The 111,099-nt window shown below is 35.6% G+C and overlaps 4 protein-coding genes, 1 long non-coding RNA gene and 1 pseudogene across 5 annotated transcripts; 5 read left to right on the top strand and 1 right to left on the bottom strand.

Annotated features, from left to right (window-relative positions):
- Nucleotides 1–14,400: 14,400 nt before the first annotated feature.
- On the bottom strand, nt 14,401–14,871 carry LOC113728908 (uncharacterized). The gene is made up of 2 exons (XM_027253261.1): nt 14,586–14,871; nt 14,401–14,522 (listed from the first exon to the last, which is right to left on the bottom strand). The coding sequence occupies exons 1-2, from the start codon at nt 14,869–14,871 to the stop codon at nt 14,401–14,403; spliced, it is 408 nt and encodes a 135-aa protein (XP_027109062.1).
- Nucleotides 14,872–34,467: 19,596 nt separating this feature from the next.
- LOC113732318 (phenylacetaldehyde reductase-like) lies at nt 34,468–41,261 on the top strand (annotated as a pseudogene).
- A 7,524-nt stretch (nt 41,262–48,785) lies between these two features.
- Nucleotides 48,786–50,243, top strand: LOC113732319 (uncharacterized). The gene is made up of 2 exons (XR_011841174.1): nt 48,786–49,318; nt 49,846–50,243. It is a non-coding gene; the product is annotated as an uncharacterized lncRNA (long non-coding RNA).
- A 23,410-nt stretch (nt 50,244–73,653) lies between these two features.
- LOC113728907 (phenylacetaldehyde reductase-like) lies at nt 73,654–82,294 on the top strand. Its single transcript, XM_072077516.1, has 7 exons — nt 73,654–73,692; nt 73,922–74,110; nt 74,925–75,087; nt 75,744–75,800; nt 81,219–81,348; nt 81,983–82,073; nt 82,265–82,294. Exons 1-7 carry the CDS (start codon nt 73,654–73,656, stop codon nt 82,292–82,294), a joined length of 699 nt encoding a protein of 232 aa, XP_071933617.1.
- Nucleotides 82,295–84,703: 2,409 nt separating this feature from the next.
- On the top strand, nt 84,704–104,295 carry LOC113728906 (uncharacterized). The gene is made up of 12 exons (XM_072077515.1): nt 84,704–84,707; nt 84,983–85,143; nt 85,958–86,134; nt 92,212–92,381; nt 93,016–93,106; nt 93,298–93,321; nt 94,309–94,504; nt 96,017–96,177; nt 96,991–97,153; nt 97,810–97,866; nt 103,285–103,414; nt 104,049–104,295. The coding sequence occupies exons 1-12, from the start codon at nt 84,704–84,706 to the stop codon at nt 104,194–104,196; spliced, it is 1,482 nt and encodes a 493-aa protein (XP_071933616.1). The 3' UTR covers nt 104,197–104,295.
- An 847-nt stretch (nt 104,296–105,142) lies between these two features.
- LOC113732317 (phenylacetaldehyde reductase) lies at nt 105,143–110,242 on the top strand. The gene is made up of 6 exons (XM_027258017.2): nt 105,143–105,329; nt 105,830–105,999; nt 107,294–107,482; nt 108,306–108,468; nt 109,124–109,310; nt 109,944–110,242. The coding sequence occupies exons 1-6, from the start codon at nt 105,143–105,145 to the stop codon at nt 110,089–110,091; spliced, it is 1,044 nt and encodes a 347-aa protein (XP_027113818.2). The 3' UTR covers nt 110,092–110,242.
- Nucleotides 110,243–111,099: the final 857 nt, after the last annotated feature.

Genomic DNA, 111,099 nt, shown 5'->3' with positions numbered 1-111,099 from the left:
AATGATTGTCAATAAATTACTTGCAAAAATTGATGAAAATGGAAAATATTCTAACCATTCTGTGTAGTCATTGCCTGTGTTTTAAGAATTTACTTGCTAATCAGATTTCTTTTATTATTTTCCCTATTGACAATAAATATTTCGACCCAAATAGCCACTTTGTACAATGACTTCAGGACTTGTAAAGCAAGAAGTGGTTGATTTTTGAATTATTTTGGAACAAAAAATTGCAAATATCTTATTTTTGTCTATCTAGAGGAGTAGTTTAGGGACAAGTATCTTCAGCTTTCGATGTTTAACCCCTGTTTTAGTTAAAGGACAACCGGTCTTGTCGTGTTTGTACTTGTGTTATTTGCCTAGTAATTGATCTTTCTAAAACTAAGACATGCTGTTAGCCCAACTGTTCTAGTAGAAGTTCATTGGAGTAATATTTCTTATGATCAACCAATAATTAACTATGACGGTTGTCTCAAGTGGTTCATTCCTCAACTCTCCCTCTTCATGGCTGTGGGCCTTGCATTGCACTAAAATAGAACCAAGAGACTCTCCAAAAAAAATAAAGGGCAGGCCGTTGATTCTAGATTTGAACATTTTCATCTCTGCCATTTGTTTATCCCCAGTGACTGAGACCATTGGTGTTTAATTGTACGTATACTTTAGTGCATTAAAAAGACGCTAGAAGAGATACATAATGATGCTACTAACTTAGGCACCGAATGCAGGGGCTGAGTCATTTCCTAATGGAACGCATAGATGGGTTGATGTTAGAGATGTCGCCTATGCACATATTCTAGCCTTTGAAGTCCCTTCTGCAAGTGGAAGATATTGCCTGGTTGGGAGATCTGCCCATGCCTCTCAGGTCATCAAGATTTTGCATGAACTTTACCCTTCTCACCAGTTTCCTAATGAGTAAGTCCTTTTTTCCTTGTCAATTTTGTCGGTGTAAGCCTTTACAGGCTTGTTGCTGTTGCAGTATATAGGTCCAAGATTTATCACATCTTTTTGTATCAATTTCAAGCTTAAAAAAAGTGTATCAAGTCCAGAATTTTCTGCATTTTTTGGTAGCACATTATGCTCTTTCTCAGCTTCGTTTCTAGAATTAGGTTATTCTAATGACTAGGATCACCAAATTGGTTCTCTGCAAATTATAGATGTTTGAATTCAGGTGGTTGTATTTAATTGGATTCAGATCAAGTAAAATTCTTTTCGATAGGTCTTTCAAATTACCAGAACTTTGCAGAGCCAGTTTTTGATTTTGTCTTTTTCTAGTTTTAGTTCATAAGGAAAGTCAAACTTTAGATACATGAATCCCTTCGATTAATCCACGACGTTGCCCTTTGCAGAAAGTTTAAATGGATTATAACAAAAGTTATAGATTAAATGATCTCCATATATTAGAGAAATTTTGTACAAAGGCAAAATACTCGTTATTGTCTGCAACAGATTTTGCAGAGCTTGATTTCACATTAGCATTTCTTTTCACCTATGCTTTATCTACTTGTTAATTCTGAACTTTCTTAACCTTCTACAGGTTGTCCGATAACAGCAGCCTTATTATTTCAGACTGTACAATATCCAATGACAAGGCAAAGAATTTGGGAGTTCACTTTATCCCTTTGGAGGTCAGCTTGAAAGATACGGTTGAGAGCTTCAGGGAGAAGAATTTAGTTAGTATCTAAGCCTATTGTATTCAAATTACTATTAAATAAATGTGAAACATCATCCTTTGTTTCAAAGTGATAAAATAAGTTCAATCATGTAACTCGTCATTTGTTCTTCATTGTTAATTTGATCATACGCAATTCAACTCTCATGTTCTGAATTCAATTTGTAGTATCTGTTGTTCTTCAGATATGTCCTGTCTTATCAACAGCTGCTGCATGAATACTAGGTGTGTGCCCTCACGGATGCGTAGGGGTGCCAAGATAGGTGTTCGGGATACTGTTGAGTGTTCATTGGTAGTTTTCATTCTAATTGAAAACATAATGAAGACAATTCAATCTAAGTTGGAAATGTTACTGGAAAACTTGCAAATGTAATTTGCAGAAGGTAAATATCCAAACGGAATTATGAGAAACTGAATTAAGACAATCAATACTGCTTGACATTTCAATGGCTGAACATATGTTTCTTAATTTCTTCAAAAAGGTCATCTAAGTTTATTTGGATACAGGCAAAGCTAAGACAAAGCGACCATGAATTGCATTGAGCAAATGATCAGGAATTTACTGGATACAAGAAGTGTTAAGATGTATGATGATGAGAATGTGTGAGATAAAAGAGATCATGCAAGCATGAAGAATAGATCAGTAAACCATATGTTTGGATTCTGGCCAAGAAGTTAGGCATGAAGCCGCTAAATTTTGGCAAAGAATAGATGCTTATTTACTATGTCTATTCTTAGGCAGCGCAGAACTAGGCATGTTTAATTCGGTGCCTAGTTCTTATGCACCAAAGAATCTAACTTAGGTACCGAATGCAGCGGCCACTAAATTTAGGCCTTGTTTGATAATCTAATTCAGCACTTAAATTTAATGGATTCAAATTTTAATAGGTTCAGCTGCGTTTGATAACAAAAAATTGAACATCGGAATTAATTAAGTAGCACTGAATTTTTCAAACAAAACTTGCTCCCAAAATTAAGTAATAAGCTATTCATTTATCACTGAATGTGATATATAGTCAAATCTATTAGATTTAATAATTAATAATTCAATATTGTAATGAATTCAGACTTCAAATGTTAGTTTTTAGACTTCAATTTTATCAAAAACACCTTTAGTCTTAGATGCTCAAAGAACTAGGCATGGAGCCGCTAAATTTTTGAAGAATTTTATTGAAGACAACTACTATTATCTCAGGTACAGCACAGCTCATGAGTTGAACTGACATAATGCTTATTTACTTTTAACAATAAACAACATCCGAGAAGAATGGAAATAGGTTAAGTAAATCCTAGAACATAGGCCTAACACCTTGAGAAATCTATATGTTTGGATAGAACAGTAAAATATATGTTTGGATTTTGGCAAAGAAGTTAGGCATGGAGCCACTAAATTTTGGCAAAGATTAAATGCTTGTTTACTTAGTCACCGAATTCTATCACTATGTCTATTCTTAGGCACCAAAGAACTAGGCATGTTTAATTCCGGGTGCACCGAAGAATCTAACTTGGGCACCGCCTAACGGCCTAACTTAGGCACCGAATGCAGGGGCCGCTAAATTTAGTCTTAGATGCTGAAAGAACTACTAGGCATGGAGCCGCTAAATTTTTGAAGAATTTGATTGAAGACAACTACAATTATCTCAGGTACAGCACAGCTCATCAGTTGGACTTAACATAATGCTTATTTACTTTTAACAATAATAACAACATCCGAGAAGAATGAAAATAGGTTAAGTAAACCCAGGAATATAGACTTAATGTTGGATCCTTAATTCAACGTTGGACTTTTATGTGAATAATTATGTGTTGCAAACTGTCAAATAAGGTTAAATCTAATTAAAGTAATCAAATATCGTTTGGACTTAATGTATCTAATAGTGTGTGGGCTTTTAATGTGTAGAGATTTAAAGGTATTTCCTATTTCTATAATGGGCTAAAATAGGGATCCATATGGTAACAGGAATGTTATCTATAAATAGGGTTATGGTCTCCAGGTCACAGGTATTCTTATTATCGTATTTTCTAGTACCACAAAATAGTTTTTTCCTGATATCCCATCTCCAGGAAAAATATCAGAGAGAAACTAAAGGATTCTCTCAAGAATTGGTAAATACGTGTTGACCCGGAAGGCCACTCCAAAATCTTCAAGGATTCAAGTGCCAGTTTGTCAACTTGAATTCAGGTACGCTTCTGCTATTTTACTGTTAATTTATTTCTTAATAATCGCCATATAGATTTTGGGTTCAATAGGCGATGGCTTTCACCAAAGATTAATATAAATTACCACCCTAACAAGTGGTATCAGAGCTAAATATGGTTGATTATTGAGAAATAATTTGAATTTAGTAATTCATATTTTTTTAAGAGTTATAATTAATTTAGGTTTCGTTTGCACCGTTGAAAGTTTTTGTTTCGTAGTTTTTTTTTGGTCAAGTTCCATGATTGTTTCATGAAACGGCTTCGTGTTTCGGATTTCATGTTTCAGCTTTGCCATTTACTTTTGGAAGTCTTGGCTGCTGATGGCATGAATTAATGTGATAAACAATTGCTGTTCTAACTGCATGTCGTATAAATTCATCCATAATGTTTTCTGTATGCTTTGGTCCAATTACATCATATGATTCGTGAATTCGGTCAACACTTGAATCTAGTGAGCTCCACGGATTCTTACACATGAATTGATATGATATTCAAGTAGGCTCCATGGTAATTAAACTTTAGCCACGATTCATTGATATTTTAGTGTGCCAACTTTCTTTATAAATTAATTTGGATAATATTTAAATTCTTTGAGTTGTTTTCTTACGTAATAAAGCTAATATGCATATATTTATGTTAAGGATATTAGGGTTTTTTAATTTAAGTGAATCCTAATAAAGTTAAATAAGACATTTAAACCCTATTAAAGTTCATATGTTTGGCCCACTAAATATATAGTTTTATACGACATTATGGATTTCAAGAAAATTTTTGGGATTGAATGATAAATTTGAGTTGAATTATGGATATGGACTTTTGGTCCAATAAGTTTTGATCCAATTTGACTGGTTTGACCATGTTTGACCACATTTTGACCAAAGTTGATCAAAGTTGACTTTGATTAAATTTTTGTTTAATTTGTATAATTTTAAATTTGAATATTGGTATCATTATATATTTTTTGAAATAAATTAATTGAAACAATATGCCACCAAAGTGACCTCTATTGCGAAAATTAATTTATTTTAAAATATAATTAATTGGGTACTTATGATTTTATGAATATTGATCAGTCCAAAGGAAGGTCAATATTTAATAAGATTGCATGTGCATTTGTGGTAACAAACACGTGATAATTATTCGCTTTTTACATGTAAATTATAAATTGGCCCAAAGGAAAATTTATTTTTTGACATGTTATTATTGTCAGTATTTATTACTGTACCAAGATATCACTTAGAAGTTAATATTTTGTCTAAAGATAAAATATTAATGGAATATCGGTATCTTGAGATGGGATTGCCATTATTTGAATTTATTATTATTTTGATTTATGTGAGTATAGTTTTAATTATTTTATATTTTCTGTTCAATTGCAAATGATCTTACAAATATTACTACTAACATAAAAAAATTTTGTTCAGCAAGCAACTTCCAAAAAAAAAAAAAGAAAGTTTTCTTTGATTTCCAAACTCCAGCCGTTGATGTTATTAAATTTTTTATTATGCATTTGGATTTTGAAAATTTCAACACCAATCATCACATGATGTGTGTTACTTGCAAGTCCACATGTGTACCATGAAAGTTTAATTGAGTACCATTAACACTTCTTACTAGATTGAAACTTCAATAAGAATAACAAAAGATTGGGACCCACGTGTCATATTCTTCTGGGGAGATGAAGACAAGGAAAATAAGAAGATCTTTCTCTTTGAATTGGACTCGGTGTGGGCAAATTAGAAACAACCAATAAACAGACACTAATCACTACAAGAAACATCTGAATTAGTGGCACCTATTTAATGGAACTTTTCAAGGGAACGCCATGGTTGAATCTTTCAAGGGAACTTCACTTCTTCACACTATGAAAATGCTAGCTCAACAGCATTTTTGCTGACCATGCCATCAAATACAAATCTGGCCACACTTGGTTGGCATTACCTTATGCGTCATTGGATCATGAGTTTTACTGGCATTTCCTAAAAAGTTTAAAATAAGCAAAATGAAAAAAAAAAAAACACAGTTCACTGTTTGATGAGATTTACTTGCCTTATTGATGAGGTTTCCTTACTTCTTCTCTTAACTGATAAGTATTAGAGTAAATCCTAAAAACATTGAAACTCACTGAAATTTTTTCAATCTAGCATTCTCCACAAAACTTTATCTACAAACCCTATCATCTAGCATCATAATTCCGTTGTCATCTACCATTATAATCATTAAAGGTACTTTTTTCCCTTTCTAAATCCCATAGAACAAAATAATGGTTTATAGGTTTTTGTTTGTTATAGCACAAAAGATTGGGACATATCTCTAAACGAAGAATGAAAAGACTTATATCAAATGAAATTCTCGACCCTTTGAATTTTACAGATTTTAATAATTATATTAACTGTATAAAGGGGAAACAAACCAATAAAAAGAGATTTGAAACCAATAGATCCTTAGACGTCTTAGAATTTATACATACAAATATTCGTGAACCATTTTCTACATATGCTTGGAATGATCAACAATATTTTATAACGTTCACAGACGATTTTTCAAAATATAGCCACATATATCTCATTTCAGAAAAGTCACAATCACTGGATGTGTTCAAAAATTTTAAAGTTGAAATTTAGAATCAACTCAACAAAAGAATTAAAAGCGTCAGATCTGACCGTGGTGGTGAATACTATAGTAGATATGACGATTTAGGTGAACAACGTCCAAGATCATTTGCTAAATACCTAGAGGAATACGGTATCATCTCACAGTATACTATGTCGGGATCACCCTTTATGAATGGTGTAGTTGAAAAACAAAATATAACGCTTAAAGATATGGTAAGAAGTATAATATGTTATTCTACCTTACCAGAGTCACTTTGGGAAGAAACACTTAAGATTGCAGCATATATTCTTAATAGAGTTCTAACTAAAGTAACTATCAAAACCCATTGTGAGTTGTGGACAGGAAAAAACCCAGTTTGAAGCATCTACATGTTTGGGGATATCCAGTTGAGACAAGATCTTACAGGTCAAATGAAAAGAAACTGGATTAAAAAATAGTTAGTTGTTATTTTATTGGATACTTTGAAAGATCCAAGGGTTACAAATTTTATGATCCCACGACTAAATCATTTTTTGACACAGAAAATGTCAGGTTCTTTAAGGATGTGGAGTTTGGGGGAGATAATATAGTAAGAGACATTGTCTTTAAAGAGAAATATATTAATATTTTCACAGGTATCATTGATCTTGTTCAGGATCCTATCCTGAACTTGATCATGATATAACAAATCAAGACAATATCGAAGAACAAACTATTATAAAAGAACAAACTCTCCATCTCCAAGAACCAGTGCCATTAAGAAAATCCACTAGAAAAAGGAGAAGTGCAGTGCCAAATGATTACATTATTTTTCTCCAAAAATATGAGGATAATACCGGATTGATGAAAGATGATCCAATCAACTTCTGTCAAGCCATGGAAAGTTCAAATTCTCAAAAGTGGATTGTGCCATAAATGAGGAGATTAAATCCATGAAAGATAATGATGTTTGGAATCTTATCCCATTGCTAGACGGAGCGAAACCCATTGGTTGTAAATGGATATTTAAAATCAAAAGGGATTCGAAAAGTAATATGAAAAGATACAAAACTCATCTTGTCGTTAAGGGATTTACACAAAAAGAAGGTATCCACTATAAAGAAACCTTCTCTCTAGTCTTTTCAAAGGACTTTTTTAGAATTATCATGGCATTAGTGGCGCATTTCAATCTTGAGTTATATCAAATGGATGTAAAGATAACGTTTCTCAATGGTGACATTGATGAGACGATTTATATGGTGCAACCAGAAAACTTTGTATCTGTAGATTCAAAAATATGATTTGTAAACTTAAAAAATTCATTTATGGGTTCAAACAAGCATCTCGACAATGGTATTTCAAATTTCATCAAATGATCATCTCATTTGCTTTTGAGATGAATTTAGTAGATGATTGTATATACCATAAGTTTTGTGGGAGCAAATATATTTTTCTGGTATTGTATGTTGATGACATTTTACTTGCCAGCAACGATATGGGTCTATTGCATGAAACTAAGAGAATTTTAACTAAGAATTTTGAAATGAAAGATCTTGATGATGCATCTTTTGTGTTAGGCATACAGATACATCAGAATCGCTTTCGAGATTTTGAGACTATCACAAAGGAGCTATATCGAAAAGATTCTTAAAAATATGACATGCAAAATTATAAATCAAGTGACATCCCTATAGATAAAGGAGACAAATTTAGTTTTGACCAATGTCCTAAGAATGCTTTTGAGGAAAAAGAAATGCAAAAGATTCCTTATGCGTCAGCAGTAGAGAGTCTAATGCATGTTCAAGTATGTACGCGTCCGGATATTGCGTACATTACTGAAATATTGGATAGATATTTAAGCAATCCTGGACTAAATCATTGAAAAATAACCAAACGAGTCTTGCGGTATTTACAGAAAATAAAAGATTACATGCTCACGTATCGGAGGTCAGATAAACTTGATATCATTGGGTATACTAATTCCGATTATACTGGATATCAAGATACTATGAAATCAACATCAGGTTATATCTATTTGTTGGCTAGAGGTGTCATATTTTGAAAGAGTGCTAAACAATCTCTTTGACAGATGTCGGGCCTGTGCAATAATAAAAACCTGCTCAACTAAAGTTAATTTCTGCAGATAGTGATAAGCAGGGTCGAATCCACAGGGACTGGGTGTAATTGTTCCTTTTCAAATTCACAGTAGCAAATGGGGTGTTTTTGTGCAGAAGGTGACAATCAAAGAAATTCAAATAAAATCTAAAAAGCTACTAAAAATTAAATAACAAATTACTAAAATCAAATGGGTGATAATTAAGGATTTAGCCAAGAAATAACTTCAGCAATGGTGCACCTAATTGATCATCGAAACAAAGGCAATTCCAATTCTTTATCAATAAATAGGTTATAACTACCAAACAAGCGATGACAGTGAACCCCTCCTTACTGCGTCGGTGATTAAGGTACGCCAGTTAATCACCGCCCTAATTGAAAAATAATTCTAGGTACACCCGTAAGATTTAATTTCCCAATTACCTTACGTATTAGAGGAGCCCTATTCTAACCAAATAACACACTACCAGAGTTATTTTAGATTAGCCCGCGTATCCCTCTTGACACAAACCCAATCGTGCCAGTTGTCACTAATTCAAGGTAATTAAATAATTACGGATTTAAACGCCCTAATTGACAATAGATTACCAAATTAACTAATTATCCGGATCCAAGACAATCAATTAATTAAATAACCATAAGTATAGCAATCAAGGAATATGCGAATACTAATAAATAAAAGGAAAAGATTAAATTAAATCGATCTCACAATTTTTAGGTGACCCAAAGCATCCGTTGTTTCTTGACTAGAGTGAGGAAATTAGTTCATATTTGATGAATAAAATCCACAGGAAATTGAAACAAGAGTCGCGGCCATTGTGTGGCAGGAGGAATCCACTACAGATCACAAGGAAAAATCAAACGAAAAAGCTACAGGGAAATGATTCAATGCTTCAATTGCTCCTGACATCCAAGAAGACAAAAACTACTAAGAAGCAAAGGAAGGAAAAGTCAAAGCTAAAGCTCTAGAGTAGTGCTCCCCTCCTGCCATTTCTAATTTCTATCTAATAATCCTCCCCATATGCGGCGGCGCCACAGAAGAAAAGAAGACCTCTGCCAAATGACCAAAAAGGGCTCGCGTCCCTTTTTTCCCAAAGTTGCCCCTACATGCCTTCTATTTGGGTTCTTTTCCGATGACTGTCAAATTGGCATTTGTTATAATATTTTCAATCTACTCCCTGAAATAACTGCAAATCATAAAAAGTGAGTAGAATCTAGTAATAAATTCACATCAGGTCAAGTAATAGGGAAAATTGATAATAAAATAAATGATAAAATCGCACCCTATCAATTCCCCCCACACCTAAACTATACTTGCCCTTAAGCACAAGAACAGTAAACAGACACCAAAATTTGACAATGGCCATCACTCTTATCTACTACGTTGCCAAGATACCAAGGAAAACCATATATCAAGTATTAGTGATCAAAATCCGAGAAGCATCACCTCGATTAGCTTTTAAACCGCAAACTCTTTCAATTCTAACTTAACTGATCTAAGAAAAAGGAATGGCGCACAATATTTATCGGCAAATGGTCCAAATATTAACCAAAATCTCCATATTAAGTCTATAAATCGGCAAACTGACCTCTAACACACACTAACACAACCTGCACTTTTTTTCACGTTTTCTATTATTCATTTTTTTCTTTATTTTCTCTTTTTTTTAAGATTAGCACAAAAGATTTAGTCTGTAGCCATTGGAGCCTTTTGACGCGAACTCCGACATTTGTCAGATGAAAGAGCTCGGTTACTCAGCTCCTATCGCCACGTGACCACATGTTCATAGCAATTACTACTTTTTGACGCGAGAATCGACACTTTCGGTGAAGATCCCCGGTTACTTGGTAGTAAAGACTAGTGGAGTACAGTCAGCTCTTATTCACAGCCAAATAACACAAAAACTCAATATAAAACAAAAATCAAAAGAAAATTTGCATCAATTAGCCTCATTTTTTCCAAACATGGAGAACTAGAGTTAATCACTGGACCAATTCACATGAAAATGCCAACCGTCATTCCCTAAACCTAGAAAAGTTAACAAAAAAATCAAAAGAGTCAGGTAGTCATCGATATTCAACAAAGAGATGTTTTGGACTCAACCACATCAACTCAATACACTTTTATCATTAAAACTTGGCAAGAGTAGATTTAAAGTCAATAACTCAACATCAAACTTTGGCATTCATATGAGAGCTAATCAATAAAAAGAAAGACAGAGACTCAAATAACAAATTAGAAATAAAGGAAAAACACCTAAAACTAAAAACTACTAAAAACGAGAACCACAACTGATCCAATCCCCCCCACACCTAAACGATACATTATCCTCAATGTAGCAAGTAAACAACAAAAGTAGAAGAGAGGGCAACAAAACTCCCCTAGAATCGGGTCAAAGTGGAGGGTGAGGTAGTGCTGGGGGCGGAAAACCCGAGTGCTACATGAATACCGCCAAATTTTGTGCCATGGCAGCACATTGTTGTCAATGTTAATCATCCAAGCCTCCAAATTCTCAACCTGCATCCGAAGTTGGTGCCAGGCCTCAGCCCCTAGTGGTGGAGGGGGGAGCGGGGTGGTCTCGAAGGGGTAAAAAGGTAGGCACCATCGACATGCTCCGGAACTCCTATCCGCTCCAAGCGTTCAGCATTCAAATATTCCATGTCGCAGGCCAAATGAAGGTCGTGATCCTGGAGATTGAGAACTCCTAGCTGGACCGCTAGGTGGGTGATGTAGGATCCGAGAATCAGGGGCTTGTTCTTCTTTGCATAATAGACTTGAACTGTGCCGCCAACCAACACTCCAAGTTGACCTTGAACCCATTTTTCATGCACCAGAGGAAGAAGAGCTCCGGCCGAGAGATTATACCCGAACTGTCTTTTCTACCCGAGTAGCTGTATGCCAAAAGTCGCTGAACATACCGAACACTCGGGTCCTCAAGAAAGGAGCTCCTAAATCGAGATGGGTTATAACGCTGCTCGTCGACAGACATGTCTTCCCACACCTCGCAGTAGGCGGAAAGAAACAGCTCCACATAATCACAGGCACTCTCAGCGTATTCCCTAGTCTCAGCGTACTCCCGAGTGATGAAACTGAAAGCCAGATTGAACTCGGTGATGGAGAAATTGAATTCCTGGCCCATGAGACGGAAATAGATGACGTTGGGAGTTTCAACAGTATACCTCGCAGGGAGTTCAAATTCAAAAGTGGAGTAAAACTCCCTAGTCAACTTGACAAAGGTGGGTTGGAAGACAACGAGATAGGGGCGTCAACCAATGGCGGTGTACATGCGCTCAACCTCCTCTTGAATACCCAGAAAAGTCATAGTCATGTTGTCAGCGCACTTGCATGGAATGATACGCCGCTCACAGGTTTTAGCATAGTGCCGCTGATCGGCGGGTCTAGTGAACTCTAAATGCCCAGCCGAGGTGAGCGGCGGAGGCCACGTGGGCACCCCTACCCTTGCCCAACCGGGTTCGAGCACCGGTGGCAGAAGGTTGGTTGATAGGGGTATTGACCGGATTGGAGGGTTGTGGTGGAGGCTGAGAGTGAGAGGTTCTAGACCAAGAGGAGGATTTCAGTTTGGCCATGGGTATGAGCAATCAACAAGGAGAGAAACTAGCCGATACAATTAGCAAAAGAAACTCAGCAAAAGCAAATCAATCGTCTCCAAGTGGTAACCCAATCGGTAGCAAACAGAAGAATTCAAGCAAGTGTCCCCAACCCACTGGGGTTAATAACCAACCCAAGAAGTTCAGAAGTCCTCCGAACCAGCAATTGAAGGCATTAGCCAGAAAGCCCCCAACGAAGCGATGAGATAAGACCAATCTCACAAAGTAAATCACTCGACACAGGGCCCCAATTCAATAGGCCATATCAGAATTAATTCACCAAAAATCTCAAAAGAAACCTCAACGAACTTAGCAATTTAAAACAAAGGGCAAAATATTTCCCAGCAACTCAATCAGATGTACCCAACTGGAATAAGCAATGTAAATGGCAAAGAAACCTCCCCAATTTAACAAACAAGTGCAGTATTTCAGCTCACCCAAAATCTCAACAAATGGCTCCAGTTGGCTAGTAAAAGTCTTAACTCAAAATCAGCAGTTTCAATGAAGACAGCGTAGATATTGGATAATAAGAACGCAGCCAACCAAATAAAGGTACCAAATTAAGATCCAGTTACTCCACCAGTACCACTGGTGCCGAATGTAGTTTAAAATCAATGAAATAGCTATAACAGAACAGAGCAAATGCTACCTACGGCCCCCCAATGCATCAGCCAACAGTAGAGGCTATGCAGTGCCACACTCGCAACAAGGGCTCCAACAAAGGCCGCAAAGGAACTCAATTAAAATGAATACGGAAGGCAAGTGAAATCAAGAGGTAGAACACACCCAATGATCCAAGATGACTCAACCAACTTCAAGAAATAACACAAGGATCACAATCTCCTCCAAATTTAATAGATAACCCAGAAATTGCACCACTACAGTTCTAATAATTCAAGCAATAATTCCCAGATAACTGTTAACAAATCACCCCCAGATAGGCACTTATGTAAGCAGGAAATTGGACCATAGATTAATCCCAAAATTAACAGACACATTTAAAATTTCAGAGGCCCAGTGAAGTGGGCGAAGTGGGGGAATACCTGCGTACTGGGGGAAATTTCAGAAGCCTAGTGAAATGGACGACGGACAATGGGGAGGCGACGGCTGGTGGTCGGCGGACAGTAGCAGGGGGTGCGGCGAGGGAGGTGCGCACCCCGTGCGTCGAAGTGACAGTGGCATGGGGCAGCGGCCCTGGCTGCTTCGCATGGCGAGGTGGAGCACAGCGCGAGGTCGGCCTGCGATGGAGGCAAACTGGGGACAGCGGAGCTCGGAGGAGCTGGAGGGCCGCGGCTGCGTGGCTGTGCGGCGCTATGGCGAGCTACCCTGTAATGCCAGCGGCAACGCGCAAGCAGGTCGTCTGCTTGGGCGTGAGATGGGGCCGGTGGAACAATGGCAGCTCACGGGCGGAGGTGGGCTGGCGAGCGACTGTGGTGGCGGCGCGAGGGAGGTTGAAGACTTCACGTGCGGTGGCGGGCGGAAGAAAAGAAAGAAAAGGCAAACAGGGGCAACGGGAAGAAGAAAGAACAGAGAAAGAAAGAAGAAGAAAGAAAGAAAGAAAGGGAAGGAAAAAAAAAGAGAAATAAAAAAGAAAAGAGAAAAAGAAAACAAAATAGTTTTTGTGTGTTTTTTTTTGTGAATTTTTTTTCTGTTTTCGTTTTGTTTTTTTTTCCTTTTTTTTCTTTCTTTTTGAGGAAAGTTGTTTTTTTTTTATTTTTTTTGCTTAATTTAATTATTATTATATTTTTCTTTTTAAAAAAAAATTATTTCTTTCTTTTTTAAAATTTTTCTTTCTTTTTTTTATTGAATACTATTATTATTACAAAACTTATTTTTGAAATTAAAAATTAGAGAATAACGGAAAATCAATAATCGTGCTTGAGTTCTTTTGAATCTTTACCTTTCCCGCGAACGTGACGCGGGCACGTCATGGAGGCACGGAATGAGGAGCTCTCCGGATGACTTGACGCGGGCACGTCATGAGGGCAAGAATCCCTTCCGACGATTCTGACCATGAGTTCTCCATACGTCATGACGTGAGCGCGTTATGAGAGAAGGACACCCACAAATCATCAAAACGAAAATTGAAACCTGAAATTAGTCGAGTTCAAGGAAAACATTATTTAAACTATCACACAAAATCAATCAAACAATTAGAAGAAATAATTAGGTTGCCTCCCAATGAGCGCTTTTCTTTAATGTCTTTGGCTAGACATGGCTAAGGAGTGCTATTTGGATCACTGTGGCTCATCCAACCGTATTGCCTCTATCTCTCCATCTACAAGACCCTCATAATAGTGTTTGAGACGGTGTCCATTCACTACAAACTTGTTGTCTGTTTTAGCACTCTGGATTTCAACTGCACCATATGAAAACACGCGAGTAACAATAAAAGGTCCAATCCAACGGGAACATGGCTTACCTGGGAAGAGCTTGAGCCTAGATTGGTACAGGAGGACCTTCTGACCAACTTCAAAGGTCTTTCTAGAGATTTGTTGGTCATGAAATGCCCGATTCCTCTCCTTGTAAACTAGTGCATTTTCGTAGATTTCGTTCCGGATCTCCTCCAATTCTTGCAAATCCAACTTCCGTTGAGCACCGGCCTCTTCTAGGTTCATATTACATTGTTTGATCGCCCAAAAAGCTCTGTGCTCGAACTTCACTAGAAGGTGACACGGTTTTCCAAATACCAACCTGTACGGCGACATCCCTATAGGGGTCTTGTACGCCGTTCGATAGGCCCAGAGTGCATCTTCCAACCGTTGACTTCAATCATTCCTATCGGGTAGAACTATTTTCTCAAAAATGGACTTAATTTCCCTATTCGATACCTCCGCTTGACCATTAGTCTGCGGGTGGTATGACGTTGAGACCCTGTGGAGTACACCGTACTTGCGAAATAACGCAGCCACGGTCTTATTGCAGAAATGCGTCCCCCTGTCACTAACAATGGCCCTTGGCATCCCAAAACGCATAAAAATATTAGACCTGATAAAATCTGCAACCACTTTCGGATCATTAGTCCGGGTGGTCTTACATTCCACCCATTTAGACACGTAATCGATTGCCAACAAAATATACACAAAACCAAATGAGGTAGGAAAAGACCCCATGAAATCGATACCCCACGCATCAAAAATTTCAACAAAGATTAACAGGACTTGGGGCATATGATCTCTACGGGCTATATTACCTACCCTTTGACAATGATCACAAGACTTACAAAACACATACGCATCTTTAAACAAAGAAAACCAATAAAATCCACTTTCCAATACCTTATGAGCAGTTCTCTTGGGTCCAAAATGACCTCCATAGGCAAAAGTATGACAAAAAGTTACAATCGATTGGAATTTAGCTTCACTTACACATCGCCTCATCACCTGATAGGCGCACCTCTTCCATAAGTACGGGTCGTCCCAAATGAAATATTTGGTGTCACTCTTCAATTTATCCCTCTTCGATTTTGGCAAACCTGCAGGAAAATTACCCGTTACTAAATAATTGACTAAATCAGCATACCAAGGCAATTGAGAATTTAAAAACAATAAATGCTCTTCAGGGAATGCATCCTTCAATGGTTCGTCCTCCTCTCGAACTGGTATGCGACTCAAATGGTTGGCTACTAGATTCTCCGAGCCTCTTTTATCCCTTATCTCCAGGTCAAATTCTTGTAGGAGCAATATCCACCTTATGAGCCTCGACTTTGCATCTTTCTTGGTCATTAGGTACCTTAACGCTACATGATCAGAAAATACAATAATTTTAGCACCTAACAAATATGATCTGAATTTTTCTAAAGCAAAAGTTACTGCAACAAGCTCCTTCTCAGTAGTAGAGTAATTCAACTGGGTCCCATTCAGAGCACGGGATGCATAGTAAATTACGTGAGCTGCCTTTCCTACTCTTTGCCCCAAAACAGTCCCTACAGCATGATCACTGGCATCGCATATGATCTCGAATGGCAAACTCCAGTTAGGGGGCTGGATGATCGGGGGTGAGGTCAATAACTCTTTCAATTTGTCGAAAGCTTTCTCACACTTGTTATCAAACTCGAAAGCTATATCTTTTCGTAAAAACTGGAATAACGGGGCTCTAATTTTCGAAATATCTTTGATGAACTTTCGATAAAAACCTGCATGTCCAAGAAAAGAGCGCACCTCCCGCACACTCGCTGGGTAAGATAAAGCAGATATAATATCTATTTTCGCCCTGTCAACCTCGATGCCCTTAGAAGATATAATATGACCCAAGATTATCCCGTGTTCAACCAGAAATGACATTTTTCCCAGTTAAGCACAAAATTAGCCTCTATACACCTTATCATGATCAATTTCAGGTTATCTAGATATGTATCAAAACTATCACCATACACACTGAAATCATTCATGAAAACTTCAATTATTTTCTCAACATATTCGGAAAAATGCTTACCATATATCTCTGGAAAGTGGCAGGTGCATTGCACAATCCGAAAGGCATCCGTCTATAAGCAAAGATCCCGAACGGGCACGTGAAAGTTGTCTTCTCTTGATCCTCTGGTGCAATCGCTATCTGGAAATACCCTGAAAATCCATCCAGAAAACAGTAATAAGCCTTACAAGCCAAGCGTTCAACCATTTGATCAATGAAAGGGAGAGGAAAATGGTCCTTTTTGGTAACGGCGTTCAGCCTGCGGTAGTCTATACACTGTCTCCAACCAGTGGGTTTGCGCACTGGTACTAGCTCACCCGTTTGGTTGGCCTCTGCCATCACTCCTGCCTTTTTTGGAACTACCTGGACCGGGCTTACCCATGGGCTATAAGATATAGCAAATATGATCCCCACATCGAGTAGCTTCAATATTTCTTTTTTCACCACATCCATCATGAGGGGGTTGAGCCTCCTTTGAATTTGGCGCACAGGTTTGGCATCCTCCTCCAGTCTTATTCAATGCATGCAGATAGAGGGAATGATTTCCTTAATGTCGGCAATGGTCCACCCTATTGTCTCTTTATGCTCTCTGAGGACCCGAATCAACTTTTTCTCCTGGGTTTTTGATAGTGCCGATGAGATAATCACCGGGAGCGTCTCGTTGTCGCCCAGATATGCATATTTCAAGTGCTCTGGTAGGGGTTTCAACTCCAATACAGGTGCCTGCACCACATATGACAATATCCTCTGGTGAGATTCAGAAATAAAAATAGGTGAGACTTCATACCTTTTTGTAGTGGTCGGCAATGAGTGCAATGCGCCTATTGTGCATTTTAGATCTTCGCTCCACTCCACTTCAGGCATCGTCTCCAACTCGAGGTGCTTGGTCAGAGCCACCTCCAACTCATCCCTGCCAACAGTTTCAAACACTTCCTGCACCGTAGGGTCAATAGTACTCACAGAGAAAACATAGCTAAAATTGGAGTTTGAGAGGTATTTCATAGTATCAAAGATATTGAAATGAACAATTTTTCCATCAAACTCCATAGACAAGGTACTCTTGTTAACATCAATTTTAGTTTGTACTGTGCTCAAAAGGGTCTACCTAATAGCAGAGATGAGGGATCAGGGGAATGATCATCATCCATGTCAAGTACATAAAAGTCAGCTGGGGATACCAAATCATTAATTTTTACCAACACATCTTCAACTAACCTATCAAGATACGTATTAGTTCGATTAGCTAATTGAATGATTATCTCAATTTCTTTTAATGGACCTAAGTTTAGAGAAGCATAGATAGATTTTGGCATCACATTAATTGACGCCCCTAAGTCCAGCATGGCTTTTCTAATCAAGGTGTTGCCTATCCTACAGGGGATAATGAACATACCTGGGTCCCCACACTTTGGTGGGAGCTTTCTCTGCAGGACTGTGGACATATTCTCCCCCATAATGACTCTTTCGTCTCCCCTTAACCGCCTCCGATTGACACACAAGTCCCTTAAAAATTTGACATATTTCGGCACTTGTTTAATCATGTCTAAGAGGGGGTATTAACCTCTACTTTGCAAAACACTTCTAGGATTTCCTTCTCCTTATCCTGCTTCTTCGATTTTTTCAACCTGCTAGGAAAGGGAGGCGGGTTAGTTTTAACTGTAATGACTGGATCTGGAAGTACCTGTGGATTTGTGCCATTGTTGTCCTCCTTCTCAAGTTCGTTCTCAATCTTTTCCTCATCATTGTCTTTTGGAATCATGAGTTATGATCCCTGAATTTCTTTCCTGCTCCTTAAAGTCATCGCACTTACGTTCTTCGGGTTCACTTCAGGCTGAGACGGCAATTTACCTTGGATTTGGGACTCCAAATGGTTGATTGTTGTGGTCATTTGAGTCATCTGATTTCTTATGTTCTGCATTTCAGAATCCGTCTTTTGTTGATTAGCAATTAATTACTTCATCATCTCCTCCAAAGATGGACTAGAGCTTGGTGGCGGAAGTGGTGGTGGGCAGGGATGATACTGCTACTGGTACCCTTGTTGTTTATTTGGCACGAAATTAGATTGCCTATTCCCTCCATAGCTGAGGTCTGGGTGGTCCCTCCAACCAGGGTTGTAGGTACTTGAATAGGGGTCATAGGGTCTTCTTGGCGCGGGCGCGTGACCTACCATGTTCACTTGCTTTGCACTTTCTTTCTGAACCAGTGGACGCACCTCTGTAGAATGACCCACGACAGCACATTCCCCACACACTTTGGCTTGTGAGGCACTTCCTACAGCTAATTGTCACACGAATGATGTCAATTCAGAAATTTGCTGCTAGATGGAGGATGTTTCTATCTCATTCACCCTACGCGCTGTGACATCCTTCCTCGTACCAAACTGCTGCGAATTCTCTGTCATTCCTTCAATTAGTTCCCATGCTGCCCGAGGAGTCTTGTTCACTAACGCCCTTCACTTGTAGCATCAATGATGCTTTTGTCTCTGAAAAGGAGCCCCTCATAAAAATACTATATGAGCAACTGCTCATTTATTTGGTGGTGGGGCACTTGATGCACAATTTCTTGAATCTCTCCCAATACTCATAGAGGAACTCGCCTGGGTGTTGCTTGATACCGCGGATTTCCTTGCTTAGACTTGCAGCTCGAGACGCCGAAAAATATTTGTCTAAAAAATTTTTTCTTCAACTGATCCCACGTGGTGATACTACCTGGTGGCAGGTAGTACAACCAGTCTTTTGCAGAGTCCTTCAAAAAGAAGGCGAATGCCCTCATTTTTATCTGCTCTTCTGTAATACCTGGGGGTTTCATGCTGTTACAAACTACATCAAACTCTTGTAGGTGTTTATACGGCTCCTCACCTGGTAAACCATGGAATGATGGCAAAAGATAAATTAGCCCATATTTTAATTCAAATGGAGTGTTATCATTTAAACTTGGGAAAGTAATGCATAGAGGTTGCTGATTTAAATTGGGAGCAGCCAACTCCCTTAGTGTTTGTGCATTCGCCATGGTGTCTTCTTCCTGGTCTGAATTACTTGAGTTATCACCATGCAAATCCATTGACTCAACCTCTGGGTCAAGTCCTTGAGATGTAATACTGGGCTGCTCCTCTATGAGTTGTCTGGTTTCATTTCTTATTCTACGCGCGATCTTCTCTACTTCATGATCAAAAATCAATTCACTTGTACGAGAAGACCGAGGCTGATGAGCAACCCTAGGGGAAGACCCTCCCAACCTTGTAATTATCAGAGTTGGATCTTTTCTCCCAATGAAAATTGAACTCGATTGTTCTCATGAACTCAAGACCTCTGACACACAAAGGCAATCAACAACCTTAAACAAATAAAGATGGATGAAGAGACACCACGATTGGGGAACAAACTAATCGATAAAGTCTGATTTGAATCCTAAGCTATGAACTCAAGAATTCAAGAGTAAGTTCGAATAAGAACTTGAAGGAAAATTCCTCACAATTTCTGGTTGTAATAATCTGTTTTTTCACTCATACAATAGGTGTCTTTTATAGGCTAAAACTAGGGCAAATCCGGCCCAAATAAACCTGGAATAGGAATTTGGTCCACATAAAGAGCCAACTCTTAAGGCTTTCCGATAAGGCCCAATAAGTAATAAAATAGCCAGCTCTTTAAGGCTTCCCGATAAGGTCAAATAAGTAATAAAATACTCAACGACTAACAACTACTAAACTAGGCAATTTTAAGACAACTACCAACTAAGCTAACAAGTATGAGATCATTCTTTCACTTCAAACGTACAAGTGAACAAGGTGACTTCATGGTCCATCAAATCTTCAAACTTAGCTTGCTCCTTGCTTGTATGGTGAATGATCAAGACTTGTAAAGCTTTCTTCACCTTCTTGGATCTTAATCTTGTCATCGGACCACCAATGTTAACCAAAGGATCCTTGACCCAAGATTGAAGTCGCTGCACACCCGTATCCGCATCATTCCCTCCGTCCTCGAAAGGATTCATCCTCGAATCTTCAAAGTTTGTATCAAAGTCAAAAGGGGATAGGTCAGATACATTAAAAGATGCGCTTATGCCATACTCACTTGGAAGTTCCAATTTGTAAGCATTGTCGTTTATCCTCTCTAGTACACGAAAAGGTCCATCTCCTCTTGGATGTAACTTGGTCCGTCGAGATGCTGGAAACCTTCCTTCCTCATGTGCACCCAAACCCAATCACCGGGTTCAAATATAACATATTTTCTACCCTTATTTGCATGTTGTGCATATTGCACATTTTTTTTCTCAATTTGAGCTCGAACTCTCTCATGCAAGGTCCGAACAGCTTCTGCCTTTTTGACACCATCTGCGCTTAAACACTCATTAACAGGAATAGGTGATAAATCTAGAAGGGTTAGCGGCTGAAACCCATAAACAATTTCAAAAGGGGAATGATTAGTAGTAGAATGAGTGGTTCGGTTATATGCAAACTCGGCAATAGGCAAACATTCTTCCCACTTCTTCAAGTTCTTTTGAACAATGGCTCGAAGTAGAGCACCAAGGGTTCGATTGGTTATCTCAGTCTGACCATCCGTTTGGGGATGACTAGAAGTAGAAAACAGCAACTTAGTTCCCAACTTTCTCCAAAGTGATTTCCAGAAAATAACTTAAGAATTTCACATCCCTATCACTTACAATAGTACGCGGTACTCCATGCAATCTAACCACATCCTTGAAGAATAAATCAGCAACATGGCGCGCATCATTTGTTTTCCTACAAGGGATAAAATGAGCCATTTTAGAAAATTTATCCACTACAACAAAGATACTATCCATACCTGTAGAAGATCTTGGTAAACCAAGCACAAATCTATGGATATGTCTGTCCAAGGAGCATGAGGTACGGGTAGAGGAGTATACAATCCATGAGGGTTACTCCTTGACTTTGCCTGCTTACACTTTAAACACTTATCACAAATGTTAGCAATGTCACGCCTCATTTTAGCCCAATAGAAGTGCTCATGCAAAATGTCAAGAGTTTTATCAATACCGAAATGTCCCATCAACCCTCTGCCATGGGCTTCTCTAACAAGTAATTCCCTAAGTGAACAGTTGGGAATACATAGGCAATTTTCTTTGAACAAGAAACTTCATGCCTATAAAATTTTTGAAATGCAACATGTTCACAAGCTTGAAACACATTAGAAAAATCAGCATCATGTGTATACAAGTCTTTAATGTGCTCAAAACCAAGTAACTTAGTGCTCAGGTTAGTGATCAAAATATACCTTCTAGACAATGCATCCGCAATGACATTATCTTTTCTCTTCTTATACTTAATGATATACGGAAAGGAATCAATAAATGCAATCCATTTCGCATGTTTTTTATGCAACTTACCCTGCCCCTTAAGGAATTTAATTGATTCATGATCAGTATGTATCACAAATTCCTTAGGTATAAGATAATGCTGCCACACTTCAAGAGCACCCACAACAGCATACAATTCTTTATCATAAGTAGGGTAATTAAGAGCTCCCCCACTCAACTTCTCACTGAAATATGCCAAGGGCCTATTATTTTGATGTAAAAAAGCCCCTATGCCAATCCCACTAGCATCACATTCAACTTCAAACATCAAATCAAAATTAGGCAAAGCAAGAATAGGTGCTGAAGTTAATAAATTCTTAAGCTTATTAAACGACTCTTCTTGCTCTTTTCCCCATTGAAACCCCACATTCTTTTTAATTATCTCATTCAAAGGTGCTGCAATAGTGCTAAAGTCTTTAACAAATCTCCTATAGAAGCTTGCAAGACCATGAAAAGACCTTACCTGAGACACATTGGTTGGAGTCGGCCACTCCATGATGGCCTTTACCTTGGCGGGATCAACACTTATGCCATTTGCACCAACAATATAACCAAGAAAGTTAACCTCAGGAGTGCAAAAGACACATTTTTCCAGGTTGGCAAATAACCTATTTTCACGCAAGGCACTTAAAACAAGCCGCAAATGCTCAACATGCTCTTCTAAAGACTTGCTAAAGATCAATATATCATCAAAATAAACAACAACGAACTTCCCAAGAAAATGCCTTAAAACATGGTTCATTAATCTCATGAAAGTACTTGGAGCGTTTGTTAAGTCAAAAGGCATCACAAGCCACTCATAAAGACCATACTTTGTTTTGAAAGCAGTTTTCCATTCGTCACCTTCCTTTATCCTTATTTGATGATAACCAGATCTTAAATCAATTTTAGTGAAAATGATTGCTCCATGCAATTCTTCTAGCATATCGTCTAACCTAGGAATAGGGTGACGATACTTAACAGTAATTTTATTAATTGCACGATAATCTGTACACATCCTCCAAGTCCCTTCTTTCTTAGGCACGAGAATAACCGGAACTGCACAAGGACTAAAAGATTCACAAACCTATTCTTTTTCAAGGAGGGAATCGACTTGCCTTTGAATTTCCTTTGTTTCCTCCGGATTTGCTCTATAGGCTGGTCGATTTGGTAGAATTGCTCCAGGAACAAAGTCAATTTGATGTTCAATGCCTCAAATTGGAGGTAATCCTTTCGGTAGTTCCTCTGGAAACACATCCTTGAATTCCTGTAAAAGAGAGTAGATTGCACTAGGAAGAGAATCGGTTATGCCTAGTGTGTAAAAAAAAGAATAATCAGCTTCCCTGTACAGAAGTACTATGAGAAGACTTTGTGCATTCAAAACCATATCTACCTCACGCACACTTACATAAAAATTCCTTTTTTTCACTTTCAAACTCTTGGCCTCACTGAGTTTTTTTTCACTCGAATTTTCTTTTTCACTCAACTCGGCCTCTACTTTCCTTTTTCCCTCATTCTCTCTCTCATTCGGCTTTTTCTTTGCTTTTTTTGATTGCCTTTTCTCTCTCTCTCTTTTCTTAAATGCAATTATTTTTCATACACTTGTGTAGGTGTCAATGGTGAAAGAGTGATTTTGAGGTTGTCCATAATGAACTTATACTTATTGGTAAGTCCAATATGATCAGCCTGTCTATCATACTCCCAAAGACGTCCCAACAAGACATGACTAGCATGCATAGGAATTACATCACATAAAACTTGGTCCTTATATCAACCAATAGAAAAAGCAATTAAGGACTGTTTGGTCACCTTGACTTCCCCCCATCATTTAACCAAGACAATCTATATGGTTTAGGGTGATAAGTCCATGGAATGTGGTTTTGCTCCACAAAATCAGCGGCTACACAATTAGTACAAGAGCCACTATCAATGATCATAAGACATACCTCATCTCCAATTTTGCATCTCGTATAAAAGATGTTGGTTCGTTGAAAATCATTTTCTTGAGTTTGGGCATTAAGCACTCTCATAGTCACCATAGTTCGTGCTACGGGGTCCTCCTCTACCTCAACCATGTCATCATCTTTCCCTTCTTCTTTAAGCGATGGCATGTCCGCATATTCCTCCTCTCCTTCGCTTTGTCAAACTCCCTCTTCATTCATGTACATGATGTTTCGGTTAGGGCATTGAGCCATGAGATGGCCAATTCCCTTGCATTTGAAACATGCCTTTGACTGGTTAGTAGATGTGTTTGCCCCTGGAAGAGTCGGCCGCGGGGTTGGTTTGGAAGAAGTTGCACTGGGATGGGACGGTTGTTCCATCCGCTTGTTTTCCCTCTCTCTATTACCTTGCCTTGGCCAAGCATTGGATGTTGGCAATTGATTTCTTTTCCAATGAGTGGAAGAGGATGTAGTGGTTCGGCCACTAGGGGTCTTTAGAGGTAAGACTTGGTTTTCCACCTTCTCTGCATAAGACACCATTTGTTGAAGTTCAAAGTGGTCTTGAAGCTCAATCTTCTTCCTAATTTCAGGATTTAATCCATTAAGGAACCTCGCCATGGTTGCTTCCGGATCCTCTTGTACATTGGCCCTTATCATCGCTACCTCCATTTGTTTGTGGTACTCATCAACCGAATTAGAATCTTGAGTGAGTCGTTGGAGCCGATTGTACAAATTCGTAGTATAATGGAAGGATACAAATCGTTTCCTCATCACTTGCTTCATCTCAGTCCAAGTGTCAATCGGTGGTTCCCTATTTTTCCTCCTTGTGGCATATATTTGCTCCCACCAAATAGATGCATAATCTAGAAATTCAATAGCTGCAAGTTTCACCTCTTTCTCTTCAGAGTAATTGTGGATTTCAAATACTTACTCAACTCATCTAACCCAATCCAAGTAAGTTTCAGGATCATTTTTCCCATGAAAGGTAGGCATATTGGTCTTGATGGAACCAAGATTGTCATCGGTTCTCCTACATCGGTCTCGACCTTCCCTCGCTCCCCTTTGGCTTTTCCTTGATCGAAAGGAGGTGTTAGAATGATATCCCTTATCATCCGCATTATGATCAGCACTCTGAACACTCGAAACCCTATTGTATGTATCTCCAGTACCTCGCATCTCAATGGCAGCCAATCTGTCGGATATTTGTGTCATCACAACTTCATGTCTCTCCGCTTGTTTTAGAAGAGCTTGGAGCACCAGTTTGAGTGACATGTCAGTCTCAGACGGCTCAGGCATGTTCCCCTCTTGAGACATATTGTCCAACCTGCAAAACAAGTGTATCCTAGTCTACCTTGCAAAGCACTCGTGTATCACTCAAGGAAAACACACTCACTCTCAATTTCCCTCCTCGAAGTTCTTAAAACAACTCAAACTCTCAAAAATTTCAGGATTAATTACCCTATAAGCAAGTAATAAGACACAAAGCAGAATTTTGTAAATCCTAGAAAAACTCTACCCGAAACTGGAACTTTTTTTTTTAGTAGCTGTTTTGCTGAATTTCTGGTCAGTATTTTGGAGGGTAAGTGGTGCTTTTTGGATGTTCAAATAAAGCAAGAACCAGTCCTCAAATTTCAGTCAAATCAGTTAGCAAAAACTAGTTCAACCGATTTTTGAAACTCAAAAATTCAAAGGCGGTTTGGCTAAAGTGTTTGTGGTAGTTTAGGTTTGGCTTTGGAAACTGATTTGGGGTGCTTGGGGTCTGGTTAAATAGTTTGGGGTCGTTGAAATTTAATTAAGATTGGAAACTCAAAAATTGGAAACCAATCAAGATTTGGAGACTAATCAAGAATTGGAGACCAATCAAGAATTGGAAACTCAAGATTTGGGAAACTTGATTTCCTTTGTGTGAGAGCCGATTCCTTCTCTTCTTCCCTTTTTTTTTGTTCTCCCTTTTTTTTTTTTTTGCTTCGGCTCTTCAAGCAACACAAATTCAGGTCACACCAACAAGTTCAAGAAAAATGGATGAAAGGTTATGCAAATCTCAAGAAGGCCCTAGTTCTTGATTTATTGTTCAAGAGCTTTCAAAACAAGACTTGGTGGTTCAAGAACTTCAAGAATTTTTTGTTCAAGGAGCTCAAGAACTTCCCCAAATTATGTTGTGGTGTTTAGAGTTTGCAAGAACAACAACTAATACTCAAGAAATAGGCAAAACAGAATTTCAGCAATACTCAAAAGAAAATTCCAGCAATACTCTAGCAACTTGGACACTAAAACAATATAAGGTACGTGACTCTCTTTTTTTTTTATCTTTAAACTCTAACAACCCAAACACAAGTATAACAGACCCAAGAACTTGGACAGAAAACACAAAAAGACAACACCCAAACAGATTTTTTTTGACTCGGATGAACAGTAATGTGAACAGTACGCTACAGTACAATGAACAGTATTTGGTACAGTAACGATGAACAGTAATCGCTACAGTATATATATATATATTTTTTTGACAAAAGACACAAACTAACAAGATATCAACAACTTCAATTAAAAGAGAATTAACCTGATGCTCTGATTACCAACTGATGAGCAACCCTAGGGGAAGATCCTCCTAGACCCTCCCAACCTTATAATTATCAGAGTTGGATCTTTTCTCCCAATGGAAATTGAACTCGATTGTTCTCATGAACTCAAGACCTCTGACACACAAAGGCAATCAACAACCTTAAGCAAATAAAGATGGATGAAGAGACACCACGATTAGGGAACAAACTAATCGATAAAGTCTGATTTGAATCCTAAGCTATGAACTCAAGAATTCAAGAGTAAGTTCGAATAAGAACTTGAAGAAAAATTCCTCACGATTTCGGGTTGTAATAATCTGTTTTTTCACTCATACAATAGGTGCCTTTTATAGGATAAAACTAGGGCAAATCCGGCCCAAATAAACCTGGAATAGGAATTCGGTCCACATAAAGAGCCAGCTCTTTAAGGCTTCCCGATAAGGCCCAATAAGTAATAAAATACTCAACGACTAATAACTACTAAACTAGACAGTCTTAAGACAACTACCAACTAAGCTAACAAGTATGAGATCATTCTTTTACTTCAAATATACAAGTGAACAAGGTGACTTCATGGTCCATCAAATCTTCAAACTTAGCTTGCTCCTTGCTTGTATGGTGAATGATCAAGGCTTGTAAAGTTTCCTTCATCTTCTTGGATCTTAATCTTGTCATCGGACCACCAATGTTAACCAAAGGATCCTTGACCCAAGATTGAAGTCGCTGCATACCCGTATCCGCATCAGAGGCATACACTAGAAAAACACCAGAAAATTAGAGCAAAAAAATGAACTTAAAAAGAAACAAATAATAGCGCCAGCCCCCCGCAACGGCACCAAAAATTGACAGGTGTCGGGCCTGTGCAATAATAAAAACCTGTTCAACTAAAGTTAATTTCTGTAGATAGTGGTAAGTAGGGTCGAATCCACAGGGATTGGGTGTAACAGTTCTTTTTCAAATTCACAGTAGCAAATGGGGTGTTTTTGTGCAGAAGGTGACAATCAAATAAATTCAAATAAAATATAAAAAGCTACTAAAAATTAAATAACAAATTACTAAAATCAAATGGGTGATAATTAAGGATTTAACCAAGAAATAACTTCAGTAATGGTGCACCTAATTGATCATCGAAACAAAGGCAATTCCAATTCTTTATCAATAAATAGGTTATAACTACCAAACAAGCGATGTCAGTCAACCCCTCCTTACTGCGTCAGTGATTAAGGTACGCCCGTTAATCACTGCGCTAATTGGGAAATAATTTTAGATACACCCGTAAGATTTAATTCCCCAATTGTCTTACGTATTAGAGGAGCCTTATTCTAACCAAATAACACACTACCAGGGTTATTTTAGATTAGCCCGCGTATCCCTCCTGACACAAAGCCAATCGTGCCAGTTGTCACTAATTCAAGGTAATTAAACAATTATAGATTTAAACGCCCTAATTGACAATAGATTACCAAATTAACTAATTATCCGAATCCAAGACAATCAATTAATTAAATAACCATAAGCATAGCAATCAAGAAATATGCGAATACCAATAAATAAAAGGAAAAGATAAAATTAAATCGATCTCACAATTTTTATGCGACCCAAAGCATCCGTTGTTTCTTGACTAGAGTGAAGAAATTAGTTCATATTTGATGAACAAAATCCACAGGAAATTGAAACAAGAGTCGCGGCCATTGTGTGGCAGGAGGAATCCACTACAGATCACAAGGAAAAATCAAACGAAAAAGCTACAGGGAAATGATTCAATGCTTCAATTGCTCGTGACATCCGAGAAGACAAAAACTACTAAGAAGCAAAGGAAGGAAAAGTCAAAGCTAAAGCTCTAGAGTAGTGCTCCCCTCCTGCCATTTCTAATTTCTATCTAATAATCCTCCCCATGTGCGGTGGCTCCACAGAAGAAAAGAAGACCTCTGTCAAATGACCAAAAAGGGCTCGCGTCCCTTTTTTCCCAAAGTTGCCCCCTGCATGCCTTCTATTTGGTTTCTTTTCCGATGACTGTCAAATTGGCATTGGTTGTAGTATTTTCGATCTACTCCCTGAAATAACTGCAAATCATAAAAAGTGAGTAGAATCTAATAATAAATCCACATCAGGTCAAGTAATAGGAAAAATTGATAATAAAATAAATGATAAAATTGCACCCTATCACTCTTATAGCATCTTCTATTATGGCCGCAGAGTTTATAACTTGTTATGAGGTATCTAATCATGGAATTTGGCTCCGAAATTTTATGACTGGATTACGTGTAGCGGATAATATAGAAAGACTATTCAAATTATTTTGTGACAATAAGTCAGCAGTTTTATATTCCAATAACAACAGGAGCTCGACAAAATTTAAACACATAGATATCAAGTTGTTGACTGTTAAAGAAATAGTACAAAATGGACAGTTATCGATAGAGTATATCGAGACAAACTCTATGGTTGTGGATCCGCTTATTAAGGAATTGCCACCCAAAATGTTTCATGAACATACTACTCGTATGGGTGTCATGTTATTAAATAATGTACAGTTTTAGCGGGACTTTGTTATTTTAAATACTCTTATGATACCTTTCGGTTATTAATGATTTAAGGATATTTTATGTATAAATAAAGTTTGGATTTATTTACACTTTGATTTTGTTATGGTTTGATCTCGTAAAAATTTAAGGTGGATCAGTTGAAAATAGGCATGTTTTGATCACATTATATGAAATTTTTATGTTGCACATCCACTTCATGATTCATGTTATTCAATTATATCAATGTATGTGACCATTGAATGATTGAGTTACGAAGTTGTAACAAAGACCGTTTTGATTTTATGTTGGTATGATTGATTGACCGAATTGGTTACAGATACATTGTGGTAATGACAGTAAAGTTGAGCTCATACGGTTAATTACAAAATATAATTATAAAGTTACACATATAGTCCAAGTAGAAAATTGTTGGATCCTTAATCCAACATTGGACTTATATGTGAATAATTATGTGTTGCAAACTGTCAAATAAGGTTAAATCCAATTAAAGTGATCAAAGATGGTTTGGATTTAATGTATCTAATAGGGTGTGAGTCTAGGGATAACAACGGGGCGGGGTTGGGGCAGGAGACCCCTCCCCCATTCCCCGCCCTGCTGCCTACAAACTCCCCCTGCCCCCACCCCATCCCCCGTCCCCTGTCCCCGCCCCGTTTCTCCCGCGGGGCTAATAAAAATTTATTATATAATTTTATTATGGTTAAATTTCAGCAAATAATCAAGTATTAAAATATCAACACATCACCAAATTATTATTCATTGTAATTTTACAATTGAAACTTATAAAAACAATCAAACAAAAATTATTTGAGTACAATCCAACATGATGAAATAAATATAACTAAACTAGTCAATTTTTCACTTTTGGTACAAAAAAATCACTAATTCATTATTGTGCTTATGCTTTTTTAAGAAAAAAATGTTATTGTATTAAGTGTAATTAGGGATTTAGTATAAATGTATTAGTAAATTTAGTATAACCAATTAATAATTTGTGTTAGTACACATATATAATTATTAGTATAATTAATAATATCAATTATATTATATATACTAATAGACATCATACAATACATATAACTAATAATATTATTATCATAAGTTTGTAACTAATTAAATTATATATTATATATATAATTATATACATATATATTTTATATATTTATTTTTTAAAGCGGGTGGCGGGCTACCCCCGCCCCCGCCCCGTTTCTAAGCGGGGGGATAAAATTCCCCCCGCTCCTGCCCCCGCCCCACCCCCCGCCCCATTAGCCCCCAGCAGGGCGGGTGCCCACGGTCACCCACCCCCATTGCCATCCCTATGTGGGTCTTTAATATGTAGATATTTAAGGGTATTTCCTATTTCCATGATGGGTTTAAATAAAGATCCATAGGGTAACAGGAATGTTATCCATAAATAGGGTTATGATCCCCAGGTCACAGATATTCTTATTGTCATATTTTCTAGTACCACAAAATAGCTTTTCCCTGATATCCCGTTGTCAGGAAAGATACCAGAGAGAAACTAAAGGACTCTCTCAAGAATTGGTAAATATTTGTTGACCTGGAAGGCCATCCCAAAATCTTCAAGGATTCAAGTGCCAGTTTGTCAACATGAATTCGGGTACGCTTCGGTTATTTTACTGTTAATTTATTTTTTAATAATTGTCGTATAGATTTTGAGTTTAATAGGTGATGACTTTCACCAAAGGTTAATATAAATTACCACCCTAACACCTAACACCTTGAGAAATCTTTGACAAGCATTTCATTATCTTCTGAATGGAAAAGGGGCCTCGCAAGTTCCATTTCACATAAGTTAATTTACGTCAATTGCCCTTAACTTATTCTAAATGATCATAATCAATTTATATCAAAGTGAACCTGATTTACACCAAATAATAACAAATTAACATACACGAAACTACACCTGATATACCTGATTCACACCAAAATACTACTAATTTACACCAAAGGTCAACTTGTGCAAAATTTGTACAAAACACAATTGTGAGGCCCTGGATCCTTTCTGAACCTCCTGCAATTGCAACATCAACACAACAGTCAGTCTAAATTATTTCTGAAGGAGGTTAGTACTTAGCCCATGTTTGATAACGCAATTCAGTGCTTAAACTTAATATATTTAGATCTTAATATATTCAGACGCATTTGATAACCAAAAATTGAACATCTGAATTAATTAAGTGCCACTGAATTTTCTAGCCAAAACTTGTTTTCAAAAATAAATGATAACCTATTTACTTATCATTGAATATAATATACACTCAAATATATTTGATTTAATATTTAACATAATAGATAGATACAGACTTTAGATTTTAGATTTCAATTTTCAAACTTTAGTTTTATCAAATGCATTCTTAGTAGCTAGGGAGCCCATTTGAAGAAGTCTGATGATATTGGATTAATGCAAATGCAAAATAAGAGGCCTAGTGATCTCTTAGTTCTAGTCAATACCAATGTGGATCACTATAAGTTAGATGCTAATTTCAATTGAAAATAGTAATTACAAGCATATTTTCTATTTAGTAATTGCTAACGATGGTGCATTTGCTTCCAGTAGCTAATACACATTGTATACTGAGTAATTCAAGAACAATGTCAAAATTAGACAGGCTAATGATGTTTGGTGTGCAAATACACAATTACAACGGGATAGATTTCTTCACTATATACAGCTGGAATAGAGGAATCCAGAATTATGATTAAAAATCACTAATCATTGCTCATGCAAAAGAAAATAGAATGATAAATTCTAAGTTCTGATGTGGATGGACCATTGAACCCAATTAAATTGTAAACAAAGCACTAAAATAGATAGACTGCTAAGATGCCAAATTTGTGGGGAAGAATTGTATTATTTGACTAAGAGAGATAGTATGATGTTCTTTGCATAAACCATGAAAACATAAAGCACCATCAGTAAATCTGGAAAAGAATTACTTTAGCATTTTGAAAACATAATTGAGAACTTTTTAGGTATGTATCTTCTCTACCTATATCTGCATTTTTTGTATAACTTTTTGTGAAATTCATATAGTATAAAGTGCCTTTATTTACCATATTCTGACAAAAATGTGTGCTAAATTGGAATGGTAGGTCTGGTTAGACTAGTAAGTATAAATTAGAATCCATTTATATTAAGTCATTCTGTCTTGGTGTAATGCTCCAAAAAAATAAAGGGTCCAATGCATGCTGTTTTCAATTAATTATTATGTGATGAAATGTGCCAACATCTCATTCACTTTGTGTGAGATGCTAGTTTTGTGATGTATGACATCTACGCAAACTTTAAAATGTGATTGTAGGTACAGATATGGTCAAGCATTGGAAAATACAAGATAATTTATCTTTTTGCTCAAGTTGTGGGATTAAATCTAAATTGATTGGTACTATTTCCTTTTTCGTTTTAGAAATATTGGAAAGTGTTGAGGTTTCTTTGTTGGAGTGCCTTTAGTTTCTCTACCGCAGGTTCAAGGTGCCCTTTCTACTTGCTACCTTGATCGTTGTAAAGTTTTCAACGACTATTGCTAATATCTTGAGCTTGTATTTTTACTTACTAATCCTTCAGAAGAGTTAATATGTTCATTGTATTGTTTAAATGCAGATTACATAACGTCTAAGAGGTAATATGTTCATTGTATTGTTCATTTGCTTGCAGTAGCTAATACACATTCTATACTGAGTAATTCAAGAACAATGTCAAAAGTAGACAGGCTAATGATGTTTGGTGTGCAAATACACAATTACAACGAGATAGATTTCTTCACTATATACAGCTGGAATAGAGGAATCCAGAATTATGATTAAAAATCACTAATCTTTGCTCATGCAAAAGCAAACAGAAGGATAAATTCTAAGTTCCGATGTGGATGGACCATTGAACCCAATTAAATTGTAAACAAAGCACTAAAAAAACATATATCAATAGAATCACACGATTATTATGCATGACTTGTCGAGTTCAATTTAAGTTCAGTTTAACATGCAAACCAAACCAGATTCAGATCTCAATTCCAAATTGTTAGGAAGCAATTCATTCCAAAGGTGACGCTAGTAATGGGCGACAATCGGAAAAGAAAAGGAGATGATAACATCGTATCTTTTCAAACTTCAAAATTACAGTGAAATGTCACTAAAGCTCATCTTAGAAAAGCTTTGGGTGCTGGTGAGTAGAAAAAAGTATCATCAGGTATTTTCCAAGGAGTCAAAAGATGAATTGCTCGGCGATTACCAATTTCAACTTTAACCCTTCACCAAACAGTAACAATTAACTTTCAAACGAATGGCCTGTGCAGTGAGCTAAGGTTTAGAAGAAGCAATCGTCACTAATGACAAAATGGTGCAATTAAAGGAAAACCCGCAATCAAGTAGACCATGGCGTGTGCAGTGAGCTAAGGTTTAGAAGAAACAATCTGTCGCTTTTTATGACAAAATGGTATGACTAAAGGAAAATCCAGTCAAGTAAACGTTTAGGAATGACATGTGCAGTGAGCTAAGGTTTAGAAAAAGCAATCGTCGTTTCAATGATAGAATAGTGTAACTAAAGGGAAAATTGCAACAATTAGACCAGTTCTCTGTGTACTTGGGTTGTTACCATCAATGTGTTTCTTTCTTCTTTTTTGTAACCACATTAGGTTCCTAATCAAATCACAGGCTTAATTAGACTAAATAAGACGGGTGTATGTTATCCTCATATATTAAGGTCCTCTTCTTTGTTTCTTTAAGGAAAAAAAAAAAACTTTGACAACTGTATGAGAACCAAGAAGTCGGCTTGCCCTCAATAAAATTTTCTCACAATCACAAAAATGCATTTACAAAGATTAAAGTTAGCATAGATTTTCTATGTTTATGTGCATAGCTAATTCTAATATACCATTCAATTAAATGAAATGTATACATTTAAAGGGCGACTAGTCACTCAAAATTTACCATACACAAACTATTTGCAATTCTACGCATCTTTCTTTACATGTTTAAACATATTTGCTATGGTTGCTAAAGAATTTGTTAGACTTCTTGAAATTTCAATTTGCCAAATTCCAGACTAACAATGGTAATTTGTGCTGTTTTATATGATCAATATCTATTGTACAAAGAATAATATATAATCAAGTTATACTATTATAATCAAAACATATGGATTATTTTATTTGTATACATCAGCTTTTTTCCAATTTTTATCCTAAATTGATGTAGTGTGGTCCATTTATAAGTATTATTTATAAATATTGTGTGATCAAATAACAAATCATGGTAAAGATTTAAGTGGAGGTCTGATTGCATGTTAAGGATTCTCTGCGTGAAAAATCCAAATGATGTGCAATAGTACACTCCTTTGGTTTAGAGGCGAGAACCACTTCCTTTAGCCCTTCTTAACTCAATTGAGCTTTTCCTTAAATAGGTTAGAGTAGGAGTAGAAATAAGAGTAATATAAAAATTGTCGATTAATATATATATATAGATATATACACACACACATCCATCACGGGTGCCATATGAGTGACAATTAATACACCTAAATCATACTAAATTTAACGTGTATAAAAGGCTTGCTCACCTACCCCAAAGAACATCTCAGTACTCTTTAAAAACAATTAACAGCTGAAGATTTCTTCATAAAATGGGCACTAGACACCCTTTGGCCGAACCGGATATCAAAGAATTCTTCCACAAGAAGTCTCCCGAAAAAGCCCCGATCAAACCAAATCACAACTCCGGGCTAATGGTTAAACCATTGCGTCACCCATGAGCCATGCAAAATGCAACACTACCATGGCGCCTTTGTCAATTCCAACTTTTCCAAGCTTCAAGTAGTCTCCTATCCAATATTCCAATCTCCCGTCTTCTTCACCAAACTATCCACTCCTGTATGTATATATAGGCCTCCCTCCTCCAACTATGGGAGCAAAGCATAGACGCAAAAGTATAGTAACAAAATGAGCTCAGTAGCAGGAGAAGGGAAAGTGGTTTGCGTGACTGGAGCTTCGGGATACATAGCCTCATGGCTGGTGAAGCTGCTGCTCAAGCGCGGCTATACTGTTAAAGCTTCTGTTCGAGATGCCAGTAAGTTGGCTTTTCTCTCCTCAGCCGTCTCTTTTCCATGCTGTTTTCAATTGTCTGCCATGTGTTTGGTTATAGGCCTGTGTAACAAGGCTTAGTTATAATTTTCCACCTCTCAGCCTCTGTTAATTTTGTCAGCATTTTGCCCCACAACGGTTAGCAGTCATAAGGCTGGTGTTAGTTTATAGGTTTGTAAAGTTGGTGTAATACGATAGATGCCTTTGATTGGATTCAATCTTGGCATCGAATGAGTGCTTAATTTGATATTTGTCCTTTGCCTCGAGGGAGAGAATTTCACTTGACAAGTAGGTGGGGGAAAGAAGATATAAGAAAAGAAAATTCGTTGAACAATAAATTGGGGTAGATGAGGTTTTTAAAATATCTAAACCATCCTCAAAGAAAAACAAGTCAGTGGTTTGGGGGCTTTTGAGTTATGATGCAATAAAAGAAAATTGGTAGCAGTCCAGCGGACGAGCAGATTTATGGTTAAGTTGCTTTTGGTAATAGAAATATGGTAGGTATTGGCATATTGAACTTTATTTTAATTTTTGTGCAGTATAGGGGTGTATGAGTATTTTGGATGGTTTAGAATCGGCTCGCTCCTCTAAGTTCAGTGGCAAAAATGGAACTACAATCTTGTTATACTCTTCGTTCCAGTGGAATTGTCGAACTTTGAGAATCTAACAATTTTCTCAACAGTTACGGTTCCATGCAAAATTGTTATGTAGCTTCGCGCTATATTTATTCAAGAGTTGCTTGTACATGCTGCACGAGTTTTGTTCTGATCAAAGAAAATCACATGCAAAAACAAGCAATGTGAACCAAACTGTGATACTCGAGTAGTTGAATATATAGTAGCGTGGCCACTCTGACACTTTATGCTTCAGACTCGACATCCGGTCTCAAAACCCTTAACTCTATTCAACCCATATTCTCCATCTCAAGGACTGACTTTGTAATAAAATAGAGATACATTACATAGAATTCTCCAACTCAAGATTATTTCACAAAATAATTATTATCAAGGAAAGTTGCAAAACTTCACAAAACCAGAGATTATCAAGCTCTGATGTGTTATTGTATCCATAATGCATCGCCCATTGATGCTTTCTTTTCGTTATTTTCCTTTTGTCTTTAACAGGACCAATTTATTATTTCTTTGGGATTCTTCTATTATTCATTCTAATTCCATGCGTCTTTAAATGTAACTATGGTAAAAACATGATAGACTTTACCCAGGTAGCTTGGCATTAACTGTAGCTGTCTAAACCTTTCCTTCATTCAATCATGCCACAGATGATCCGAGAAAAACACAACATTTGACATCACTTGCTGGAGCCAAGGAAAGGCTTCATTTGTTCTCGGCAAACTTATTGGAAGAGGGATCTTTTGATGCAATTGTTGAGGGATGTGAAGGAGTTTTCCATACTGCATCTCCAGTTCAACTTTCAGTTAGCAATCCAGAGGTACATGCACTTTGCTAAATTGGAACCAATAAGACCTGCTATCTATGTAATGGAATTTGAAATTTTTGACATGCTTTGTGGATTGATTTTTCTACGTACTTGTTATATTACTGTATTGTGGAAAAATATTGCATTTTCACTTGCTCTTTTGCATGATAATATGTTCCTCTACGCTTGATTTGTGACTTTGTTATAGCACTAACACTGACCGCAAATAGGGAGTTTGTTATTCCCATTTCTAGAGCATTATCTTGTGCTTTAATTTCTATTTTGTCGCCCAAAAGGAAGAGAGTAATATAGCTTTCAGAGTAAAAACCTGAAGAATATTTCTTACTTATGGTAAATACATAATCTTTTCCCTCAAGGTCATTTGTAACAAGACTGTCATATGTTCTGTGCTTTATTATCTTGGTTAACTATATATGAGATCTCTAGCATATGATCTGGCTGGTGCTACTTCAGTTGATACAACTAGAAGACCGTTATTGTTCAGAAAAGGAAGAATTAAGAGTTACAAATATACCGCATGGTCTCTAAGTGGGCTCGTAGACCGGGTCTACTCAAGTGTGTTCCACATAAGTCAGTCAGGGTAAGGTGCTAGAGCAAAGGTTAAAGCTTGTTCCTGGAGCAAATAGGTCCACACTTTAACCAGCTGATTTGTCATCTAGTGTAGAATTCTGGTTTTTTAAGTACCGCAATAATAATTTTGATGAATCTTGTGGCAACTGGAATATATATTTGAGCAAATCTGCACATTATATGCATCTTCATTTGTTAGCTGATTAACATCTGCTAATCATTGTGCCTTATTGCTTTATGTAGTGCGTGTATCTTTGTCTGGTTCTCTAATTGTGTTTGTGGAATTCACGTTAAGTAACTCTAAAATTTTGATTTTAGTAATTTCAGTGAACAAAGCTATCTAATTCATCTTTCATTGACTCACTGACATCAAATAAGTTTGATAATTGACCCTTTATTGCTTTCATTTTATTTTTCTGCTGGATCTCTTTGCAAGAGTTGTAGAAGCAGCATCTCTTCTATTTTCTCTCTCTGCCTTTTTGTAACCACACTTTCAATGTACTTAGATATCTGATCTTTGGAACTTCTGGTAACACATTTTATTAACAATCAGATCTGCGACTTATTTGATCATTACTCTGGTGGAAACATGATCTGGTCTAAAGATTGTCCATTGTCACCCAGTGAAATCTCAAAAAGTAAAAGCATAACTTAACATTTGATCTAATACCGTCATTCACAAGTGCAGAAAGAGATAGGAGAATTCTATGGTATTTTTTAGCTATTTAACTGATTGTGTAGGTTTACAGCACTTGTACTAAAATTTGGAAACAGATTAGGAGCATGATTGTGCAGGACACAATAATGACTTCATTTTCTCTTTTGTTTCATTTCTAGGCAGAATTACTGGAGCCTGCAGTAAGGGGAACACTTAATGTGCTACGATCGTGGGCAAAAGTTTCATAAGTCAAGAGAGTCATTATAACATCTTCTATGGCTGCAGTTGTATTCAATAGGGAGTTAAAGAAGGATGCAGTAGTTGATGAAAGTTGGTTTTCTGATCCATCATTCTGTGAAGAGCAGAAGGTATGTATGTCATTTATTGTCTTCCGTTAAAACATTCCTCTGGAATGCTAGATTTCTTTATTTTTAATTTGTCATTAGACAACAATTGGGGAGTTATTTTAAGTATGGAGAAAATTAAGATTGAATCTTCATGACTTCTTGGTACTTTTATAGGAAAAGAAGGATTTTTTTTTCTTGTCTATGTTCAAAAAGCAGGCCAGATAGGTCAATTTCCTTCCTTTTCTTGTTTAAGTAGCAAATTTGATTGAATCAACCAGAGAGAGTAGAGTATGCAATAGTCAACCACACATCTCTTAAAATGAAGCTCAAAATCAAGTTCCACATTATTGTAAAAGGAGTTGCAATAGGATCGGTATTTGCTTAGTCAGATGACAGGAATTTCTGCTAGCAAGTCATGGGTTCAGCTTGATTAGTCACAAGTCAAATTCCCTTGTTTGTTTCGCTGTTGACTCATAGATGTAGACATCATATACTTCCAGGAGTATGTTGACACAACTTTGCATCAGCCCTTGTATATAATCAAATCAAACTACGTAAGGGAGCCTTAAAAGGAAAATTTTTTACACAAATCTTATGATCCTTGAGAAATTTACTTAATCACTGGTATGACTGCTTGTCCTTGTGCTTTGTGGCTACAGCAGTAGTAGCTCCAACTGATGTAAGCAAGTTTTGCACATAAAATATTTTACTATTACTTCTTAAATGAGTTTTTAATATCTAACTATTTTCTTCTGTCGTACAGACTTTTAACTCTCTTTTTTCTTTTTTTTTTTTTTAGTTTGGGTATATACTTTCAAAAACCTTGGCAGAGGATGCTGCATGGAAATTTGCAAAGGAGCAAGGCATCAATGTAATAACAATCAATCCAGGATAACAATCAATCCAGGATTTGTCATTGGTGCTTTCTTGCAGCCATCTATTAATCTGACTGTAGAAATGGTCCTCAACCTAGTAAATGGTATGGTCCAGAAATTATTAGATCACTTAAGTTATCATCATCCGCCTAAACTTATTTATCTGTGTTAGTCATAGGCTTATGGCTTTATCATGCACTAAAATGTTCTCTGTTACTAAACAACAAAGAATTTATTACTCAAAATAAAACTGTAAGGCTCTGCTATCTTTGTATTGTGAACGAATACATAACTGACAGACATACGCAGAAATATGAACTGATATATTAAGGTATATGGTCTGATCAGCTGGTGATGTTAAAAAGGTTTGCTGTCTAACCTCTTCCTTGAAATTAATGTTGTGCATCTTCTATGCTTCAACATTATCTGTGGCACTTACAGGAAGAAAAACACTTGTGGGTGGAATATGTTATGATTTTGTCTTCCTTGAGAAAAAAAAAATTGTGGGGCGGAGCTGACAGGAAAAATTCATTCTGTGTAGCCATTGCCTGTGTTTTAAGAATTTACTTGCTAATCAGATTTCTTTTATTACTTTTCCCTATTGACAATAAATATTTCGACCCAAATAGCCACTTTGTACAATGACTTCAGGACTTGTAAAGCAAGAAGTGGTTGATTTTTGAATTATTTTGGAACAAAAAATTGCAAATATCTTATTTTTGTCTATCTAGAGGAGAGGTTAAGGGACAAGTTTCTTCAGCTTCCGATGTTTAACCCCTGTTTTAGTTAAAGGACAACTGGTCTTGTCGTGTTTGTACTTGTGTTATTTGCCTAGTAATTGATCTTTCTAAAACTAAGACATGCTGTTAGCCCAACTGTTCTAGTAGAAGTTCATTGGAGTGATATTTCTTATGATCATCCAATAATTAACTATGGAGGGTTGTCTCAAGTGGTTCATTCCTCAACTCTCCCTCTTCATGGTTGTGGCCCTTGCATTGGACTAAAATAGAACCAAGAGGCTCTCCAAAAAAAAAAGGGGGCAGGCCATTGATTCTAGATTTGAACATTTTCACCTCTGCCATTTGTTTATCACCAGTGACTGAGACCATTGGCGTTTAATTGTACGTATACTTTAGTGCATTAAAAAGACACTAGAAGAGACGCATAAAGATGCTACTAACTTAGGCACCGAATGCAGGGGCTGAGTCATTTCCTAATGGAACGCATGGATGGGTTGATGTTAGAGATGTCGCCTATGCACATATTCTAGCCTTTGAAGTCCCTTCTGCAAGTGGAAGATATTGCCTGGTTGGGAGATCTGCCCACGCCTCTCAGGTCATCAAGATTTTGCATGAACTTTACCCTACTCACCAGTTTCCTAATAAGTAAGTCCTTTTTTCCTTGTCAATTTTGTCGGTGTAAGCCTTTACAGGCTTGTTGCTGATTGCAGTATATAGGTCCAAGATTTATCACATCTTTTTGCATCAATTTCAAGCTTAAAAAAAGTGTATCAAGTCCAGAATTTTCTGCATTTTTTGGTGGCACAGTATGCTCTTTCTCAGCTTCGTTTCTAGAATTAGGTTATTCTAATGACTAGGATCACCGAATTGGTTCTCTGCAAATTATAGATGTTAGAATTCAGGTGGTTGTATTTAATTGGATTCAGATCAAGTAAAATTCTTTTCAATACGTCTTTCAAATTACCAGAACTTTGCAGAGCCAGTTTTTGATTTTGTCTTTTTCTAGTTTTAGTTCATAAGGAAAGTCAAACTTTAGATACATGAATCCCTTCGATTAATCCACGACGTTGCCCTTTGCAGAAAGTTTAAATGGATTATAGCAAAAGTTTTAGATTAAATGATCTCCATATATTAGAGAAATTTTGTACAGAGGCAAAATACTCGTTATTGTCTGCAACAGATTTTGCAGAGCTTGATTTCACATTGGCATTTCTTTTCACGTATGCTTTATCTACTTGTTAATTCTGAACTTTCTTAACCTACTACAGGTTGTCAGATAACAGCAGCCTTATTATTTCAGACTGTACAGTATCCAATGACAAGGCAAAGAATTTGGGAGTTCACTTTATCCCTTTGGAGGTCAGCTTGAAAGATACGGTTGAGTGCTTCAGGGAGAAGAATTTAGTTAGTATCTAAGCCTATTGTATTCAAATTACTATTAAATAAATGTGAAACATCATCCTTTGTTTCAAAATGATAAAATAAGTTCAATCATGTAACTTGTCATTTATTCCTCATTGTTAATTTGATAATACGCAATTCAACTCTCATGTTCTGAATTCAAATCTGCAGTATCTGTTGTTCTTCAGATATGTCCTTTCTGATCTCATTAGTGTAGATTTGATTAATAAAATCATGATGTGTTTTATCAACCAAAAAAAAATTCCTTGTCTTGAAAGTGTACAACTTATTCAACAGCTGTTGCATGAATACTATGTTTGTGCCCTCACGGACGCGTAAGGGTGCCAAGACAGGTGTTCGGAATACTGTTGAGTGTTCATTGGTAGTTTTCATTCAAATTGAAAACATAATGAAGACAATTCAATCTACTCGGATATAATATAAGTTGGAAATGTTACCGGAAAAATTGCAAATGTAGTTTGCAGAAGGTAAATGTCCAAACGGAATGATGAGAAACTGAATTAAGACGATCAATACTGCTTGACATTTGAATGGCTGAAGATATGTTTCTTTAATTTCTTCAAAAAGGTCATCTAAGTTTATTTGGATACAGGCAGAGCTAAGACAAAGCGACCATGAACTGCATTGACCAAATGATCAGGAATTTACTGGATACAAGAAGTGTTAAGATGTATGATGATGAGAATGTGTGAGAAAAAAGAGATCATGCAAGCATGAAGAATGGAACGTGGCCCGTTTGGCAAATGAGTTTTTTAGGTGTTTGTCTAGAACTTTACTATAATTTACTGTAAAAATTGAAGAAAAAATTTTTAAAGTGTGTAAATTTTTGAATATTTTGAAGCGTATAATTTAAAAACTTTGAAGAGTTTTTTGAGATTACTGTAGTTAAAGTTATTAAAAAAATTTGTAAAAAACTAACTTGGCAAAAAACTTATTTGCCGAACAAGTATGTTTGGATTTTGGAAAGGATTAAATGCAAAAACAACCCTGAACTATAATATACCTTGTTACAGTTTACCTTCCAAACTATTTTTATAGGCACTTTGCCCCGTTTCATGACATAGTTGAACAAATCTACCTCTTTTATCTTCTTAAGCACTGTTATTTTTTTTTCCCTATCATTTTCTTTTTAGATTCTTCCTTGCTATTTTATTTAAGCATTGTTTAGTATACTAGATTAGTCAAAACTTATTTATTTCTTAATTTCGCATGTCAATATTTTATAAAAGAAATCTATGGTATACAAGATTTCTTTCCAAATGTTGAAAGTCAACGTCATTTAAGAAAATTAACTATTCCAATATATAAGAACAAAAGAGATATTGATTAATCAATTATTAATACTATCAATAACAAATAAAAAATGAACTATTATTGTTGTTTATCCTTATCTTTTTCTTTCACTACAAATAATAATTGTTGACTTTTCTTTCTTACATGATGTATAATATGTTACTTTTGTTATAAATAGTTGAGTAATTGTGAACTTTAATTGGTTTATAGGTAATTAAATTATTGAATTACTAGATTAATACAATTTACGATATAAGCTACATATATTTTGTAATAACAAAGAATTTATGATGAATTATTAAGAATGAATTTAACATATAAATAAATTTAAAAAGCGGTTTAAAAATATTAAAAATTTTGATGTAAGTCATTTAGCACTAGAGGGAAACATTGGTAAGGTCCATGAGAGAAAGGGAAAAAAGAAGAAAAAAATAGAAAGAAAAGGGAGAAAAGGAAAAAATGAAAAAAATAGAGGAAAAAAATTTAAGATAGTAGAGGGAGTTTTGTCCAAACATATCATTCAAGGGTGCAAAATACTAATTATTATAGTTTAGGAGGTAAAGTACAATTGAGTATGTAGCTCATGAGGGTATTTTTGCATTTAACCCTTTTGGCAAAGAAGTTAGGCATGGAGCCGCTAAATTTTGGCAAAGAATAGATGCTTATTTACTTAGGCGCCGAATTATATGTCTATTCTTAGGCAGCGCAGAGCTAGGCATGTTTAATTCGGTGCCTAGTTCTTATGCACCGAACAATCTAACTTAGGCACTGAACGCAGGGGCCGCTAAATTTAGTCTTAGATGCTCAAAGAACTACAAGGCATGGAGCCGCTAAATTTTTGAAGAATTTTATTGAAGACAACAGCTATTATCGCAGGTACAGCGCAGCTCATGAGTTGAACTAACATAATGCTTATTTAATTTTAACAATAACAACAACATCCAAGAAGAATGAAAATAGGTTAAGTAAATCCGGTAATATAGGCCTAACACCTTGAGAAATCTTTGACGAGCATTTCATTATCTTTTGAATGGAAACGGGGCCTCACAAGTTCCATTTCGCACTAGTTGATGTAAATTAACAATTTATTTTCAATTTACACCAAATTATCCTTAACTTGTAGTAAATGATAATAGTCAACCTCTATCAAAGTGATTACACAAAATAATAACAAATAAACATACATGGAACTACACCTGATTTACATTAGACTGGAACCAATTCACACCGAAATACTACTAATTTACACCAAAAGTCAACTCGTGCAAAATTTGTATGAAACACAAATTGTGAGACCCTGGATCCTTTCTGAACCTCCTGCAATTGCAACATCAACACAACAGTTAGTCTAAATTATTTTTGAAGGAGTTTAGTACTTAGCCCGTGTTTGATAACATAATTCAGTACTTAAACTTAATATATTTAAACGCATTTGATAACCCAAAATTGAATATCTAAATTAATTAAATGCCACTGAATTTCTTAACCAAAACTTGTTTTCAAAACTAAATGATAAACTATTCACTTATCAATAAATGTAATGCACACTCAAATGTATTTGATTTAATACTTAACAATTCAATAACTTAATAGATTCGGACTTCAACTTTCAAATTTTATATTTCAGTTTTCAAACTTCAGTTTTATCAAACACATCCTTGGTAGCTAGAGAGCCCATTTGAAGAAGTCTGATGATATTGGATTAATGCAAATGCAAAATAAGAGGGCTAGTGATCTCTTAGTTCTAGTCAATACCAATGTGGATCACTACAAGTTAGATGCTAATTCCAGTTGAAAATAGTAATTACAGGCATATTTTCTGTTCAGTCATTGCTAACGCTAACGATGGTGCATTTGCTTGCAGTAGCTAATACACATTCTATACTGAGTAATTCAAGAACAATGTCAAAAGTAGACAGGCTAATGATGTTTGGTGTGCAAATACACAATTACAACGGGATAGATTTCTTCACTATATACAGCTGGAATAGAGGAATCCAGAATTATGATTAAAAATCACTAATCTTTGCTCATGCAAAAGCAAACAGAAGGACAAATTCTAAGTTCCGATGTGGATGGACCATTGAACCCAATTAATTTGTGAACAAAGCACTAAAATAGATGGACTGCTAAGATACCAAATCACTTGCGAGTCATAAAAACAGAAAATTCTTCTTCTAACGACAAATGCAAATTTCTTTAGCAGCAACATCCACATACTAGTGAAGCAGTAAAAACCTAGACAAGAACTTGAACAATTGTTCAACCAACATGCAAAACCCGAAAAAAAAAAAAAACATATATCAATAGAATCACACGATTATTATGCATGACTTGTCGAGTTCAATTTAAGTTCGGTTTAACAAGCAAACCAAACCAGATTCAGATCTCAATTCCAAATTGTTAGGAAGCAATTCATTCCAAAGGCAACGCTAGTAATGGGCGACAATCAGAAAAGAAAAGGAGATGATAACATCGTATCTTTTCAAACTTCAAAATTACAGTGAAATGTCACTAAAGCTCATCTTAGAAAAGCTTTGGGTGCCGGTGAGTAGAAAAAAGTATCATCAGGTATTTTCCAAGGAGTCAAAAGATGAATTGCTCGGCGATTACCAATTTCAACTTTAACTCTTCACCAAACAGTAACAATTAACATTCATAGGAATGGCCTGTGCAGTGAGCTAAGGTTTAGAAGAAACAATCGTCACTAACGATAAAATGGTACGACTCTAAAGTAAAACCCGCAATCAAGTAGATCATGGCGTGTGCAGTGAGCTAAGGTTTAGAAGAAACAATCTGTCACTTTACGACAAAATGTACGACTAAAGGAAAAAAAAAAAAAGACTAAATCCGTTTTTGGACTAGAGGTGAGGTTTGAACCCCTCCTGTAATGAAAAAAATTTAAAAATTTGATCTAATTAGGTCACATTATCTGAGAACTAGTTCTTCTTTTAACCTGCAATTGGGCACGAGGAAAATTTAAAAAAAAATGTTTATTGGTCTCCTACACATCCTTTAGTTATTTCCCCCACAAAAACAAGAAATGAAAAGATTAAAAAAATGTGTGTACACTTACTGTGTTTGTGTATATAGCTATATTAATTTACTATCCAATAAATTGAAAAATATCAAAAGGGTGACTAGCTACTAAAAATTTACCATACACAATAAAATTTGTCATGTTAAATTATGTTTTCTGAAATGTTTAAATAAATTTGTTATTGTAAAAGAATTTGGCACAAAATTCTAAGTTTTAATTTAAAAAATAAGTTACTGTAACATGGTTCAATTTATAGAGCTTACACAGGTGTGATATACAGAATAATGTACACAATAATGTATAATCACATCACGTTAAAGTACTAGGATACTTGAAATATTTTATTCAGATGCATACTTTTATTCTAAGTGAGATGCACAGATCACGCCTCTACAGCGAATTTTTTGTCCTTGGACTTCGTCTTCATTTAGCCAATGCCACCTGCCATCACAATAAAATTGATAAACATGTCCCAAAACTTAACGAGTTAGATACCTTACTCTGATCTGCTCCGGTGCAGAATTATATGGTTATCGACCATATGAAAAATAAAAGGTGTAAACGTGTCTAATCAAACTAAATATATTAAATATTTTTATTTTCATGAATTTGAGATAGTATTTAAGATTAGCTTATTTATTTATTAAGCCAAGTTCAGAAGAATTTTTACTGAGTTGAATTCGATTAATTTATCAATAAATCCCAATTTTATGATCATCAGGCTAATCTTGATCTACACTTCAAATATCCTCAAAAAAAATCTACACTTCAAATTATATCAAGCATAAAATGTTGTTCTAACTTGATTTAATTAGTTCACAAATCAAATTTAAACGAACTCTTACAGAGTGAAATTTGAGCATTGAGTAACTCGATTTATTTTTCAGTTCTAATTGAGGGATTCAGGTTTTGGTCCATATTATAGAATTTGAATCAAAATGGGAAGCAAAAACCCACCATGGACAAGATTTTTTTTCACTTGTCCAGTTTGACAACCGGATGGTTTTTGGTTCTCTTATGAGTTAATCAGTTTAAAGTCAAAGTCATAAACTTGGGAAAAATATGAGATAAAAGCTAAAACTTTCATATCCATTAATAAATCTGCTAAACACTTGATAATGGTACAAGCAAATTATATTATTGTATTCGAATGCATAAAATATCTCATTTTATTCATTTATATATAGATCAAGTTTTACTATAACTTAATAGTATTATATTCTTTTACTCTTTTTTAATAAAAGCAAATTTCATTAACAGATTATTAGAAATCGTCCACTATACTCAGTAATACACTTAAATTTCATCTTATTTATCATATTCAATTCTTCATAAAGCAACTTCAAATTAGTTTAGTTCCAGGAAAATCTAACTTGGTCAATTTATCCTTTCATCATTACTTTAAGTATCATTTTGTAAAGTAATGAACAATTAAGAACTTGGCAACATTATTATAACTTTTGGTAAATTGAATACGGCTTTATAGTGGAAAGAAGTTTATGTTTCCAATTTTTTGCACTCCTGTTCAAGAGGGATGCCTTGAATAAAAGTGAAGTTCTAATAAGAGGTCTTATATTATTTAACAAGTAAAATATTTCCATTACATGAGCCCGTAATACATAAAAATGTATGAAACTCCTTATTATACCATTGATCTACAAGCTACCTTATATTTACTTAGTAAGTTAAGTGACTTTTTTTTTCGGAGCATTGGGTTGGGTGATAAGGGGAGAGGGATTGTAAGTATGAGTTTTTAGATTCAAAACCTTCCACTTATTGAAAAAAAAAAAAGAAGGTGTTATTTATGTATCTTAACTAGTGTCACAGGGACACTCGTTAGAAAAATTCTTTTTATAAATAAAAGAATAAAAAATAAAAAATTACTTTGACACCGTATGATGCATTCTCGCTTTGTCTTTACTTAAGAATGTAAATGTTTGCGATCATTACTACATGAGAGTTTAATTAAAAAAAAAAAAGAATAGAGACTAAAATATAATTTTGAAAAGAATGGAAGAAGTCTAGGAACTAGAAGCCAATAAAATACAGTTAATGTTATTGGCAACTTGACATATGAGGAAGTTATGAAGGAAAGAATAGATGGTCCCACAAGGTTCTACCCCACCTTTTTATAAATATTTTCAATCACTATGTGTGTTTTCTATTTTTTTGAGTTAAGTGGATGCATATAGATGACATAGATAATCTATTTAAATCCACCAATATAATTGAATTTAGGTAGTTATCCAATTAAAACCATTGAATTTATATGGATCATCTAAATCTATTTAAGGTTGGTTTATATGGATAGATTGGTGGATATGAATTCATTTTGCCACTTCTAGCCAAAACTAGTCAAAAAAAAAAAAAACGATGGGTCTTCTACTCTATGTTCTGGATCAGGATCCGACGGGACTATTCAAAAAAAATCTATCAAAGCTTATAATTTCTAAGAAAAATGAAAAAAAAATATATTTGTAAACTAATTTCTAACTAATACAAAAAAAAAAACCAAATAAGGGAAGAAATCAAATTGACCTTACTCAAATACATCACCCTAATCAAATTATATTGATAAATATATATTTTTTAAATTATTAATCCATTTATATCCTGTCCGGGTCGGATACGGGTCGGAATACTATATTCCGTATCCAACTTCCATTTTTTGTTTGACAAAACGGATCCAGATCCGGATCCGGGTAACGGAATTAAATCCCTACCCGTACTTGGCATAATTTGATGGATCCAGTCCAGGTTCGGGTCTAGATCCGGACCGTTGACAGGCCTACATGTGCACATATTAATTTGTTGACTTGACAAACTCCGTACAATTTTAGGCACCTGGAGCTCTATCTAACACAACAACATTGAAATTGAAAAGCGGTTACGTAATGCAACAAATTATCTGTTTTATTCTCTGTGTCACTTCTTATTTCACTTTTTATTATGTTGTTATTTTTTTTCATAAATATTATATTTTAGTTCTTTTCTGTTTCTTTAAAACCCAATAACTATTAATTGAGTAATACAAAATTTAAGAAATTCAAAAAAATCAAAATGTATAAAAAATGAGATTTTTACTAATTTTCTACTGATTAATAGTTATTGGATCTTAAAGAAACAAAAAAAAACTAAAATATGACATTTATGAAGGAGAAATAGTAATACAATAAAAGGTGGAATAGAGAGTATCACAAGAAATGAGATAGAAGATCCGTTACGATTACGTAACATACTTTTTAATTTTTTTTTTTTTTTTGGAAAACGAAAATCGTTGTGTTTCCCCTCAGCTGTGGTCCTATAAATTATCCTCCTCGTCTGCTTTATACTTCACACAACACCAACTTGCTTCCTTCTTTCTTCTCCTCCTTTTTACTTGTAACAAAACAATGGCAAAGGGTTTGGCCATAGCATCCCTCCAAATTCTGAGTCTGCCTTTACTAGCAAGCTTGGGACAATCAAAGACAGTGTTCACAAATTTGACGTTTTACGACCATGAATTTCAAAGTGGAGATTGCCAGAGTGTTTTCCCAGTTGCAGGTCTCACCAACGGAACTGGGGAATTGTACCAATTTGGAACTGTTGTTGTCATTGATAATATCTTGACACGAAGATTTTCAATCAAATCCGCACTAGTTGGTCGTTCGCAAGGCATTGCTGCAGTAACATCCCGTGATGGCAACAACGGAGAGCTTGTGTTAACTTTTCTGTTCACTAATGGAAAGTACAGTGGTAGCACTGTGGAAATAAAGGGAATTTTCATAGGGTCTCTGGATGTCAATGAACTTGCAATTTTAGGAGGAACCAAACAATTTCGGTATGCAACAGGGTATACTACCTTTGAGGTGGTCAGCCAAGTAGGAGGTCGTCTTGTTGTAAAGGTGAAACTCTACATTAGACAGGACATACCGGATGACTACCCTGGTATTGGTATTCATTAATAACTGATATATATACCTATATATATATGTATATATATCAGTATCCTATAAATAAACTTAACCCTGGGTTCTCTAGGTCATCAGGTCAAGAGTTTCTCCATGTAATAACTGTAAAAATGGATATGCTGGGAGCTGTAGGTTTCTCTATCAATAAAACAGTATGGTTCACAGTACTTTTGAATAATTTGGAGTAACTATTGCTAGATCTTTTCTCGACTTATGTTCCACTTTTAAAATAGAAGACAGAAAACTAAGGCAAGAATGTGCCATAAATTTCTTTCTCTTTACTAATTAAAATCTGAATAATCTAGATACGATTATAGTTGTTCTTATTACCTAGTTATTCAATATAAAGGATTTTTTTTCTAGGAAAACATAAGATTTTTATTATGCTTACCATAAAAAATTTAGTACTACCAATTTTTTCCACAGAACCATTGCAGAAATAGGATTCTTTTCTATTACAGATATGAATGGGATAAAGTTAGCTGAAGGAGGTCATAAAGGAAACTATGAGGTGCTTTACGAATCTATTCAGCGACCCGATACCTATTTCTGAGGAACACTTATCTGCTTTAAGGTCTTTAGAGATGCGGAAGCTATGTCATGAGAAGCAACTACTATTGGAGGCTTCTGTCACTAAAGCTGAGATTAAAGAGGTGTTCTTTAAGATGAAGAGAGGTATGCCCCTGGCCCTAATGGTTTTACTGCTGATTTCTGTATTCTAAATTGGGAGAGAGTTGGAGTGGAGATTGTGAAGGCTGGGCAATCTTATTTTCCCCTGAATCCTTTATATGGTCCACTGAACTCTACTATCTAACTTTTGCTCCAAGCCTCCAAAGATCGCTAACCTGCGACTATGAAAGACTTTCGTCCAATTGCTTACTCATCTCTTTGCATTTATCATCTTTAGCTATCAAATTTAGTACCTTATTACCTTACACTATTACTATTTTTTTTCTCTTCTTTAATAGGGGAGGTAGGGGAGGGATAGCATTTACGAAGTGGGGAGGGGAGGGGAAGGGGAATTTCATTTCAAGACCTCTGCTCCCAAACTTTCAATCTTGGCCATTAGACTAAGGTCTTCTCGGTCTCATGACGCATTATATTATTTTAAGGGTGAATTCTACATTAGATAGAATTACCGGATGGCTACACACACACACATACATGGAAAAGTCATGCTCAAAAACTTAGTAATGTCATTTATTAGATATTTCAGCATCTAAAATAAAGCCAAATAGGCAGCAAGTGTTATACTTGTTTCGATGAAAACGAGAGTTTGGACTTCTAAATTTATTGGGTAAATTACATATGACTCCCTTAAGGTTTTAAAATAGTCATATAACCCTTCTGTGATTTTAGGTAAAGTGAAAAATAGACGGAATACACAATCATTTATGGCAATTATATGATATGGGCTCCAAAAGTGTATGTGATAAAATCATAATGTCTACTCCTATGGTTTACATAAATAAGAACTTTATACCCTCTGACTTTTATATTTATCCATGTAATCTCCCAAAATTTTATATAAGGTGATTAAGTCATCATTTAATTTAGCATGGAGTAAAGGCACTACTGGTATCTTAACTAACGACACTACATAGGCTATTTTTTGCCAAGTTTTCACTTTATATGAAATCATAGGTGGTGGAATGGACATTTTAAAATGTTAAAGAAGTAATGTGGCAATAGATGAAATCACAAAAAATTATTTGTAATATACCCTGATTTGTTTAGCAAAATATTCTTTCTATTTATTTTCCTTTTTCTAGTTCTCCTTTGTAAGGTTTAATTTTCATGAACTGGAAAAAATATATTTTCTTTTTTTTTCTGAGATTTGCACAAGGGTGGATGAAGAGTTCATTCAATATCCATTATCTATGTGGATATACTTATTAGCAAATTGTAACTCTATATAACCTCAAGTCTTTCATTTCTTTGATACTTAAGCCTTTCAACTATTTAGTTGTACTTTTTTTTTAAAATCAAAATCTAATTTTATTTTATTTTTAGAAAATTTTGACAGAGTTTCCCCTTACAAATGGACGAAAACTCCCTGCCAACAAACGCAAAAGCAAGAAGAATTAAAATTAAAACTCTCGACTAAATCCTCCCGTAGGTTAGTCTACTTTTCTCCTCCTGATAGACGGAATACCTAACCTATCTACTCGAATTTCCCCGCGCGCCAATCTTGGAATTGCACTGAAATGATCGTAAATGCTGATGTCATGGTTACTAGTAGAAGCGCCCACATTTGCTAGTCTGTCCTCCACCTTGTTAGCTTCTCTGTGGCAATAAGCAAAATGCGTTGCATCCTCAACCATGTCCCAAATCTGTTTGGCCTCTCTTCGTATCATCCACGGGCACTGGAGCCATCTTTGAAGAATTCCAACCAAAACTAGTGAATCAACTTTTATACTTACATTGGTAAATCCCTTTTGATTGCACAATCGGAGACCCGTTAACAAGGCCAACGCTTCTGCCCGCAAACTAGAAGTTTCTCCAAAGTAAACCGAGAAAGCCAATAATGGAGTTCCCAATGAATCACGTAGTATTCCCCCACCACCACTCAATCCTGGATTGCCCTTGGAGCATCCATCCGTATTCAATGTTAACAGTCCAGCCTCCTTTGCCCTCCACCCCACCAGTTGAAAAGTATAATCAGTTGGCGGTTGAGCTGTCCACTCGTTTAATTGAGGAAACGTTTGCACCGCAAGCCTCTGGTTAAACTGAAATTCTACTACCGCTTTCACATCTAGCAAAATGTCATGACAAATTCTGGTAACTCGCATCTAAGTCCCTTCATAATATGCTTTATTCCGAGCCTTCCAGATATGCTAGCATATAAAACTTGGGAGAATTGAGTAAAGGAACCGTCTTTTCTCAGACCGAGGTGAAGACATACACCAAACCATTATCCATGTCCGTAGTGATGAGCCTGTTACCCCACATATCCTACCAAAATAATTCCAGACTCCCTTTGCAACCTGACCATCCGAGAAAACATGCTCCAATGTCTCATTTGATCCCTCTTGGCAGCACAAGCATTTTGATACCAATTGGACTCCCACCCTCCACAAAATATTTGCTAACGGCAATTTATTCAATAACAATTTCAGCATGAAGAAAGATATTTTCAATGGAATCCGAGGATGCCATACCTGAGAATGAATCATAGAGTAATTACGAGCTTGATGAACCTCCTGAAAGGCCGATAATAGAGTGAACTTTCCCGATGCTGTTTGACTCCATATAAGTTCATCACGGCAATCTCCCTCCGAAATCGGATGTTGTAATATTGGATGGATAAACTCTTGCGATATATATTGGACGAGCAAGTTAATGTTCCAGTCCCTATTTGATATGAATTCCTTGAAAGTTAGGGCCGGATACACCATAGTTTTAAGATATAGAGCATCACTACCCAACCAATTGTCATACCAAAAGTTGCAGGAACCCGCGTCAACCAACCATACCATAGATAGTTCCACCTGTCGACTTATGTTTAACATTCTTTTCCACGTCCCCGAGTCATACCGCCGCAATTCCACCTGACAAGGATGAATCTTACAAGCATCACCAGCAACACTAATCAAGGTATAAAGAGCTATATGAAACGAAAATATGATATGAAGTGGCATTTTTCTTGATAAAAGTTGTCTACTTCCATTTTTACCCATGAATTCATTAGCATGTGGTATGAACATGACATATTTATAGACAAATATGGCTAGAAAAGTGATTCGGGACAAATTTTTAAGCTTTCAATATGTAGGGATCTTAATTCATCATTTTCGTATGAGGGGCTAAAAATAGATGTTATGCAATTGCTAGGCCAATTTGTAGTTTTTTAGACTCAGATTCTTGACTAACAACATATTATTTTTTTGAACATGCAAGTGAACGAACCAGCCGTACTAATACCAATTTCCATTTTTGTGATCTTTAGCATGTACTGTGTATCAAAATACATTCAAACAAATCAATCAATAAAATCAAGGTGGAATAACCACATAATGGCTAGAATAATTGCCATGACTGCATGGTTGTGTGGATTCCTTAGTGCCATATTCAAGATCTTGAGGTTGTCTGAGACAATATTTGCAGTTACGAGGAAAGAACAAAGTTCAAGCACTGAAGAGAGTGATGAGAAACTAGGAGTTTCACATTTGATAATTCACCAGTTTTTGTGCCTGGCACAACCATTTTGATGATGTATTGGAGGTAAAATAGAGTGGAATGGAGAATTGGAGGTAAAATAGACTGCTTTGGGTATTGGATTCTTGAATTTCATACAAGGGAATGGAGGTAAAATAGAGTGGGAAATAGGAGAATTGGTATGTAGCATATGGGTGGTCTTATGTTTTTGGCCATTCTTGAAAGAGTTACTTGGGAAACGAAAATATGGGATTCTATCGTCCACAGTTTGCAAGTCTGCAGCTCTGGTATTTGTGTTTGTGCAGGTTTGCAGATCAGGCTGGGGAATATGAGACTTTTGTTTTTTTAAGGTTAACTGGTTAAGTATTGGTTCCATACTTGTATTTAATTTATGAAATTCACATGTTCATCTAAGAAAGATTTTCATCACTGATATTTTTCTGGAAAAGCACAGTAAAACTGTCCTATAATAGTATAATACTTTAAAAAAAAATGCGGTGTAAGATAATAAAATGTTTGAAAATTTCTTTTTTGTTTTTTTTTTCTGCAGGAGAAGTTTGGAAGCTTGGGATTTAAGAAATAAGGAGGGGTATCTGTTTTGAAACAATGTTTACTATAGGGAAAAATTGATCGGGCTCAAGTATTAGATCAAAACTTTCTTGACTAAATACAGGACTCTAAAATTTAGCAGCGTATCAAAATGATTTTTGAAATTTAAATGGAAATAAATCAAGGCTCTAATGTTTACCATTTTGACCAATGTGATCCCCAAAATTTTGATAAACTAAATATGGTCCCTAATGTTTCTAGATATTTTGTCGGCCATTTAATATCCAAGAAGCCACGTGGGCTTTAGTAACTGACAAGTGACAAACTAGTTTATTCTGGTGTCTTCATTGAACCAAAAAACAGATTATCTTGAAATCAAAACTATTGTTGTTTTTCTTGGAGGAGTCTTTTTAAGGTTAATAGGTGCTTGTAACAAGTGAGATGTATGCCTGTTTCAGAAATTAATCCGCAAAAGGTAATAAACTCAAAACTCTTTAATTAGAGAAACAAACAGAAATACATAGTATTAGGCATATAAACAACCTAACGCCCACGATAAAAAATGCTTCTTAAAAAGTTTGGACACTTAAAATCATAGACTGAACTCATTTTGATAAGAGTATATTTTACGTATTTTTAGTGTGCTTTATTGGTTTGTTTTGGTGTGTTTTATTTAATTTTATAAATAATTAACTAAGATTCTAGTGAAAATATGCATTTTGTGGTTTAAAGTGTTAAAATTGCATTTCTATGGATTTTTATGATAAAAATTTCATATTTTACAGGTTTATTGATTCAATCATCAAATGGAGTGCATTGAGAATATAATTTGATGATTGATGATGGATTAAAGTGATAAAAATAGAATATGAAGTGTGAAAGAAGAAATGCAATTAAAGTCAAAAGGAAGCAAGATGTTCAGCTTTGACACATTTTTGTATTTTGGCTATATTTTGAGCTACATACATTGGATTGAGATGATTCTTGAACCATTTTTGAAGCTAAGAGACAGATCTACATTTGGTATGAAGACATCAAAGTCCAATTCGGCTGTTTTCCTGGTCAAAATGTTGAAATACAGAAGTAAAAGTCCGCTGCTGAGAGCTGAAAAAGCGGAATTGACCAGTCAGTGATATTTTTATCATATCTTGGTCCTCAAAACTCCAAATTGGATGATTCTTGAAGCATTAGACAGCTATTTCAATGGACTACAACTTCTATGTTTTGCACAAGAGCCAATTCAGCCGCCATCATAGAGAAAATAGCAGTTGAACTAGACAGATTCTGGTAAAAAATAGCTGCTCTCCACTGGTACAACCTGTTTTCTCCTTCAATAATTTACAGCTATGAATGAACCTATGACAAGATCATAGAGAAAATAGCAGTTGAAGTAGCCAGATTCTGGTCAGAAATAGCTGCTCTCCACTGGTACAACCTGTTTTCTCCTTCAATAATTTACAACTATGAATGAACGTATGACAAGCAATTAGCAGCCGTAAAAGGGATGTTTCAAGCCTCATTTCCTGACTGCATTCATCTATATATAGCCATGGACTTGCAAGATTCAAAAGAACTTGGGAAGGCTAGAGAAACTCACCAAAAACGTAGTCTTCACTAGATGTTCCCTTAGTTCATTAGTTAGGCTAGTATATTATAGTTAGTGTGTGTTTCCTTCTTGTATTTGTAGTTAGATTTGGATGAAGATTGGAGGAGCAAAGATGGAGAGTTAGAGCTCATGTGACAAGGGTGACATCTCTTCTATCACTTTCTCTTTTGTATTTAATTTCATGTTTAACTATAATACAAGTTTGGATCTTATTTTCATGTTTTGCTAAAGTTTATGCCTAGAGTATGGATGAACTTTCTATATTTTGTTAGTGATGTTTATTTGGTTATTTGGTGATATTATTTTGAGTAAGTCATTTATCACTTTTTTTTTCTAATCATAATTAACTGGCCATTAATTGTGATTATCTAAAGGTGTTAAATTTGCAATGAGAATTGGAATTTAACACTAGTTCAAAGAAGTGATAAACTTAGGGAGTACACTTACGAGAGTAGAGGTGCACCTATGTGGCTTAAGTGACTTGTTCATGTAATTTCATAGAAGAAATGAGCTTGTATTTAATTCATAACCACGAGAGTAGGTATGACTTAATTACAAGTATAGTTGATTCACTATGAGAGTAGGTTTCACATACATTAGGAAATTACGCCATAACTAGCCAAGATAATAACATTTACTTAACCGGTATTCTCATTTGCAAGAGTAGTAGAAATTCCATATCTCTAGGAGCTTTCTAGTGTTATTTTCATAAATTTTATATTTGTGGTAGTTTAAATAATAAAGGAGTTTGAAAACATCGGTAATTGCAATCTTCCCTGTAAGATCGACCCTTAATACCCTATACTCGCTCACGATTCGTATACTTGCGATAAATCGTGTGTGGGGTATTTAGGAGTTTATAAATGTAAAACTTGATTGGGATGAGCTTAATATTATATGTATACCCCGCGCACGTCACATTTAATAAAAGAACTTGAAAATGCTTAATAAAACTTGGCATACTTAAATCAGAATCGTTAACTAGTTTATAGGAAAGCACATCAATTATTGAAATACTACATCAAAAAATTTACTTTAATGCAGTTGATATTAGTGAAGTTTGAAATACAAGAAAGCTTAAACAAAAAGTTTAACAAAATTTTCTCCAATTTTTCTCAATTTTCTCGATAATTGCATCTGTTCATGGAAAAATAAAAAGCAATGCATTTTAGAGATAGTTAAGAAGTAGAGAGGCAGAGTCAATACGATATAGACAATGCATGGTACAGGGGAATTGGCAGGATTAATCAATTTTGCAGTGTTATTGTTGGAAGAAAAACCACATGGACACTGAAAAATAAAATATGTATAGTTTTTTATATATAAAAAAAAAACCATTACTCATCTGCATATTTCTACCATTGATAATTTGATATATGCACATGTAAGCTTAAATTTTGGTCAATCACCATATCCAAATTACTCAAAAAGGTTTTGGAGTATAATAAGGTGGGTTCATACTAGAAATAGGCACTTGTGTGAGCTTAGTCTTTCATAGGGATGGCAATGAGTAGAGTAAAATTTGATGCCTGTGAATAATCGATCCGATGGTTAATTTGATCAGACTAATCGATAGGTAATCTGTTAGGATTTGGAATTGATAAAAGGTAACTCGTGGATAATCCAATAAGATTTGGTAAGAGAGAGAACCCTAAAAATCCGAAACCTAAAACTACACACACACACACACACACTTTTTATATTTTAAAATTTAACATAATATTTTGATTTAACATTATGTATATATTAATTTTAATTTGATAATAGTTAATTTTTTTCTCAATTATTCAAATTGGCAGGTAGAGAGTACTCAACCCGTTGCCATCCCTAGTCTTTCCTTCTCAGTGAATCGATTTTTTTATTCTTAATGCACTTAACATTTATGCCATCCTTGTAGCATGAATCTCAAAGTCATCCAAGGGTCAGCATAATGCGTTGTATCAATCGAAACCCAACGTTCTAGTGCAATTCTACAACATGCAAAACTAGGTATTTGAATGTATGAATTACTATATCAAACCCCTTGCACAAACAAAAACTGGCCATGATTGTACACAACGCATTCATTCTTTTTTTTTTTTGTCAGCAACGATATATTTGTATAACCTACTCTATCCTAATCTAGGGGGAAGGGGGAGCCTAAAGAGGCTGTGGTAGGGGCTAGTGAGTTTACAGACCCAACTAGACCAAGGGAGTGCAATGACACAACTCTTAGATTTTTTTCGCTGCAGGTGAGGTTTGAACCCTCACTTACAGCCCAAGGAGGGACTTAAGTCTCTTCCTGGTGGCCACTGAGCCATTGGCCACAACGCATTCATTCAATTGGATGGAAAGAGTATTAAAACATTGTGACAATAGAACTGTCTCATGAATGTGAATCCAAGTAAGCAACGATTGGCAAATACATCTTTATTTTTTACAAGGCATGTAAGGATCGAAGACAACCTAAGAAGGGGGGTGAATTAGGCTTTCAAAAAACCTGCTAAGATATAGTCCACTTTTTCACAGACTACCTTTCTTTTCTCTAATACCTCCCAATGAACGAGATAACACAAGAGCACAAGTATTCGTGAGATGAAGAGAAGAACAGTTTATGTAGAAAAGCAGTAAATGAAAGTAAAGAAACAAACCAGATTTCAAACACAACTGAGGTTTGAACACCACTTTTATATACCAAATTACTTCAAGTTGAACAAACTTGCAACCAATCTTTTGTGTACAAGGAAGGGATCACTTCCTTCTTGCCCCAAACCACACTTGGTCAAGCAAGGAAGTTTTACAAACACTCGCAAACCCTCACCATGCTACACTATTGAAGAAGCTGTGTCACACTTGAAAAACTACACGAAGATTGCACAAGCAAAGAGTACAAATGTTCCTTTTGAGTATTCTAGCACTTGAATCACTCACAATCTGATGTAGGCTTGATGTGCAAAGTTCCCTTTAGGTGGTTGACTTTGTTCTATTTATAGGAGACCAGAAAATTATTCAATTAATGCTGTCAACGGGTAGAAGGCAACTGAAGAGTCAACTAGCCGTTGGTACTGTCGGACGTCCGATACACAGGTGTTGAGCGTCCGATCCTGATCAGTAATCAAGTAACTCCTGGCTTGACTTCTTCGGACGTCCGAGTCTGAGTTCTTTACTGATCCGAAGATACTCAAAGAATGTCGGACGTCCGATACTCTCCTTTTGTGCGTCCGACATCATCCTCAGCAGACTTCATTCTTTTTGATCTTCTTTTTCTGCTTTAAATCCACAGACCGTTTGGTTCATTTCTGAAAAGGATCTCTACAAAAGGTATTAGAAACATCCAATTGTTTTGTAATCATCAAAAGATATGAGTTGAGATAAACAATCTCCCCCTTTTTGATGATGACAAAACAATTGGATAGAGCAAAAAAAAAAATATATATAGTATACAGGAAGTGCATGAGTAGTATACAGGAAGAAACGCAATCCACATCATCAGTGCTGATCCAACTCAACTCCTCCTGAGACTGACTCCCCCTAACTAGTTACTCTATACCATCAGTGTTAAACCAAATCCAATTCCAATTCTCCCCCTTTTTGTCATCACAAGATTTAGTATCAGTTTTGGTACCAGCAATGCATCTCATCAGAAACAATATCAGTATACACATTTCCAATGTACAGCACAGTTTGGAATCAATCATTTAGCAGATATCAATCAGAAACATTCATTCAATCAGCAGATTGCATAACTAATCATGTCACCCATTCAAAACATTCATAACAAAACACTTAGTTATAACATTCATAAGCAGTAAAAAATATCCAGTTGTACAGACCATGTGTTCAGCACTTAACACAAAAGTGCAATGCAAAAGATGAACTATAGTCCTAGATAAAGGTGCAGTGACCTAGTAGTGCCTAGATGGTGATTTTAGATGATCCAGGCCTTCTCCTTGCCAGACGATACTGTGCAGGATCCTCTTCTTCCTCAGTTTCTTCATCACTATCTTCATCTGATTCCTCAGTTGCTGGAGCCTTGCCTTTATCCTTGGGCTGAGAACTGGAAGCTAGTGTAGTCTTAACGCCAGTAGTTGGTCCTGTGGGCTCAGTTCTTGGCTCATTTACATTGCTCTCAGGTATTAGAGGGACAAGTAGGTTTCTTTTTTCAATGAAGGAGGATTTTTGGTCAGAGGTCATGGTCATCATGAGACCTTCTTCAATAAGCAAGACATGCTATTTGAGGTCTTCAAGCAAGGAAATGACTTCAGAATTGGATGCGAAGGACCTGCTAGCAGACTTCCTAGGATGAATGGTGAAAGGAGAGACAAAGTCTGACTGATCACGAGAAGTCCTAGGAGTGACAGGGGTTTCATGAAAATTTTTCCTTCTAGACTCAGCAACAGTCTCCTTATAGCACCAATGGCCTTCAAAAAATGTTAAGTTCTTTCGTTCAAAATAAGCTTTTGAGAAGACTGATGAAGCACTGTCTTTGGGAGATTTTCCAGAAAAAGGAATTTCAAAATGGGCAAAGATAGGGGTCAGAAATCTGCCATAAGAGAGCTTCCTACGGCTGTCAGTGCTAATTTTGAGCAAAAACTTACACATTATAAATCCAAAGTCAATGCGAATTTTTTCAACAAAGCAGTAGAACAGATAGAGTTCCATTTTGTTTGCATCTGTTCTGTGGCCATCAGTTGGCACTAACAGATTTGAAATGATGGTGAAGATGATCAGGTTCTGAGGACTAAGATCATCCAGTCTTGCCTCAGCAGGAGTATTGAATGTGGTTTGAAAATAGGTCATGAGTTTAGCATTGTAAAAATGATGGTAGGTAGAAGGAAATTCCTCATATGAAAAGAAATTTGCAATTTTTCCTTTGAAATTAGGTTCGATACTGGTTTTCAGAATGGAATTCACAATGTCAGGAGTTAACATGATGTCTACAGAATTGACCCTAGAGATGAGTTCAGTGTGTGATTTACCCTTTCTAAGATTAGCAAAAAATTGATACAACATGTCAGGGTAAAAGACATTAGGAATGGTCAGAATATGAGTCCACTTCTGGAATTCAAATAGTTTGATAACAGGTTCAAGATCAAGCTTACGAAATTCATAGGGAAGAATGAGCCTTTGGGTGATGAACCCTTTTTGAGAGACTAACTCAAATCTGTCTCTAGCTTCATCATCAATGAATTTTGGAAGAGGAGTGGGTTCTTTTACTGGCTGAGACACAGGATTCTTTCCAGAACGTTTCCTGTTTGAGGTTTGTGTGGCAGATGCCCCTACGTTTTGAGCCTCAGTTCTTGTCCTTGGAGACTTCCTGGTAGAGGGTTCAGGAGTTTGCTGACTCCCAGTAGTGTTTCCTACATTCTGCTGATCATCAGAGGGATCAGCAGATTACTTTTTCTTGGAATGGGGAGTGCTCTTCCTCTTTGCAGTCCTCTTTCTTTTAGCAGAGGATCTTGTGACAGTTTCATCACCCTGGGTAACCTGCTCTGGTTCCTCATTTCCACCAGCAATGTTCCCTTCAGAGTTCTGCCCTTCCATCTGCTCATCAGATGATTCAGCAGTTGGAGTAACCAGTTTTCTTTGGGCAGTTTGCTTCACTTTATCACCACGGGTCACAATCTTCTTTTTGGGTGCCACAGGAGGTGGTTCCACGACTTCAATGTCTTCATCCCTAAGCCTAAAGGATCGTCCGGCACTAGTAGATCCTCCTCTGACTCTAACCATGATACAATGTGGATATAATTTTTGATGCAGAATGTGGTGTACAGAAGAAGAATGCAGTAAAAGCCAACTAGAGTGCACTAAGAAGCCGCAAGAAGGGAGTTGTGTGAAGTTAGGGTTTCGTATGTGAATTGGGAGTTTTGGGGTAGTTGGGGGTTAGGAGTGATTTTTATGAGTGATTAAGGAGCAATAGAGGTGTAAATAAGTTGGTTGGTTCAATTTTTCGGAACTTGGTTTGAGGAGAGAGGAATTTGAATTTCAAATATTGGAGGAAACTGAAAGGTCGCGTCCGAGACTTATGGAGAAAAATGAACTAAGAAGAATGGGTAACTGCCTTATAGGACTCATTTTTTGAGTGTCGGACGTCCGAACGAAATGATGCGTCCGACACAACCGTTCGAACCAGGGTTTTTCTAAAACTTGGACGAAGAACACTGTCGGACGTCCGTTCCAATTCATCGGACGTCCGATAAAGATTGACTAGAAATAAGACTTAGAACATTTTTTCTGAAACACCCAATTTTGTCCTCAAGGACACAAATTGATCTAGCGGAAGAGCTTTTGTGAGGATATCAGCGATCTGTTCTTTAGAACAAACAAACTCAACACGGATTACCCCCTTTGAGACAAGATCGCTAATGAAATGATGCTTTATAGCAATGTGCTTAGTCCTAGAGTGTTGAATGGGATTTTTTGTTAGATTGATTGCACTAGTGTTGTCACAGTACATGGGTACACATTCATATACTAAACCTAAGTCATTCAATGTGTTTTTCATCCATAACAATTGAGCACAGCAAGCACCAGCAGCAACCTATTCACCTTCAGTAGTGGACAGTGAGATAGCATTTTATTTTTTACTAAACCAAGAGACCAAGCAATTTTCAAGAAAGTTGCATATGCCAGTAGTACTTTTTCTATCTATTTTACAACCACCAAAGTCAGCATCAGAGAATCCACACAAAGGAAGTTCATGACATTTTGGATACCACAAGCCAAAATTTAAGGTTCCTTTAAGATATCTCAAGATTCTTTTTACCGCATTCAAGTGTGATTCCTTTGGACAGGATTGAAATCGAGCACATAAGCACACAGCAAACATGATGTCAGGCCTACTAGCAGTTAAATAAAGTAAACTTCCAATCATACCTCTGTACTTCTTCTCCTTAACTTTTGTACCTTCTTCATCTTTGTCAAGTTTGGTAGATGTGCACATAGGTGTCCCAACAAGCTTTGATTCCTCCATTCCGAATCTTTTTAGCAACTCCTTGGTGTATTTTGTTTGATTTATAAATGTTCCATCTTGGGTTTGAATCACTTGGAGTCCAAGGAAGAAGTTCAGTTCTCCCATCATGCTCATATCAAATTCTTTTTGCATGATGATGGAGAAGTCCTTGCACAATTTTTCATTAGTAGCACCAAATATGATATCATCCATATATATTTGCACAATCAAAAGATCTCGTGAGTTTTGTTTTGTAAAAAATGTAGTGTCTACAATGCCTCTTTTAAAACCATTTTCAATCAAAAATCCACTCAGACGTTCATACCATGCTCTAGGAGCTTGCTTTAATCCATATAAAGCTTTTGAGAGTTTAAACACGTGATCTCGATAAGATTCATTTTCAAAACCAGGAGGTTGGTCAACATAGACTTCTTGATCTATAAATCCATTTAAGAAGGCACTCTTAACATCCATTTGAAATAATTTAAAATTCTTGAAACATGCAAATGCTAAAAACATTCTTATGGATTCCAGCCTGGCTACTGGTGCAAAAGACTCATCAAAGTCTATTCCCTCTTCTTGAGTGTATCCCTTAGCCACCAGTCTAGCCTTATTTCTAACAATCTCCCCTTTATCATTCATTTTGTTTCTAAAAACCCATTTAGTGCCAATGATAGGATGGCCTTGTGGTCTGGCAACCAGGATCCAAACTTTGTTTCTTTCAAATTGGATTAACTCTTCTTCCATAGCTAAAATCCAGTGCTCATCATTCAATGCATCAACAATATTTTTAGGTTCAATATGTGATACAAAAGCAAGATTATCTACCAGGTGTCTAGAGGAACGAGTCCTGACCTTTTCAGAAGGATCACCAATTATAAGCTCCCTGGGATGATTATGAGCAAATTTCCAGACTCTTGGAAGATCATTAGAAGTAGTGGTATCTCTATTATTCACTTCTTCAGCTGGACTGACCTGAGTATCAGCATCCTTTGAATCAGTTTCTGGTGAGGCAGAGTCATGATCATTGATTGCTAGTTTCTTCAGTTCTTCTTGAACACCTGTGTCATCATCTTCACCACAACTCATAGAGATGTCACCATTAGATTCATCAAAAGTAATGTGTATAGCCTCCTCTATAATCAATGTTCTACGATTATAAACTCTGAAACCTCTTTTGTTTTCACAATAACCCAAGAAAATTCCCTCATCAGATTTCTTGTCAACCTTTCCAAGATGTTCCTTGATATTCAAAATGAAACATTTACAACCAAATACTTTGAAGTAACCGACAACAGGCTTTTTGTCATACATGAGCTCATAGGAAGTTTTGTTCAAAATTGGTCTTAGAAGAACTCTATTCATGGTATAACAGGCTGTGTTTATGGCTTCAGCCCAAAAATATTTTGGTAAATTGCATTCACTAAGCATGGTTCTAGCAGCCTCTTGGAGAGTTCTATTTTTTCTTTCTACAACTCCATTTTGTTGAGGAACTCTAGCAATAGAGAATTCATGAGTAATACCATTATGATCACAAAATTCTGGAAAACCACAGAACTTGAATTCTGTCCCATTATCACTTCTAATCCTGACAATTTTCAAGCCAAGCAGATTTTGTACTTTAGCAAATAATGAGGTAAAATTCTTAAAGGCATCATCTTTATGAGCAAGGAATATCACCCAAGTATATCTAGAATAGTCATCAACAATCACAAAACAGTATCTCTTACCACCAAGGCTTGCAGTTTGTGTAGGACCAAACAGATCAAGGTGCAGAAGTTCAAGTGATTTTGAAGTAGAAACACATTTCTTAGGTTTAAAAGAAACCTTGACTTGTTTTCCAAATTGGCAAGCATCATAAATTATGTCTTTTTCAAATCTAATTTTTGGAAGACCTCTAACAAGTTCCTTTTTAGAAATTTCTTTCAGCAAATCCATATTGAAGTGACACAACCTTCTATGCCACAACCATGGGTCCTCATTTGCTACTTTGAGACATTTGAGATATGAGGAATCAATTTTTTCAAGAAAAACTACATAGACATCATTAACTCTTTTTCCTTTGAAAACAATGTTGAACTTTGAGTCAAATATAAGACATTCAAGCTTTTTGAACAATACAAACAGATTCCTATCACACAATTGGCTAACACTTAACAGATTGTAGCTCAAATTGTTAACAAGAAGAACATTGTGGATAAAAGTTTGATCATTCTTACCAACATCGCCAATACCAACAGTCTTGGCTTTGTTATCATCTCCAAACGTTACCTTTCCACTTGCTTTTTGCTTGAGTTTAATGAATTGTGATGCATCACCAGTCATATGTCTTGAGCATCCACTATCAATGAACCATTTTGATTTTTTAGCAATATTATCCTGGTTCACCTACACACAAACCCACAAGATAATACTTGGTACCCTTCACATATTGGGTCCTTGAGAGTTAGTCTTATGTTTAACTATCCACATGCATCTCATGTCATTCCTCATGTTTTTCTTAACATGACAGTTGCTATTCATGTGACCAGATTGACAACAAAAGTTGCATACTGACATTGGATCAATCAAATGAACAGGTTTAATGAATCTGACTTGCCTTCTTCTGTGGATAGCAAACTCATTTGTATTTTGGTTCAGTCTTATTTGATGTGTATTAACATAAGGTACAGTGTCATTCTTTTGAAGATGGTTCTGTTTCAAATGATGTAACAATTGACATAAGTCATCCATCCTTTTTCTTAAGCTGCATTGCTCACTTCTGAGTATGTCACAGTAATTTTTCTTTTTGTAAAGTTCAGCAAGCACATCAGATTTAGTCTTTTTCAGGTTATCATTTTCATACTTAAGACATTTGTTTTGTCGAAAAAGATTTGCATTGTCTTGTATTAGAAAGCTAATTTTCTGCTTCAGTTCCTTGTTTTTAACAAAGGATTCTTTCAATCTGTTATGCATTTTTTCTAGAAAAGAATTAACATCATCATCAGATTCACTATCACTATCGGTTTGAGAGTTGCATTGTGTTACCTCTTCATCTCCAATAGCCATGAAAGCCACTTGAGCAGATTCCTCTTCTTCTTCAACTTCGCCTTCTGAGTTGCAATCATTCCAGGTAATTTGAAAATTGTTGAACTTTGGTTTTCGTTTAAAATTTTTTTTTCTTCTTTTTCTTCATAGGACACTCATTTGCATAATGTTCAAATTGGCCACATTCAAAACATTTATCGCTTTGCTTCTTGTTGAACTTTAGTTTCCCTCTATTTCTGAAGTCATTAGTCTGATTCTGGAAGGAATTGCTGGATCCGCCTTTCCTGAATCTTCTCTTATTGAGAAATCTTTTGAAGCCTCTTGTGATGAGTGCAATATCACTGTCATCACCTTCCAAGTCATTTTCATCCAGTGAGGCTGTTTCATCTTCATCTTGTGAGACTTTCAGAGCAATACTCTTCCTTCCTTTTGTGTCTTCTTCTTCATGCATCTTAGATTTAAGTTTCAGTTCGTAAGAAGTTAGAGAGTTAATCAGAGATTCAATGGATAAGGAATTTAGATCCTTGGCTTCCTCTATGGCAGTCACTTTGCTTTCCCAATCCTTTGATAGAGCATTCAGAATTTTTCTGTTCTTTTCACCTAGAGAGTACTCCTTCTCAAGCACCTCTAAATCTTTGATCAGATCATTAAATCTACAATACATTTTGTCGATGTTTTCATGGGGCTCCATCTTAAAAGATTCATACTTGGTGACCAAAATGAACTTTTTCTGTTCTCTTACGTTGTCACTACCCTCATGAATTTCTCTTAGCTTATCCCACATTTCTTTGGCAGATTTACACCCTTTTACTCTAATTGACTCATTTGAGTCTAAGGCACTATAAAAAACATTCATGGTTTTGGCATTCAATGTGAGATTGGTTCTATCTTGAGCATTCATCTCAGCTCTCATTTTTTGCCGCAACAAACCTGTTTCTGCATCAAGAAAGTTAGCATCATGCGGTCCTTCATTCACAATAAACCACAGCTCAATATCAATGAATTGCAAGAAGATAATCATTCTTTCTTTCCAACTAACATAATTGGAACCAGTAAACATGGGAGGCCTAGTAACAGATTGCCCCTCAACAAACATAGCATGACTGGTTGTCATCTTTACTCCAAGCCGCTTGAGCTTAATCTCTAGGAGACCAAGTTCTGATACCAATTGTAAGGATCGAAGACAACCTAAGAGGGGAGGTGAATTAGGCTTTCAAAAAACCTGCTAAGATATAGTCCACTTTTTCACAGACTACTTTTCTTTTCTCTAATACCTCCCAATGAACGAGATAACACAAGAGCACAAGTATTCGTGAGATGAAGAGAAGAACAGTTTATGTAGAAAAGCAGTAAATGAAAGTAAAGAAACAAACCAGACTTCAAACACAACTGAGGTTTGAACACCACTTTTATATACCAAATTACTTCAAGTTGAACAAACTTGCAACCAATCTTTTGTGTACAAGGAAGGGATCACTTCCTTCTTGCCCCAAACCACACTTGGTCAAGCAAGGAAGTTTTACAAACACTCGCAAACCCTCACTATGCTACACTATTGAAGAAGCTGTGTCACACTTGAAAAACTACACGAAGATTGCACAAGCAAAGAGTACAAATGTTCCTTTTGAGTATTCTAGCACTTGAATCACTCACAATCTGATGTAGGCTTGATGTGCAAAGTTCCCTTTAGGTGGTTGACTTTGTTCTATTTATAGGAGACCAGAAAATTATTCAATTAATGTTGTCAACGGGTAGAAGGCAACTGAAGAGTCAACTAGCCGTTGGTGCTGTCGGACGTCCGATACACAGGTGTTGAGCGTCCGATCCTGATCAGTAATCAAGTAACTCCTGGCTTGACTTCTTCGGACGTCCGAGTCTGAGTTCTTTACTCGTCCGAAGATACTCAAAGAATGTTGGACGTCCGATACTCTCCTTTTGTGCGTCCGACATCATCCTCAGCAGACTTCATTCTTTTTTATCTTCTTTTTCTGCTTTAAATCCATAGACCTGTTTGGTTCATTTCTGAAAAGGATCTCTACAAAAGGTATTAGAAACATCCAATTGTTTTGTAATCATCAAAAGATATGAGTTGAGATAAACAAGGCAGGCAACTGGAATGTATAATTCCCATGAAATGGAACACTGCTCTAGCTTTTAAATGCCTTGGTAGGCCGCAATCTCACCAGATATCAGGCTGGAGCTCACCAGTAGTTGGAGGCATCCATCTCCTTGAGTTGTAGACATTCTCGCCCACTTTCCATCCAGGAACATCCTTCATTATTCTCGCCTCTTCCTCAAGGTATTTCTTCCATTCTTTGACAAATTTGATTAGAGAAGCAACTACATAAATTAATTAATGGGGTGGTCATCAAGTAAAATGCAATAATTTGAAGAGGGGCACATTCAGTGTGTTCTAAGAGAAAACCACAATAGAAGTTACTCACCTTTCATCTTCTTCAGCTTGCAGCAGAGGTAAGATAGCACTACGCGCAGCATACTTTTCTTCCTTCAGTGCCCTACATGGTGCAAGAACTGTCAGCACATAATGCACATAACATTGTGTTTTGTATTACTTCAAGCAAAATTCAGTAAAACCCGCATGATTGTTCTCAAAATCAACATTCGTCTGTAACTCTTTTTTCAGTAAAAACAAAATACCAACATGATTGTGCAGGATGCAAGCATAGGCTTATTTGTTGCCTGGTAATTGTAAGAAAATAATATAGAAGTACAAGACTGTATAGAGTCAAACCAGAAAAATTCAAGAGAGAATTCTATAGAAACAAGTTTACATAAATGTGGATCAAAACTTGAAGAATTCAAGGCGTGTAATCACTTTCCTTGAAGTTTGATTGCCCCCACTATCTTGCTAATCCGGTTTCTGGCCAAAAACTCTAGAATACAGTGAATTCTAATTTAGACAACCAAGTAGAAAGTTCTTGGGTTTGTCTAGTCAAGAATAAAAATGCTTAAGTTAGTTTTCTGGTGTTCAACATATTGATTTATACACTCACAACATTCAGAAAATCGTTAAAAACTGTTCACATGTAACCTTTCAAAGGAACATGAAGTTTCACTGTAAAAAGTGCTTCCAAACGGTGCAAACCTTTCCTATTTTGCAAACTACATTAACAATCCCCCACTTAGTTTGCAAAATAGAAAGTCAAACTAACACTGAAAATTCATGCATCAAGGAAAGTAACTCTCGTCTTAAACTCCCCTTGCTGAAAATTAAGTTTCGGTCTGATTTGGTCGTTCTAGATTAGACGTGGGCACGTTTAACTTGTACGAAGTCTTCTGTTTTGTAACCAAAACTCTGATCTTTAAGCGTGATCATTTAGCGTGGGCACACTTAACTCCTAAGGAGTCTTCTGGTCACCAAACCGAAATACACATTTAAGTGAAGCCCTTGGTGGCTAAATTGCTTAAACCAAGATTCACAAAAATAAGAAATATTACATACATGAATCATGTAGCATTTATATATTCACAATCATCTTTAGCACTATTATCAGTCATGTGCTCATCCTATTCATGATCATATACAAGAGATCACCCAAAACTCTTGTTAGAAGCGGCACCACTTCTATGACCATATAGGTAAACTATATTTCTAGTTTTAACAAATAAAACACAAGAAATATGTTTATTAAGAGTTACTTCTCATCCTACTCACTTAAGAGTAACACATGACACTACTAATTGGAATGGTCTACACATAAAAAAAAACGTGGTGTTCACTATCACTTGAAGCAACTTATTATTACCCTTTAAACCTTCCAAACTAGGGGTAGTACTAGAAGAAAGGTTGGGTTACCATTACTAAGTGATTTTAGTATAAGGGTTTTAATCCCATTTCGGATGTTGTCACATTCACTAACTCTCTTGTTAAAGGTTTAGTCAACGGATCCGCCAAGTTTTTGTGTATTCTTACAAACACAATACTGACAACATCATTTGCAAGCATTTGTCTTATAAATGCATGTCTCAAACTTATATGTCTAGACTTACCATTATAAACTTTATTCAATACTCTAGACATAGTAGTTTCACTATCATAAAAGATAGTTGTTGGAGGCATTGGTCTAGGCCAAAAATCAATATCGAGTAAAAGATCTCTTAGCCACTCAACCTCTTTACAAGCTGAAGATAGTGCAATAAATTCAACTTCCATGGTTGAATGAGTTATCACCGTTTGCTTCTTTGAAACCCATGAGATAGCTCCACCACCAAGCATAAAAATCCAACCACTAGTCGGTTTTTGCTCACTAATACTAGTAATCCAACTAGCATCTGAAAACCCTCAAGAACACTAGGAAAACTATTATAAAAGAGTCCAAGATCTTTGGTTCTTTTAAGATAACCAAGCACTCTACAAATAGCTTTCCAATGATCTTTACTTGGATTTTTAGTGTATCTAGCTAGTCTACAAACCGAGTATGAAATATCCGGTCCAGTGCAACTCATTGCATACATAAGACTACCAATAACACTAGCATATTGTAGTTGAGCTATTGGTTTACTGGTATTCTCATACAGTTTAAAGTTAGGATCAAAAGGGGTGCCAACTTCTTTCACACTGAAATGTTGATACTTCTTTAATATTTTTTCAACGTAATGTGATTGAGACAAGGCAAAACCCCCACTATGTCTTTTAACTTTAATCCCCAAGATAGTATCTATTTCACCAAGATCTTTTATCTTGAACTTAGAAGACAAATACTTCTTAGTTTCTACTACACCTTTAAGTGTAGCACTAACAATTAGCATGTCATCCACATACAAACAAATAATCACACTTTACTCACTATTGGATTTGGAATAAATGCACTTATCAACATTATTGTACCTAAATCCACTATAGAGGAAAACAGATTTGAATTTCTCATGCCATTGTTTTGGAGCTTGTTTCAAACCATATAATGACTTCACTAGTTTACACACCTTATGTTCATTACCCGGGAGTATAAAATCTTTCGGTTGTTCCATGTACACCTCCTCATATAAATCACCATTTAAGAAGGCTGTTTTAACATCCATTTGATGCACATGAAGGCTAAAAACAAAAGCTAAAGCTAGTAGTACTCTAACAGAAATTATCCTAGCCACAGGTGCATATGTGTCAAAATAGTCTATTCCTTCATTTTGTCTATAGCCTGTAGCTACTAATCTAGCCTTGTAAGTAAGAACAGTTCCATCAGTGGCATATTTCTTGCGAAATACCCACTTACAACCAATAGGTTTAGAACCTTGAGGCAAGTCCACAAGAACCCAAGTATTGTTAGACAATATTGAGTCCATTTCATCATTCACAGCCTCTTTTCAAAATGCAGCATCTCTCGATTTCGTAGTTTCATCATATGTCTTAGGGTCATCCTCTACACTCAACAAAATTGGATTTTTATTTAGTAGAGAATCTCTATTTCCTTCTACTAGAAAAACAATAGCTTGAAGAGACACAAAGTCGGGGGGCAATTGTTTTTCTTTTCTTTGTCTTTGACTCCTCCGGTTCAATAGAAGTATCAATTTCTTTTTTTTTTCGTACCACTAGAAGAGGCTGCATTTGGTGAGGATGGATCTATATTAACTGTTGAATCTCTAAGAAACTTATCTTCAAAGAACTCAACATCCCTTGACTCAACAATTATATTTGAACCAAGATCAAGTAGTATATAGGCTTTCGAATTTTCTGCATAGCCAACGAACACACTTTTAAGAGCTCTAGATCCCAATTTAGTTCTTTCATTATCAGGGACCCTATAGTAGGCTATATAACCCCAAATCCTTAAATAAGACAGATTTGGTTTTCTATTTTTCCACACTTCATAGGGAGAAATTCTAGTTTTTAAGGAAGGAATTCTATTATGAACATGACATGCAACTAACAAAGCTTCACCCCACAAATTATTTGGCAACCCTGAACTCACAAGCATGGAATTAACCATATCTTCAAGAGTTCGATTTTTCCTTTCAACCAAACCATTTTGTTGTAGTGTGTATCGTGCACTGGTTTGGTGTACAATTCCACTTTCTTCACAAAATTTTGAGAATTCACTGGGGAAGTACTCACCCCCTCTATCACTTCTCAAAATTTTAATTTTCTTATTCAATTGATTTTCTACTAAAGCCTTGTATGTTTTAAACATACCAAATAGTTCTTCTTTGTATTTCATAAGATACACATACACAAACCTAGAACAATCATCTATGAATGTGACAAAGTATCTATTTCCTCCTCTAATTAGAAAACCATTGAATTCACACACATCAGAATGCACAAGATCAAGCATTTGTGTTTGTCGTTCAACTTTAGGAAAAGGCAACCTTGTAATCTTGGCTTGAACACAAGTTTCACATTTCTTATTTTCAAGGTCATTATATGAAATTAGGCCATCTTTAGACATAAATTTCAGCACTTTATGATTCACATGTCCTAACCTACCATGCCACAAAAAGTGAGAAGAAGTAGAAGCGAAAGAGTAAACAGAAATATCATTCACTTTATTAATATTCAACTTGAACATTCCATTACAAGAATAGCACTTCCCTACAAATACACCATTCTTTGACAAAATTACATTATTTGACTCTAGTACAACCTTCAATCCTTTCTTTTAAGAATGTCCGCAGACACTAAATTCTTAACAACATCGGGAACATGAAGTACGTTGGTAAGAACCAACTTTTTACCGGATGTGAATTGAAGATGCACATCCCGTTTGCCATGAACCTTGGCTCTCACTCCATTGCCATGACAACTTCATGACCTTCAAAAAGTTCATAACTCTTGAACTGATTCTTATCATTGCAAACATGAATTGCAGCACCAAAATCATACCACTAATCCTTTGAAAGCGTAGGTGTCGTCATATGAAGTTCAGTCACCATACCAAAAGTCATCATTGCTACAATTTCTGCACACTCATCAACAAGATTAGCACTTGGAGGAACATTTTTCTTTTGTTTCTCGTTGAGTTTGCACTCGGCCTTATAATGGCCTTTCTTACCACAATTGTAACAATTTCTATTTTTTTTTTCTTATTGTCTTTTAAATTAGTATTCTCAGGCCTCTTTCTCTTACTACCAGAATTCATTTTCTCTTCAACCATATTAGTTTTAGAAGCATTGTCAATTTCTAGTTTTTGAAGTATTCTAGCCCCTTCTTCAATTCTAAGATGTTTCAAAACACTAGATAAAGTTAATGTTTCAGAAGTGTGAAGCAACTTCTTTTGGTAATTATTCCATAATGGTGGTAACTTTGCAATTATTGTACCAACTTGGAAAGATTCAGAAACTTCAACACCATAATCTTTAAGTTTAGAAACTATCACTTGAAGATTATGAATTTGGTCCATAAGAGAAAAAGAATCAACCAATTTAAACTCAAAATATTTCTTAATGAGAAACTTATCTGTGCCTTGCTTTTGGGTTGTATACTCTCGCTCAATTGCAGCCCAAATTTCCCTTTGATTTCGTACTTCTTGGAACATATCGTAGTAACTATCTGAGTGGGTGTTGAGAATGTGGCCTTGGCAAATAATCTCGTCCTCTTCACGCTTTTGCCTTTGTTTTGTCACTTCCTTGGACTCACCTTTCGCTGGAGCAGGAATTTCTAAAAGATTCGGATTGAGAATGTAAGCCACATTCAATGCAGTGAGGAAGAACATAAGTTTGTCCTTCCAATAGTTGAAGTTGGTTCCGGTTCCATCAAGTTTGTCCAACTTAACGAAATCTTGGTTCATAACTTTGATGGCACTCTCTTGTGTAGACTCCATTCTTGTCAATCAAGCAAACTTCAAGATTGTAAGAAAATAATATAGAAGTACAAGACTGTATAGAGTCAAACCAGAAAAATTCAAGAGAGAATTCTATAGAAACAAGTTTACATAAATGGGGATCAAAACTTGAAGAATTCAAGGTGTGTAATCACTTTCCTTGAAGTTTGATTGCCCCCACTATCTTGCTAATCCGGTTTCTGGGCAAAAACTCTAGGATACAATGAATTCTAATTTAGACAACCAAGTAGCAAGTTCTTGGGTTTGTCTAGTCAAGAATAAAAATGTTTAAGTTAGTTTTCTGGTGTTCAACATATTGATTTATACACCCACAACATTCAGAAAATTGTTAGAAACTGTTCACATGTAACTTTTCAAAGGAACATGAAGTTTCACTGTAAAAGGTGCTTCCAAGTGGTGCAAACCTTTCCTATTTTGCAAACTACATTACCAGTAATGACTTCGTTTTTTGTCTTTGTTTCATTTTCTAGGCAGAACTACTGGAACCTGCAGTCAGAGGAACAGTCAATGTGCTACGGTCATGTGCAAAAGTTTCATCTATAAAAAAAGTTGTTATAACATCTTCTGTGGCTGCAGTTTCAAACAATAGAGAATTAAAGGAGGACGTGGTCATTGATGAAAGTTGGTTTTCTGATCCATCATACTGTGAGGAGCAGAAGGTATGTTATCATCTATTTCTATCTGTTAAATTATGCATATATGGAATGCTAGATTTCTGTAGTTTCAACTTGTTATTGGACAAAATCTGAGGAGCTTAGTCCAAGCATGTGGAAAATTAAGATAGGATATTCACAGCTTCATGGTACTTTTATAGGAAAGAAGGATGTTTTTTTGGGGCAATTTTATTGATAGAACCCTTTGATTAAAGGGTAGGCCGGAAAGGTAAATCCTCTTTCTTTTCTTCCTTTAAGTAACAGCTTAGCTTTAATTGGAAAGAGATATTGAAGTATGGAATAGTCAACCATGCATCTCCTAAATGAAGCTGTAGAATCAAGTTCCACGTTATTGTCTAGAAAGGCATTGCAAGAGGATCAATGTTTGCTTGGTCAGATGTCAAGGAACTTTTGCTAGAAAGTGCTGAATATGGCTTGATCAGTCACAAGTCAAATACCTTTGTCGTTCTGTGTTGACTCGTGGATGAAGAGATCATACTATCAAGAGTGTGTTAACACTATGGTACTTTGCAACATCCCTGGCACATAATTAAATTAAAGTATATTGGTGAGTCTTAAAAGGAAAAATCAATGCCATTCTTAGCATCCTTGAGAATCAACTTAATCATTTGTAAAACAGCTTGTCCAATATGCATGCTTTCAATTTGTGCTTTACGACCGCATAAGTAGTAGCTTGAAATGATGGAAACAGGATTTACCATTTTCTAAAAAATTTAAATATTACTTCTTAATTGAGTCTAAAAACTAATGTATTTTCTGCTACAAAGCAACCAACTTTTTAAAAAATTTTATGGTGTAGTCTTGGTATGCACTTTCAAAAACCTTGGCTGAGGATGCTGCATGGAAATTCACAAAGGAGCATGGCATTGAGATAATCACAATTTATCCAGGATTCGTAGTTGGTCCAATCTTGCAGCCATCTATTAATCTCAACATAGAATTGATTCTCAACCTAGTGAATGGTATGTCGCGAGCTGTATTAGATGCTCATCTGTGTTTTGTTATAACTTTATCATGAACTAAAATGTTCTCTGTTATTGTACAACAAAGTATCTATGACACTAATAAAATTGTAAGATTCTGCTAGCTTATTATTGTAATGGAGCACATAATTGACAGAAATTTTTAGAAATGTGAACTAATATATCAAGCTACTGGTCTATCTGCTAGTCATGCCAAAAAGTTTTGTTGTCCAACCATTTTTCTGACATTCATGTTGCTTGCATCTTCTATTCTTTGACATTGAGATTCTATGCAAATTTCAGGAAGAACAACACCTTTTGGGGTGGAAGATGTTATAACTTTTTCTTTCTTGAGGAATTTTTTGGGAGGGCACCGACAGGAAAAATTCATTCTGTGTTGTCGCTGCCTGTGTCTTACGACTACTTGCTAATCAGCTTGTTTTATTTCTTTACCCATTGACACTGACTCTTAGGAGCCAAATAGCCACCTTGTACAGTGAAGATAGGACTTTCATTTCAAGAAGTGATCGCTAATTCAAATCTTCTAGAACTTAAAATTGGAAATTACTTTTTTTTGCCTATCTAGAGGAGAGGAGAGGTGAAAAGACAATAGTATATATGCTTAAAGAACTCATTAACTTATCTACCGAATGCAGGGGCTAGAGCATTTCCTAATGCAACTCTTAGATGGGTTGATGTTAGAGATGTTGGGGAAATCGGGTAATTTTTCACTCAAAAATACAACTAGTGAATTAAACCGATTCAGTAATTAATAGAAAAGATCGTCAAAACAATCTCTTAAGACAGAATTACCATTCCAAATAAATTTTCAGGAAAGGCTGGAGGGGTCACAAGCTGTCCCACTTAAAACCTAGTCTCCTATGATAGAATTTACGTGCACGGTGTATTATCACAATTAGATCCGTGTATACATAAACAGTACATACACACGAATAAGAAAATACACCCAAAAGAACCGTATAAAAACACTACAAATAAACTCGACAAATATATTGAATACTATAATACAACCGAAAAGAAATTATCAAATAAATGCGTAATAAATAAAAGAGATAAGAAAAAAACGCACCTGAAATTGATAACGAAATTCGGCAAAATGTGCCTAATCTCCGAGCACCGCCTAAGCGACCTGCTCTTAATAATTTGGGAGAAGAAAGAGTATAAAATTTTGGTGTATTTAAATTGGGAGGGGAGAGTGTTAATTTATAACTCTCAAACCCTTCCCCAAAAACTAATCCCACTAATGTGGGATAGAAAAAATGCCAAAAAGTCAACAAATCTCCATTTTTGTATAATTTCTAGTCCCACCAAAAATACAAACCTTCTCACTCAAACAAAATAACAAATGGTCCTTGTGATACTTTCAAATTTGTGCCAACTCAAATGTGCAGGATGTTGACCAAGTCTAAACAATGTTCAAATTTGGATCTTGTAACCACCTTGGTCAGCATATCTGCAGGATTCTCCGTAGTCTGAATCTTCTGGAGAAAAATCTTCTCTTCTTTGAGAATTTTCCGCACGAAATGATAGAAAACATCAATGTGTTTCGTTCTTGCGTGCAAGACCTAGTTCTTTACTAAGTCAATAGCATTCTGCCTATCACAAAACACATTAATGTTATTTTGACCAACTCCCAAATTTTCAAGCAATCCTTGAAGCCAAATTGCCTTCTTCACTGCTTCGGTAATTGCCATGTACTCTGGTTCTATTGTAGACAAAGTCACTGTTGACTGCAAAATAGACTCCCAACTAATTGGCGACTTGACAAATGTGAACAAGAGCCAGTTATAGAACGTCGCTTATCCAAATCATCTGCAGAGTCAGAATCACAATATCCAACTACACAATGATCAAGTCATTCATTTCGCTCAAATACTAATCCAACACCTACACTATCTTGGATATACCGTAGAATCAATTTCACAACTTACCAATGACTCTTGCCCGAATCATACATGAACCTGCTTATCATACTAATTGCTTGTGACATATCGGGTCTCGTACATACCATTGCATACATCAAGTTACCAACTGTATTAGCATACGGGACTTTCGCCATGTATGCTCGCTCTTCATCCGTCTTTGGCGATAATAAACTGTTAAGTTTCAAATGAGGAGCAAGCGGAGTACTTACAAGCTTTGAATCTCTATTCATACCAAATCGTTGCAATACCTTCTTCAAATACTACTTCTGTGTCAGATAAAACTTGCCTCTCATCCTATCCCTACTTATCTCCATGTCGAGAATTTTCTTAAGCTCTTCCAAATTCTTCATCTCAAATTTTTTACTCAATTGCGCCTTCAATTTATCAATTTCAACTTAACCCTTTGACGCTATCAACATATCATCAACATACAAGAGTAAGTAGATGTAGAACTCATCTCGTAACTTGCGCAAATACACACATTGATCATATTTGCTTCTTGTGCACTTCTGACCCATCATGAACTGGTCAAATCGTTTGTATCATTGCCTCGGTGATTGCTTCAATCCGTACAACGATTTGTTCAACTTACAAATCCAATTTTCTTTACCAGCAACTTTGAATCTATCTGGTTGAGACATATAGATTTTCTCTTTCAAGTCACCGTAAAGGAACGTGATTTTCACATCAAATTGAGCTAATTTCAAATTCAATTGTGCTACTAAGGTTAACAAAATTCTAATAGAATGTTTAACAACTGGAGAAAATACCTCATTATAATCAACTCTTTCCTTCTGAGCGTAGCCTTTAACTATCAATCTTAGCTTGTAACGAACATCATTCTTGTTAGGAAATCCTTCTTTCTTTGCATATACCCATTTGCATTCAATTGACTTCTTGCCTTTTGGTAGTTGTATCAACTTTCACGTCTTGTTCTTCTGAAGAGATTGCATCTCTTGTTCCATAGCATCTTTCTATCTACCATTTTCTGTACTTCAAACTGCTTCAGGAAAGATGGATGGAACATCATCAACAACTGGAAGTACATAGGCCACCATGTCGGTAAAACGAGTAAGTTTTTAAATTTCTCGTCTTGGCTATTGACGGCAATTAACTCTTGTTGATATTGAGCTTCTTGGGTTAAAATCTCTTCCTCATCTGACTCCTTTTCTACCATGGGACAGTCACTGATGCTGCTATTTGTTGGGCTCACCATTATCTGCTCAAACTCCACCCGTTTCGGTGTACACTCCACCTGTTGCGGAATACTACTGGTTCCATCTTGTGCTACCTTATTCAACATGGCAGATTCATCGAAGGTAACATCCCTACTGATAATGATTTTTTTTTGCTTCTAGACACCACAAACGGTATCTCTTAACTTCAGTATTAAAGCCTATAAAGAGATTTCTTTGCATACGGATCCAATTTTGATTCATTTATATGATAATATGTAGTAGAACCAAAGATATGCAAAGAATCATAGTCTGTTGCAGGTTTTTCAGACCATACCTCTAATGGAGTCTTGCCACCTATTGCAGATGATGACAAGCGATTGACGAAATGTTGAGCGTATGTCACAGTCTCAACCCAAAACTTTCTGCCTAACCCACCATTAGACTGCATACAACGAACTTTCTCCACTAGTGTCTTGTTCATACGTTCTAACACCCCATTCTTCTGCGGTATTTTTCTAACTGTGAAGTGTCAAATTATGCCATACTCTTGGCATATCTCTTGGAATGATCACTCTTGTATTTTTCACCGTTGTCTGTTCCAAAAGTCTTGATCTTTCTTTCCATCTGATTTTCAACCTGAGTTTTTCATTTAAGAAAAATTCCCAACATATCATCCTTGTTCTTCATAGTAAACACCCAAATTCTTCTGGAAAAATCATCAACAAAAGTGACAAAATAGTACCTGCCTCCAAAGGATAGAGTTTTAGCAGGTCCCCATACATCTGAATACATATAATCCAAAATACGCTTGGTATTATGGACGGCAGTGTCAAATTTCACTCTTCTCTATTTTTCTAGAGCACAATGCTCACAAAATTCTAATTTGTAAATTTTCGTACCTTTCAACAATCCTTGTTTGGCAAGATTTTACAAGGATTTTTCACCAACATGTCTCAACCGCATATGCCACAACTTTGTTGCCTTTGCATCCTTCTTGCTACTGGAAGATGTTGCTGCTGCTGCTGTCCCAATAACTGTACTACCTTGATAGTAATACAGATTATTCTTCCTCACGCCTTTCAACATCACAAGTGCTCCCAAAGTTACTTTAAGAATTCCATCTCGCATCATCACAACCAGGCCTTTGATTCCAAGACCCCCAAAGAAAAGAGATTCTTCTTCAAATTCAACACGTACCGAACATCCTTCAAGATTCTGGTGGATCCATCATGATTACGCAAATTAATTGAATCTATCCCAACTATTTTACATGGATTGTCATTTCCCATGCAAACAACTCCATCATCAAATTTTTCGAATTTAAAGAACCACTCCCGCATGAGAGACATATGGTAGATGCAACCTAAATCCAAAATCCACTCATCTGGATGGAATGTTGAAGGTGATATAACCAAAGAGAAATCTGATTCCGCATCACTTTTGCACTCTGACATTTGCGTCTTGCGAAGTTTTCCCTTTCTTTTTTTAACTTTGGACAGTCTTTCTTCCAGTGTCCTTTCTCATGACAGAAAGCACACTCATCTTTGGCAACTTTGCTTTTCGATTTAGATCTTCCTCTTCTCCCCTTTGATTGACTTTGCTGACGATCTCTTACCACTAACGCTTCATCTGTTGTAACTACTTTGTTTCTCATTTTATCATACTTTCTCAATTCATGACTATACAAAGCAGAACATACAGCATCTAAAGACACATTCTCCTTCCCATGAAATAATGTAGTCTCCAAATGTTCAAATTCATCAGGAAAGGATGACAACAACATCAAAGCCAAATCTTCATCTTCAAATTTCACGTCTAAATTTAAGAGGTCTGCTACTAATTGATTAAACATAGTGATGTGTTCATTCATAATAGTACCTGATTGGTAATCGAATCGGAACAACTTTTTTTTCATAAGGAGGTTATTCTGACCACTTTTATTCAGAAACTTCTCCTCCAATGCCTTCCACAATTTTCATACAAAAGTCTTGTTCTTGAAAGTATACTTTTGCTCTCTGGACAAACACGATTGAATAGTTCCGCATGCCAACCGATTTATAGTACTCCAATCCTTCTCTTCTATGTCATCTGGTTTCTTTTCTTCAATGGCAATGTTAAGACCCTGTTGGAAAAGATAATCTATTATCTCGCCTTGCCACATGCCGAAATGGCCACTACCGTCAAATATCTCTACCGCCAACTTCAAACTTGACATTAGAATCCTTGACCATGTGGATGAGGAAGCAGATGCCCCAGATGTAATTTTTTATGTGGATTCATTTATCGGTGAATCGTCTAACGCCATTACAGACTCAAATTATAGTATTCAATATAACAAAGTACAAACAAACCAAAGGACGAACCTTCGGCTCTAATACCACTTGTTGGGAAAATCGGGTAATTTCTCACTTAAAAATACAACTAGTGAATTAAACCGATTCAATAATTTTCAAGAAAGATTGTCAAAACAATCTCCTAAGATAGAATTACCATTCCAAGTAAATTCCTAGAAGAGGCTAGAGGGGTCACAAGCGGTCCTACTTAAAATCCAATCTCCTATGACAGAATTTACGTGCACGGTGTATTATCATGATCAGGCCCGTGTATACATAAACAGTACATACACACGAATAAGAAAATACATCCAAAAGAACTGTATAAAAACACTACAAATAAATCTAACAAATATATTGAATACTATACTACAACCGAAAAAAACTACCAAATAAATGCATAATAAATAAAAGAGATAAGGAAAGAACACACCCGAAATTGATAACGGAGTTTGGCAAAATGTGCCTAATCTCCGAACACCGCTTAAGCGACCCGCTCTTAATAATTTGGGAGAAGAAAGAATACAAAATTTTGGTGTATTTAAATTGGGAGGGGAGAGTGTTAATTTATAACTCTCAAACCCCTCCCCAAAAACTAATCCCACCGATGTGGGATAAAAAAAATGCCAAAAAGTCAACAACTCTTAGATGGGTTGATGTTGGAGATGTTGCCTATGCGCTTATTATTGCCTTTGAAATCCCTTCTGCAAGTGGAAGATATTGTCTGGTTGAGAGATCAGCACATGCCCCTCAGGTCATCAAGATTTTGCGTGGACATTACCCTACTTATAAATTTCTGGATAAGTAAGTCTATTTTTTCATGTCAATTTTGTCAGTATATGTCCTTATAGGCTGTTGGTGATGGCAATATGCACCTCCAAGATGTATCACATAATTTTTGTTTATATTTAACAAAGTACATACATCAAATCCAGAATTTTCTGCATCTTTTGTCTCATTTTCTCATCAAATGAGCTCTTTCTCAAATTTGTTTCTAGAATTAGGTTCTTCTTAGGATTAGGATCTCCAAATTGGTTTCCTCTGCAAATTATAGATAATTGAGTTTTAGGTGATGGAAATGAATTTGATTCTGGTCACCTAAGATTCTGTTTGCCAGGTTTTGTCTCAGCCAGCATTTTCTGATTTTGTCTTTTTCTAGTTTTAGTTCATATGGAAAGTTCAAAAGTTAATTAGATAAATACATCCCTTCCATTAATCCATGCAATTCGCCCTTTGATATAAAGGGCAAATGGATTATAACAAAAGTTTTAAACTAAGTTTTGTTACCATATATGACAGAAATTTTGTATAAAGGCAAAATGCTCGTGAAGCGTTACTGTCTCCTGCAAATTTTGTGGAGTTTAATTTTACATTAGCATTTTCTTTTCAACTATGCTTTATTTACTTGTCTTTTCTGAATTTTCTTAACATATTACAGATTGTCAGACAATACCAACCTTTTTTATCCAGCCCACACAATATCCAACGAGAAGGCAAAGAATTTAGGAGTTCAATTTATTCCTTTGGAGGTCAGCTTAAAGGATACGATTGAAAGCTTCAGGGAGAAGAATTTAGTTAGCATCTAATTCTAAGCCAAGGCATTGTTGTATTGTATTTAAATTACCAGTGAATAAATGTGAAACGTTATCCTTTGTGAGAAATGGTACATGAGTTCATTCATGTAATTTGTCATTTATTCTTCATGTTAATTTGGTAACAGGCAATTCAAAGTGGATTTGAGAATGTATGAATTGTCAAAGTGGAGAAAGCGCATGTAAATTATAAATGTGGTGTAACCACCAGAAACTAGTCCTTTTGGATTGTTATTTTCTAGAGTTTTTATTGAAAAATGTGTTATAGTGATTTAATATATGTGAGATAAAAATATTATTAGAAAATGTATTCATGAAAAATATAAAATTTTTTTGAAAAAAAAAAGAAGCAATCCAAACGAAAAAATGATCAATGCTTTTAATAATACAAGCACAAAAATACGTGCATTGAATGTTACATATATTACTTTTTGAAAAGGAAAATTTTACACAAATCTTATGATCCTTGAGAAATTTACTAAATCACTGGTATGACTGCTTGTCCTTGTGCTTTGTGGCTACAGCAGTAGTAGCTCCAACTGATGTGCAGGATAAAGCAAATAGAAGGATAAATTCTAAGTTCCGATGTGGATGGACCATTGAACCCAATTAATTTGTAAACAAAGCACTAAAATAGATGGACACAAATCACTTGCCAGTCATAAAACAGAAAATTCTTCTTCTAACAACAAATGCAAATTTCTTTAGCAGCAACATCCACATACTGGTGAAGCAGTGAAAAACGAGACAAGAACTTGAACAATTGTTCAACCAACATGCAAAACCTGAAAAAAAAAAACATATATCAATAGAGTCACACGATTATTATGCATGACTTGTCGAGTTCAATTTAAGTTCGGTTTAACAAGCAAACCAAACCAGATTCAGATCTCAATTCCAAATTGTTAGGCAGCAATTCATTACAAAGGTGACGCTAGTAATGGGCGACAATAGGAAAAGAAAAGGAGATGATAACATCGTATCTTTTCAAACTTCAAAATTAAGTGACAATATCTTTAAGTTGGTCAGATAATTGCTTATTTTGTTTTCTATGGTATTGAATAAATTCCTCACTTCTCTCGATTCTTTTCATAACTTTGATTCGAATAGTATTTCTCTGAATCTCTCTTTGAATAAGAAAGGCTTTTTCTTGGGGAGTGATAGTAGCGTAAGGGCTTTTTCGAATGTATATGGTGTCATATTTAGGAATTTGATGAGCTGGAATACTCTGTCTGCCATAGCTGGTTTGGGCAAAATATTGATATCCTCTGGATTGGATATCTTTTTCTTTGTTTTGGAGTTTGGGAGAATCTCTCTGAGTTCTCAAATAATTGGTATATTCTCGTTCGTCTCTTTGAGTCATCAATTCACGATCCATGTCCTTGTAGGAATTCTCTAGTAAGAAAATCTGGTAAAGAATTATTTTCTCCTTTGATAAATTCTATTTCAAAATCAAATACAGATAAAATAGCTTGCCATCTAGCAAATATTTGCTTTGAAACTATATTTTGAACATCTTTTTGTAAAATTTCTTTGGCAGATTTACAATCTATTCTAATTAAAAAAATTTTATTATATAAATCATCTTGAAATTTTGATATACATAAAACTATTGATAAAATTTCTTTTTTAATAGTTGAATAATTCTTTTGAGGATCAGACCAGGTTCCTGAATGAAATCTAACTAACTCCTCTTTAGACTCTTCTAATTTTTGTTTTAATATTCCCCCATATCCTAATTCGGATGCATCTGTTTCAACTATCATGAATGCTTTAGGATGTGGTAAACATAAGCATGGTAAAGATTTAATTTTTTCTTTTAAATATCTTATTTTTTGAGTATGTTCTTCTGTCCATGGCTTTGGATTTTTCTTTAATCTATTAAATAATATAGAGCATTCTTGTCTTAATTTGGGAAAGAAATCTGCTATATAATTTAAGCATCCTAAAAATCTTTGTAATTGATTCTTATCTTTTATTTCATCGGAAAATTTAGTAGTGAATTCTAAAGCTCTATTAATTGGTTTAATTGTGCCTTGGTAAATATCGTGTCCTAAAAATCTTATTTTTGTTTGGAATAATTTCATTTTTGGTGCAGAAACTACTAATCCATTTTTCTTAACTATTTTTAAAAATATATTTAAATGTTTAAAATGCTGTTCTAATGATTCAGAAAATATTAATACATCATCTATATAAACTATACTAAATGAACTGTAAGGATTAAAGATGTCATTCATTATATTTTGAAATTCTGATGGTGCATTTTGTAATCCAAATGGCATTACATTCCATTCATAATGTCCAAAGGGTGTTGTGAATGCTGTTTTGTATCTATCTTTTGGATTTATTAATATTTGCCAATATCCTGATTTTAAATCAAATTTTGAAAATATTTTTGCTTTAAATAATCTGTTAAGCAAATCTTTTTTATTAGGAATTGGATATCTAATCCATTGCAATACTTTATTTAATGGTTTGTAATTTATTACTAATCTTGGAACTCCTCGTTCTTTTTCTGCTTGATTCATGACATAAAATGCAGCACAACTCCATGGTGATTTAGAATGGGTTATTAATTTTTTATCCATTAATGCTTTTATTTCTTTTTTACAGAATTCTAATAATTCAAAATTCATTTGTATAGGTCTAGCCTTTGTTGGAATATTTTTCTCATTGAATCCTGTTTCATAGGGTAACTCAACCATATGTTGTTTTCTATCCCAAAAAGCATTAGGAATGTCAGCACATACTTCTTGTTGTAATAATTTTTCTAGTTCTAAAATTCTTTTTTGTATCTTTTCTACTTTTAATTGTTCTTCAATTTTTAAATAAGATTGACTGAGGAACAGTCAATGTGCTACGGTCATGTGCAAAAGTTTCATCTATAAAAAAAGTTGTTATAACATCTTCTGTGGCTGCAGTTTCAAACAATAGAGAATTAAAAGAGGACGTGGTCGTTGATGAAAGTTGGTTTTCTGATCCATCATACTGTGAGGAGCAGAAGGTATGTTATCATCTATTTCTATCTGTTAAATTATGCATATATGGAATGCTAGATTTCTGTAGTTTCAACTTGTTATTGGACAAAATCTGAGGAGCTTAGTCCAAGCATGGGGAAAATTAAGATAGGATATTCACAGCTTCGTGGTACTTTTATAGGAAAGAAGGATGTTTTTTTGGGGCAATTTTATTGATAGAACCCTTTGATTAAAGGGTAGGCCGGAAAGGTAAATCCTCTTTCTTTTCTTCCTTTAAGTAACAGCTTAGCTTTAATTGGAAAGAGATATTGAAGTATGGAATAGTCAACCATGCATCTCCTAAATGAAGCTGTAGAATCAAGTTCCACGTTATTGTCTAGAAAGGCATTGCAAGAGGATCAATGTTTGCTTGGTCAGATGTCAAGGAACTTTTGCTAGAAAGTGCTGAATATGGCTTGATCAGTCACAAGTCAAATACCTTTGTCGTTCTGTGTTGACTCGTGGATGAAGAGATCATACTATCAAGAGTGTGTTAACACTATGGTACTTTGCAACATCCCTGGCACATAATTAAATTAAAGTATATTGGTGAGTCTTAAAAGGAAAAATCAATGCCATTCTTAGCATCCTTGAGAATCAACTTAATCATTTGTAAAACAGCTTGTCCAATATGCATGCTTTCAATTTGTGCTTTACGACCGCATAAGTAGTAGCTTGAAATGATGGAAACAGGTTTTACCATTTTCTAAAAAATTTAAATATTACTTCTTAATTGAGTCTAAAAACTAATGTATTTTCTGCTACAAAGCAACCAACTTTTTAAAAATTTTTATGGTGTAGTCTTGGTATGCACTTTCAAAAACCTTGGCTGAGGATGCTGCATGGAAATTCACAAAGGAGCATGGCATTGAGATAATCACAATTTATCCAGGATTCGTAGTTGGTCCAATCTTGCAGCCATCTATTAATCTCAACATAGAATTGATTCTCAACCTAGTGAATGGTATGTCGCGAGCTGTATTAGATGCTCATCTGTGTTTTGTTATAGCTTTATCATGAACTAAAATGTTCTCTGTTATTGTACAACAAAGTATCTATGACACTAATAAAATTGTAAGATTCTGCTAGCTTATTATTGTAATGGAGCACATAATTGACAGAAATTTTTAGAAATGTGAACTAATATATCAAGCTACTGGTCTATCTACTAGTCATGCCAAAAAGTTTTGTTGTCCAACCATTTTTCTGACATTCATGTTGCTTGCATCTTCTATTCTTTGACATTGAGATTCTATGCAAATTTCAGGAAGAACAACACCTTTTGGGGTGGAAGATGTTATAACTTTTTCTTTCTTGAGGAATTTTTTGGGAGGGCACCGACAGGAAAAATTCATTCTGTGTTGTCGCTGCCTGTGTCTTACGACTACTTGCTAATCAGCTTGTTTTATTTCTTTACCCATTGACACTGACTCTTAGGAGCCAAATAGCCACCTTGTACAGTGAAGATAGGACTTTCATTTCAAGAAGTGATCGCTAATTCAAATCTTCTAGAACTTAAAATTGGAAATTACTTTTTTTTGCCTATCTAGAGGAGAGGAGAGGTGAAAAGACAATAGTATATATGCTTAAAGAACTCATTAACTTATCTACCGAATGCAGGGGCTAGAGCATTTCCTAATGCAACTCTTAGATGGGTTGATGTTAGAGATGTTGGGGAAATCGGGTAATTTTTCACTCAAAAATACAACTAGTGAATTAAACCGATTCAGTAATTAATAGAAAAGATCGTCAAAACAATCTCTTAAGACAGAATTACCATTCCAAATAAATTTTCAGGAAAGGCTGGAGGGGTCACAAGCTGTCCCACTTAAAACCTAGTCTCCTATGATAGAATTTACGTGCACGGTGTATTATCACAATTAGATCCGTGTATACATAAACAGTACATACACACGAATAAGAAAATACACCCAAAAGAACCGTATAAAAACACTACAAATAAACTCGACAAATATATTGAATACTATAATACAACCGAAAAGAAATTATCAAATAAATGCGTAATAAATAAAAGAGATAAGAAAAAAACGCACCTGAAATTGATAACGAAATTCGGCAAAATGTGCCTAATCTCCGAGCACCGCCTAAGCGACCTGCTCTTAATAATTTGGGAGAAGAAAGAGTATAAAATTTTGGTGTATTTAAATTGGGAGGGGAGAGTGTTAATTTATAACTCTCAAACCCTTCCCCAAAAACTAATCCCACTAATGTGGGATAGAAAAAATGCCAAAAAGTCAACAAATCTCCATTTTTGTATAATTTCTAGTCCCACCAAAAATACAAACCTTCTCACTCAAACAAAATAACAAATGGTCCTTGTGATACTTTCAAATTTGTGCCAACTCAAATGTGCAGGATGTTGACCAAGTCTAAACAATGTTCAAATTTGGATCTTGTAACCACCTTGGTCAGCATATCTGCAGGATTCTCCGTAGTCTGAATCTTCTGGAGAAAAATCTTCTCTTCTTTGAGAATTTTCCGCACGAAATGATAGAAAACATCAATGTGTTTCGTTCTTGCGTGCAAGACCTAGTTCTTTACTAAGTCAATAGCATTCTGCCTATCACAAAACACATTAATGTATTTTTGACCAACTCCCAAATTTTCAAGCAATCCTTGAAGCCAAATTGCCTTCTTCACTGCTTCGGTAATTGCCATATACTCTGGTTCTATTGTAGACAAAGTCACTGTTGACTGCAAAATAGACTCCCAACTAATTGGCGACTTGACAAATGTGAACAAGAGCCAGTTACAGAACGTCGCTTATCCAAATCATCTGCAGAGTCAGAATCACAATATCCAACTACACAATGATCAAGTCATTCATTTCGCTCAAATACTAATCCAACACCTACACTATCTTGGATATACCGTAGAATCAATTTCACAACTTACCAATGACTCTTGCCCGAATCATACATGAACCTGCTTATCATACTAATTGCTTGTGAAATATCGGGTCTCGTACATACCATTGCATACATCAAGTTACCAACTGTATTAGCATACGGGACTTTCGCCATGTATGCTCGCTCTTCATCCGTCTTTGGCGATAATAAACTGTTAAGTTTCAAATGAGGAGCAAGCGGAGTACTTACAAGCTTTGAATCTCTATTCATACCAAATCGTTGCAATACCTTCTTCAAATACTACTTCTGTGTCAGACAAAACTTGCCTCTCATCCTATCCCTACTTATCTCCATGTCGAGAATTTTCTTAAGCTCTTCCAAATCCTTCATCTCAAATTTTTTACTCAATTGCGCCTTCAATTTATCAATTTCAACTTAACCCTTTGACGCTATCAACATATCATCAACATACAAGAGTAAGTAGATGTAGAACTCATCTCGTAACTTGCGCAAATACACACATTGATCATATTTGCTTCTTGTGCACTTCTGACCCATCATGAACTGGTCAAATCGTTTGTATCATTGCCTCGGTGATTGCTTCAATCCGTACAACGATTTGTTCAACTTACAAATCCAATTTTCTTTACCAGCAACTTTGAATCTATCTGGTTGAGACATATAGATTTTCTCTTTCAAGTCACCGTAAAGGAACGTGATTTTCACATCAAATTGAGCTAATTTCAAATTCAATTGTGCTACTAAGGTTAACAAAATTCTAATAGAATGTTTAACAACTGGAGAAAATACCTCATTATAATCAACTCTTTCCTTCTGAGCGTAGCCTTTAACTATCAATCTTAGCTTGTAACGAACATCATTCTTGTTAGGAAATCCTTCTTTCTTTGCATATACCCATTTGCATTCAATTGACTTCTTGCCTTTTGGTAGTTGTATCAACTTTCACGTCTTGTTCTTCTGAAGAGATTGCATCTCTTGTTCCATAGCATCTTTCTATCTACCATTTTCTGTACTTCAAACTGCTTCAGGAAAGATGGATGGAACATCATCAACAACTGGAAGTACATAGGCCACCATGTCGGTAAAACGAGTAAGTTTTTAAATTTCTCGTCTTGGCTATTGACGGCAATTAACTCTTGTTGATATTGAGCTTCTTGGGTTAAAATCTCTTCCTCATCTGACTCCTTTTCTACCATGGGACAGTCACTGATGCTGCTATTTGTTGGGCTCACCATTATCTGCTCAAACTCCACCCGTTTCGGTGTACACTCCACCTGTTGCGGAATACTACTGGTTCCATCTTGTGCTACCTTATTCAACATGGCAGATTCATCGAAGGTAACATCCCTACTGATAATGATTTTTTTTTGCTTCTAGACACCACAAACGGTATCTCTTAACTTCAGTATTAAAGCCTATAAAGAGATTTCTTTGCATACGGATCCAATTTTGATTCATTTATATGATAATATGTAGTAGAACCAAAGATATGCAAAGAATCATAGTCTGTTGCAGGTTTTTCAGACCATACCTCTAATGGAGTCTTGCCACCTATTGCAGATGATGACAAGCGATTGACGAGATGTTGAGCGTATGTCACAGTCTCAACCCAAAACTTTCTGCCTAACCCACCATTAGACTGCATACAACGAACTTTCTCCACTAGTGTCTTGTTCATACGTTCTAACACCCCATTCTTCTGCGGTATTTTTCTAACTGTGAAGTGTCAAATTATGCCATACTCTTGGCATATCTCTTGGAATGATCACTCTTGTATTTTTCACCGTTGTCTGTTCCAAAAGTCTTGATCTTTCTTTCCATCTGATTTTCAACCTGAGTTTTTCATTTAAGAAAAATTCCCAACATATCATCCTTGTTCTTCATAGTAAACACCCAAATTCTTCTGGAAAAATCATCAACAAAAGTGACAAAATAGTACCTGCCTCCAAAGGATAGAGTTTTAGCAGGTCCCCATACATCTGAATACATATAATCCAAAATACGCTTGGTATTATGGACGGCAGTGTCAAATTTCACTCTTCTCTATTTTTCTAGAGCACAATGCTCACAAAATTCTAATTTGTAAATTTTCGTACCTTTCAACAATCCTTGTTTGGCAAGATTTTACAAGGATTTTTCACCAACATGTCTCAACCGCATATGCCACAACTTTGTTGCCTTTGCATCCTTCTTGCTACTGGAAGATGTTGCTGCTGCTGCTGTCCCAATAACTGTACTACCTTGATAGTAATACAGATTATTCTTCCTCACGCCTTTCAACATCACAAGTGCTCCCAAAGTTACTTTAAGAATTCCATCTCGCATCATCACAACCAGGCCTTTGATTCCAAGTCCCCCAAAGAAAAGAGATTCTTCTTCAAATTCAACACGTACCGAACATCCTTCAAGATTCTGGTGGATCCATCATGATTACGCAAATTAATTGAATCTATCCCAACTATTTTACATGGATTGTCATTTCCCATGCAAACAACTCCATCATCAAATTTTTCGAATTTAAAGAACCACTCCCGCATGAGAGACATATGGTAGATGCAACCTAAATCCAAAATCCACTCATCTGGATGGAATGTTGAAGGTGATATAACCAAAGAGAAATCTGATTCCGCATCACTTTTGCACTCTGACATTTGCGTCTTGCGAAGTTTTCCCTTTCTTTTTTTAACTTTGGACAGTCTTTCTTCCAGTGTCCTTTCTCATGACAGAAAGCACACTCATCTTTGGCAACTTTGCTTTTCGATTTAGATCTTCCTCTTCTCCCCTTTGATTGACTTTGCTGACGATCTCTTACCACTAACGCTTCATCTGTTGTAACTACTTTGTTTCTCATTTTATCATACTTTCTCAATTCATGACTATACAAAGCAGAACATACAGCATCTAAAGACACATTCTCCTTCCCATGAAATAATGTAGTCTCCAAATGTTCAAATTCATCAGGAAAGGATGACAACAACATCAAAGCCAAATCTTCATCTTCAAATTTCACGTCTAAATTTAAGAGGTCTGCTACTAATTGATTAAACATAGTGATGTGTTCATTCATAATAGTACCTGATTGGTAATCGAATCGGAACAACTTTTTTTTCATAAGGAGGTTATTCTGACCACTTTTATTCAGAAACTTCTCCTCCAATGCCTTCCACAATTTTCATACAAAAGTCTTGTTCTTGAAAGTATACTTTTGCTCTCTGGACAAACACGATTGAATAGTTCCGCATGCCAACCGATTTATAGTACTCCAATCCTTCTCTTCTATGTCATCTGGTTTCTTTTCTTCAATGGCAATGTTAAGACCCTGTTGGAAAAGATAATCTATTATCTCGCCTTGCCACATGCCGAAATGGCCACTACCGTCAAATATCTCTACCGCCAACTTCAAACTTGACATTAGAATCCTTGACCATGTGGATGAGGAAGCAGATGCCCCAGATGTAATTTTTTATGTGGATTCATTTATCGGTGAATCGTCTAACGCCATTACAGACTCAAATTATAGTATTCAATATAACAAAGTACAAACAAACCAAAGGACGAACCTTCGGCTCTAATACCACTTGTTGGGAAAATCGGGTAATTTCTCACTTAAAAATACAACTAGTGAATTAAACCGATTCAATAATTTTCAAGAAAGATTGTCAAAACAATCTCCTAAGATAGAATTACCATTCCAAGTAAATTCCTAGAAGAGGCTAGAGGGGTCACAAGCGGTCCTACTTAAAATCCAATCTCCTATGACAGAATTTACGTGCACGGTGTATTATCATGATCAGGCCCGTGTATACATAAACAGTACATACACACGAATAAGAAAATACATCCAAAAGAACTGTATAAAAACACTACAAATAAATCTAACAAATATATTGAATACTATACTACAACCGAAAAAAACTACCAAATAAATGCATAATAAATAAAAGAGATAAGGAAAGAACACACCCGAAATTGATAACGGAGTTTGGCAAAATGTGCCTAATCTCCGAACACCGCTTAAGCGACCCGCTCTTAATAATTTGGGAGAAGAAAGAATACAAAATTTTGGTGTATTTAAATTGGGAGGGGAGAGTGTTAATTTATAACTCTCAAACCCCTCCCCAAAAACTAATCCCACCGATGTGGGATAAAAAAAATGCCAAAAAGTCAACAACTCTTAGATGGGTTGATGTTGGAGATGTTGCCTATGCGCTTATTATTGCCTTTGAAATCCCTTCTGCAAGTGGAAGATATTGTCTGGTTGAGAGATCAGCACATGCCCCTCAGGTCATCAAGATTTTGCGTGGACATTACCCTACTTATAAATTTCTGGATAAGTAAGTCTATTTTTTCATGTCAATTTTGTCAGTATATGTCCTTATAGGCTGTTGGTGATGGCAATATGCACCTCCAAGATGTATCACATAATTTTTGTTTATATTTAACAAAGTACATACATCAAATCCAGAATTTTCTGCATCTTTTGTCTCATTTTCTCATCAAATGAGCTCTTTCTCAAATTTGTTTCTAGAATTAGGTTCTTCTTAGGATTAGGATCTCCAAATTGGTTTCCTCTGCAAATTATAGATAATTGAGTTTTAGGTGATGGAAATGAATTTGATTCTGGTCACCTAAGATTCTGTTTGCCAGGTTTTGTCTCAGCCAGCATTTTCTGATTTTGTCTTTTTCTAGTTTTAGTTCATATGGAAAGTTCAAAAGTTAATTAGATAAATACATCCCTTCCATTAATCCATGCAATTCGCCCTTTGATATAAAGGGCAAATGGATTATAACAAAAGTTTTAAACTAAGTTTTGTTACCATATATGACAGAAATTTTGTATAAAGGCAAAATGCTCGTGAAGCGTTACTGTCTCCTGCAAATTTTGTGGAGTTTAATTTTACATTAGCATTTTCTTTTCAACTATGCTTTATTTACTTGTCTTTTCTGAATTTTCTTAACATATTACAGATTGTCAGACAATACCAACCTTTTTTATCCAGCCCACACAATATCCAACGAGAAGGCAAAGAATTTAGGAGTTCAATTTATTCCTTTGGAGGTCAGCTTAAAGGATACGATTGAAAGCTTCAGGGAGAAGAATTTAGTTAGCATCTAATTCTAAGCCAAGGCATTGTTGTATTGTATTTAAATTACCAGTGAATAAATGTGAAACGTTATCCTTTGTGAGAAATGGTACATGAGTTCATTCATGTAATTTGTCATTTATTCTTCATGTTAATTTGGTAACAGGCAATTCAAAGTGGATTTGAGAATGTATGAATTGTCAAAGTGGAGAAAGCGCATGTAAATTATAAATGTGGTGTAACCACCAGAAACTAGTCCTTTTGGATTGTTATTTTCTAGAGTTTTTATTGAAAAATGTGTTATAGTGATTTAATATATGTGAGATAAAAATATTATTAGAAAATGTATTCATGAAAAATATAAAATTTTTTTGAAAAAAAAAAGAAGCAATCCAAACGAAAAAATGATCAATGCTTTTAATAATACAAGCACAAAAATACGTGCATTGAATGTTACATATATTACTTTTTGAAAAGGAAAATTTTACACAAATCTTATGATCCTTGAGAAATTTACTAAATCACTGGTATGACTGCTTGTCCTTGTGCTTTGTGGCTACAGCAGTAGTAGCTCCAACTGATGTGCAGGATAAAGCAAATAGAAGGATAAATTCTAAGTTCCGATGTGGATGGACCATTGAACCCAATTAATTTGTAAACAAAGCACTAAAATAGATGGACACAAATCACTTGCCAGTCATAAAACAGAAAATTCTTCTTCTAACAACAAATGCAAATTTCTTTAGCAGCAACATCCACATACTGGTGAAGCAGTGAAAAACGAGACAAGAACTTGAACAATTGTTCAACCAACATGCAAAACCTGAAAAAAAAAAACATATATCAATAGAGTCACACGATTATTATGCATGACTTGTCGAGTTCAATTTAAGTTCGGTTTAACAAGCAAACCAAACCAGATTCAGATCTCAATTCCAAATTGTTAGGCAGCAATTCATTACAAAGGTGACGCTAGTAATGGGCGACAATAGGAAAAGAAAAGGAGATGATAACATCGTATCTTTTCAAACTTCAAAATTAAGTGACAAATATCTTTAAGTTGGTCAGATAATTGCTTATTTTGTTTTCTATGGTATTGAATAAATTCCTCACTTCTCTCGATTCTTTTCATAACTTTGATTCGAATAGTATTTCTCTGAATCTCTCTTTGAATAAGAAAGGCTTTTTCTTGGGGAGTGATAGTAGCGTAAGGGCTTTTTCGAATGTATATGGTGTCATATTTAGGAATTTGATGAGCTGGAATACTCTGTCTGCCATAGCTGGTTTGGGCAAAATATTGATATCCTCTGGATTGGATATCTTTTTCTTTGTTTTGGAGTTTGGGAGAATCTCTCTGAGTTCTCAAATAATTGGTATATTCTCGTTCGTCTCTTTGAGTCATCAATTCACGATCCATGTCCTTGTAGGAATTCTCTAGTAAGAAAATCTGGTAAAGAATTATTTTCTCCTTTGATAAATTCTATTTCAAAATCAAATACAGATAAAATAGCTTGCCATCTAGCAAATATTTGCTTTGAAACTATATTTTGAACATCTTTTTGTAAAATTTCTTTGGCAGATTTACAATCTATTCTAATTAAAAAAATTTTATTATATAAATCATCTTGAAATTTTGATATACATAAAACTATTGATAAAATTTCTTTTTTAATAGTTGAATAATTCTTTTGAGGATCAGACCAGGTTCCTGAATGAAATCTAACTAACTCCTCTTTAGACTCTTCTAATTTTTGTTTTAATATTCCCCCATATCCTAATTCGGATGCATCTGTTTCAACTATCATGAATGCTTTAGGATGTGGTAAACATAAGCATGGTAAAGATTTAATTTTTTCTTTTAAATATCTTATTTTTTGAGTATGTTCTTCTGTCCATGGCTTTGGATTTTTCTTTAATCTATTAAATAATATAGAGCATTCTTGTCTTAATTTGGGAAAGAAATCTGCTATATAATTTAAGCATCCTAAAAATCTTTGTAATTGATTCTTATCTTTTATTTCATCGGAAAATTTAGTAGTGAATTCTAAAGCTCTATTAATTGGTTTAATTGTGCCTTGGTAAATATCGTGTCCTAAAAATCTTATTTTTGTTTGGAATAATTTCATTTTTGGTGCAGAAACTACTAATCCATTTTTCTTAACTATTTTTAAAAATATATTTAAATGTTTAAAATGCTGTTCTAATGATTCAGAAAATATTAATACATCATCTATATAAACTATACTAAATGAACTGTAAGGATTAAAGATGTCATTCATTATATTTTGAAATTCTGATGGTGCATTTTGTAATCCAAATGGCATTACATTCCATTCATAATGTCCAAAGGGTGTTGTGAATGCTGTTTTGTATCTATCTTTTGGATTTATTAATATTTGCCAATATCCTGATTTTAAATCAAATTTTGAAAATATTTTTGCTTTAAATAATCTGTTAAGCAAATCTTTTTTATTAGGAATTGGATATCTAATCCATTGCAATACTTTATTTAATGGTTTGTAATTTATTACTAATCTTGGAACTCCTCGTTCTTTTTCTGCTTGATTCATGACATAAAATGCAGCACAACTCCATGGTGATTTAGAATGGGTTATTAATTTTTTATCCATTAATGCTTTTATTTCTTTTTTACAGAATTCTAATAATTCAAAATTCATTTGTATAGGTCTAGCCTTTGTTGGAATATTTTTCTCATTGAATCCTGTTTCATAGGGTAACTCAACCATATGTTGTTTTCTATCCCAAAAAGCATTAGGAATGTCAGCACATACTTCTTGTTGTAATAATTTTTCTAGTTCTAAAATTCTTTTTTGTATCTTTTCTACTTTTAATTGTTCTTCAATTTTTAAATAAGATTGACTGAGGAACAGTCAATGTGCTACGGTCATGTGCAAAAGTTTCATCTATAAAAAAAGTTGTTATAACATCTTCTGTGGCTGCAGTTTCAAACAATAGAGAATTAAAAGAGGACGTGGTCGTTGATGAAAGTTGGTTTTCTGATCCATCATACTGTGAGGAGCAGAAGGTATGTTATCATCTATTTCTATCTGTTAAATTATGCATATATGGAATGCTAGATTTCTGTAGTTTCAACTTGTTATTGGACAAAATCTGAGGAGCTTAGTCCAAGCATGGGGAAAATTAAGATAGGATATTCACAGCTTCGTGGTACTTTTATAGGAAAGAAGGATGTTTTTTTGGGGCAATTTTATTGATAGAACCCTTTGATTAAAGGGTAGGCCGGAAAGGTAAATCCTCTTTCTTTTCTTCCTTTAAGTAACAGCTTAGCTTTAATTGGAAAGAGATATTGAAGTATGGAATAGTCAACCATGCATCTCCTAAATGAAGCTGTAGAATCAAGTTCCACGTTATTGTCTAGAAAGGCATTGCAAGAGGATCAATGTTTGCTTGGTCAGATGTCAAGGAACTTTTGCTAGAAAGTGCTGAATATGGCTTGATCAGTCACAAGTCAAATACCTTTGTCGTTCTGTGTTGACTCGTGGATGAAGAGATCATACTATCAAGAGTGTGTTAACACTATGGTACTTTGCAACATCCCTGGCACATAATTAAATTAAAGTATATTGGTGAGTCTTAAAAGGAAAAATCAATGCCATTCTTAGCATCCTTGAGAATCAACTTAATCATTTGTAAAACAGCTTGTCCAATATGCATGCTTTCAATTTGTGCTTTACGACCGCATAAGTAGTAGCTTGAAATGATGGAAACAGGTTTTACCATTTTCTAAAAAATTTAAATATTACTTCTTAATTGAGTCTAAAAACTAATGTATTTTCTGCTACAAAGCAACCAACTTTTTAAAATTTTTATGGTGTAGTCTTGGTATGCACTTTCAAAAACCTTGGCTGAGGATGCTGCATGGAAATTCACAAAGGAGCATGGCATTGAGATAATCACAATTTATCCAGGATTCGTAGTTGGTCCAATCTTGCAGCCATCTATTAATCTCAACATAGAATTGATTCTCAACCTAGTGAATGGTATGTCGCGAGCTGTATTAGATGCTCATCTGTGTTTTGTTATAGCTTTATCATGAACTAAAACGTTCTCTGTTATTGTACAACAAAGTATCTATGACACTAATAAAATTGTAAGATTCTGCTAGCTTATTATTGTAATGGAGCACATAATTGACAGAAATTTTTAGAAATGTGAACTAATATATCAAGCTACTGGTCTATCTACTAGTCATGCCAAAAAGTTTTGTTGTCCAACCATTTTTCTGACATTCATGTTGCTTGCATCTTCTATTCTTTGACATTGAGATTCTATGCAAATTTCAGGAAGAACAACACCTTTTGGGGTGGAAGATGTTATAACTTTTTCTTTCTTGAGGAATTTTTTGGGAGGGCACCGACAGGAAAAATTCATTCTGTGTTGTCGCTGCCTGTGTCTTACGACTACTTGCTAATCAGCTTGTTTTATTTCTTTACCCATTGACACTGACTCTTAGGAGCCAAATAGCCACCTTGTACAGTGAAGATAGGACTTTCATTTCAAGAAGTGATCGCTAATTCAAATCTTCTAGAACTTAAAATTGGAAATTACTTTTTTTTGCCTATCTAGAGGAGAGGAGAGGTGAAAAGACAATAGTATATATGCTTAAAGAACTCATTAACTTATCTACCGAATGCAGGGGCTAGAGCATTTCCTAATGCAACTCTTAGATGGGTTGATGTTAGAGATGTTGGGGAAATCGGGTAATTTTTCACTCAAAAATACAACTAGTGAATTAAACCGATTCAGTAATTAATAGAAAAGATCGTCAAAACAATCTCTTAAGACAGAATTACCATTCCAAATAAATTTTCAGGAAAGGCTGGAGGGGTCACAAGCTGTCCCACTTAAAACCTAGTCTCCTATGATAGAATTTACGTGCACGGTGTATTATCACAATTAGATCCGTGTATACATAAACAGTACATACACACGAATAAGAAAATACACCCAAAAGAACCGTATAAAAACACTACAAATAAACTCGACAAATATATTGAATACTATAATACAACCGAAAAGAAATTATCAAATAAATGCGTAATAAATAAAAGAGATAAGAAAAAAACGCACCTGAAATTGATAACGAAATTCGGCAAAATGTGCCTAATCTCCGAGCACCGCCTAAGCGACCTGCTCTTAATAATTTGGGAGAAGAAAGAGTATAAAATTTTGGTGTATTTAAATTGGGAGGGGAGAGTGTTAATTTATAACTCTCAAACCCTTCCCCAAAAACTAATCCCACTAATGTGGGATAGAAAAAATGCCAAAAAGTCAACAAATCTCCATTTTTGTATAATTTCTAGTCCCACCAAAAATACAAACCTTCTCACTCAAACAAAATAACAAATGGTCCTTGTGATACTTTCAAATTTGTGCCAACTCAAATGTGCAGGATGTTGACCAAGTCTAAACAATGTTCAAATTTGGATCTTGTAACCACCTTGGTCAGCATATCTGCAGGATTCTCCGTAGTCTGAATCTTCTGGAGAAAAATCTTCTCTTCTTTGAGAATTTTCCGCACGAAATGATAGAAAACATCAATGTGTTTCGTTCTTGCGTGCAAGACCTAGTTCTTTACTAAGTCAATAGCATTCTGCCTATCACAAAACACATTAATGTATTTTTGACCAACTCCCAAATTTTCAAGCAATCCTTGAAGCCAAATTGCCTTCTTCACTGCTTCGGTAATTGCCATATACTCTGGTTCTATTGTAGACAAAGTCACTGTTGACTGCAAAATAGACTCCCAACTAATTGGCGACTTGACAAATGTGAACAAGAGCCAGTTACAGAACGTCGCTTATCCAAATCATCTGCAGAGTCAGAATCACAATATCCAACTACACAATGATCAAGTCATTCATTTCGCTCAAATACTAATCCAACACCTACACTATCTTGGATATACCGTAGAATCAATTTCACAACTTACCAATGACTCTTGCCCGAATCATACATGAACCTGCTTATCATACTAATTGCTTGTGAAATATCGGGTCTCGTACATACCATTGCATACATCAAGTTACCAACTGTATTAGCATACGGGACTTTCGCCATGTATGCTCGCTCTTCATCCGTCTTTGGCGATAATAAACTGTTAAGTTTCAAATGAGGAGCAAGCGGAGTACTTACAAGCTTTGAATCTCTATTCATACCAAATCGTTGCAATACCTTCTTCAAATACTACTTCTGTGTCAGACAAAACTTGCCTCTCATCCTATCCCTACTTATCTCCATGTCGAGAATTTTCTTAAGCTCTTCCAAATCCTTCATCTCAAATTTTTTACTCAATTGCGCCTTCAATTTATCAATTTCAACTTAACCCTTTGACGCTATCAACATATCATCAACATACAAGAGTAAGTAGATGTAGAACTCATCTCGTAACTTGCGCAAATACACACATTGATCATATTTGCTTCTTGTGCACTTCTGACCCATCATGAACTGGTCAAATCGTTTGTATCATTGCCTCGGTGATTGCTTCAATCCGTACAACGATTTGTTCAACTTACAAATCCAATTTTCTTTACCAGCAACTTTGAATCTATCTGGTTGAGACATATAGATTTTCTCTTTCAAGTCACCGTAAAGGAACGTGATTTTCACATCAAATTGAGCTAATTTCAAATTCAATTGTGCTACTAAGGTTAACAAAATTCTAATAGAATGTTTAACAACTGGAGAAAATACCTCATTATAATCAACTCTTTCCTTCTGAGCGTAGCCTTTAACTATCAATCTTAGCTTGTAACGAACATCATTCTTGTTAGGAAATCCTTCTTTCTTTGCATATACCCATTTGCATTCAATTGACTTCTTGCCTTTTGGTAGTTGTATCAACTTTCACGTCTTGTTCTTCTGAAGAGATTGCATCTCTTGTTCCATAGCATCTTTCTATCTACCATTTTCTGTACTTCAAACTGCTTCAGGAAAGATGGATGGAACATCATCAACAACTGGAAGTACATAGGCCACCATGTCGGTAAAACGAGTAAGTTTTTAAATTTCTCGTCTTGGCTATTGACGGCAATTAACTCTTGTTGATATTGAGCTTCTTGGGTTAAAATCTCTTCCTCATCTGACTCCTTTTCTACCATGGGACAGTCACTGATGCTGCTATTTGTTGGGCTCACCATTATCTGCTCAAACTCCACCCGTTTCGGTGTACACTCCACCTGTTGCGGAATACTACTGGTTCCATCTTGTGCTACCTTATTCAACATGGCAGATTCATCGAAGGTAACATCCCTACTGATAATGATTTTTTTTTGCTTCTAGACACCACAAACGGTATCTCTTAACTTCAGTATTAAAGCCTATAAAGAGATTTCTTTGCATACGGATCCAATTTTGATTCATTTATATGATAATATGTAGTAGAACCAAAGATATGCAAAGAATCATAGTCTGTTGCAGGTTTTTCAGACCATACCTCTAATGGAGTCTTGCCACCTATTGCAGATGATGACAAGCGATTGACGAGATGTTGAGCGTATGTCACAGTCTCAACCCAAAACTTTCTGCCTAACCCACCATTAGACTGCATACAACGAACTTTCTCCACTAGTGTCTTGTTCATACGTTCTAACACCCCATTCTTCTGCGGTATTTTTCTAACTGTGAAGTGTCAAATTATGCCATACTCTTGGCATATCTCTTGGAATGATCACTCTTGTATTTTTCACCGTTGTCTGTTCCAAAAGTCTTGATCTTTCTTTCCATCTGATTTTCAACCTGAGTTTTTCATTTAAGAAAAATTCCCAACATATCATCCTTGTTCTTCATAGTAAACACCCAAATTCTTCTGGAAAAATCATCAACAAAAGTGACAAAATAGTACCTGCCTCCAAAGGATAGAGTTTTAGCAGGTCCCCATACATCTGAATACATATAATCCAAAATACGCTTGGTATTATGGACGGCAGTGTCAAATTTCACTCTTCTCTATTTTTCTAGAGCACAATGCTCACAAAATTCTAATTTGTAAATTTTCGTACCTTTCAACAATCCTTGTTTGGCAAGATTTTACAAGGATTTTTCACCAACATGTCTCAACCGCATATGCCACAACTTTGTTGCCTTTGCATCCTTCTTGCTACTGGAAGATGTTGCTGCTGCTGCTGTCCCAATAACTGTACTACCTTGATAGTAATACAGATTATTCTTCCTCACGCCTTTCAACATCACAAGTGCTCCCAAAGTTACTTTAAGAATTCCATCTCGCATCATCACAACCAGGCCTTTGATTCCAAGTCCCCCAAAGAAAAGAGATTCTTCTTCAAATTCAACACGTACCGAACATCCTTCAAGATTCTGGTGGATCCATCATGATTACGCAAATTAATTGAATCTATCCCAACTATTTTACATGGATTGTCATTTCCCATGCAAACAACTCCATCATCAAATTTTTCGAATTTAAAGAACCACTCCCGCATGAGAGACATATGGTAGATGCAACCTAAATCCAAAATCCACTCATCTGGATGGAATGTTGAAGGTGATATAACCAAAGAGAAATCTGATTCCGCATCACTTTTGCACTCTGACATTTGCGTCTTGCGAAGTTTTCCCTTTCTTTTTTTAACTTTGGACAGTCTTTCTTCCAGTGTCCTTTCTCATGACAGAAAGCACACTCATCTTTGGCAACTTTGCTTTTCGATTTAGATCTTCCTCTTCTCCCCTTTGATTGACTTTGCTGACGATCTCTTACCACTAACGCTTCATCTGTTGTAACTACTTTGTTTCTCATTTTATCATACTTTCTCAATTCATGACTATACAAAGCAGAACATACAGCATCTAAAGACACATTCTCCTTCCCATGAAATAATGTAGTCTCCAAATGTTCAAATTCATCAGGAAAGGATGACAACAACATCAAAGCCAAATCTTCATCTTCAAATTTCACGTCTAAATTTAAGAGGTCTGCTACTAATTGATTAAACATAGTGATGTGTTCATTCATAATAGTACCTGATTGGTAATCGAATCGGAACAACTTTTTTTTCATAAGGAGGTTATTCTGACCACTTTTATTCAGAAACTTCTCCTCCAATGCCTTCCACAATTTTCATACAAAAGTCTTGTTCTTGAAAGTATACTTTTGCTCTCTGGACAAACACGATTGAATAGTTCCGCATGCCAACCGATTTATAGTACTCCAATCCTTCTCTTCTATGTCATCTGGTTTCTTTTCTTCAATGGCAATGTTAAGACCCTGTTGGAAAAGATAATCTATTATCTCGCCTTGCCACATGCCGAAATGGCCACTACCGTCAAATATCTCTACCGCCAACTTCAAACTTGACATTAGAATCCTTGACCATGTGGATGAGGAAGCAGATGCCCCAGATGTAATTTTTTATGTGGATTCATTTATCGGTGAATCGTCTAACGCCATTACAGACTCAAATTATAGTATTCAATATAACAAAGTACAAACAAACCAAAGGACGAACCTTCGGCTCTAATACCACTTGTTGGGAAAATCGGGTAATTTCTCACTTAAAAATACAACTAGTGAATTAAACCGATTCAATAATTTTCAAGAAAGATTGTCAAAACAATCTCCTAAGATAGAATTACCATTCCAAGTAAATTCCTAGAAGAGGCTAGAGGGGTCACAAGCGGTCCTACTTAAAATCCAATCTCCTATGACAGAATTTACGTGCACGGTGTATTATCATGATCAGGCCCGTGTATACATAAACAGTACATACACACGAATAAGAAAATACATCCAAAAGAACTGTATAAAAACACTACAAATAAATCTAACAAATATATTGAATACTATACTACAACCGAAAAAAACTACCAAATAAATGCATAATAAATAAAAGAGATAAGGAAAGAACACACCCGAAATTGATAACGGAGTTTGGCAAAATGTGCCTAATCTCCGAACACCGCTTAAGCGACCCGCTCTTAATAATTTGGGAGAAGAAAGAATACAAAATTTTGGTGTATTTAAATTGGGAGGGGAGAGTGTTAATTTATAACTCTCAAACCCCTCCCCAAAAACTAATCCCACCGATGTGGGATAAAAAAAATGCCAAAAAGTCAACAACTCTTAGATGGGTTGATGTTGGAGATGTTGCCTATGCGCTTATTATTGCCTTTGAAATCCCTTCTGCAAGTGGAAGATATTGTCTGGTTGAGAGATCAGCACATGCCCCTCAGGTCATCAAGATTTTGCGTGGACATTACCCTACTTATAAATTTCTGGATAAGTAAGTCTATTTTTTCATGTCAATTTTGTCAGTATATGTCCTTATAGGCTGTTGGTGATGGCAATATGCACCTCCAAGATGTATCACATAATTTTTGTTTATATTTAACAAAGTACATACATCAAATCCAGAATTTTCTGCATCTTTTGTCTCATTTTCTCATCAAATGAGCTCTTTCTCAAATTTGTTTCTAGAATTAGGTTCTTCTTAGGATTAGGATCTCCAAATTGGTTTCCTCTGCAAATTATAGATAATTGAGTTTTAGGTGATGGAAATGAATTTGATTCTGGTCACCTAAGATTCTGTTTGCCAGGTTTTGTCTCAGCCAGCATTTTCTGATTTTGTCTTTTTCTAGTTTTAGTTCATATGGAAAGTTCAAAAGTTAATTAGATAAATACATCCCTTCCATTAATCCATGCAATTCGCCCTTTGATATAAAGGGCAAATGGATTATAACAAAAGTTTTAAACTAAGTTTTGTTACCATATATGACAGAAATTTTGTATAAAGGCAAAATGCTCGTGAAGCGTTACTGTCTCCTGCAAATTTTGTGGAGTTTAATTTTACATTAGCATTTTCTTTTCAACTATGCTTTATTTACTTGTCTTTTCTGAATTTTCTTAACATATTACAGATTGTCAGACAATACCAACCTTTTTTATCCAGCCCACACAATATCCAACGAGAAGGCAAAGAATTTAGGAGTTCAATTTATTCCTTTGGAGGTCAGCTTAAAGGATACGATTGAAAGCTTCAGGGAGAAGAATTTAGTTAGCATCTAATTCTAAGCCAAGGCATTGTTGTATTGTATTTAAATTACCAGTGAATAAATGTGAAACGTTATCCTTTGTGAGAAATGGTACATGAGTTCATTCATGTAATTTGTCATTTATTCTTCATGTTAATTTGGTAACAGGCAATTCAAAGTGGATTTGAGAATGTATGAATTGTCAAAGTGGAGAAAGCGCATGTAAATTATAAATGTGGTGTAACCACCAGAAACTAGTCCTTTTGGATTGTTATTTTCTAGAGTTTTTATTGAAAAATGTGTTATAGTGATTTAATATATGTGAGATAAAAATATTATTAGAAAATGTATTCATGAAAAATATAAAATTTTTTTGAAAAAAAAAAGAAGCAATCCAAACGAAAAAATGATCAATGCTTTTAATAATACAAGCACAAAAATACGTGCATTGAATGTTACATATATTACTTTTTGAAAAGGAAAATTTTACACAAATCTTATGATCCTTGAGAAATTTACTAAATCACGGGTATGACTGCTTGTCCTTGTGCTTTGTGGCTACAGCAGTAGTAGCTCCAACTGATGTGCAGGATAAAGCAAATAGAAGGATAAATTCTAAGTTCCGATGTGGATGGACCATTGAACCCAATTAATTTGTAAACAAAGCACTAAAATAGATGGACACAAATCACTTGCCAGTCATAAAACAGAAAATTCTTCTTCTAACGACAAATGCAAATTTCTTTAGCAGCAACATCCACATACTGGTGAAGCAGTGAAAAACGAGACAAGAACTTGAACAATTGTTCAACCAACATGCAAAACCTGAAAAAAAAAAACATATATCAATAGAGTCACACGATTATTATGCATGACTTGTCGAGTTCAATTTAAGTTCGGTTTAACAAGCAAACCAAACCAGATTCAGATCTCAATTCCAAATTGTTAGGAAGCAATTCATTCCAAAGGTGACGCTAGTAATGGGCGACAATCGGAAAAGAAAAGGAGATGATAACATCGTATCTTTTCAAACTTCAAAATTAGCAGCAGCAGCAGGAGAAGGGAAAGTGGTGTGCGTGACTGGAGCTTCGGGATACATAGCTTCATGGCTGGTGAAGCTGCTGCTTGAGCGGGGTTATACTGTTAAAGCTTCCGTTCGTGATCTCAGTAAGTTTATTTTGTACTCCTCAAGTACTATCTCTGTTGTGTTGTGTGCAGATTTTGATTTCCTGTGCTTCTCTTGTTTGCAAGTAGATTTTCTGCCATGTGCTTGTATTTAGGCCTGTATGGACAAGGCTTAAGTGGGATTTTCGCCATTTACTTCAGGGTCAGTTGCAGTGTTATCACCTTGTGTTCATCTTTATCTGCATTTTTGGCTCCCAATGCTTAAATGTGAAAGGCTGGTGGTCTAAAACTAGGAATGAATTTTGGCAAGCAAAAAAAACACAAAACGAGTAGAAAAAAGGGTATAAGAAAAGGAAATTTCTATAATGTTATTGTATCCATACAAATAGTCACTTTATTGTTGCATTGGGATTCTTCCATTATTTACTCTGGGTCCAAGTCTCCTTAAATATAGCCATGGTAAAAACATGATAGACTTTTCTAAGATAGCTTGGGATTAATTGTAGCTGTCTGAACCTCTCCTTGATGCAATCATGCCACAGATGATCCAAAAAAGACACAGCATTTGGCATCACTTGCTGGAGCAAAGGAAAGGCTTCACTTGTTCTCGGCAAACTTATTAGAAGAGGGATCCTTTGATGCAATAGTTGAGGGATGTGAAGGTGTTTTCCATACCGCATCTCCAGTTCAACTTTCAGTTGGCAATCCAGAGGTGCATTTTTCTATTCAACGGAATTTGAAATTCTTGACATGCTTTGTAGAATATCTAATTTTACTGCTACTTTTTGTTTTACTATATTCTTCTATTGCCTGCCAATATTTCATTTCTACTTGCTTTTTTGGATGATATATATTCCTTTGGACTTTGATTTAGATGATGTTAAAGCATCAATACTGACAACCAATAGGGAGTTTCTTATTTCCAATTCTATGGCTTTATGATGTGTTTCGATTTCTCTTTTATTATGCAAAATGGAAGAGAGTAATATAGTTTCCAGGGTAAAACCGTGAAGAATTTTTCTTTAAAGTCTGTAGATGCACAATCCTCTTCCTGAAGGTCACATCACGGTAAGAATACTGTGATATGCTTCGTGCTTCATTATCTTGGGTACCTATATATGAGATCTCTAGTAAATGATTTAGCTATTGCTACTTCAGGGATACAATTGGAAGAATGTTGATGTTAGGCAATGAAAAAAATTAAGAGTTGAGCACATTCCCATGGTCTACAAGTGGGCTTGTAGACAAGATCTATCGAATTATATTTCTGCATAAGTCAGTCAGTGTAAGGTGCTAGAGCTGGGTTTAAGCTTGTCCCTGTAGCAAATAAGTCCCTGCTTTGGCCAGCTAATCTGTTGGTCAATATAGAATTCTGGTTTTTGAGTACGCAAATTATAATGATTAAGAATCTCATATCAACTGAACATACATTTGAGCATCTGCAGATTGAATGCATCTTCCTTTGATAATTGATTCATATCTGCTAATGATTGTGCCTTATGGTTTTACATAGTGTGCCTATCCTTGTTCATTTCTCTAATTGCGTTTGTGGGGCTCCCCTTTAAGTAACTCACTAGAAGTTTGATTTTAGTTATTTTAATGAACAAGGCTATCTAGCTAGTTCATGGTCCATTGACTCGTAGGCATCAAAAGAAAATTCCAAATAAGTTTGATAGTAACCCTATATTGCTCGCTGTTTATTTTTCTGCTAAAATCTCTTTGCAGGAGTTGTAGGAGCAACACCTTTTCTATTTTCTCTCTCTGTGTTTTTCAAGCCATGATTTCACTGTACTTAGCTAGCTGATGTTTGAAACTTCTAGGGAACCAGTTCTGCGACTTGTTTGAGCTTTTAGTTGTTACTGTGGTGGAGACATAGTCTGGTAAAGGTTACAGAATTTATAGTAAAATCTAAAATCAGAATACCAACATGATTGTGCAGTATGCAAGCATAGGCTTATCTGTTGCCTGGTAATGACTTCGTTTTTTGTCTTTGTTTCATTTTCTAGGCAGAACTACTGGAACCTGCAGTCAGAGGAACAATCAATGTGCTACGGTCATGTGCAAAAGTTTCATCTATAAAAAAAGTTGTTATAACATCTTCTATGGCTGCAGTTTCAAACAATAGAGAATTAAAGGAGAACGTGGTCGTTGATGAAAGTTGGTTTTCTGATCCATCATACTGTGAGGAGCAGAAGGTATGTTATCATCTATTTCTATCTGTTAAATTATGTATATATGGAATGCTAGATTTCTGTAGTTTCAACTTGTTATTGGACAAAGTCTCAGGAGCTTAGTCCAAGTATGGGGAAAATTAAGATAGGATCTTCATGGCTTCGTGGTACTTTTATAGGAAAGAAGGATGTTTTTTGGGGCAATGTAATTGATAGAATCCTTTGATTAAAGGGCAGGCCAGAAAGGTGGATCCTCTTTCTTTTCTTCCTTTAAGTAACAGCTTAGCTTTAATTGGAAAGAGATAATAAAGTATGGAATAGTCAAACGCGCATCTCCTAAATGAAGCTGTAGAATCAAGTTCCACATTATTGTCTGGAAAGGCTTTGCAAGATGATCAATGTTTGCTTGGTGAAATGTCAAGGAACTTCTGCTAGAAAGTCATGAATATGGCTTGATCAGTCAAGTCACAAGTCAAATACCTTTGTCGTTTTGTGTCGACTCGTGGATGAAGAGATCATACTCTCAGGAGTATGTTAACACTGGTGCTTTGCATCATCCCTTGCACACAATTAAATTAAAGTACATTGGTGAGTCTTAAAAGGAAAAATCAATACCATTCTTAGCATCCTTGAGAATCTACTTAATAATTTGTAAAATAGCTTGTCCAATATGCATGCTTTCAATTTGTCCTTTATGGCCGCATAACTCATAAGTAGTAGCTCCAAATGATGGAAACAGGTTTTACCATTTTCTAAAAAATTTAAATATTACTTCTTAATTGAGTCTGAAAACTAATGTATTTTCAGCTAAAAAGCAACCAACTTTTTAACAATTTTTATGGTGTAGTCTTGGTACGCACTTTCAAAAACCTTGGCAGAGGATGCTGCATGGAAATTCGCAAAGGAGCATGGCATTGAGATAATCACAATTCATCCAGGATTCGTAGTTGGTCCAGTCTTGCAGCCATCTATTAATCTCAGCACAGAATTCATTCTCAACCTAGTGAATGGTATGTCGTGAGCTGTATTAGATGATGTTCATCTGTGTTTTGTTATAGCTTTATCATGAACTAAAATGTTCTCTGTTATCATACAACAAAGTATCTATGACACTAATAAAATTGTAAGGTTCTGCTAGCTTATTATTGTAATGGAGCACTTAATTGATAGACATTGATAGAAATGTGAACTGATATATCAAGCTATCTGGTCTATCAGCTGGTCATGCCAAAAAGCTTTGCTGTCCAACCATTTTTCTGACATTCATGTTGCTTGCATCTTCTATTCTTTGACATTGAGATTCTATGCAAATTTCAGGAAGAACAACACTTTTTGGGGTGGAAGATGTTATAACTTTTTCTTCCTTGAGGAATTTTTTGGGAGGGCACTGACAGGAAAAATTCATTCTGTGTTGTCACTACCTGTGTCTTAAGACTACTTGCTAATCAGCTTGTTTTATTACTTTTCCCATTGACACTGACTCTTTGGAGCCAAATGGCCACCTTGTACAGTGATGATAGGACTTTCATTTCAAGAAGTGATTGCTAATTCAAATCTTCTGGAACTTAAAATTGGAAATTTCTTTTGTTTGCCTATCTAGGGGAGAGGTGAAATGACAATAGTATATATGCTTAAAGATCTCATTAACTTATCTACTTAATGCAGGGGCTGGAGCATTTCCTAATGCAACTCTTAGATGGGTTGACGTTAGAGATGTTGCCTATGCGCATATTCTTGCCCTTGAAATCCCTTCTGCAAGTGGAAGATATTGTCTGGTTGAGAGATCAGCACATGCCTCTCAGGTCATCAACATTTTGCGTGGACATTACCCTGCTCATAAATTTCTGGATAAGTAAGTCTCTTTTTCCTTGTCAATTTTGTCAGTATATGTCCTTATAGGCTGTTTTTGATGGCAAATGCACCTCCATGATGTATCTCATAAATTTTGTTTATATTTAACAAAGTACATACATCAAATCCAGAATTTTCTGCATCTTTTGTTTCATGTTCTCATCAAATGAGCTCTTTCTCAAATTTGTTTCTAGAATTAGGTTCTTCTTAGGAGTAGGATCTCCAAATTGGTTTCCTCTGCAAATTATAGATAATTGAGTTCTAGGTGATGGAAATGAATTTGATTCTGGTCACCTAAGATTCTGTTTGCCAGGTTTTGTCTCAGCCAGCATTTTCTGATTTTGTCTTTTTCTAGTTTTAGTGCATATGGAAAGTTCATAAGTTAATTAGATAAATACACCCCTTCCATTAATCCATGCAATTCGTACTTTGATATAAAGGGCAAATGGATTATAACAAAAGTTTTAAACTAAATTTTGTTACCATATATGACAGAAATTTTGTATAAAGGCAAAATGCTCGTGAAGCATTACTGTCTCCTGCAAATTTTGTGGAGTTTAATTTTACATTAGCATTTTCTTTTCAACTATGCTTTATTTACTTGTCTTTTCTGAATTTTCTTAACATATTACAGATTGTCAGACAATAGCAACCTTTTTTATCCAGCCCACACAGTATCCAACGAGAAGGCAAAGAATTTAGGAGTTCAATTTATTCCTTTGGAGGTCAGCTTAAAGGATACGATTGAAAGCTTCAGGGAGAAGAATTTAGTTAGCATCTAAGCCAAGGCATTGTTGTATTGTATTTAAATTACCAGTGAATAAATGTGAAACGTTATCCTTTGTGAGAAATGGTACATGAGTTCATTCATGTAATTTGTCATTTATTCTTCATGTTAATTTGGTAATAAGCAATTCAAAGTGGATTTGAGAATGTATGAATTGTCAAAGTGGAGAAAGCGTATGTAAATTAAAAATGTGGTGTAACCACCAAAAACTAGCCCGATTGGATTGTTGTTTTTTGGAGTTTTTGTAGAAAAATGTGTTATAGTGATTTAATATATGTAAGATAAAAATGTTATTAGAAAATGTGTTTACGAAAAATATAAATTTTTTTTGAAAAAAAAGCAATCCAAACGAAAAAATGGCCAATGCGTTTAATAATACAAACACAAAATATGTGCGTTGAATGTTACGTATGTTACTTTTTGAAATGATTGTCAATAAATTACTTGCAAAAATTGATGAAAATGGAAAATATTCTAACCATGATAGTGTTTAAGATTATTTCTATGAATGTTCAATATATTCCATACGTGAATGTTCAAGAATTAAACATTAAAGCTGCACAAAATTGAGTGCATAATTTACTTTGTCCAGTTACCTGTTTGAGTGCATATACCATTGTGAAAGATCACTTGATCATTTGTGCTTGATTGCACATAGCATATTTTACAATGTTTTTAATACTTGTGCTTTTATTATTTTTGTGTTTAGTTCTTATGATATAATTTGTGTTTTGTTCTTATACATTATTTCTAAATCAAAATATTTAATAATAGGTGTACATTCACTGTAGTATAAGTATTAGCATAATTATGTCTCTAGTGATAAAACTTCAAAAGGAAATCCCTCTTATCTTAGAGCTTTATGAAACTTAATTGTTTTGCAGCTTGATAAAAAACTATGAAATAAATATATTTCCATCAAAATAAGTTTTACATCCTCATAATTTTATCCATCTATACCCAATTTTATTTGATACAATTTTGCAATAGGTTAACAAATAGG

Source organism: Coffea arabica, chromosome 2e (assembly GCF_036785885.1).
Source record: "Coffea arabica cultivar ET-39 chromosome 2e, Coffea Arabica ET-39 HiFi, whole genome shotgun sequence".
NCBI classification, from domain to species: Eukaryota; Viridiplantae; Streptophyta; class Magnoliopsida; order Gentianales; family Rubiaceae; genus Coffea; species Coffea arabica.
This window is presented reverse-complemented; position numbering and strand designations above follow the sequence as displayed.

Excerpts from the sequence above, each read along its gene's own strand:
- LOC113728908 (XM_027253261.1), bottom strand. The coding sequence starts at position 14,871 with ATGTCGCCGTACAGGTTGGTATTTGGAAAACCGTGTCACCTTCTAGTG. Across the intron at positions 14,523-14,585 it reads TAGGCTCAAGCTCTTCCCAG|TTGAAATCCAGAGTGCTAAA; the intron begins GTAAGCCATGTT and ends CATATGGTGCAG.
- LOC113728907 (XM_072077516.1), top strand. The coding sequence starts at position 73,654 with ATGAATTCTAATTTAGACAACCAAGTAGCAAGTTCTTGG. Across the intron at positions 73,693-73,921 it reads ACCAAGTAGCAAGTTCTTGG|GCAGAACTACTGGAACCTGC; the intron begins GTTTGTCTAGTC and ends TTCATTTTCTAG. Across the intron at positions 81,349-81,982 it reads ACTTATAAATTTCTGGATAA|ATTGTCAGACAATACCAACC; the intron begins GTAAGTCTATTT and ends AACATATTACAG.
- LOC113728906 (XM_072077515.1), top strand. Across the intron at positions 93,107-93,297 it reads TTCAATTTATTCCTTTGGAG|GCAATTCAAAGTGGATTTGA; the intron begins GTCAGCTTAAAG and ends ATTTGGTAACAG. Across the intron at positions 97,867-103,284 it reads TGATGTTAGAGATGTTGGGG|ATGCGCTTATTATTGCCTTT; the intron begins AAATCGGGTAAT and ends GAGATGTTGCCT.
- LOC113732317 (XM_027258017.2), top strand. The coding sequence starts at position 105,143 with ATGGGCGACAATCGGAAAAGAAAAGGAGATGATAACATCGTATCTTTT. Across the intron at positions 105,330-105,829 it reads AGCTTCCGTTCGTGATCTCA|ATGATCCAAAAAAGACACAG; the intron begins GTAAGTTTATTT and ends ATCATGCCACAG. Across the intron at positions 108,469-109,123 it reads CATTCTCAACCTAGTGAATG|GGGCTGGAGCATTTCCTAAT; the intron begins GTATGTCGTGAG and ends TACTTAATGCAG.